The sequence below is a fragment of the Semicossyphus pulcher genome, unplaced genomic scaffold (assembly GCF_022749685.1).
Source record: "Semicossyphus pulcher isolate SPU_LCO1_2020_fin unplaced genomic scaffold, fSemPul1.0.p SCAF_22, whole genome shotgun sequence".
NCBI lineage: Eukaryota > Metazoa > Chordata > Actinopteri > Labriformes > Labridae > Semicossyphus > Semicossyphus pulcher.
Genome location: NW_027211696.1, coordinates 1,455,565 through 1,585,000, shown reverse-complemented (window position 1 = coordinate 1,585,000; position 129,436 = coordinate 1,455,565). Strand labels below are relative to the sequence as shown.

The 129,436-nt window shown below is 38.9% G+C and overlaps 3 protein-coding genes across 5 annotated transcripts; 1 reads left to right on the top strand and 2 right to left on the bottom strand.

Annotated features, from left to right (window-relative positions):
• Positions 1-1,693: 1,693 nt before the first annotated feature.
• Positions 1,694-20,100, bottom strand: smad2 (SMAD family member 2). 3 transcript variants are annotated; one of them, XM_069672979.1, is made up of 11 exons: positions 19,981-20,100; positions 17,585-18,130; positions 13,204-13,293; positions 12,351-12,544; positions 11,155-11,289; positions 10,873-10,947; positions 10,645-10,698; positions 10,227-10,439; positions 9,861-9,998; positions 9,002-9,146; positions 1,694-5,146 (listed from the first exon to the last, which is right to left on the bottom strand). In XM_069672979.1, the coding sequence occupies exons 2-11, from the start codon at positions 17,839-17,841 to the stop codon at positions 5,023-5,025; spliced, it is 1,425 nt and encodes a 474-aa protein (XP_069529080.1). In that variant the 5' UTR covers positions 17,842-18,130; positions 19,981-20,100; the 3' UTR covers positions 1,694-5,022. The 3 variants fall into 3 exon arrangements, with proteins under 3 accessions (XP_069529080.1, XP_069529082.1, XP_069529081.1); XM_069672981.1 differs by having other exon boundaries at positions 10,885-10,947; XM_069672980.1 differs by having other exon boundaries at positions 17,585-17,892.
• A 1,026-nt stretch (positions 20,101-21,126) lies between these two features.
• LOC138602243 (N-acetyllactosaminide beta-1,3-N-acetylglucosaminyltransferase 2) lies at positions 21,127-23,173 on the top strand. Its single transcript, XM_069673684.1, has 2 exons — positions 21,127-21,209; positions 21,804-23,173. Exon 2 carries the CDS (start codon positions 21,833-21,835, stop codon positions 23,171-23,173), a length of 1,341 nt encoding a protein of 446 aa, XP_069529785.1. The 5' UTR covers positions 21,127-21,209; positions 21,804-21,832.
• Positions 23,174-49,492: 26,319 nt separating this feature from the next.
• On the bottom strand, positions 49,493-107,847 carry LOC138602096 (ephrin type-A receptor 5). Its single transcript, XM_069673487.1, has 19 exons — positions 107,686-107,847; positions 101,342-101,406; positions 93,258-93,978; positions 77,705-77,860; positions 77,226-77,564; positions 69,831-69,955; positions 68,940-69,029; positions 68,654-68,723; positions 68,391-68,493; positions 65,487-65,554; positions 64,279-64,404; positions 63,348-63,533; positions 62,677-62,738; positions 58,357-58,424; positions 58,113-58,254; positions 56,777-56,926; positions 53,667-53,860; positions 51,835-51,999; positions 49,493-51,374 (listed from the first exon to the last, which is right to left on the bottom strand). Exons 1-19 carry the CDS (start codon positions 107,783-107,785, stop codon positions 51,263-51,265), a joined length of 3,042 nt encoding a protein of 1,013 aa, XP_069529588.1. The 5' UTR covers positions 107,786-107,847; the 3' UTR covers positions 49,493-51,262.
• Positions 107,848-129,436: the final 21,589 nt, after the last annotated feature.

Below are 129,436 nucleotides of genomic sequence, written 5' to 3'. Positions count from 1 at the left end.
TCATTTTTTGACTGTAGGGCCACCATTTCACCGGGAGCTGCACTGCTTACTGCACTGTACACAGGAGTGAAGGGTTCGATGCTTTTTCTACCGGATAGTAAACAAATCTAAATAATTCAGTGGGAGAAATCAATGTTTTATTTTTTGTAATTTATCAATTACTTTTTCAGCAATGAGATCCAATTATTATGCATTTGTTTTGTGTGTATAGATAAATAATGAAAACATATTGTGATTCTACACGGAGGCCGAATAACAGCTAGATTATGAGATTTTTATTTTTTATTTTTTACAAAAAAGCAATCTTGAGAACACAATTAGATCATGATGTGAATAACAAAATCTTCCAAACACACCAATCTGATGTAACACAGTTATGACACAATATATTACAATTAAGAAAACCACATTTGTGTTGGCTGACCATAAGGTTTAAAATGACTCTGTATATGAATTGCCTTAGCATGTGTTTCATAGAAAAAAAATTACACATTTCTAAAATCAAACATTCAGAGATTAACCTTAAGGATTATAATAATTTAGTCAATGTAAATTGGGAGTACGAATCCTCCCTAAATTATTAGGTCTTTCAATTTAATACACAGCTTCTCAGTGAGAGGTCTTCTATTAATGTGCTTTTAACTCCCTCTACAGGCTAAAAAAGTGAATTACATCCAGCAACAATTATAAGCCATGCACCCAAATTGCTTGGCTGCCACCACATGTAGTGAGCAGGGATTACATTGATGTATAACTCTAAGCTGTATAATTTGGATCTTCTATTTTAGCACTTAATGAAAGGCCAAGACGTCATTATAATTCATAAATTGTGTCTCTATTCATACAATTCTCTCTATATATAGTGTATATACCTGACAGGAGAGTGCAGGAGACACATGGCTCAATCAAAGTACAAAAAGGTGTCTTTTCTAAGACATTAGAACTGTTTAAGCACAGTAGATCATGGTACTGTTATTGCAGCCAAATTAACAGTGTTTTGGGTAAATGACTACCAGTCAACCATCAGTTAAGTGATTTTAGATTAAGTCATGCAACACAAGACACAATTTTCAGTTGAATTAAAACAGCTTTATTAGTGTGCACTGTAAGAAGTTGTCTGTTTAAGAGGAATAGTTTGATAGCCTATGAAGATCATCATCAGTGACAGAAGACAGAAATCTTAGCAGTTGTTTTCTAATGGAATATGCTCTGTTGGTGGCAAGGAAAAAGAACAGTGTGTGATAAATAAAATAACTATATAATAACCTCACTAGTGACGTGAAGAAGCTTCATTTCCTCAAAAAAGCCACCCTCTTAGAAAATAATTAGAAAGAGGCTTAGTTGGAGATACACAGTTGTCATCACAATAAAAAAAACAGTATATAATCTTTAATAGGAATATTGACCCTGTAAAAATGTGAATATGCAGCCTACATGAAAATGCATTTGTTACCATCTTCCATCTCCAAAACTGACTTGAAGTCAGATATGCTGGTTGTTTTTTTTTGGGTAGTAGTTTTGTGTTAGGTGGCGCTTTTTTTGGACACTGGCAATATGCATAAAACAGTATGTCAAGCCATCAGAAAACTTATTGTGACAACTTAATGTCACTGCACACATGTAATTAATGATACAACAGCCTAAGGGGGAAACACTAAAATTTCTTTGCAGCATGTGTACTGACCATGGCAAGTCCAGTCAACCTTTTTATTGATGAATGACAAAAAAAAACAAAAAGACAGCCAGCAATAAGACAGGACAGATAGGTGGACAGATAGATACACACAACACTGCAGTTTGCTGGCCTCAGTCTGGTTATAAGAGATTATTTCTATTTTTGACCCCCACAACTGAGTTTTCTTAGAAAGTATGGGTAATAATTTGTAATGGTCTCGCCAGCATAAGAAGAGCTTGTCCTTCAGGACTATCATTTGCTTTATAACGTGTCAGAATTTTCCAGTTTGGTCCAAGTGCTGAACTACTCCAACTTGTGTTAAATGTCTGCAGGATACCAACAATATAGAAAAATATGATTAAACAAAGATTTCTGGACTTCTCATTATCATTATTTGATCAACTAAAATGTTCATTTAAAATAATTTTTTCGATGTGGATGTCACCAGACATGTTGCAGTAGTGAGTAATCAAATAGAAAATGTGCTGACATACACACCAGTATTACTTTGCACAAAGTTAAGACCCCTGTTGGGTTTTTGTAAACTTGGAAAACATAACAAGCCATCTGGAATGTCTCAGTATGAGCCAAGATGGTGATGTGAGTGTATGTCTCATCCAATTTACATATATTTACATGTCCCACTTACAATATTGTTTTTCTTGGTAACACTCTATTTCATGGTGACATTTGTGAGGAATACACATGGAGTATTAAGTGGCCTTAACTAGGGTGTAACATTGTAACATTAAGTGTGCATGTAAACACACTTTCTGTAAATCAACAGTTGACAATCATACAAATGTGTCATGACAATTGAACATAGGTGAAATTGGCAGCAACTACAATCACAAATGTCCAATGTTGCTAAAGAAAGATATAATACCAAAAATACACCTTCCAAAGTCACAGTTTTTTTAAGTTACTACTTACTATTTTGATGCAAAATTTGCATATTATGTTGTCGTCCAGATAATGGATGACAACCTTATAGCTCCAAAAAGTCAGAATTGAATTACTTAAAACATTATTTTCTTATAACCATGGTATAGTGTAAATTAACATGTTTTTAACCAGGCACCTTTATGTATAACTAACAATTTACAACCAACCAACCAACCCCCAAAAGGACCAAATCCAATGTTTGTAATATTACAAAAACGCCAATGAAATTCAATACAGAAAAACTGGAGCTATAGGTTTAGTAAGCAGTTTTTGACACAGTGAAACTGCAGTGTCCAGGACATACTGTAAAACATACACTCAGTCTTTGGGACAGCAATATCATTATTTTAGGTCTCACCTACAAAGCTAAAAAATATATAATATAAAAGGCAAGCAATGACCTTTTTTAACACCTGTAACAGCTCATATACTCCAAAACAAACTAGCCAAGTTAAAGTTTGAAGAAAATAGAACATAATTATGGTCCCAGTCAGTAAGCACACAATTTGAACAGCTTGAGTTGGTTGCAATGGTAATTCCGTGAAAATGTAATATCCTATGCTACATACTTCATAAATCATCATCACGATCATTTCAAAAGGAGGGTATATTCTAAAAAAATATTGAATTCTAATAAAAAGGAAGAAAGCATTAGATTTTAAATATATTCATATATAAAAAATACATGAAAATACAAAAATGCAGCTAAAAGAATGTGTAAAGAAAATAAAAGTTGTGTAGTATAACTAATCGAATACATAAAGCTAAAAACACTGAGTTGAAAAGATTTGGACTATAAAAAACTAGCTGGTTTTTAAGGTCAGGGCAGGAAATCTCATTCAAATTAATTGATACTCTTTAATAAGCCAATTCATAAAAATATAAGAACAGAACTCTTTATAGCAAACATTTATTAAATATTTTTGGAATTGTCTTGACTTCAATTGGGCTTTTATACATTCCTATCTGTACATTTCAAAGCATATCTTGCTGTATTTTACATCAAAGGCAACTTTCTTGTAACAATATCAAGGATGCATAATTTGGGGGAGTGCAAGTAATGTATAGAAGCTATATCCCACACTGCAGGACTTTATCTTCATCTTCCTATCAATTAAATAAAATGTCAAAGTCAAAAAGGGGCAACCGCGCATTAGTCCAAGGATATCATGGAGAGAGACTTGAACAGAGTATGAAGTATCTCAGTAAAACATAACGGAAGGAAAGTGAGGCTCAAACATACATGAAAGTAAAGAGAAAGAAAAAGAATGAAAGAGAGAGAGGAACAATTAACTGTTGGGCCTCAAAAACATGAAAGAAACTTTCGGGATTAAATCCTTGTTTCTTCAAAACTATCTTAAACTAGTATAAAGACAGTTTGATGTTCGAGTAGGGTGACATGTACACTTTCGCGCTGAGAATTCCTTAGCTTACTCATTCTAGTTATCTGTGCTGGTTACACTTCAAAAATAAAAAGTCAACAGAAGAAAAAAATACAAACTTCTTTGTTTCAGATCTAATTGTTGTCTCAAAGGAAATTTGTTAAAAAAAAAGTTAAGTGAAGTGTGAACTTTAAAGGTTGAATGTTGTCTGTTTTAGTAAATATGAACATGTGAAGACAGGATATGTAATATGAATAGGAGACATCAACTTTCTCTTCCAGTGGTCACCCCTTTAAGAGCTAAGGACAGTCAATCCAGCAAAGTCAGGTCTGAGGTCATGATAACACTGGTCAAAGTTCGAAATAACAGTAACGTGGAAATCTTAATTACAACTGGAATGGAAGTTTGGTCACCAATACCAAGAAAAAAAAATCATACCCTGACATGAAGCTGACTTTGACTTAACATGAACCTAAAGTGGCAGTATTACTGTTGGGCAAACATGTAAACAGAATCAAAGTTGTGCTGTGGTAGGTTTGTATTGAAGTGTCAGGGCTGGGAAGTGGTTGAAGAGACTGTCCAAGTTACCAGAAAGTCTACGTGCCATCCACAAAATACCCATTCGCTTGTCATGAACACAAAAAAACAGCTTCATCCTGCTCCGTCCTTTTTTTTTTTAAACACAGTCTCAGCCTAATCTTATGACATCACTCTCTTGTCATTTTGATATTGCAGGGTGATTTCAACTATTAGGTCCATGATTACAGGAATATCAACATCAGTCCAACTGAGCCTAAGGGAATCAGGCCCACTGTGACGTCACTGTTACCATTTCAGTTTTGTGGAATGATGTCATTCTCCAATTCTCCATTGTGTAACCCTTTGTTTCTTCGTTTTTTTTTTAATCCATTATGTTGTGATTACATGAGTTTCAGACTGCATGGTGGTCTCCCTAGGACATACGGGTCAAATGTTGTGAAATGTCAGTTTAACTGAGAGTAGGCAGCAGCAAAACCCTGTTTAGGACATACTGGAGCAGCGCACTGATGGTGAACCCATCTGGGTCAGCACCTTATCCAACCACTGGAGGGGGCCGTTGAGATGCAGCTCAATCCAACAGGGAGTGCTGGTTACTGTCTGACGTCTGTAGAAATAAAATACAGTGAAGGTTATAGACAAATTTAGCCCTCATTTGTACAGCTGAGGCTCAAAGTTAGTTAGTCACAACACTACTGGAAAATGGCACACTTATCTTACTCAAGTTATTAATTGAATGCGGCAATAAGTTTTGGAGGTTGCAATATTATTTTGATTTGAATAAATAAACAAAGCGGCCCAATGCAAAAAGGTGTGGCGCATTAGTGTATTGTGTGAGCAGTGGTAGTAGACTTAGGGCCAGTTCAGACAGAATGCGTTTTGCAGGCTGTAAAATGAGAGGCGCACCGCACTGCCTCTTTTTGTTGCCTTCTTTGTTGAAGCCTTCCGTTAAAAAAGCTTGCTGCACCTTTTTTTTTTTTTTTACTGTTTTTAAGGCAGCCATGAATCATTAGCTGTCATAACATTACCGTTATATTGTAAACTGGCACTCTTTCATCCGATTGGACAATGAGAAAAAACATACATGACATCGGGCAATTTTCTGCTTTGAGTTGAAGTTTTTTCAACTCAAGGCGCTCAGAGCGTCTCCTCAAAAACGCCAGGTGCACAGAGCGGAAAAATGTGAGGCGCACAGCAATGCAAAAGCAGAGCACAAAAAGCATCCCTCTCATTGAAAATGAGCCCAGCTGCTAATACGCGTTCTGTCTGATCAGGCCCTTATTTAAAACAAACTCATTTATAGTGAATAAGAGCTTGCTTTGCCCAGGTTTGACCAGATGATCAAACACAGTAGACTACAATGCCAGGCTTGGCTCAACTACAGTGCACTCCTGCTCCTGGAAGGGTACAAAAACAAAGCACAAAAACGGGCAGAACGGATGTTTGCTCAGTGCATGGTTGGAGGAACTCTGAGACAGAGAGATACAGACATATGTCCTGTAATCCTCTGATATAACACAAGCAGATTAGAGCATGCACAAGTTCAAACAAACCTTTTGTCTCCTCTCCCGCACTTAATTTTAAAAATATAAATAAATGGAGGTATTTTTTTGAGAAGTTTTAGGTTGTAGTACTGTACATTATGTAAAGCAAAAGAGAATTCCATCCTCCTTACCTAAAGTCACATGCATCTTGAGTGTTAGCTGGCTTATGTTGATCAAGCCTTTTCGTATGGTGGATGGATGGAATGATCAGTAGAGTGATCAGTGCTATTTTTAGTCCGAAGGTCTATTTAACTTTAATTTTCAATTTACTTAGACTAAAACTTTTAACTTTTAATAGAAGAAATGTGACAATTAATTTGTCTCTTTGATATAACTTGTACTAGTTAAAAGACCTTCTAGACAAGGGGTGTCAAAGATACGGCCCGGCAGGAGGTCTCATCAGGCCTGCGAGACATTTTCGGGGACAGGAAGAAAAAAACAAAAAAACAACAAAAAAATATATAGGCCCATGTATATGAGATTTTTATAGATACAGATATAGAGAGAGACACCGCCAATTTGATGCTCTTTTATCTGATCACGATATTACCCACGGGCTGCCCTCACACTGATTTCCGCTGGTTGAGCCGAGGAGCGGTGCTCAAACGCTTCTTTCAATTACGCAGAGATCACTCAATTCATGGCACACAGAGGAAAACAAGTGGCACAGTAAGATAAGCCAGACAGGGGTACAGGTCTTGCTTTTTCAGTGGACATTACAGAACATTTGAATGTGATGAATGTTAACATGCAGGGCCGCAACAAACTCGTCACAGAGTACTACGACAGTGCTCGTGCTTTCCAAATGAAATGTGCTCTGTGGCAGGCACAGCTGTCCCAGCACAACCCAGTCCACTTTCCGTGTCTAAAATCTCTACCTGTGGATTACGAAAGTAGGACACGTACAAGAACATACTGTTGGGGCTCATAGGCAAGTTTAAAAGTCAATTTACTGTCTTCACTCAGCTGGAGAGGGATTATGCACGTGAGAGAGGAACTCCGAATGGAGCTGATCAAACTGCAGTGTAGCGCATCGTTAAAGTACGAATCTACATCTGATCATTTGACATTACTTTATCAAAGACATCATTTGCATCAAAGAGAGTCTGCATGTTCAGGACAACATATTTATGCGAGCAGGTATTAACGTGAGAGATGAAATCCAAACTGCACAGTCGGCTGGCGCACGGACATCTGAGGGACAAAAAATCGCCACCGCTCAGAAACTAGTTCCTGATGTCGACATGCTGGTAAAAGTAAAAAAATGTCAGGTGCCGAACAGCAAGTGCAAATGTGAGTGTTCCTTTTCCTCAGTTTCAGTTTCACATATACTGCCAGCCACAAACCTGATTGGTAAAAATCCCTCCCTCTCTCTTCCTCTCTCTCGTCACTACACACTGGATTCAACATGCCCTGATTCCAGGGCAGCTGGTTTCACCCCGATATCAGGTCGGACTTTCTGGACAATGGGTGGCTATTTTATAGCCTGAACCAGCAATATTTAAAATGAATAATTAATGAATCACAATGAGATTTAAACACTAAATGTATTGTTGTTTAGAGTAGTGTAAATAGAACAAAGCACTTCCCTTCTACTGGCATGTTGTACAGTATTAGTACTATTATTATTAACCTACATTCTTTCAAATGTATCTTTAGTGAATGACAAAGACATTCAAATTTGAAATGAATCTTTGTTAATATGTTGCAAGGACTACAAGATGCTTTCTTACATTTGTTGTTGTTTATGCAACAACATGAAATGCTCACTGATTTCTACAAGTATCTGTTGGCTCTTTTTGCATGATTTCAAATAATAAAACTGTAGTAGGTGACATATATTTATGTGTTAAGACATCATGATGTTGGCAAAAAATAGTCCAGCCCCTTTGAGGTCTCATCTGAACAAATCCGGCCCCCCTGTTCTAGACCTTCTCAAGAGGATTTTTTTTTTTTTTTAAAGGATCATGAACTTGTTCATTTGAAAGACTGCACAAATCACATTTTCTTAAAAGCAGAGGTTGAATTAACGAATTACAAGTACTCACGTTAATGTAATTGAGTAACTTTTTTGTGTACTTGGACTTTTGAGTACTTTTCAAAGTCAGCAATTTTACTTTTACTTAAGTACGTTTTAAATGAAATTAAGTAATTTCGCTACATTTGTAGATCTATCCATTACTAAGTAAAATATATATATTCGGGAATTGCGAGCTAGAAAGAAAAACACCAATCAAATGCATTGCATCAAAAACAGGCTAAACTGATCAAAGTGTCATGCATTGCGTCAAAACAGCTGTGCTGGTTGATTTTCACTGATGAAGCCATTGATGACATTAGCTATTTCATCTCTTCCTTTTCAGTTCATTGCATAAGATGCATGTGTAGGGTAACCTTGGCAAAATTTGTTTATTATAAAAATCAGCAGGGTGGGAAAGTGACTAAATTTTACGTTACTTTTAAGTGAGCTACTTTTTACTTTTACTTGAGTTTTTTTTTCACAAGTACTATATTTGAGTACAATTTCAATCAAATAACAGTACTTCTACTTGACTAGAATATTTCAGTACTCTTTACACCTCTGCTTAAAAGTGCCCCACAGATTTTGACAATTCACCTTTTGTTAAGACAGAGGAGTCATTAGTTGCCCCCTTGATGTGTCCTTTCTAATTTACCACACTGGTCAGGACATTGCCGAGTAAATGCCACCTTAAGTCTTTCATCCCTTTTTAAAATTTGATTGGAGACTATTGACATGCAGAGTATCTAAAGTGAACTTATTTAGGTTGAAGCATTTCCGCATTTTTCTCAAAGTTGCTGCCACAATATTTGTAGGCTGGCTTGAACATGTTAAAGCTGCTCTATAATTCATAGATGATATTAAAAGAAAGACTGGTGAATTCTAGTGTGTAACATACCTGTACTCTGCTCCCCAGCCCTTGACAAAGCTCATTCTGATGGTGCACATCCTGGTTAGTTGATAGACTGCCTCAAACCCCTGATTGACTGACTGGGCCAGCAGTGCAGCAAACTCCTGATTATTAAAAATCTTCAGATTACAGCCTTAAAAAAAAAAAAATAGTAGGTCTTAGGCATATGTTGGTCATCATTATCAAATACAGTAAATGTATGCATAGGAAATACACACAAAAATGAACTATAGGTAACTTTGCAACACTGTGCTTTCAAAACAGATGCCTTCCAAACATAGTCAGCATAGGCATTGTGAGTTGTGGGTGTATTGTACATTGATGTTCATTCTCTACAAGGCTGGCAAGTCAGATTCCTGAATTTCTACAAGAACCTTGTGTCTTTCTTTACAATTCTGTGTCTCAGTAATGATACTGTGCATGGTGCTCATGTGGCCAGGAATGAAATGTTCAAAGTTGCATGGGTATGGATGAGTCAGCGTGTGGGTGAGTCTGAGATAAACTGTCATGTTGGGGAGGGCATTAGTGCTCTTCCTCAAGCTTTAATTTGATCAATATCAGGTGAATCAACTCAGGACTAATAAGTTACTACATAAGCCATTACATACTGGCAGTTATGATAGAGATTATGGGCATGTATTTATTGTCATCAATATCTGTTGCTAATATGGATTGAAGGTGTCAGATAAAAGTTTCAGTAGGAACTCAATCTATATTCAGGCAGTAAATGTCACCACTGCCAATATACTGTATCTCATTGCAATTTCAGAAGGGAGGGGTTTTTTAGATGTAAAGCATCCATCTGGCAATGGGAAAAAACGAAGGAACACTATTTATGTGAATAAACCTGGTGGTATCTTGCAGACAGTGGCAGGGTGCCAGCCATATCGTTGGTTACAGTTGGGACTCTGGACAAAGATGGCACTGTCACTGAGGCACTCGGCAAACACCTCCCCTCCGATGTAATACAATCTCACACCACGACCTTAGTAGAGTAAGAGAGAAGACATATAGAGTAAAGGGACAAAAACAAAGGTAGGAAATACTGTAAATTATGCAGAGTAAATCATGAATGTTAAAATATTAGGAATTCTTAATGCATGGACTGTACAGTATTTCCCATAGGCTAAAATCTCCTTCATCTGTTCCCTCTTCTGTAAAATAAAATTAACTTTGCTCATATAAAAGTGTGTAAAGATCATAACTGATGTACCTATATGTCTTCTGGTCATTTCAACCGTTGCGTTCCTGTTAACATTGCTGAGAAGCCCTAGACAGAAGCGTTCAGAGTTGGATGGGTCAGTGAATCCATCGACTGTCAGAGATGGCTGTGAGGCATGGAATGTTTCTCCAACCCGCTGGTTTAGCTCATAGTAGGCTATCGAGCACCAGAAAGCAGGCTCACTGTAGGTGACTGGCTGAAGGTCTGAAAAGAAACCAAGGACGAGACATTTATATGTTCTTCAAAAAACATTTCTATTTTTTTATTACCCACATTTTATGGCATTTCCAGACCAACTACTGGACCAAATGTTAGTATTTCAGTCTGTTTCTAATAGCAAAACTTTTTTGGACCATCAATAAGATAAAGAAACACTAATGAAGAAGAACTAGGAATAAAGCAGTCTTACCCAGGCCATGACTGACAGGTGATAGGGTGCTTGGTGACATCTCTGCTGGTGAGCCTGGGAGTAAAACAGACACATTGAGGAGTTGATGTTTAGGACTACAATAATGTATGTTTGTCAGGACAACAAAAAAATAAAGAATGGCATTGAAGATGGTTGCTGTCAGAATCATATTTTGCTCTCTGTAGTGTGTCTGTCCACAGTCACTTGCACAAATCTTAACTAATCTACCTGTTTCCATACTTTGATTCATCTGCTGGTCGCTGGTCTCTCCATCTTCGCTGATGTAGCCAGGTGGGGGAGTCTCTGTCAAGGCAAAGATGCAATAAGAATACATTTTAAACAACACACTGCTGCACATAATTAGAAAAACGTTATGTGTTCTTTTAAGTCAACATAAATACATTTTAATACATTCTCTAATGAAAAAGAAGAATCCAGTTGGCTTGCATTATAGCTAATATAAAATATGAATGACAAAAATGAAAACAAGCTCTTGCCCTGCATACCGACCTGGTATATAGTTATTAGGAGGGTCTATACCAGCGGGGAAGTTGGTGTTTTCAGGAATGGAGTTTGTAAAGTCATCTAGAGGTGGAAGCTCTGTCAGAATCTCTGTGTGCCGGGGCACCAACACCGGAGGCAGCACTAGAAAGATAGGAAGTGTCACTGACAGAGGCAAATATGATTTTCTATCTGAATCCCACACAGAGGAAACACAGAACGTTTAACACATCTAGACTCCTCGAGACAAACTGTCAAACTTACAAGTGATAAAGAAACTCCAGAAAAATTGAAATTTGCCACGGCCACTATGATAACAGACTAGAGCTGCATGATATTGGAAAAAACAAAAATCGCGATAACGTTTTGTTCTGCGATATTTATTGCGATAAAATAGAGGAAATTATAAGAGATCAATGCAGTGCGTTTCATGTGCATATAGGCAATCAAAAATAATCTGTTTTACTTTTAGAGTACTTGGAGACTGACACTCGCATGAAAAAGTATGAGTGTACTGGTGGAGTGACACGTTTTTTTATAAAATAAATACAAATACCTGTGGGCTGCAGTTGCATTACTTACCATTTATCTACCATTTCAAACCATTTACAAATGAATGTTTAAATAAGTGTGATGAGCCCGGTGAAGATTCCTGTTGACACACAACCTCAAGCCGTGTGTATGCTGCAGGTAAAGCCACTAAATGTGAACAATATATGGCTGAGGCCTCAACCAGCACCGGGAGGAGGTGTCACTGATAACAGTCACGTGAGGTGGCTTTTGAGTGAGTGTATTCCTGACAGTCTGACTCGATCATCCCTTGCATGTTTACAGGTGACGCACAGGCTCTGCATGCACAGCAGTCAGTTTACTCTGCTTTTGTGAAGAGCTAAACTAATCTGACATCAGATGGCCTTATCTTGTAGATTTTCATGGAAAACAAGAAACTGGCAAGTTTTCGTTGTGCACCAAACACCAATAAAGGAACAGCATGACGTGTCAGTTTGCTTTACTATCGCACGTCCTGCGATGTGACTATTGCACATGCACACATTGTAATTGCGTTGGTAAATGATATATATCGTTCAGCTCTAGAATAGACTTATTAGAGGGCACCTTGAAGATGACAGCCCTCAGTACTCAGAAAAACGATTTCATAAAAACACACATACAAACACAACAACACAATTCTCAAGGACCATTACCAGGCGTCTCCACTCTCTGGTAATGGTAGGGATTGACACACACTTCATCCTTTTTGAGGTTGAAGGCATACTGGCAGGCATCAATGGCCCTCAGCTCATGGTGGCTGTGAAGGTCAGGCCATCTCCACAGGCGGCAGTAGATGACGTGAGGCAGGCCTTTACGATGAGACACCTGAAGACGCCCATCTAGTGACCTGAGCATAGTGGGGGAGAGGACAGCTAATGGCTCAGTGACTAAACTGGGGGGCATGCTAGTTATTAAAAACAAAAAAGGGCTAATGTTTTATAGCAAAGTTTTATAACAATACTCATCAGCAAGTTGAAAAAAGCCATTGCTCAGAGTGATCACAGCTGAAACTAAATCAGTTGTTAAACTTATTAGCCTCATTTAAAGAGAAATGTTTCTTTATTATGGATAACACACCACCATGGAACTCTGGTATTTAATTATGTATTTGGATGAGTTATCAATACCACCACTTACTGAGATCGCACAGGCAGTGATCATCACCTCACGTATTTACTTTACTTCATGTAATAGATTTTTGGTTATTGCTACACCACTAGTTTTTTTTACTACCTGTATTGTATATAGCATTTTTATACTAATGTCAGTGATACAGTTGTATGAGAGGCCAATACATAACAGACAGTCTCTAGGTCTTTCAATTAACTTAATAAACAGAAATTACTTCACAAACCAGTGTGATGTGATACTGTAGTTTACAGAAAGACATGAACATTAATGCTTAACATTTGGACATGGACATTTTTACTGCATAATGTTTGCAGTTATATGTACAGCAAGCGACTGTTGACTCATTGGTGTTTGAGTGTTTGTGAGTATATTCACCTGCTGTGATCGGGGTATCCATACATGCCTGCAGAGTCCCACTGCTCTATCGTGTGGCCTGAGCCTAGACCCCATAGATCTGAGCAATTACTACTGAAACACAATCATACACACACACACACACACACACGCACACACACACGCACACGCACACGCACACGCACACGCACACGCACACGCACACGCACACACACCACACACACACACAGACACAAAACATGCATACACAAAGGACAAGTGCAAAAAAGGTAAAAATAAAAGCAAAAGGATGGTAAACATGAGGCGTTTCATTCCAAATGAGTCAGATGAAATCATAAACATACATCAATAGTCTCTTATGGCATAAAGGAAGGAATTGCAAAGATCCTCCCTTGGACTGCTCAATAAGAGACAATAACTGAATGACAGGTGACCGTGTGACAAATCTGAAGTGGACACAGGGTGATGAACAGGTGATGCAAGGGAAACATGAGAAAGGATTGTGGCTGCCTGTTAAAACTTACTGAAAAAAAGTGAAACCAATGACTCCAACTTCAGCCTCCTCTTTACTGCTCCCACATGTGATCGTACTCACACCATAAAAAGATATGAAAAAATACATGTCTGGTCATTTTACTTGTTTTAGGGATTTACTGTTAAATAAGCTTTTGCAATACCCGACTTCAAATAGTATACTATATACAAAGCATACTGTAGACATGATGCAGATTTCTGCATTTTATTTCTAAGATCCGAGACATATGATGGGAAGCAACAGGTCAAACTGGAAAACATATGCATGTACACATGATATGTGAACGAGGATCTAAAGAAATTCAAAGGACTACACAAATGTTTCAAGATGCAACCCGAAAAAAACAAGATACAACACAAATGGATGTATACAAACATACAGTGTGTGTATGACTGAGTATAGACAGCACACATCCCGGTCAACTTGTTCTCTGAAGCTCTTAAAATGGTTTTTAGTGTCTTAGCGTGGAGAAGAGGAGACTGTTTTGTCTGATCATAGCAAAGAAATTGTCAGACCTGTCTGTACAAGATCTGCTATCTCGACACTTTATCAGCCTCCTCAGAGAGTCCTACAACATAAGCCTTGTGTAGACCATCTCCAGACACTAATGTCTTGTCTTCTGTCTTTCGCACTTAAAAAGGTCACCAGTGCAAGACTCTTGACCTGGATCAAAGCTAAAATGCTAGACTTGTACCAGTTTTAGTTATCAGTTAAACTGGATATTCTGAAAAGACATTCTAGGATATTTTACCCAGAGCAGTTGAATGCTGTTTTAAAACCTTTATCTTCATCTGAGGTTATCCACATTTCCGTCAAGAATCCTAAAAGCAAGTTATGCCGGCATGCCTTTCTCTGTACACAGTTGAGCTGTTGCCCTCTTCCTCCTAAGACATGAATTCTGACCTCCACACAGACAGAAATCTAGATAGCTCAACACCTTCTATCTCCTGACAATCTTCTAGACACTTCTCAGACATCCTCCACCAACCCAAAAAACATTCAAGAACTAAAAGAGCAATTTATCTTTGAAAACAGAGATGAAAGGTTTGAAAAAGAAAGGGAAGTGAGCTTTGCTTCAAGGGCTTGAGTGCCATCTACCAAAATGTACAGAGCACTGTCAAGTGGTACATCTGGAACTATGATTCGATGGCTGGGTTGCCCGCTATCAGGCAACTATATAAAAAAGCCATCATCAATCTGTGAAAAAAATATGGTTACAAAAAACTTTAAATCCAATGTTTACTTACTGAAGCTAACAGGCTACCTTTCCTATTATGAAAACCAGTTTTTATTGTGATCTGTGGTTAACACAAGAAAAGCATCTGACATAACAGCAAGAGAAAGGACTCTATCATGTAATTTTAATAGGGTGAAAAGAAAGTTGTACTGTATTGTCCACCCGCTGAAATTCTGAAATAAAAAAATCAAAACAGCTGCAATAATCAAGCAAATACCTAATCAGCTTATCAGTCCACTTCAGAATTAAGTATCTAGCATACATTCCTCACAGGGAAGAAACAGAGAAAGGCCTGGCATCAGACACTTCGCACATGGTTCTACTTCTGAATCTTTTGATCTTTTCTTCCTTTTAACCCACTTGATGTATTTTCAGTTTGTCTATTTAAACAATGAGACCAGCTTCCAATAAGCACTGCCCTTCTTCATACTTCATTTGCCGAACTTCACTAAACTTGGAGCACCTCTAAGTCTCTCACTGACCTGAGCTAGCAGTGATGCTTAAACTTGTTTAATTCTACAAATTTTATACTAAGCATGTGAGACACCATTTAGAAACAAGCTGCCCTCGTGAAATTTATTTGAGCTGGACACTATATTCCTGTCAGCTTAAGCTAAGCTGATCTGTGGCTGTTGTTTATACCAAATGGGCAATAAAAGTAAAATTTCTCTACAGGGACAAATTCTACTATTGATATTATATAATTAAAGAAAAGTTACAGAGAGAGGGAGAGAGAGAAAGAAGAGAGAGCAGATTACGTAAAAATCTGAGAAGTGAAGCTCATAAAATCCCCACACAGCAGTCTAGTTATCTCCCCTTTCTGCTGATTCTCAGTGGGTTGATTGACATTAATCACATGCTTCTCATGGGGCTCCACTGACTTTGCCACCTTTGACATGATAAAGTTTCACCTGGTCTCGTGACTTGGCTCGTGTAATAGTCATGTGACAAAGGAGAAATCTATACTGAAAGACACATGACCTGTAACTGTTTGGCTCTGTACCATCTCTATTAGCATAATTGAAAAAGGTTCTTTCTGGAAAAAAAACACATTTACACAAACATAGTTTATTTTCAGGTCTGTTTCATATCATTTGACATATTTGGAGCTCTGCAATTTGAGTCAAGGTGTTCTTTTTTCTCTGAGACTTCACTGTTACTTAAAACTATTGCAAATATTCTGAGGTGGTAAAACAGCACAGCTGCACAGTGCTTGTATTTATCTCATAATTTCTTTGGACTTAGACTTACATTGGATTTGTTAATAGAATGTTACCTCTTTAACCTTCATCATAAATAAAACAGTGGGGGATGATGCACATCACAGCCCAGGGCAATAACATAATGCCATGCTAAACTGTCAACAACAATCCACCACAGTCATTTAGATTGCCTTGTTTCTTTGCTTTCTTATATGGATATTTTATAGTAACAAGTAATAACTATGTATTACAAATGCAAGCTTTCTAGTTGAATTGAATATTTTATTTCCATGTAGAGTTGCTTCATATAATCTTTAGAAATTAATCAGACACTAAGCAACTCACTAAATACAGTGGGCAATGTCAAGTTAAGATTCAAACAGACTCATGCTATTATCTTGTCAGTTAGATAAACAAACAACTGGCATAAGCTCCATTCTGCATTTTCCTAGAAAATAGGGTGGTCAAATTTTGGATAAAAAACAATAGGAAATGACTACTGTGTTTACGATTACGATGTTAATTATCTAAAATTAATTATCTATAATAAGCCAATGTATTTTCTTTAAACATTGTTTTGATTTGTTATCAGACCAATGTTATTAGATGAAAGGCAATACTGAAACCAGAATTTTTGGTTAAGAATTTTGTAGGTGCATCAGGGCAGGGCCACTTCAAGCAATCAATGAGAGGAGAGCAAACCACTGACAACAATACAACGAGCATGCATGGAGAGGTTTCCTGCTTATAGTTAAACAATTCTGAACAAGCTCATCTAAATTTTGGCTGGCCTCATATGTTGGACATCTGTTTCCTCCAATCAGGTTTCACTTCTGCTGCCTTGCTAACCTATGTAACAACACATTGGGGAAGTGGACGTGTTGTTTCACAACAGAGACATTTCTTTCTGCAAGCCAGTGGGTGTTTTTACCCTTCTTCTAACTTTCATTTGTGTCGACACATCTAGCTCTGTTGTGCTGTTTTTCTGGTATTGTGGTATATCAGAGCATAGGGACTCCGGATGGGACATTACGTGTGTGTTAGTGCTGAAACACTTTGTCAATCAACCATTTTGTTCTGATAATTAATCATTAAAACTTGAATCAAACAAAATGTTATAGTTCCAGATTCTAAAATGTGAGAAAGTACATCTGAGTTTGAAGAACAACTTGCCGCTTGCTATCTGCTACCTTCGTTTATCTAGTATGTCATGGACCATATTTATGAGTGTGAGAAAGACTGTGTGTGTTTTAACTAAACTTTTGACACAAATGATTGCTACCTTTACCTGTGACAATGCCATGCTGTGTATGTTTTTCGCATTTAAGAAGGTACAAGATCAGAAAGACATGAACATACAGGATGGTGTGTGTGTGTGTGTGTGTGTGTGTGTGTGTGTGTGTGTGTGTGTGTGTGTCCTCATCTCACCTAGGTATGGTGACACACTTTGTGTTGCTGTTTTGCGTGCTGATGGCTTTCTCGAGCTCGTCCAGCTGCCCAGTCTTCTTCAGCTTCTTCACCAAGCTCTTCACAGCTTTTTCACACCATTTCTCCTCCTGTCCTCCTCCATTCTGCTCCCCTACTCCTCCAATTCCTCCTCCTGCTCCTCCATTCCCTGCTGGAGTCTTCTTCCAGCCCAGGAGGCGTTTCACCACAGGAGGAGTGAAGGGAAGGATAGAGGACATGGTGGCCTGTGTTTGTATGTGTCCTTTCTGTGTTTAAATGACCCTCTTAAGCTGATGTAAAGAGAAAAGGGGAAAGGGGAAGGAGAGTGATACAGGATATGGCTGTTGTCTGAATATCAACCGGAGTTAAAAAAATAAAAATAAAAATAAAAATAAAAAAATAATACAAAATCTATGTATGTATTTTTTAAATCAATCCCTTGTCAGAACTAAGGCATTAGTGGAAGAGTCTTGGGAAATATCATAAGGAAAGCAAATAACACAGGAAGAGGAGTACATCCAGAGAAACCTAAGAAACAGAGGGTAGAGAAGAGAAGGCCAACTTCAACACACAAGCCAAGAAGTATGAAAAAGAAAAAGAAAAGTCTGATGAACAACTTACAGCAAATCATTTTCTTCTGAAATTATATATGCAATTTTTCCCACTCATCCAAATTCATTAACTATTTTCTGCCCAGAGCCATAGTTGGCACAGCTATCATAGCATTTCAAGGAATTTCAAATCATTAACTAATTATTATTTGTTTTATATTCAGCACTTGTTTCTCTGCTGGCCAACCTTGGATGGATATGCTCTACGACTGGCATACTACTGCTTTTTTTTACAGCTTTCAAGGCTACGTATTGTCAGGCTATGTTAAACCCTGCTATAAGGCAGGGTCTTCAAGTCTGGTCAGTTAAAACAGGCTGACCTTTTAAATTTCATTTAAGACATGCAAAAAATCAATAGGCACAACACGAACTAAACAGTTAGTTAATGGCGTTGAAATGAGCTTTCACTTTCAAATGTAACCTTATCCTATATTAAAGCTCTCATTCTTTTGCCAAGTTTCATTTTCCACCCCAATGAGGAAACACACTTTCAGACAGAGCAACTTAAGAAAGTGTCTACAGAGAATAAGCCAATGGAATTATGAACAAATTTTGGAAATATACAGTATGTTTTTCTGTTGACCTAGTCCTTTCAAAAGACAAACACTTTGGTGTGAGTGGATCAGTGCAGCAGATTTTTGATCACTGATAATTAAATAAATACAGATAGAACGTCTAAGTGATGCAGAGTTTTCCCGTCAGCTTCCAGGGAGGAAAGGATAACTGTCCTCAGCATTCTACTCTAAAAGTCCAAGCCCGTTCACAGAATTAACTTCACAGGATTAACCCTTGGACTACTTGCTAAGGCAAGAGTATGAATGGTTTTCAAAACGAGGTAGACCCTTCATGGAAATAATAAACTAATCTTAGTACCTGCAGTTGATTGACATGCATACTGTCCATTTGGGGCCAGCCTTAAATACTTACATACATAGTGGTTTAGGGATGAGGCATCTTACCACAGTAAGAAAAGGCTGGAAAATACATTATTTTGCAAGTAAAATACCGGTGTTGTTGTTGGTCAAAACGTTGATTAAGGACATGGTTTGGTGATTATTAAACACAATAAAGGATAACTTAAATTTAGAGTTGGGATTTTTCGTTATGCTAAAGATTAATACACAAAGGAATATGAATAATCTCAACAAAACAACAACAAAAACGTTTGCTGATGGGAAGTCCCTGTGTCAAGAACTTGTAACGTTATGAGAGAGCATTTCAAACTGAACAGAAAGTCTTAATGTAAGGAACAAACAGCACAAAACGTGCCGCGGTGGCTACAATGTGTGTCTAATAGAAATGCTGACCATGGCTCTCAGGGCCTTGGGGGCAACATAAGCAACGTTATAGTGTCTTAAACGTTTCGTTTTGTGTCTATTTTGGATACTTCTTCGAAACCACAACGTTACACATTAGACAAACTATAAGGAGAATAAGCTAACGCTGCAAATGTCGACTCAAAAGCCAATCAAGATAGACTTTAACGAGCTAAAGAAAGCAAATTAATTTCACCACTAGTTGTCATTAGCAGTGATATACTGTAGCCTAACCACTGTGAAAATATTCAGGTTTCTTTTGTCTCGAATTGACTCCTAGTCCCCCCACCCTCTCCTCCTCCTCCTCCTCCTCCTCCCCTAGCATAAAAAAAAACAGTATGAAAAAATCCGCTAGCAAGCTTGCTACTTTGTGTCACAGACAAATAAACAGGTCTGTTGCATGTTTTGTCGCTTACAAATCAAACCTGTTACATGGTTAAATCACACTTACCCCACGAGGAGATGAAAGGACGCTTAACAGTTACTTAGGTACCTGTCAGAAATGCCTGCTTGTTCATTTTAAATGCATCCAGAGAGACTTAAACTGTATTTTCCACCTTCGAGCCGCCGGGATGATGGCCCCTCATTCAAAGCTCAACCAAACATGTATCGCTTCATGCAAAACAGAAACAGCAACCCGACTCTACCACGCCCCGCCCTCTCGATTATCCTATTGGCTAAATTCCGGTTTTCAGCTGTAACCTGTTGCCAGTCGTTTGTTCTGATTGGCTTTGGATCATGTCAGCCATGACGAAGGTATGTCGGTGATGTTTATCAGTGGGTACCTTGATTGTGCTCTCAGAAAAGCATAATAATGTAGCGCCTAACATAAAATAGAATAGAATAGAACACAGGCAAATCCCTTATGCATCCCTTCTAACAACCTGCACCAAAACATGTACGCGCTTAACCACATTTTGTAATAGCCCAAAGAACATAGCCTATCCCTTGTCTTACTTAATGCGTAACCATTTAAATTAGACCCCCCCACAGAATCCCAAACGCAGAACCTCAAACTCATGTTAAATTTTTGTTTTTTTTTATGTTATACGTATTCATTGATTCAAGTTTGAATACAAATGTATAAGAAGGTCTATCGCGCATATGTGCAGTGCACGGACGATAAAGGTTACTAAATAGGTTTTTCGTGTTTGAATACGAGATAAAACCATGAACCATAATCACTTTGAGATAAATGACCAGGCGGCACCTATTGGGTCAACTATTCATAAACCATTTGGCCACATCATGCAAAAGCAGACACAACCTATGCAGCCGCGGCGCATGCATGCAAGTCAAAGTAGCCTATTTTCTGTCGTTAAAATGCTCGATGAAGCTACTTTCCGAGCTCAAAACAGTCAGTGTAGGCGTCAAAATACGTCAAACCTGTAAGTATTTTCCTCATCGTACATTGGATCCAGGATCCAAAGAGGCGCATGCTCTGAGCATTCAGTCACCTGAGACCTGCAACTACTGCTGTGTTATGAGAACGATTGTTTTTAGATCTACAGAATGCTTCTCGTTATTCTTCATCGTTATGGACGTAAATGATGCACTACAGAACTGTCACGTTGAAACCAGCCTATACAAGCCGGATGAAATACTAAAGCAAAAGGTGGATACCACAGGTCATTGTGCCTTTTATCCAAGGCGGCTTAACCAAGAAAAGGACACACACGTGTAAGTAATTTTGTACTTTGTCTTTCGGTCATTTTTAAAATGGTAGGGGTTTGGTAAACAGTTGTAAAAATGACAGTCAGTAGACATCATAATATATAATTCAAAATGTATGAATCCATGTTGCAGGCTTAATGCTATAGGCGTTTGACAGTCATTATTTTACATGCAGTGAATCTAACACATTTAAATAAAAATCACAGTTGGGCTGTAAAATAAATTGATGAAATCCTCTTTTGGTGCCTAGGGCAAAACAATGTAGCTGTGTCTACCAAACTATTAGATCTAAGGAAAGATTGAGTTCATGCATTTCGTTCCACATTACTTGTTCCACACTGTGTCTACAGGGGCTGTGTGTCAAAAGGCAGGTAGGTGCTGGATGATGCTCTGAGTAGACAAGAACAGATAATAGCTCTCACTGGGCCAACACCAAGGAGACAGAAACTCCAGAGGGTAGCCTGCAGTGTAAGCTCTGAAAATCTTTTTGGTACACCCATGCCACTTAGTTTGGTTAGGGAGGAGAGTAATTTAAATGTTAACTCTACCATAATTATGGAATTAATGCTCTCCTTATGTGTTATTTTTATGTGTCTGCAGGTGTTTGTCTGCATTGTACACGAGAGGATATGGGCAAATGCTGCAAATGCAACAGCAGACTGCTGTGTATGTGCCTGCTGCCTTGCATGATGACTGGCCACCTTCTGGTTTATATCATGGTGTCCATATTTGTCACCATCTCTTACACTCCTCCAAAAATAACTATTCACTATATTGCCCCTGGGATTTCTGCTAACTCCACTGCATTGGCCTCTTACCCACTTGGCCCTTTCTGGAACCTTCGTCTGGAGGACAGTGCACTGTGGAACCAGTTGCAGCATGCTTGGGACCGTCAGCATAATCCAATATTACGAGGAAACACAACTGGGATAATTAGGAATCCAAAGGCTAAGGTCCTATCAGAAATTGAAGATGAATGTCTTTCTGACTGCATGTCGCAGTGTTCAGTCCCTCGTATACATGGCTTAGACAGCTTTCCAAAACAAATGAGGGCATTTATCAGGTCAATGCACTGCAGGGAGTATCCCCTCCTCATCAATCAGCCTGGTATGTGTAGGAGGAACAGTAGTAGCTATGATCTAGATTCTCCCTTGCTCGTTATGGCCATCAAATCCCAAGTGGGCAACTTTGAAAATAGGCAGGCCATCCGTGAAACATGGGGACGCAGTGGTCTAGTGAACGGGGAATTGAATAAGAAAGGTGGATTAGTGCGCACCGTGTTTCTGCTTGGAAGGCAGGACTCCAGTACAGGTCCACACCCGGACCTAAAAAACCTCCTGGAGCTTGAGAACCAAAAATATGGGGACATCCTACAGTGGGATTTCAGAGACACTTTCTTTAACTTGACCTTAAAGGACCTGTTGTTCTGGCATTGGCTCCAGCAATACTGTCATACTGCCATCTTTGTGTTCAAAGGGGATGATGATGTCTTTGTTCGAACAGGTGCTCTTCTGGATTACCTGAACAAGCAGTGGGAGGAGCATGACCTGTGGAGAGCCTATACAAATGAAACAGACATGAATTTGTTTGTGGGTGACGTGATAAATAATGCAATGCCGAACCGTGAGCCATCTACTAAATACTACATCCCGGGAAGTTTCTACAAAGGCATGTACCCGCCGTACGCAGGTGGAGGAGGGGTGGTATATTCTGGCTCACTTGCGTTCAGATTAAAAAAGGTGTCTGAAAGGGTGCGCCTTTTTCCAATCGATGATGTGTATCTGGGCATGTGCCTGCACAGACTAGGGCTCTCGCCAAGCCATCACCCTGGTTTTTTAACATTTGATCTCCCAGAGGCCGATAGGGGCAAGCCCTGTGCTTACAAGTCTGTTTTGCTTGTTCACAGACGTAGCCCCAATGAGATGCTCACGATTTGGAAGCGACTCCAAAAAATGCCAGGTCATTGCTGACACTCATTTGCCTGTCAAATAGGATCCATTGAGCACAGGATGAAGGCTGCCACCACATTCATGTGAGTAGTGTACACTGTGACTGAATGTTCATATCAAGCAGGTAGTACCCATGAAGGCCACATGCAATGTACCTTTCTTTCTAAGGGGTACGCAACATTGAAGAGAATACTGGTCTACCTCAACCAGTACTTTTATTTTGCTCGCATTAGACAGTAAGGGTTAATTTTAATATCAAAACAGGTATGTATCCGTACTCTTTCAACATAAAAGTATAGTTTACTACGTTATGACGAAAATATAATTACTTACATAATGTTTAAAGAGCGTTCTTTAGCTATGTTTGGGATATGTCCACTGCTGAAAATGCATTAATTAGTGCTTTCTTTTGATTTATTCATGTTGTTAGTTCAAGCTAAGAGAAATTTTCAAAGGCAACTGATCCTGAGGAAGTTAAATAATAATTATTTCTTCAGCCATACTTTATAGCAATGACTTTGACAGTTGTAATCATTTTGGAAGTGAGAATGCAATGTAAAGAAGAATTATGTTGTCTGATTTTGCAACAATAAAAGTAAATTCACTTTTTTTATTTCGCAATATGTTGCTGGATGAATAAAGGGGCCTTAATTATTAAACATTTTGAATATGGCGCATTGGTAATGTTATCCTGTTAAATATTTATTAAAGAATGATGTCTTTAAATTGGAAGGGATTGGAATTATTGGAGATGAACACATTCAACAGCAATATTATTTGTGGCTGTATTTGACAGTCTGTCTGATATTCAACCTCAATCTTGATCACTGTAGAATCACAATAGTTTGCATGTTGGTGTGAAACACATAGATTGATGATGTGAATGTCCATCCCTGCAATATGAGTTTGTCTATTCTTCTATTTGTTATTGAAGAATTTTCAATTTTTGAAAGCTAAGTTATGTTAGGGAAAAAAGTCAGTTTTGTGACCATTAACAAGGCTAAATATGAAAAGATATTGTTGCATTATGAGACCCCAGGGAGATGAATGTGCTCCCTGGAGAATGAAAGCTGTTTCACAAAAACACCAACAGAAATATGAGACGGATAGGAAAAAGAGTTTCATTCTATCCACACTGAGCAATTCTAAAACAGGGAATTATAAATATAAGAGTGCCTCTTAAATAGGAGAAATTAATGCTCCTCTCCTGCCCTGTCCTTTTGCCTTCTCTTCTTCTCTTTTTTTCTTTCTATTGAATTAAAGTCTACTCTTGTCTCGTCTCCATCATTGATTTTTGCAGTAATATGCAGACAGTGGCTTCAGAGTAATGTGGTAAGCCTTCCGGAAAGTCCGCTCTCATCTCCGGTCCAGTACCGACGCTGGGCCGAGGATCTGCGAAATTTAGCCGAATCCTGAATCTTCATACCTGGCTCCAATCTGTCTGTAATACCCACAACATCGGTTACATTCATAATTTTGATTTGTTCTGGGAGCGCTCTTCTCTGTACGCACATGACGGACTTCACCCTAGCAGGTTGGGCTGTCGCATGCTGGCGGCCAATTTACATCATGCAGCACTGTCCTTCCCACGTGATTGACTATTTACGTCACACACACAAACTCACTTGCTCCCCCTTGTGCTCAGATGCCTTCAATGCCCATAATCCCAATTGCTAGTCAGAGATCACAGCATAGGACAAGATTACACAGACAGAAGAATCCCAGAAATCCAAATAATATTACTGCTATACCTCGCCAAATTCAATTACAACCAGTTATATCCACCACTAATATGGCTCTACTTAATGTAGGATCACTCACCACAAAGTCCTTTGCAATAAATGATTTGATCTCAGATAAGTACTTAGATTTCCTATTTCTTGTAGAGACATGGCTCAGCTCTGATGGTGCTGCTGTCCTTGTTGAAACGTGTCCACCCAACTACAGTTTATTTCATTCTATTAGGCAGAATAAAAGAGGGGGTGGAATTGCCACCATTTTCTCAGACAAATTCAGTTGCACTAGGGCAAGCTTTGGTGATTTCTCTACATTTGAGTGCATTGCATTTACTTTAAAGGCTGAGCCAGTGGTACTCATACTTACAGTGTATCGCCCTCCTAAGCTATGGACAGGTTTTCTCTCAGAGTTTTCAGAACTTATGTCACTTACTATCACTAACTACGATAGAATAATTGTAAATGATGATTTCAATATCCACGTAAATAATTTATCTGATTTCAAAGCCACAAAATTCCTCAACATCTTGGACAGCTTAGAACTCAGTCAACATGTTACAGGCCCTACCCATAACCGCGGTAACACTCTTGATCTCGTTATCTGCAGAGGAATCACTGTCACGGACCTAGTGGTGTCTGATATCAATGTGTCTGATCATTATTGTGTATCTTTTAATGTCTCATTGAACACCATAAGAAATCACTCTGAAACCATTATTAAAAGAAGACATTTAGATACCACTGCAGAACTACGATTTACTGAGCTCACAAATTCTCTAGATCAAAATATCTTTAGTTATCCTCTAAATGAAATGGTAGATGCCTTCAACAGTGAACTGGCTAATATACTTGATAATGTAGCTCCTATGAAAACAAAAAAAAGGTCTCAAATTAAAGCACGGCCTTGAATGAACAAAAATATCCGTGCACTAAAGCAGTCTTGTCGGAAAGCTGAACGAAGATGGAGAAAAACTAAACTTGAGGTAAACCGTAATATTCTGAAAGAAAAAATTGCCATGTACAACAAAAGTGTTCGCTTTGAGAGACAGACCCATTTCTCTAAGATTATAGCTGAGAATGGTGGCAACTCTAGGGTCCTATTCTCAACCACCTCTGCCACCTTTTTTAATGACAGAGTTGCCACGATCAGGTCAGACATTAATAGAACAGCTGATAAGCCCACTGACACACCCCACAGCCACCCTCCAGCGTTTAAATGTTTTAACAGCCTTTCGTATAACGACCTCCATAACATTGTGGCTCAAACATCCTCCTCCACATGCCCTCTTGATCCAGTCCCCAGCAATTTCTTCAAACGTGTATATGATAGCTTGTCACCCTCGATCCTAAAGATAATCAATACTTCCCTAGAAACAGGCATCTTTCCTACTGCCTTTAAAACTGCAGTAGTGAAGCCTCTTTTAAAGAAGCCAAATCTAGATAAAAACATCCTCTGTAATTACAGACCTATATTCAACCTCCCCTTTATAAGCAAAGTTCTGGAAAAAGCAGTTTTTAATCAACTTAATACCTTTTTCAATGACAACAGTATTTTAGAGAAGTTCCAATCCGGCTTTAGATCCAACCACAGTCCAGAAACGGCCTTAGTCAAAATAGTGAATGATCTTAGACGTGCCACTGACTTGTCGATCCTCATCCTTTTAGATTTAAGCTCAGAATTTGACACCATTGACCATACTATATTAATAAATCGTCTGGAAAGATGGGTTGGTCTTTCTGGCAGTGCTCTAGACTGGTTCCATTCCTACATAACTGGCAGAAATTTCTATGTTTGTTTGAATGAACATGGTAATGGTAAATGGACTGTACTTATATAGCGCTTTCCTAGTCTTTGCGACCACTCAAAGCTGCTTTTACACTACATATCACATTCACCCATTCACACACTGATGGCAGAGGCTGCTACGTAAAGTGCACAACTGTCAATCAGATATCACATTCATACCCGTTGGCTATGCCACCGGGAGCAATTTGGGGTTCAGTGTCTTGCCCAAGGACACTTCGACATGTAACCTGAGGGAGCTGGGGATCGAACCTCCGATTGAAAGACGACCGACTCTTCCACTAAGCCACAGCCGCCTGTGTCTGTAAACCCAACGTGTCTGTAAAACATGACCTGCCGTTTAGTATTGCACAGGGAAGCTGTCTCGGTCCCCTGCTATTTTCCTTATACAATATCCGTTAGGCTACATCATCAACAAGTTCAATACAAATTTTCACAGTTATGCAGATGATACCCAATTATACATTTATGTTGAGCCAAGCAACCCAAATGGCCTATCTTCTCTGACTGCCTGCTTAGCGTCAATAAAACAATGGATAAGTGACAATCTTCTAAAACTAATCGAAGATAAAACAGAGATACTGCTTCTAGGACCAAAATGCAAAAGAGAGACTTTCCAATAGGCTTGGGAACTTTGCTCACCAGAACATACCAGCAGCCAAAAGTCTCGTTGTCATTTTGGACTCTGATTTAAGCTTTGAAGCCCACATTAGCAAGGTGACCAAGACAGCTTTCTTTCACCTGAGAAATGTGGCCAAAGTAAGACCGTTTGTAACAAAGCAGGATAAAGAAAAACTGATTCATGCTTTCATTACCAGCAGGCTGGACTATTGCAATGCCCTCTTTACTGGCCTACCTAAAAAGCTGATAGGGAAACTTCAGCTAGTTCAGAACTCTGCCGCCAGACTTTTAACAAAGACGAGGAAAAGAGAGCACATTACTCCTGTTTTAGCTACCCTGCACTGGCTCCCCATTTCTTTTAGAATTGATTTTAAGGTCCTTTTACTTACATATAAAGCTCTTAATGGTACAGGACCATCTTATATTGCAGACTTTTTAACCCCTTATCAACCAACGAGAGCTCTTAGGTCCTCTGATGCTGGTATTTTAACTGTTCCCAAAGTGACCCACAAAACGAGTGGGGAAGCTGCTTTTAGTTATTATGCTCCAAGACTGCGGAACACCCTGCCCAGTGACATTAGATATGCAAACTCTTTTGAAATCTTTAAAAATCAACTGAAGACCTACCTATTTAGGCAGGCATTTAGTTAATGTAATACGTTTTTATTTTCTTCTTACTATGTGCTCTCATTTCTCTGCCTCTTACTGGATCTCCTTTGAGTAACTTTTATTTGTATTACATTTTCCACTGAGTTTCTGTTGTTTTTAATACCATACTATAAAGCACTTTTGAGCTGTTTTCTTGTTTAATGCATTACTGTAAAGCACTTTGAGTTGTGTTCTTGTTTTTAATACCACACTGTAAAGCACTTTGAGCTGCATTTTGTGTATGAAAGGTGCTATACAAATAAAGTTATTATTATTATTATTATTATTATTATTATTATTTCTAAGGGCCATTGGAGGAAGCCACTTCTGAACACTATGAGGAAATGGAGATGGAGACAAGGTGAAGTAAATGATGTTAAATGGTGAAATTTAACTACAGCCTCCGAATAAAGCTGTTCAAAAAGTTTGACTTGTACTCGTATAGTATCAAATCAAATCAAATCAAATTTTATTTGTATAGCGCCAAATCATAACCAGGGTTATCTCGAGACACTTTACAGAAAGAGCAGGTCTAGACCGACTCTTTGTTAAGTTATTTAAAGAGAGGCCCAACATCAATCCACCATGAGTAGCACTTAGCAATTCGGCACAGTAGTACTGCAGTATCTTCTACTATTTTTGCTACAATTGTTTTTGTACCTTGACAAACTGGATCAATACACTAGTATCTAGTAAAGTGAGATACAATTGATGGTAAGTAAATAGGATTACTATAATTTGGCTGATGTAAACTTTAATCTAATGCCTAGAGTTGGAGTGTTATCTTGTGTCAAACCCTGCAGGAGAGTGAATTGTTTCGCCATTACCATAGCTCTACACTGGGGGGAGCACTGACGTATCTAGAGCGATCCTTTGTATTCATCAAAGCAACTGAACTTGCAAAAGTTCAACACTAGATGCCACTCAAACACATATCAGCGGATATTTCCTGTTTGAAAAGGAAACTTGCGGTCAGAAATAATCTTTAATACAAATGAAGATTTGAGCTAAAATAAAACAGCAAATGGAAGGTTGAAATTAGACAGTTTAGGAAATACATATACAAATAAATTATCTATAAATGAATATATACTGGTGGAGACATGCAATGTTTTTTTTTCTTCCAAATCCTCTGTCAGATTAAAAAAAAAACATTGTTTTAATTGATTATCTATAAATGTTTGCTAATCTACACCTCACTGTCAGGATCAGCTCTCTATTGTGTATTCTGATCCTTCAGTCTCTGTGTGTCTCTCTCTAAATCACTTTTTTTGCTCAAAGGCTACACACCAGAGATTGACAACAACTACACACATTCTTAATTGGTTTAAAATGTCAAAGCTGGAAGATTTATAAAAAAGTGAGTCAGAAGAAACAAGTAAATGGGGGAAATTGAAAGAATATAAGAAACAAAAAACTTAGTAAATAAGGTTTTCCATGGCTACATGTAATCTTCTTTTTCTTACCTAAAGTAAAAAGCTACTTCTACAACCAGCTACTTCTGGAGAAATATTGGAATCTGTGACAGACAGCCTCGTCATTAGATATTTTTGAGCCCCCCCTGCATTTGCACATGACTCCACTAGATGGAGACATGTCCTTCCACAAACATTTCCACTACAATTATCCTTCAAAGCCAACAACTTTCCTTCTGTCTCAGCCCTTTGCCACCAGTTGTCACCCTAGTTTTGAAAATACTTAATTAATTTGCACCACACATTATTCAGAGGTTCTAATTAACACTACAACTGTTAGAGTTTACATGTGTTCAATTTTTATTTTTGTGACCATATTGGTTTTAGTTTTGATTACAAGTGAACAGCATAACCATACTGACACTTTCATGTGTGAAGGTATTATAATGCAACGACTTAATCCAGGGTCCAGGTCACATCTCCCTTATGAAAAGGGCTCATCTTGTGAAAGCTTCAATCTGGATGCAGAAAGCATACAGCTTTGTTCAATGCATATCAATAAACAAAAAAGGAAACAATAAACTTTATAGATGAGTCATATCCTATTATGGCTTGACTTGATAGTTTGTGGACTAATGTTATAGGGTTAATTTAGTATTATTAGATGAACTTGTTACAAGTGGTTTACACCTTTGATCTTCTAGTATTTTACCAGTGTCTTCTTCATCCAGAAATGTACAGAAAGATGGATATGGAGGACTGTGCAGAGAAGTAGGGCAACAGAAACAACTTGTGGGGCAGGATTTAAACCCACGTCTTCTTTTCCATATATTTATCACTGTTACAAAAAACAAAAAAACAATACAAGGACAGATGATGAAACCTGGTCTGGGAAACATAATGCTTTGCTGCTCGGGGATATTGTGTCAAGGCTGATGTCAATAATTTTGACACACAAACAGAATATATGAGTATTATTTAGGGGGGGGGGGGGGGTTGCTTTTGTTTTTTTCTGTCAAGCGTTCACCTTTGGATGAACTCCCAAAAGTGAAGGCAGAATAGAAGTGAGAAGAAGGTGGAAGAAGAAGGTAACAGAATAGAGGAAGGATGAGGAGGAGAAAGCAAGACTCAGCTTCATGTATATCATCCGTATTGTTCTCCTAATGCTGCTTATATGCATAAACACACAGATATATCAAAGCTGCTGGGGCAGCATCTTACACACACACACACGCACACACACACACACACACACACACACACACACGAAGAGAACCACTTGCACATTCTTCATTGTTCTTGTCTTAGTCTGTCCCTCGCATAGATCGTTTTTAATGCGCCATAATCCCCCTCTTCCCCCTGAACACATAAAAGAGATATCCTTCTTTCTGTTTAAGTGGTTCTGACGGCCACCAACTCATCCCAAACACACGCGCACACATAGAAATAAACATGCAGAACCCCCAGCTCATCAACATGCAGTTATTCCTTTGGCGTTGGATTGCAGGCTGTTAATTGGCTGCCAAGCAGTATGTGTGTGTGTGTGTGTGTGTGTGTGTGAGTCTGTACTGCAGAGACAGGGTTGCTTAGAAATTCCTGTCACGTCTCCGAGCCTCGATTAAGACGTTGCTCCAGTTTCGAACAGACAGACATGTGGGGAGGAGGGGAAGAGAGGTAGAGCGGGGGAGAGGATGCAGCAGTGGGGTGGGGGGGGTTGGGAGATGAGAGAACGCCAGAGGAGTGGGAAGAGAGAAAGAGAGGTGATGAGGCAGGATCCAGCAAGGGAGGAAAAAAGTGAAGGGTGAGAGTAAAGTGGAATGCTGCAGTGTCTCTGTGTGAACGACCTGGAACTGATAACTCTCCTGCACTGCCATCCTTATCAGCAGTATAGAGTTGCAAAAGAAGAGATCAGTAGCAGTTCTAGTAGCAAGTAGTTCTAGTAGCAAGATTTGTTTTCTGCATAGACAATGTTTGCTACTGCCATCGACGAACTTCAAAAGAAAGGTATGAAATTCTTCGAGTTGGATCTTCAGTGCAAAAAGTGCCTGAGTAAGAAAATATCTTGTTAAAGGTCAAATGTGACAGTTGTGGCCATTTCAGGTTAAAATTTGTATGATGACCCCAGATCTCGTAATAAAGTGTTGCTTTACTTTTGACCGCTAACTGTTCCCCCTATGGTCTGTGCAATGTTTCCTACTGACAGCCAATGTACGTTTCTTTTAACCATGACTGCAGTCATTCACTTACTCGAAGTAGAGAATCAGCTGGAACGCTAAAATTGTGTCATATTCAATCATCAGTTTAGCATGTTAGAGCAGTCTAGGAGAGGTTGACAAAGAAAAGGTCAGCAGAGTAGTGAAAAAACTGTGAAAAACATAGAGAACACAGTGAAAAACACATGGAGCTTGGTATGACGACAGAACAATAAAAAACAAGTGAGCAAAACTACTCCACGAAAAAGACACACAGACAAACACACATGGTTACAGGGAGAGAGTAAGGTGTTAATTTGAAGGCTACAGATTCTGAACTATTGTTTCATGCCCTAATGAAGTCATGAGAGGCACCCTAGCCTAATCAGCACACACAAACGCACGCACGCATGCACGCACACACACACACACACACACACACACACACACACACAGACACAGACAGACCTCACAGCTGTCTGTCAGACACAGACAGCAGGCATGTTGCTCTTTTCCAGCTGCAGCATCCAAATGGCTTATTTTGACTTGTTGTTGACAAGTCAACAACAGTATAAATATTTTGATTTCAAGCAGAAAGTCTTTATTATTCACGCGCTGTCAGACGGTTACAGCAGCAAATTGCTTAGTTGTTGTAGACATAAACAAGACTACATTCCTCTTGCCCCTGAGCTAACACTCACTGGCATGAGGTCAACGTTGGCACGCTATCGCAATTACTTAACCAATGACATGAAAACTGGCCATTAGTACAGAATTAAATGAGAGAAATCAAGTACTATTATCTTACCTATTGGCCTCATTTATTACCATTTCTGTTTTCCCTTCACCACTTTAAGGTCAGAGATCAGGGTTAATTAAAGAAGCCGCTATCTCTGCTCTTTTGTGAATGTATTTGTTATTTTCTCTGACCTTGTTGACCTTAATTCTGTCTTATTTCCTATGACACAAAAGCAAATGTGACCCTGTGCTTTTGTGTACTCTCTCCTTCTCCCTCTCTCTCTTCCTCTGTGTGTTAGGGTTTGTGAACATGAAGGTCTGTGTTTTAAGTGATCTGAAGGTGCTATCACGTTTGTTTGATGGAGCATAATTAAATAGGTAATAGAAACCAGCCTGCTCTCATCACTATTGATCAATTTATTTGCAGCACTCCCCCCCACACACATGCACGCACGCACGCACACGCACGCACACACACACACACACACACACACACACACACACACACACACACACACGAATACCCCAAAGCCCCTGGTCTCTAAGAGGAGATGCTTGATTCTCCCACACCAGCTATCAACAACCTTTCATGTTTTAGAGGGGTTGTTTAACCTAATCCACATTTGGCCCCATCCTTCAGTACCATGCCCAAATATTCTTCAGCGCAGCACTCCAAATCCATACACTGAGACATTAATTGAAATATGTTTGTATTTCATTGTGTTTAAGCATGTTTCAAATCCGAAACCACAAAAAAGATCAGAATACTTCTCTAAATTAAAGACTTTTACTCCAAATGAGACTATAAAATAATCCTAATAATGAGATTATTTCTGACAGTATTCTTCAACAAAGCTGATTTTACCATTTTTACAAGCTGCTCTTGATGGCTTTGAACAAATGTCTTGGCGAGAGCAGACACAACTCACAAGTGCTCTATGGATGAAGTAAATCAGAAACACATACTGATTGGAAGCAGCCTGTCAAATTTATTGTCAGTGATGATTGTTGGGTTGTTGGCTTTTCTGAACCATTTGGGACTTGATGATCATTGCTGTTATTCATTTAAGATGATTTCAGATTAATAAGAAGATTTTCAATTACATGAAATTACTTTATGTCCATACAACTATTACTATTACTATTTATATCTTCAAAATATTTTGCATGCGTCATCTTTTTCAACGGAAAAATAAAGCCCCTGCTGTTTGCCTTTTCAAAGTACATCATATAATTTAACACAAGAGTCATTAATTGCAACATGGTTCTCTGCTCCATGTGCACCTTTGTTCTCTACATGTCTGTGCCTTTGTTCTCCCTAATGTTTTGTTTGTCCATGTATCTGTATGACAATGATTAGCTGTGATGGATGATAGTGACCCAGTAATTGTGACAAGGACACAACGTTAACATTGAAGCAGGGACAATGGCAGTGCAGCTGCATGGCCACTGCATTATTCAGAGAGGACGGATGGATGAAGAAATGGGGAAGGGAAGAAAATGGTGAGTGGGAATAAGAGGGGGCAGGAAGGAAGGATGAGATGCAGGGGGGAAAGTGGGGATGGGAGTGGGGCTATGTATGGAGCGATTTATGGATAGAAATAGAGATGACTGTACAGGACAGATGGATGATTGTAATGAAGTAGTGATGCATGGGGGTTGGGTGGTGGGGTTGGATAGGATTTTGAGTGAAATAACAAAGAAAGGTGAAGTGGATGTGCCTGCAAAAGTGGTGTGGTATGTAAGTGGTGGCTGTATGATTTTGGAGCCATTATCCAAAGCGTTAAAAATATAAAGTTAAATGTGTCAATAATCAATATTACTAGATTGAGGAAAATTATTTTTGTAAATATGTAAATGCAGGCTTACGGTACTTTCTGTAATTTAAGTATTTGCTAATCCTTATCCCAGCTAGCAGGGAACGTTTCCATTGGCAACATTGGCTAACATTAAGTTCTAATTACATTTGAAAGAAAACATTTTAATATAATATTCAAAGAACGTTTTGAGGATGTTTCTCATTTCAAATAGAGTTCTTGTAAAATTAAAACTTAAACTAAGACATAACGTTTTAACTGCAACATTCTGAAGATATTTTCAGGATGTTAGTACGGCCTGAACTATCAGAAGGTGATTTATAAAATGTTCCTGAAATGTGATTTGAACATTCTCACTGCAACTTTCCGAAAACGTTCTCAGAGAACGTTCTCCTACTATTAAAAGGAACATTCTGGGAACCAAATAAAAACTTCCCGCTCAAAACATTACCAGAACATTGCATGTAACATTCTCAGAACGGTCTTAGAACAAAACATTTCCAGCTGGGATGTTAATAAAATCTTCTTACACATTTGTAAAGAAATCACATCTATTTAGAGGATACAAAAACTGTACACCATATATGTTTAACTGGTATAACTAAACCAAACAGAATCAGCCAAAGCTTAGAGATTTACTTTAGTGGGAGGATTTGACAAAATAAATACATATTTATGGCTATTCTACAAAATAAAGGGGTACAATACAATATTTTATAATGCAAATATTGTAATTTATATAATGTTGATATTGTATGCTATCAGTTGCTATGGAAGTATATTTATATTTATTTTATATTCTTATTTTGTCTCATTCTCAGATTCTCAAATTGGAATACAAATCTTCACTGCAATGAACAATAGGTACTGTAGGAACTTATTATTTCACTAATTCTCTTATTATTAGCCAATGTGCAAATGCACACCACCCAGCCTCCTCCCTCACTACCAAAAGAAAAATTGATGCCAAAGCTGATCTGTATTCTGCACTGGCTTCAAAAAACAGAAAGATGAACTGTGCCCCCTGGACTGTTTTCCTTACCCTTGAGCAGTATCTGTTCACTCAATTTCTGTGGTGTCATTTAAAGTTAGTGTATAATATCTTGTTTACATTTGTCTGGGCTTTTATTTCAGGTTTTTAAATGGTTAGAACGTACGTATTTGTGCTATTATAGACAAGTTTTTGTTGATACACGATTAGGCCAAATAGGTCACCTGTTTTGGTATGATAGTTCCTGTATTTGGTCCTATCATGGTCTATTTAAAATTTTGCTCTATGTTAAAATTTGTTCCATCTTGCCTTTGGTGTCAGCAAGCTGATAAAATATGCATGGTTTGGACTTTTCACCTTTCCGATTTTTATTCCTTGTATAAATCAAAGGAAAATGGAGCCTTTTATGGTTGGAGCTCATCCATGTTTGATGTGCAGCCAGGAGGGAGACCTAGATAATAGAAGCTATCAGAGACATACAGCACTCTGTGTGTATGTGTGTGCCCAAGCGTGTGTATTTCACTGCATGTGTGTCCTCTTTTGGATTCTGTTTCATTCCAAGCATTAATGGACTTGAATGTATTACAAAATACACTTTCAAAAGGTCTGACACCGAGCTAAATGGGTTCATACACACACATGTTCATATACACACACACATATGCCTGTATTTAACAATCCCATGAAAAATTTGAAAGCAAGAAAATGAGACAGAAACACCCACTGTATCAATAGAGGTTAAGCAGTAGAATTTATTTTACCTCAGACAGATGTTAAAAAGCAGAAACACATTCAAATTTTGTGCTCTCTTAATCTTATGCATCATTCATTCAGTCCTTAATCATTCAGACAAATCCATCCATTCAAAGTGATTCACACATTCATTGATTTTTCTGTCAAGCAGAGAAGAAAATAGTTCTAAGGGAATATCAGGTCCAAACGTAAAGTGATCAAAGAGCAGCAGAGTGATGCATCACCAGCTGTATCTGATAACTGATCTACTGCTGGCATGATCCTTATAGAAACTTCATTCATATTCATTTTTTTGCATTTTGCTGTGCCTTTGGAAGCTCATTTTTACTGTGGGTCAAAAAACGAGTTATTACACACTGTAGTGAGTGCTGCAAATAAAGCAAAAGTCAGACCATGCAACTGTTTCTTTGAGTCAAGATTAATTCATGTTAAAAGAGCATAAATACAATTTTATTTACCTCCACTGAAATACTAATGGCAGGTAATGAGATATGGAAATTTAAAAAGGAATTTAGACATTCGCCTTCAACATTGAAAGCATTAGCATGGTTTGATAGCACAAGGGGTACATTATATGATATGAGATAACTGCTCCTAAAAGTCTCTGCTTATTTTATATATAAGATGAGACAAAAACTTGGGCCTCAGTTATTTAAGTGACAAACTCCGTATGCCCAACCTTCTACAGAGATTCACTGTTTTTCTGTTGCACCACACTGTACATTGGCAAATAAAAATACATGATGATGTATTATACATTAGTGACACTGAGCAAGGGACTGGAACAAGTGAACCACCCACAAAGGGACAGTGACTGGGAAGAAACGTTGTTACATGCTCAAATTATATACAAATCCACACACACTCAAAACCTTTAATTGAAATGCAATATTCAGGTGATGCATTGCAGTCATTAGTACAGAGCACAGTTGATATTAAGACAAATGGGATTAGTCCGTGGGCCAGGACCCAAAATTTGGGGGGAATAATTCTCATAGTGATTTTAGGCAAGGTATAAATCCCTAGTGCTAAAAAATATGTGATAGCGTTGCAGTGGTGGTAGCTTTCTGGTGTTATCACTCGATTTATAAGCCAATGCCAAAGCACACTTTTCAAAACTATACAAAAACAGAAAAAAATCATTCTACTTCAAACTGCTGGTTCTCTCTCATTATTAACCCTTTCTCTTCGAATGAGTGTTCAGATGATGTTCTGAATTAGAGAAAAAAGAGTCCTAAGGAATTGTATGAAGGGAAAGTTTGGAAATTAATCTATGGGAGAACTGCTCAAACCATGCCCATTTTGAACTCTAACTTCTCTTTCATATTTTAAGCTAGAAACTCCATTCAAACCACAGCTGACTATTTCAGGGGACACAGGGGATTCGCTCTGGTTTGAAGGGGGCGTGGCATATACCTGTCACGGGGAAGGGCCTGCGTTTTTGGGCAAGGCTTGTTTTTGGGGGCGTGGATTAAACTTGTCACGGGGGTGTGGCTTCATCCTGTCACAGGGGTGGGGCTTGTTTTTCAGGGGTGTGGCCTATATCGGTCAAAGGGGCGGGGCTTGGTTTGGGGGCGTGGCTTACACCTGTCACAGGGGCGGGCTTGTTTTTCAGGGGCGTGGCTTGCACCTGTCACGGGGGCGTAGCCTAAATAAGTCACAGGGGCGGGGCTTGTTTTTTCGAGGCGTGGCTTCATTATGTCACAGAGGTGTGGCCTGTATCATCACGGGGGTGTGGCTTGTTCGGGGGCGTGGCCTCTAGCTGTCACAGGGGTGGGGCTTGTTTTTTGGGGCGTGGCTTCATTATGTCACAGAAGCGTGGCCTGTATTGTCACGGGGGTGTGGCTTGTTCGGGGGCGTGGCTACCTTTGATGGGGCTTGTTTTTTGGGGGGGCGTGGCTTACACCTTTCATGGGGGTGTGGCCGCTAGCTGTCACAGGGGTGGGGCTTGTTTTTGGGGGCGTTTTCAGTGTGTTCAGAGTGTGGCCTATATCGGTCACAGGGGGCGTGGCCTATATTGTTACGGAGGCATGGCTTGCACCTGGCACGGGGCGGGGCTTGTATTTTGGGCGGGGCGTGGCTTCATCCTGTCATGGGGGCGTGGTCTATATCGGGGACGTGGCTTACACCTTGTCACAGGGGCTGGGCTTGTTTTTTGGGGAGCGTGGCTTGCGCCTGTCACGGAGGCGGGGCTTTTTTGGGGGGCCCGTGGCCTATATCGTAACAGGGGTGTGGCTTACATGTGTCACAGGGCGGTGCTCGTTTTTGGGGGCGTGACTTATATTGGTTTCGGGGACGTGGCCTACCTATATCATCATGGAGGTGTGGCTTGCACCTGTGACAGGGGCGGGGCTTGTTTTGGGGGCGGAGCATGTATGGGCCATGGCCTATATCATCACGAGAGCGTGGGTTGTTTTGGAGGGGCGTGGCTTCATTCTGTCACGGGGGTGTGGCCTCTAGCTGTCACAGGGGTGGGGCTTGTTTTTGGGGGCATGGCTTCATCATGTCACAGAGGCGTGGCCTGTATCGTCACGGGGGTGTGGCTTGTTCGGGGTGTGGCTTCCTTTGATGGGGCTTGTTTTTGGGGGGCGTGGCCTATATCAGTCACGGGGCAGGGCTTGTTTTTTGGAGGCGTGGCTTCATTCTGTCACGGGGGCGTGGCCTCTAGCTGTCACAGGGGTGGGGCTTGTTTTTGGGGGCGTTTTCAGGGGTGTGGCCTATATTGGTCACAGGGGGCGTGGCCTTTATTGTTACGGAGGCGTGGCTTGCACCTGTCACGGGGCGGGGATGTTTTTTGGGCGGGGCGTGGCTTCATCCTGTCATGGGGGCGTGGTCTATATCGGGGACGTGGCTTACACCTTGTCACAGGGGCGGGGCTTGTTTTTTGGGGGGCCGGGCTTGTTTTGGGGGGCGGGGCTTCATCCTGTCACGGGGCGTGGCCTATAGCTGTCGAGGGGTTTGTTTTGGGGTGTGGCTTGCATCTGTCACAGGGGGCGTGGCATATATCGTCACAGAGGCGTGGTTTGCACCTGTGACGGGACGGGGCTTCATCCTGTCAGGGAGGTGGGGCTTTTTGGGGGGGCCGTGGCCTATATTGGTTTCGGGGACGTGGCCTATCTATATCATCATGGAGGCGTGGCTTGCACCTGTGACGGGGCGGGGCTTGTTTTGGGGGCGGAGCATGTATGGGCCATGGCCTATATCATCACGAGAGCGGGGGTTGTTTTGGGGGGGCGTGGCTTACATTGTCACGGGTTGCGTGGCTTGTCTATGAATTAATTGTATTCCCTGTCTATCACCTCACAATTTTACAGAAACACATCATAACAAATTGTTTTATTCATTTACAGAATGGTTGTTCACTTCGAGACTCGAACCCCGCTCTACCAGGGGTCCGTTTCACAAAGCAGGTTCAACAAACTCTGAGTCTAACCCTGAACTCTGAGTTGATCTACTCTGAGATAGGAAACTCTGAGTTTTCGGTTCCAGAACAGCTGATCAGAGTTAATTCAATCAACTGATCCTCATGCGGACGTTCAGCGAATATGAGCATGTTTTTAGAAAAATAAAGTACCATGGCTGCAGCTGCAAAGGAGTTTGAACTGGTCTATTTATTTAATACTTAATCACGACCGGAAGCTAAAATTTATATTAATTTAGGAGCAATCCAGCGGGAGAAAAAAACGTGGAAACACTTCAATCATATTTTAAATATGAAATTAATGAAATATCATTCAGTGGCTGTTTTAATGTGCATTAGCTTTATCCCTAACATGATGCTGACTTCACATACATTAAAATTCATGTTGATTAAACTGAATTGTGTTAGTTTAAAAAAAAAAAATCCAATAACTTATGGGGTCTTATTTGAGTGCTCTCGGCAGTGGTGGTGGAAAATCTAAAAATGATGACTTTGACACAGATTTGTCTTTTGATTTTTTTTATCATAATTATAAAAGACTTTTGCAAAGGGGTCAGAGCAGCACAGAGACGCAACTTTTCTTCTTTTTTAATTCGGTAACCGCTCAAACACACGCGTGAGACGGGCTGAATGAATGAGGAAGTCGAATGAGGGTTTTATATTCTAGAGGGAGGAGACAGAGCGAAACTCTGAGTTTCCTGAAGAAAACCTGCTCGCGACCAGGTTACGTTCACAGACACAGTTACCATAGTAACCAACTCAGACTTAAAGTTACCTCTCTTTCTGAAACGGCAAACCCGAGGTTTCCCTCATTTCAGGGTTAACAAACTCGGGGTTTTCAGTAAGCCCGCTTTCTGAAACGGACCCCGTTTCACAAAGCAGGTTTATTGAAAACTCTGAGCTGGAGCTGAGCGTCTCTGTTGGTCATTTACTATAGACAACTTTAAAACATGAGCAAAGAATTCACACAACTTTTGTTGAGACACGGCTCCTGATCAACTGATAGCTTTGCTAAAGTAACTGTTGCTAATTATAGTTTCCGCTAGCGGTTCTTTATGATTACTCTGTCCGGCTTGGCGTCAAATTGTTTAAAGGGAAGATAAATATGTAAAAGGTTATTACAGTGAAAAGCAACACTGCTGCTGCAAATAAGGCAAGAGAGGAACGCTGCAAAAAAAAAGAAGGGATAATGTAACATATAGTAACATGTATAACATATAGTACCTCTTACACACTAACAATGATACACATGATTTCACTTGTATACAGGATCCACAGATACATGAACCTCATGAATGAAATGCGAGGAAATAACTTTATTTGGCTAAATATAATTTAAATGAATTAATACATTTGATTTAATCTGTGATAAATACCTACACATTAATCAATTCGATCATCTGCCAGGGGGCTCTTATATTAATCACTAACTGAATGCATAGACTATTACTATTATTACAAGCTACTTACTGCACGGTTTAATTCTGTGTCTTTACATGTGTAAAGTTTCGGGTCGAAAACTTTCCATATCCACATAACCTCAGCTGCGAATCTATATTAACCGCGAAAGATATATATAAGATAGATAGATTTTACATGTCAGGTTAGTTATTTGTGGAAAAAAGGATTGAAGTTTTAAAAAAGATTTAAGATTTAAACAGCATGGAAAGACTTTGTTGTGCTGCTTGATTTAATCTTTTTTAATTTAAAGTTGACTACCAAGTGGACATTTCTTCAACAGACATTACTTGTAACAGTTTTTCTGTCTTTTGTAGATGCATCATTTAATTGTTACAGGTGGCAAGGTGCAATACAGCCAACATCAACCTCAGCTGCTTCCTTGTCTGACCCTGGTCTACCACCATCTACCCCTGTCCTACTGTCTTATCCACCCCAGGCTCCTCATCCTCAGTCCAACCGAGCTAAACCATTGCACTGCACACTATTTTTAAATGTTTGACTTGCACAAAATTGAAATAAAAACTTGAATGACAAAAAAAGCCAAATATTGAATGATTTTGATGAGTAAGAATATAAAATTAAATTGCACAATGTAAGCTAAAACAACAATAATGGTAAATATAAGTTTAACTATATACAGATATTTCAGCCAATAGTGCAGTACAGTCTAATTGTGTGTACACACCATAAGAGGTAAAATATGACAACATATTGTCAAATGATAAGTTGGTTGATTATATATATTAATATGTCATAACAGTGAAGAGGCTTATAAGCCTAGTTTTAGGAAAAATTGTGGCTTGAGCTAACGGCTCGAACTGATAGGGCTCGGGAGAAACAAAGTGCTCTTCAGGGGACTCTGGCGGTGAGAAGTCCTCTACCTCAAAGTAGCCCTCTGTGGCATATGTACCTTGTGACTCTGTGTCGTTCTCCATTTTTCTCTGGCCAGGGGAGGGGACGTCACTGAGCTACCGGACACAACTCTTAACATTAACATAATGGTCAAACTTTATATATAAAGCTCCTGTGAGGAGCGAGGAAGTAAACGGACTGAAATTAATATTGATGACTCCTAATGAGCTACAAACGCAAACAAGAGCATCAGCGACAAGACAGTTAACTTTGCGCTGCCAAATCAGCGTTTTTTCTTTATTGTAAATGGCAAAGATTAACAGTGAATGTTCAAAGAAAACAGGATAAGAAACGTAACTGACCATGATCCATTTGTAACAAGCTCATCTCAAACACTTCATTGTACATTCACATATGTACTTACATATGTACTGCTGATTACTGAAAAATGTATGGCACACAGACACTATGCAGGATAATTCCAGCTCTCAGGGGTAATGTCAAAATAATTATCAGAGCAGACAGCTCAGTGGGCAGGCAGACACCTCTTCATTATGGAGCAAGGTTGAGGGGGCTAACAATCTCTAATGTGGCAGTACACGCCATATGAGGTTTGATGTGAAACTCTCCAAATCCTTTTCACCTTCATCCTTTGTTTTGCTCTTTATGCTCAATAGGGACCCCTCGTGGAATGTCTTCAAAGCTTTACATCATTTTAAATCTTTTACTTGATCACCAAATGACATCATAACAGTTACATCAGTTTTTTGGATATCAAGCATGTAAAGAGGCTGTTGGACTATTATTAAGATTCACAATTCTTTTAACAGATTTTAATGACATGACATATCTTACAGTTCAGAGCCGCTTCTGAACTGTACATTTGGACCAAGTTTTAAAAAAAAAGAAGGTAAGGGTTTAAGTTGTTGGTTGACAAAGAATAACATCTACAAGGTGGTAAAAAATGATGAAAAAGTCATTAAACTCTGACTAAATGCATTCTAGAGAGGAACTCTTTGTGTGTGTTCTGTGTGTGAGCAATTATAGACGTTATAAATATATTACGTCTCTGTTTTTTCAGGGTATCTCACCTTGACTGACCTTGGACACACATGCATGGATGCACATACACACATATACGCGCGCACACACACATACACACGCAGACACACACAAAGCTATTGCACCAAAGGGACCTCACATTAGGGACATTTCTGCTCATATGATTGACTGCTTCGAATAAAGGACCTTGGAAAAACATCTGGGCAAGTGACAAATATGTCCCTCTGGCTGCCTTTGTATGATGAAGGAGACAGATACTGTTGGCTAGAGAGAGAGAGCGAGAGAGAGCCAACGTGTGTTGAGTTATCTCTGGAGCTACACAAAGACCTGTCAGACTACCGCAGTCAAGGTTTGTGTGTGTATGTGTGTGTGTGTGTGTGTGTGTGTGTGTGTGTGTGTGTGCTTAACAGTGTGTCCTTGCCAGCCACTTGACATCACACAGCCCTCTCATGGCAGGCTTCTTGGATCAGTAGCAGAATGGATAAGGCTATTTACCAGCAGCCTATTTGGTCGGGGTCAGACCTCCTGTAACAGTTTATTGGGTGTTGAGGGTGGCCGCAACATGGAGGCAAGCAGCATTATCTGATAATATGCACCTTGAGCTCTCATCTGTGTGTCAAATTATTTAAAAACATACATTTTGACAACTAGGAGGCCTGGACCTGGACATATAAGGATAAAAATATTTTCTGATTAAGGAAATTATTATTTGAAACAGTGATAACACAATCTCCTAAAACTTGCCCATAGCAAGTTTTTTCGTCAAGTGAACTGTTTTGACTTCATTTTCTTTATTTTGATTTTATGCTTTAGTAAACTTGCTATATAAACAATATTGCTTCGATTTAGCAATATTTCAGTTTTTGTAGTGAATGCAAATATTAAATTGATGTGTTTAATTAAGATAAATAGATATTAGATATTCCTTGCTAGGAAAACCAATACGAGTGTGAGGGGCTAATCATTTCCTTGCAAGTTTCAGCGTTATTAGAATGCTAGTTTAAGTCCTCTTCAAAATAGCATTGCCATTTGAAACACCTAGCCAACTTGAAAAAATGCCCCAGCACCAGCTTTTGACTGCAATGTACCTCCTGCACCCCCTTTCTTTGAGACACTTCAGATAACGTTTTTTCCTAAGACAAGCAAAATTGCATAAAATGTCACAATGTCACAGCCCATCTAAACAGAACACAGAAACAGGTATAGACGTAGATACATAGACAGTACAAACACATACAGACAGAAAACAAAAAATCATATACCCACACGTGCCAACATTCTGACATTCTAACACAGAAACCAATAGATTCATAGACACCCACACATTCACAACTGAACTGACAGCTAAGGTCCTGATGAAGGTCATTCGTAATGATTAAAGAGGCATCTCTGCAATGATTTTCAAATGACCCTGGGGAAGCCTGGACCACTGACACCTCCTCAATAGAAAATTACTTTAACGTGCCCTGGGATACCTGACTTTAGACTGACGGTCTAATAGACAACCAGACAGTTAAGAGTGGCAGACAGGGACAGAGATGTAAAGGGAAACAGAAAACCAGACAGGAAGACCTAATAGAGTCGCAGATGGAATTGCATGCAGATATTGAGATGTGCTAGAATGAAGCAGTCAGGCAGAAGGAGCTGGTTAAAACAGGGAGAGGCAGAGAGCAAGAAGGCAGGTAGGTGAAGACATGCACATATACAGAGAGATAGCCTGACTGGCTCACAGCAAGACACCTATCCATCCATCCAAGAACAATCCCAGTCAGCACCAATGGGAAATAGCCCAAGTTAAATCCCAACACACACACACACACACACACACGCACACACACACACACACACACACACACACACCTACACACACACACACACACACACACACACACACACACCCTGTGGCTCTTTTCTTTAATCCGCTGATACAGAGGTTTCGGTAATAGCCAAACTGATGGTGTGATGGCTAATTTCACCTTCATGCACTTTATGTGTGTGTGAGAGTAGTAATCACCTTGAGCCATGAAGGTGGTGGCTTTCTCTCCAGAGATCAGCTAGGTTTGATTTGAGATCATAACAAACACACACAAACAGTTGTTTGGGGCTGATATTTTTATAAAAACTACTGTAGAACTGTAAGACCATTACCTTCACACAAAAAATGAATAGGTGTGTTAGGGAGTGCTTTATGTATGTATGCAAAGGGGAATAAGCAATTTTTTTTTAATATTCTACAAAAACTGTCATGAGGATTTAAGGAAGACATACCCCACCATGAGCATTCCGTACGTTTTTTGGTAAATTAAATCAGATTTTTGTTAAAATCCTAGTTTTTCGCAATGCTTTCACATATTTGGCTCTTTTGTAAGAGAGCAATCACACAATAACAGCTTACTGCTGACATCAGCAGCTAATTCATCTGACAGACACATTGTTGCCAGGCCTTGCATCATTAGGTTTTAAAATCTCATGAATTTTACACAACCTCACAGCTCATTATCGCTATAACCCAGCGATGAACTGTTTTCCACTGCATCATTTTGTCAGGTATGACGCATCGTTGACAATAACTAGCACAAATAACTTTTAAATAACCAAGCAGATAGGCAGCAATGCTACTTCGTATGACTTACTTCATTTAGAAAGTACTTAAATCGCTTCCTAGATTATAAAAATGCATGCTCCTATATTAATCAATCCTTCTTAGCTTCTTCATCTTCGTCTTCATCCAATCAAAGAGAAAAACTGCTAACTGGCTACCTTGAAAAATCAAGTCTTAGCCAATAAACTCTGTCTAATTGCATTGTGGGAAACATCTTTCAGCAATTACATCTTCTTAAAAAAAAGCAAATTACATGGAAGCCAACAAGGGATATAAAGACTGAAAAAGATTACAACTCATAACAAAGTAAATTAAAATCAGGTTTACATGCTTTAGTTTGATTAACTAGGGAAAATGAACAGCAATAACAGTATGAAGCTAAAATGCAGACAGCTTCATTTATAAAGTGTTTCAGTAACAATTGAAATATGTCCCATCACTGCTAAAACTGTCACTGAAAGACTTTATATTACTGAACTTTGCAACTTTCAATAAGGTTAAGTTAGAACGTGCATGGATTTGTCAATGAGGACATTAATAAACACAATTAAGAATTTACAGCCATGCCAGCAGCTCTTTAAGGCTGTGCATGGGCAGAGCATTGGTTTGAGCTAAATGCAAACAATGACAATGCTAATATGCTAAAGTTTAGCAGGTAAAGTGATCATCATGTTTGCAACATTTGCCAATTAACACAGCATAAAGTGCAAATGAGGCCGAAGGGAATTCTGTTTATTTTTCAGCTTATTTGTCGTAAATGAAAGTATTGGAAAAGTTCACTTTTTGACCTGGCGATGGGGCTAAATGGCAAGTAAAGGTATCTCTAGTTATATCCTAATTTATGATTGGAATATGAATGTCTGAATCAAAAACAATGGCAATCAATCTGATCATTCAAGTAGGTACTAGATTTTCAAAGTTATATAACATTATTAAAAGATTCTTCTAATGATTGCATTGTGTCATGCAGTTGAACTGGCTGTAAAGGAATCAGACAGTAAAATGGAATTCAAGAGCTGATTTTTAAAATGTTTTATTTCAAAAATAAAGAATTTGATACACTACAAAAACATCAACACAAACATAATACACGACAGTCTCAAAGACAACCAATAGCACAACAATTGCTAAGTATCTTTAGTGTGCTTCTGAAGAATCACAAAACAGTTATTCAGTTGTTTTAAACTTTATGTGTGACTTACTGGTAACATGATCATTGTCTTTGACCTGGGGGAACTTCTTCCCCAATATCAAATGTGTCATGGCCAAGTAAATGTACCTATCTCATCCTGAGAAGTTTAATATACATTTGTGAACAGGGTGGGTTATTTGTAACAGAAGTATGTTCCCCACTTTTAACTTACTTATCACTCAAACACTGTAGTCTTCAATACCATTTTACCAGTTTTGAATATTTCAATATTATATTTATATATTATTTAAAAAACAGATTATTTCCCAACAATGAGTTTGTCAGTGGGACAACATATTACAATACCCTCAAGCCTTATTGGCGTAGATGTTAGCTAGAGATGTGAAATCTGCTCAAGCTATTTCCACAATTTCTTATTGTCTGGAACGGATGATTCAATTGAATGAAATTCATGCTTTTTTTCTTTTGCAATTATTTTTGCTATGAACATCATGTATTGCTTTTGTACATTTGCTAAAAATCAGTCAAACCTCCTATCCGAAGTTTTATACACTTATGGAACTCCAATGTGTACAAATGCAAAAACTTGTTCAGGAAATTTGTGTACATTGGTTTGAAAAAATATATAACCCTCTTTTAAAGTCAATTCCAAACACCAAAGTTGTTGCTTCAGATATGAAATCAATGTGTTGTGCAATAAAAAAAATAAGAAAATCATCTCCTGCACTTCACTGAATGGTTGATGGAGTCTGAGCTGACACTCAAAAAATGTAGTCTATGCTGGTGTGCTTTATTTGCTACTTTGTTTCTTTCTACTAAATGATAATTGCATTTTAAGAGATGGCCAGGATTAAATTGTGCGACTGTGAAAGTGCTGATATTAAATAATATGAATTACTGACGATATTTAGCACAGCAACACCTAACAATACTGACGACAAATCAATACTTGTTTTCACACCTTTGTACTCAGTAATGCTGAATACAACAAACACTCAGATAAAATGTCAGGCTGAAGTTTGATGACATCAAGGGCTCGTGCTGTAAACCTTGTAAAAAAAAATCATATCATACGCTCACAGTCCTAATAGATTTCTGTCAACCCTGTGCTTACATTCTGAGGGTGTATCGCTGTGCCGTACACAAGAAAATGGTGCTTTATATCAATGCTGCTTTAGATTTCCATATATATCTTTCCTTTGTTTTATAATATTACCAATGCTTTCTGTTTTCTGTTAACACCATGAAAAGCATTGAGAATAAGTAATGTCATTAGCATTAGGGAACATAGCAATTATATAAATTGTTTAGTAAGTAATTAAGAAAGTCTTTTACACTCAAAATCAGCCATCTGTAGACAGTGTTAGTCAAATAAAAAAGCAAAAAAAAAAAAAATCTTAAAGTGCAAATTAAATTAGTTCCAACATACACATTGTCTGACATTCTTCTTATTGCCTGTAGATATTGTTGGCAAATAGTAAATACATTGGGGCAGAAATCGGGCAGAGCATTTTGGTGGGGGAGGAAATAATGGTGCTTGAAAGACGAGAGGCACTTTAAAGGGTGTACTATTCACCAATTGTTCATGCTCCACGCACAGATTTTCGGTTGAAACTCAAGTTGAAATGGTCAGTTGTAAAAAGCCAATTCAAGAAAATTTGGGTGGGATCAAAACATTGAAATGTCATCAAAGGCCGATGGTTTATATGATGAAATAAACTTTAACTGAAACGTTGCTGGATATTTACCCAGCTCTTCTTTTCTTTTACTGTACATACCTTATATTGTCTTATATAAAAGGTGCACCACATTATTTATGCATTTCCCAACTTAAATAAATATCTGCATAGCCACAATTGTCGACATAAGGTATATCTCTTTTACTCCCATAGAGTTGGTTGCATTTTTAAACAGACCTGCCTGAATAAAAAACGACACTGGCTTATAAAAGCAACAAGACCACAAGTCTAGAGTTGCTAATTGGCTACTGTTCTTCACCATTGAAAATACAATATAGTATTTTAATGTATAAGCTGAAGCAAAACCTCCAAAGTGATAAATTAGACCACAGAAACTATGCAAATGTTTAACTTTCAAGCAAACTTTCACTTTGGTAGAACATTTCGACTTTTAAAAACACATACTCATATAAAATAACAATTGTGACCATTCCCCACTCACATTCTTTTATGGAACCAGTCAAGAAGTTCGATCTTGATTTTGTCAACAAACGGAAGACCACAGGGAAGGTTGCTGTCCACCATCATTTAGGCCTCTTACTTTGACTCCCTTTTAACTCACTGGAAGGTCTGGGAGTTTAAAAGTAGAAATGCTCGCAAAAAAAGTAATATACCCCTTTAAAACCTTACATTCTTCTTGTGTGCTTTTCTATGTCTTTCTTACAGTCGAGCGGTACCACCTCTTACAAAACTAGCTTTTCAGTCTCATTTCAGTATCACTCTTAAGCCACAGCACTAGTACAATGTGTATAACCACGAAAAATATTACCATGTCATCTGCAAGGAGGATACATATACTGTCAGAACTCCTGCTTCAGTTAACACAATGGTGAAAAGGGTCAAGACTTTGCAATAAAGCACTGAGTAGCAATTTATAACATACCATCCCATGAGTAAAGCAAGGGCTTGACATCATTGTATACTTTTAAACAATACCAGAGGTTCATACAACAATCCCTGTGCACACTTCTCTGGCTTTTAGAGACAACATACTATTCATTGCCACCTCATATAGGGGAGCTGCAAATATTTCTAGGTCTTCCAAATTTAAAAGGACACACAATCACCAACAAAATACCATGAATATTGGATATTTCTGCATACCTTTTAAGTCCCGCCAATGTGGGGACAGATGTGCTGGTTGCCCCTGCCTGACAGGGGCCTTGGTCTAGGTAGCAGAAATGCTGATTTAGAATATCTGTCACTATTTACTAATGTGTACTACTCTGAGATGCTAGATCAATGCCAAACTGTCCACATGATGGTAGACAGAAGAACAATGCTCCCTGCTTTAAATATATAATACAGCATATAAATGTAAAACATGTAGACAAAGCTTCTTAGTAGTCAAAGAGAGAGTTTTTGATTGAACATAAAATGTTAACATCATTTTTGCTTTTTTTAAAACAAGTTTGAATAAGTAAATGATTATCAGGTTGATCAATATTGCCTCCTTATTTTTAAGCAGTCCTTAAAGAGTGAGGTTTATTGTGGTGTGGCAGACATATGGTGGAGAAAGAGTCTGATGAACTGAGCAGATTGCTGAGGGTTTTATGCGGTACCTGAAGGTTGTTGGTTGTAAGTGAATGCTCCATGAAGTGCTCTCTTGAGTGAAGGCTGCATGGAATCCTAGAGAGATTCCATTACAAAATGAGCAAAATTTCCAACACATTATCAGCAAAGCGTCCCAATAGAATCTGTGTGACCATTTCCATGGAAATCTGAGTGGCAGTTCCATCATGAAAGGAAAAAATATTTAATCAGGATGACTTAACTTTCCAGGACTTTCCATTGGATTGAGTTCCAGTTGCATCCTATTGGAAGAGCCTCATGAGAATCTGGGTGAAGGATCCAAAGATTCTTGTTAGAATCTGCATGTGCATATTAATGTGTATGGTTAAGGAGATGACAGCTGAGTAAGTTCAGTAAGAAGTGGACATCCCTACAAAGATAATGAGAAGCTAGTGAAATTTTTTACACAATCAACAGATCAATTCTGGTTTTAAGGACCAGAATGATTCCATAGCCACATTCTATCCCCGACAGCATATATGAATAAAATATAACTGGTTGATGTTGCAACTGAGCCTTGTGTTATGTGTTGTGCCATACGTACATTCAGCCAGAACTTACATACTATCCTAAAGCCTTGTATTTATTCACATAATTTTTTGTGGGTTCAGACCCAAACAATCCTTTTTAGTTGTCAATGACTTTGTGGTATTGACATTTCAGCCTATTAAAGTATATGGTTGCCATATTAGTCTTGTCTTGCATTGTTTTGGGAGGTAATGAAATGCATATTGCAGAATATGAGTCTTGACCTTCCATGAGCTGCTCGATAACAACTGCAGGCTTGTTGCATGAAGACCTGCCTGAGACAGGAAAACTCAATCCAAAGCACATCAGCATGGCAAAGCAAAAAGTGAAACTCATGAAGATTTTTCTCTTGGTCCATAATAACTCATTTACCCTGCCTGGTGTTCAATTCATGACTGGATATGGAAGTGTTGTTTCAGAGAAAATCACCATAGAGAATGTCAGTACTTATCAGAGCCACTGGGTTCAGATCCCCTGAGACAAGCTGACATAGTTCAGTTACAGCCTGCTGTTTGAAACTCCCATATTTGTGATATTGTCAAAAAGTGCTTGTTGCTCTCAAAGCCAGATCTGCAGTTTTGTTTTATGTTTGATCCGAGAGAATCCAAGCAGTGCAAGAAATATGAGAATCCCCAAGATTCACACAAATGGAATAATTCAATTGAACAGCTTAACTTGGTTTCAGTTAAGTTTAGCTCACCATCATCTTTCCTTCATGTAGCACCACTCAGTTCAGTTCAGTTTGGTTTTAGTGCTGCAATGTCAAAAATCCCCAATGACACCACAAGCAAACTCCACACACCAGAACCACAAAAATATGGTTCCTCCAGTTTAGATCCATAAACACTGGCTTTCCTTGTCAGTAGAAAGTGCTTAGCTGCTCTAGGTCCAACAGCAAATCTTTGTCTTTCCATCATACTAGGTCCATAAATTGTATGTTTGTTTGTTTTGTGTGAACGTGTGTGTGTGATGTGTACATGTGTGTGTGCTGCCTTTACGTATGCATCAGATGTTTACAGTAGAGTTGGTGTTGTTCATATGGACTCTCATCTCCTGAATGCTAGTGATAATCTTTTTCTGATGTCCAGCTAGGTTCACTCCCACTCTTCGCAAATCCCTGAAAAACAGCAAACAAACAACATGTCAACTCTAGAGACCTTGATTTAAGCTATTTTGTGTTGTAATACTGATATGATGTTATTGGATGGTTCTTAAGTTATGCATACATAAGTCTGATTTTCTGCAGCCACATAGAAGCACTTAGTTGTAAAAAGGGGGCTGGCTTTATAGAACTTTTTCAAAGGCTTGCAACCTTGTAATAGATCCTGTATTTTCAATTTACTTTGACCTTCAACATGTTGGGATCATGTAAACAGCTTAATTATAAAGGATGTCTAAATTGTATGTGCTGTATGTAAGTTGTCATTAGAGTCTAGATCATTGCAAAATACTTAATTTAGTACTTTAAAGGGTATTCCATTTAGCTCTAGTGCATAAGGAAGGAAGCACAAATCAAAGAGATAGATATCTAAAACCCAAACTATATGTATGGCAAGATGTTATGTTAGGCTACTCACTCTGATGTCATCTGAGCCACTGTCTCCAATGAAGAGTAACCTCCTTCCATGAAGAGCTCAGTGTAGCGACCCATCTTGATGGAGTCGAGCCACTCCCCTACAGTCTGGCTCTGTGTGCTGCAGTCCCCTTCTACACTTGCATGCTCCACTAACAGGTTGGAAACTCTGGTACAAGGATAAAGATACAGTAAAAGACACAGTAAGACAGTTAGCATGTTAATGCATGAGATCATACATACAGTATATGAGAAAGTATCAACTCTCAGGATGACAGATTATCAGATTAATGGTCTTGATAGTTGCTAGCCTGTCCCACATCGTTACAACAAATGCAAAGGAGTGGAATTTACTGTGCAGTCAACCACATTTTGATGTCCAGAGCTCAAAAGTTCTCATAGTTACCACTCAGATTTCATAATGCTGCTCATGCAACATCAACCAAAGCTGGAAAAGTTGTCCAATCTGTGTTATTCAGCTCACTCTATATGCGAAAAAAAATTCTCCATGCTATCAAATAGAAATGTTGACGCTAGCTAAGAATATTCTCCACGCTGTAGCTAGAACAGGAGTGTCATGTAGAATAACAACTCTCCCTGTAAGCATCCTATTAATCTGTCATACACTACCAGTCAAACGTATTTTCTCATACAAGTGAATGGGAAAGTGTGTCCAAACTTTTGACTGGTAGTGTATGTTATTGCATGGGCTGTTAGACGTGGCATTGATTTATTATGTATCTTTTTGTGTGTGTTTGTTGAAAAGAGAAAGGAGGACAAAATATCCGACAATATTTCATTATATCTGCAAAGAAACTCAGGTAATTAGGGCGTTGTACCAAATGCCTGCTTCAGAGCACTTATATAGCCGTTTTGTGCTATTTCACACAAAAGCAATGGATACACATAGTGGGGAAATACTAATTGAATCTTCAAATTGAGATAATCAAAAGATATCCTGCTGAATACAATTCACACTAATGAGTTGATTAAAGAAAAAAGGACCACTTTCATTTATTTCTCTCCTCTTCATTGTTGGAATGCAGAAGTTATTGAGTAGGTCCAACCTGATGTTATTAGGCAGCTGCATAACACTTCAATAGAAACTCTATTTACATTTTATCTGAACAATGAGCCAATTGCTGGTGGTGCAGGAATTCACTTTAGAATTAAAATACCTATTTAAAAAAATGCATTTCCATAAATGAAAAAAAATACGGCAAAAAACAACACATCTTTTCTTGAAAACAATACATTAACATAGAAGTCTTTCACAAAAAACTAGGTATGCAAATTAATTCCTGAAGTATTAAGTAAATTCAAAGTTTTCATAAAAAGGTTAAACAAAAAAGATATTCACAACTTAATGTCAGATAGCTGCGTACAGCTTGAAAAAAAATAAAGAGATACTACAACAACTACCTGCTATAGCTTTTCTTCAATATAAAGGATTGTTTGCCATTCAATTTTAAAGAGATAGTACGTTGTTATCGAAGAGGGCTAGAGAAAGCCCACTGACTACCCCCACAAAAGGTTTTGTAGCAAAATGTATTTCAGCCTATCAAATACGTACTAAATAAAAATACCAGTTTGTATTTCCCCGTATTCCTACACATAAGGCACACTAGCTTAGCTTTTTGTAACTAAGCAGGGGCCATGCTTATTACAATCAACTGTGGCGACACTAACTGATGATTGATAAGTATCCTCATAAACCCCTGCTTCAAAATCAAAACTATCCCTGTAAGATAGAGATTTGTATACAAACATTTATTGTCCACTTTTAAGAAAAGTATCATATTCTAAAGAGAAATGTTGTGTGATCTGAATTCATACCTGTGGGAGGAGTTGACCAGTTTTTTTAAAGAGCTGGGGTTGCGAATGAGTTTGTCTAGTAGACAGACAATCTCATCAAACTTGGGGCGGTTGCTGCGTTCTCGCTGCCAACAGTCCATCATTAGGTGGTACAGAGCCTCAGGGCAGTCCATAGGACCCGGCAACCTATAGCTTTCTTCTACTGCTTTTATTACCTGCAGAGAGACAATGGTAACAACAGATTAATTTGCAAGTTGAGATTTGCTTTGGGGTTTGGTCAGAGCAATAACCCCCCCACATGTAAATCTAGTTATCCCCAAGTGGTAATCTGGCAGCCAGGAAAACACAGACTTAAACATAAAACAATAAAATACATATACAATACAACTATATAGAAATACATGCATAATACATGCTAAACTCTACATAAGCATAAAGTAACAATATTCAATTGTTACAACAAGATCATCATCATCTTCCAACAACTATGCAAGGACTATGCAAGACTGATCATCAGCTGACTCATGGTAAATGGTAAATGGACTGTACTTATATAGCGCTTTTCTAGTCTTTGCGACCACTCAAAGCTGCTTTTACACTACATGCCACATTCACCCATTCACACACATGTTCATAAACTGATGGCAGAGGCTGCTACCTAAAGTATCCACCTGTCAATCAGTTATCACATTCATACCCGTTGGCTATGCCACCTGGAGCAATTTGGGGTTCAGTGTCTTGGCCAAGAACACTTCGACATAACATTTAAAAATTTGAAGGATTGGGGGCAAAATCAATGTAAGATGCTATTAGACTCTAGAAACTATTAGACCAATCGTCCTTTGGTCAGCTGCATCTAAGTCATGCAGTTACTAAATCTTAAAAGATCCGTTTGTTCAATTGATTCTGGATTTTGAATAATATTTGACACAATTTTGTCCACACAGTGAACACCATTTACTAATCTACTGATTGTGTGTATTTAATGAGGCAGCAATGGGGTAGCATGATGATCCAAAATACACCACAAGGATGGGAATATGTTCTATCATTGATGACAATGACAGAAAAAAAAAAATCCATTGCATAGTTCTGAAATCTGAAGAAGACTAAATTATTTTCTGGGTATGGAGAGGATAAAACTTGTTTGATGTCTGAACATGTAATAACTTTTTCACAGCAAGATCACAACAAACTTCAGCTAAATGTTTTCCAGAGCAAAATCCCAAAAGCTGATATTTGCTTCAGGGATGCACCTGCTCTCTGTCTGACCCTGCACTCAAACCTCCATGAAGTAAGCATGCAAAAAATGAATCCTCTGCCAGGGTGAATAAAGCAACTCACAATTTTTTTGGTTTTGTTTATTTGACACATTGCAAAGCTCAGCTAATCATTTCTGCATTAAAAAGATGCAGCACTCACTCACAGATATGTTTAGGGGGAAAATTGAGTTAGATGAATAATAAATAAACCTGGCTTTCTCTGTTAGACCCTGCAGTAGAAAGCAGGCTGGAGTTCTCAGCCTAGTTCTGCCAGTGCAAGACACTAGAGGGAATTGATTTGTTGAGTTCATGACAGCCTTTACTTGTGTCAAATTCACACAAAAGACAGACGTGATAGCACTCCAATACACATGAATGCATAAAAGGGCACCCACAAGACCAAAGCGTAAGAGAGAAGCGCAGCTTCAAATCACTGCTACGTGCAGAGAGGGAGAAGAACTACACATAGCTGACTGGCAGGGAGGAAAGATCAGAGGAAGAAAATGAGAGACCAAGGTGGGAGAAAGAAAGAGCGAGCAGAGAGCAGACAAGCAAGAATACAGACAGAGATTGCATTTTTAAGAGACAAAAGAGAGAAAAAGAGGAAGAAGTGAGGAGCAGGAATGGGAAACAGAAGGAGAGAGCTTAGAGAAAGAGAGTGTGAGAGCCTGCACTTTCTGCCGCAGATCACAGAAAATCCAGCATAACACTTTCAATTAAACATCAAACGTCTTCTCCTCTGCTCTCCCCTCATCCTCCTCTCCTCTCCTTTCCTCTCCTCTCCACTCCTCTCTTCCCTCTCTCTAGACTTCTCTGAGACTGCCTAATAACCAGAAGGAGGAAGGAGGGGTCTGAAGCAGAGGATGAAGAGGTCACTGGAGGGCTGTACGTGCATATGTTGCTGTGTGTGCGTGTGTGTGTGTCAGTGGGTGTGAAAAGTGTGCATGTGTGGTGTCTGAATCAAATGCTACATCCTCACTCATAGCTGTGTCACAGGATTACAGTTCTCCTCATTAAAATGACCTCCAAGACACACTGTAATATAGGTGCTACCCTCTCCTCCTCCCTCCTCACCCTCTTTTTCTGTGACTCACTTTTCTTCATTGCCTCTCTGACGAACAGACACATGCCGGTCATTTGGTTACTTGCTGAGCAGAGCTTATTTGCCACTGCAAATGCATCACTTAACAGTTATAATTTACAAGTGTAACAATTTAGCATAAGGGAAAATTATTCAAAAAGTATCATGAATATCACAGAAATCAGGAAATAAACAGTTTCATTCTGTTTATAAGTGATAGTGTTAAGTGCTAAGCACTGCACCTCGTGATTATTCACCTGTTTTACTATTTTGCTTGCACACACCTTTCACTCCACTCCACAAGATACGCATTAATAATAATAGGTTCAAGCAAAGCCCAACCTATTTTAATCAACATTTAAGTTCCCAAGGAATAATTGAGACGGCCTTGTGCTAACATTAACTCTTATGGAAGTAAAGACTTTGCTCACAAACTAAAATGACTGTGATTTCCGTGATTTCATGCTGTACAAGTAAAAGTACAGTATAGAAGTGTATTCAATATGTACTGCCTTTAAGTAGGCATTTTTATACATAGTTTTTAATAAATTAATAAGATATATTGTGTTAATAAGTGAGAAAAAGTGGAAAGGAGCATCTTAAAATTCCATGACAACAGGGCAAACTCCGCCTGCAGATGAAGAGCATGTGTTGAGATTGAAAGCTCCAGAACAGCTACTAAATGGACTTTTGGGAGATTTCATGGCCCTTGTATATACTGCTTTCTTTACATGCACCCCCCAAAGGTTATAAAAATTTATATTGGTTGAATGCCACTTCAAACTCACATCTTGATTGGACATCTCCCAGTATGGCCTTTCTCCGTATGACATCACTTCCCACATGACAATACCGTAACTCCAGACATCGCTGGCAGAGGTGAACTTCCTGTATGCGATTGCCTCTGGAGCTGTCCAGCGAATAGGAATCTTCCCACCCTGTAAAAACATGTAAGAACATTTCCAACATTATGCAAAGACCTTGATGTATGTAAATAAAACTAGGCTTTTTAAATGTAACCTCAGCTTTCCATGTTGTGTTGCTTAATAGAAATAACCGTGATGTGTTAACATTGCCAACACCTCAGTGCAACACTTACCTTGCAGTGTCCATCATCACAGCTGCAGTCATACAAAAGTTTTACATTTTTTTACGCAAAGCATACACAGTATGTGGTCCAACCCACAATTATACTAATGAATACCAATTAAGGAACACATTGATGATACCAAGTTTCACTTTCTTTTTAAAATTCCCTATATTAATTGTTGGGGGAGCAGAGATCCCTCTACGCTTTTCCCCCATCTTCATTACCATGCTTTCATTGCAAAGATAGAATAGTTCACAGGATGACTGCTGAGTTTCACAGGAAAATGTGTTTTCAGCTGATGAGTGGTGAAATTGGCTTGATGCAGTATTGATGAACACAGCAGCAGGATATATCAGGGTCTGATTATTTGAAGGGTGTGGATTGTGTTATTTTCACTGCTCTGTCAGGGAAAGAGAGCCAGGAGAAGCAGATAGAGAGAGATGGGGGGTGGTGGCAAATGAGATGTAGCCTGGAAGTGAGAGGTGAGTGACAGGATATTTGGCATAAGGCAGCAAGACCCAGTGCTAATTGAGTATTGTAGAGACTGAAAGTACTAATTGGCCATTCTCCTGCAGGAAGCAGACGTTTTATGGCTGACAGGACACCACTCAGCCTACGACCATACAGCTCAATTTAAAACCTGCTGCTGCTGTCTTTGTGTGTGTGTGTGTGTGTGTGTGTGTGTGTGTGTGTGTGTGTATTAGATTTCAGAAGGACTCTTGTGTAAGACTTTTCCACTTAATCCAAAGTTTGAAATGCTACAATCTCTGCGCACACATAGAAGTACACACCGGATTATATATAAAAGTCCTCAAAGACATTGTTGTGGACAGTGTCAGATTAATGTCTTAAATTGTGTATTAAGCATAACAGCCAGAACTTTTCTGGCTGAACCTCTTTAATGTGTCAAAACTACATTTGGGTTCTGGACAGTTGGTCAGACAAAACAAGCAATTGGAACTGTGACAAGCATTTAAGGCTGAAACAAGAAGTATTTACAGCCCTATCTTTGATACACAAAAATGCACTCTTACCCGCGTAGTGTATGCAGCCTCCGGGTCATCTTCCAGGACTCGGGACAGGCCGAAATCAGACACTTTACACACTAGGTTACTGTTGACCAATATGTTGCGAGCTGCAAGATCACGGTGGACATAGCCCATATCGGACAGGTATCTACAATGATCAAAACAAAAGAGTGGATTATACCTTTACACTGTGCCCTAAGCCTTAATATGTTCATTAATACAATCTGTGTTTGTGGACTTCTATTTGTACCTCATGCCAGATGCGATGCCACGCAACATACCAACCAGCTGGATAACTGTAAACTGACCATCATTTTTCTGAAGAAAAGAAGAGACAAAAAGAAAAAAACATCTTTGTTAAATATGATTCCAATACCGCATAAGCCCCTGTATACACTCTATGAGAACAATGAACAGTTGGCATTAAGAGTGGAAGAAAATCAGGAGGGAGAAATTCACAGGATGATCTTAACTTTAACTTGGATAATTTCTGTACAGAGCTGCCACTTCTCTGAGCTTCAATAGTTCGTCAACATGGTGGCAGATGCTAATGAGTAACAAAGTAGTTCTCAATAAAGGCTCCTCAATCATTTGGAAGTGGTTGGGTTGCAGCCTTTGACCTTCAGCAAACCACTAATTGGCAGCACAGCTTATCACAGCCAAGTGGGAGATGTGAATAAGAACAAGTTTCTAAATAAATTCTACATCTTGTTGCTGACATCACATGTGAGCATTTTAAGTTGAGACAGAGAAAATAAAAATGTATTCATTTCAAAGTCATTTCCAAATTTTATGCATCAACGAAGCCAGTACAGAAGAATGTTCAAAACAAATTTTATAAGAATCCATGTCCGATTAGGAGATATAATCTTGCAGTTTTTTGGCACATTCTAGGGGCAGAATCACTCACAACTGTGTAGTAAAGTCTAAACCCAGCATACAAATGAAAGCACCAAGTTTGGTTTTAATCACTTGAGCCAATTTTGACTTGCACTTAAAGACACATATTAAAAAATGTATAACATCAAAGCAAATTGATGTGTCTTGTCTTGATGTTTGAAAACTTCAGATCAGCAAGGTCTGTAGATAATCCTGACAAAGTTTCCGGATGATTGACTCTGCTGTCTGAGAGGAGTAAAAATAGCCTTTTAAGAAAATAAGTAAGTCATAAAACATTTTTGAGATGGAAAGATGCAGATTAGTTAAGAGGTTTAAATGATATGATATAATGATGTTATTATAGCACTATCTTTGGGTCAATGAGTGTTTTGTTATTGAGACGTTAGTGGAATTTGCATCTACTGGTCAAATTTGGTGAGTTTTCTTCCTATAGTTTTAGCAAAGAAAAGAAGAAGAAGAAGAAGAAGAAGAAGAAGCAGAAAAAGAAGAAAAAAGAAGAGCAAGTAAAAGAACAGTTAGAAAAACAATAGGGCTCCCACAGCAGACAGCACTGCTTGGACCCCTAAAAAGAATGATGTGACAAAAAACCTTTGCCAAGAACAAATTAAGAACTAAATTGTTAGATAGTTGTTAGATTCATGATTTTTTGAGTTGATTTCATGAGTTTTTATTATTCCACCTTTTTTTTTTTTTTTTTTAAAACCTTGAGCATACATTATCGAAAATACGAATCAATCCCAACAGTCTGTTTGGTAATGATGTAAGCTTTGGCTGCTTTCTTTTTACTCCATAGCTCAATTTTTTTCCCATTTTCAAACTTCGTGTTGTTTCCAACCAACAATGAGCCAAATTATATTTCTGGACACATTAGCAGTAGTTCCTTTTTAATTCCACTTACAGCACAAACCAGTAACCAAGTCAATAACAAATATTTTTATAATGTGACCCTTTGGTTTTTATTGCCTTATCCTAACCATAAGTTGAAAATTGTTTATGTTACATAACCATGATCTTCCCCTAACTGCCACTATTCAGTTATTGCCATGCACAAATATTGTAATCATTTCAACAATGTAACCACCTGATGCTTAAAGCAATACCGCTGTCTTGTCTTGCTGATTTTGTGGATATGCAGCAACAAAAAACATTAAACATTACAAACATTTTTTCAAAGAGCTTAAAGGGATAGTTCGGTTTGTTTGAAGTGGGGATGTATGAGATACTTATCAATAGTAAGTTTACTACATACAGTTGATGCCGGTGTTGTGTCGAACTCAGTGTGTCTGTCGAGATGTGTTTCCTCCCTAGCCTGGCCCTGTCTGAACAGAGAAGGCGCGCAATCAAGAAAAACTCACCCACGAGACGCCGTGCTCAGAAAGCGGAGCTTCTATGGTGAACGCTAAGGCTCAAAACTAAGTTGTTTTGTATGTACGTATGTGTTGCGGGCCACACAAAGTAGTGCCAAACAAAGAGGCATTCTTACTGAAAAGTGAAACATGGTGAATTATTCAAATATAGCGTACAATCGATACCACTATTGTTTTTTAGGTGGGATGTCCTTATAAGTGGATAAATTACCTGTGGAATTGACCCTATCTGCAGCGGCATATAGCCTAGCTTCCGTGCTGCACTCTGGCCGGTTTCTAAACACTGGGCATGGTGACCGGTATCCACTATATGTAGTACACTTACTATTGATAAGTATCTCATACAACCTCACTTCAAACAAACTTGACTATCCCTTTAACACTACAGAAGGTGTTAGCCTTCATACATTATTATTATACTGCTCCTGCACTTTGCATAATATGAAAACCCTGTTAGTTTACTTCCAATGACATCTCTCACTTTTAGCTTAAGCTGCAGCTCCTTCCGATACCAATGAACGAACAGTTGATCTACAGCAGAACATCCCACTTACATGTGAAATGAGATGTTAAGCCAAACATGTAAGGTATGAGCCTTATGGTGCATTGTCCATAGCTGTGACACTTAATCCAGCACCCAGTCCAGCCCCTGCTTCTCTCATGTCTGTGTCATTTACCGACCTCAGTACCCTAGCCATCCATGTAATTACTTCACAGGGTTTTTTTATGCTGCTCCGCCTGCTGGTCCCCCGGCTCCTCTGCCTCTCCTTTGCCATCCAGAATTACTCTCCAAGGCACACAGACCAGTCATGTCAGCAGTTTCAAGTGACCATAAAGCACATCTCCACCACTCCTCCTCTGTCTTTTTACTAACAGTCTTATCTCATTTCACACATTTTTGGTGACAACTTCTTGTGAATGTTAAGGTAATGCGTTACCTTTCAAACCTGTCCCTCCAAACACTATCCTTTACTGTCATGTCCCCAACATTCCCGTAATTGCTCTACTGAAATATGCATTTACCATGTTGCATTTACCTTATTTTCCTCATCTCACCATTAGCCATCTGCTGTAGGAATTTAACCATTTTTCATGCAGGATTAAGTCTTGTCTGCCTACTGAGCATATTGCTATTGTAACCACTGAATAGACTGAAGTGCTCCGGTGAGGGATCACTTGATTCTGAGATTTGCCAGCTTGTCTCTCCATTATACCCTATCTTCTTCACTCAATAAAGTCCAAATTGGCTGGACATTGTCGATATATTTCCAGCCCCAAGTGCTCATGTTTGTTCATATTTTCTAGGTCTCTTTGCCAACAGTGCCGAGTTTTTGTTTTTTTTACTTTCCAGAGAATCAATTTTTCTCCATCTCTGTGTTCTCTGTATTTGATATGTCATTAGTGGCTGTCAAACTTTGCCCATCTGCCACTTACTTCAGCCCAACACTATTCTACATCTGAGAGATTTTTACTCCTCTTCATCTGACGCCCGGAACACACCGGATGCCGAAGCGCTGCGAAGCGCCGCGCAACGAGCCGGAGCACTTCCGTTCACACCAGACGCGCATTTCTCCGCGCCGGTCGACAAGCGCCCCGTTCCTCAGCTGTCGTTTACTCACATTTGGAGCTGTTTTTTAATCATGCTCTCTCTCTCTTGCTCTCTCTCTCTGTTTACGTGTGTGTTTTGACACCCCGCCCGCACCCCCTATAGCCAGTCCACTTTGTGTCTCTCTCTTTCTTGTGTGTGTGTGTGTGTGTGTGTGTGCCTGTGTCTGTGTCTATATCCATGTGTGTGTGTCTGTGTGTATCTTCATCTCTCTCGCGCTCTGTTTAGATACTGACAAATATATAAAAGCACACAAATATAACATCGCATTTGTCAATCGCGGTGTTTTATTTTGAAAATTGTTTTAATTTTGAAAATTGACCGGATTCTCTCGTTGTTTCATGTGTGACTTCCTGCCAGGATTGACGCGATCGCTCGCGGCTCACGCAAAAAATAGACCAGACGCCGAAACGATCGCTGCAGGGCGCGAGCCGGCCGCAGAGGTGCGCGCCGCGGCGCGTCTGGTGTGAACGACACAATCGGTTAACATGGGCCCCGAAAAGAAACGGGCTCCGCTCCGCGGCTATTCGCGGCGCTTCGGCGTCCGGTGTGTTCCCGGCGTAAGGTGCTCTTCCTATGATTAACATACTACCCTTTTTAAAAGTCCTTCTACCCTTGACCTTGCAATCCTTTACTTGCATGCCCATAGATTTCCCATGACCCATTTCTTTAGCATACTTGTCCTGCAATATCCTACCTTGAGGAAAGTGTCCAATGATCCATTCTCCATGTATTCAGTGATGATCATCACTGGCTTACCTGAAAAACAAAATATGACAATAAACATCAAAACAAAACAATAATACATTCTGAGACAAAGGAAAGATGTTGAGCCATAAGCTTAATGTTAGATAGATAACAGTACACTAGAACTTTGTTATATTAAATAACTGACCTGGCTGACAAGATGCTGTTTCTAGCTTTTTAGACACTTCTCTATTAGCTATTCAGATCGACAATATCAGAGCCTTCTTGAATATATTCACTTTAATTTTTCCCGTTACTGAACTACTTGATGACATCAATAGTATGGTAGAGCCTGTAAATGACCATCATCAACACAATGTACATACCAAAGTAAGATTGACTAAAGACTGCTAAACCACAGTTGAAGCACATCTCAGTATGATGGATGTTAAAAAACCCTGACAAAGAACATCTTACACACTAAAGAATTCAGAGTAGAATTGGACAAGTAAACCTGAGATGTGGAGCATACGATTTCTACTATAATGCCTGATGAGGAGTCCCAGAAATCTGCATTGTGACAAACATTATATATCCTACAGGGTCAAACTTGAGCTCAAAATGATATGGCAAAATAATTTGTGTTGAATCTAAAGAGGTAGGACAATGCTGATGACTTACTCTTGGTGACCACACCCTCCAGACGGATGATGTTCGGATGGTTAAACTGGCCCATGATTGACGCCTCCCACAGGAAGTCGCGCCTCTGCTGCTCAGTGTATCCTGCTTTCAAGGTCTTAATGGCAACCTGCATCTCTCTTTTCCCTGGCAGCCTCAGCGGTCCGCTGCACACCTCGCCAAACTCCCCTGAGGAAAAACGCAGCGCTCTACTACGGCCTCATAATTCAGCCCACCTTGAGTCTTGTCCAATGGCAAGACAGTCCTTGCACAAGGACCTTAATCTAAAAGTTCACTTTGTAATGTAGTTATGTTGTAAAGATTCATAAAACAAGATATACATTTCATGTCAACAAACTCTTCATTCTCTTGAATGTTACGCAAAGCTGTGAAAAATATCTATTTTCTTTTTTTTTTTTAAATATATATATATTTTTTATAGCTTTTATATATCTACCAATTTAAATCCAGTGTTGTTCTTGATTAACAAGCGAACGTACCCCTGTTCTTGAGAGCATCACTTAACACTTGCTTATAATGATAACAGATAAGAACCTTGAAACCAAAATAAGAGACATACTGAAAAGCTTATTTCACTGCTGCAAAGCTAAAAACCTGAGGCAAACAAATGTTGCAAATCAACATGTTTGTAAGCAGAGGACAAACACAGTTTATAGCCATGGGAACTGTCATTTTCCAGCACAATGTTTGGTTTAATTGACTGTGTCTAAATGTGCTCTACAATGGAAAGCCATTATGAATGACACAGTTATATGCAGGCTGAAGAAAATGTGAAGCACAATTGTAGAGTTAATGAGAAAGTGGTTGACTTCTATACAACTGGATAAAAAAAGGCTATATTCATATGCGTTATGACTGTATGTTCAGTGTGTTATAAAACAGTACCACACGCAGTCACTGCAAGTTGACCCACCAGCTCCGATGATCCTCTCTATGGAGATGAACGAAACATCAATCTCCTGTGCAAATTCATGCACTGCCTGGTTGGGATCTTCATAGGTGAGGGGGTCAATGTAGGTACGAACCCCAGGGAACTTTACTGCAGACACACATGCATGGTATTATTACAATCATTTAGATATCAACACTATTATTAACACATATTCAGGCTTGTATCCACAATACAATGCATGTATACATAACATTAAAATTGGATGGGTTGCCCACCCCTATAAACCTGAAAATGTAACTTTGCTACAGTATATTTGATGATTTAATCATTTTTGCCAGCATTTGAATGATTGCTATAATAAAAATTTAAGATGTGCAATATGTCAGCGTATTGTTTATGATAGCTTCCCTTTGAAATGTTTGCTTGTATAATGGCATTGAAGGTAAATCAAAGGGCAGAATTATTTTGTATAATACATTTTTCCAAATATTTATGTTTAACTTTGAATTGTGAGTTTTCATACAAAAATGTTTTATATTATGATATAAATACATGAAATAAAATAACAGCAGAATTCAACCCCTAATTATCATTATTTCCGACTTATTCTATTGCTGAATCCTTGATTACTCAAACTTTTGAAATACATCCCTCAAACTAAAATAACTTGTGCTAGATGCTGGTGCATCTTGGATATAAAATACAGTACAAAAAACCCAAAAAACTGCAGTTCATACCGTTATTCATCTCCCAAAAAAGAAAATCTTTCAGTCACTTTTTGTGTGCATGATACATCTTTAACTTAATGAAGCCTTTTTTGTTTTTCTTTTACAGTATATATAAATATGACCTTAAACCACACTCTGGCTGATGGACCGATCACAACTGGCTTGGATGCCATCAGATGGTTAACAGGATACAATGCCAAAAATGTGGCCAGATATTATAAGCTGTCATGGCATATAAGTCATCATAGCTTTGTGTGTCCTCTGCCAACATAGCTGCAATAGAGCAGACTTGTGGCAGTGCCATTTAAAGAATAGCTTCCAGTACAAAACATGGTCAACTGTACACACACACATGCATCTGCCTTGGGGGTCACACAGAGGAACGCTGTCTGAATTATCTACTATATAGAATAAACTTTAAATGTACTTGCCCTTACAGACACATACACAAACACACATATACCGGTACACACAGAATGAGTTTAGGTTTTCCTAACTTACTGTGACCGTTGTGGAAGTGCATCTTCTCCTCTTCAGGATCTTGCTTTGCTTTGCTATACCCACAACGTCTGAAAGGGAGAAGACACAAGTACATCAGAGTTTTGTGATGTACTGCCTCAGTATTGTTATGTACACATTTGAAAGCATTGACTAGTATTTTTGGTAATTGTAGAAAACCATTCAGAATTATGGAGAAAAAAAAAGAGAAATAAATTACCTTGCAGGTAAGTTTCAGCTGTTCTATTCACATATATATATATTTTGTATGCATACATTATTAATTTCTAGTATTAGCAGAAAATATAAAATATACTGTATATGCATTTATCCTTACCATCTATCTATAAAGCATTTAGTGACATTTCCACTCAAAGAAAGGTTACCAAATAGAGATCACAGTAAAGATAGCACAAAACTTGCCAGACATCGAAGCGCAAATTCTGGCCAACAGAGGGCAAGATTACACTTGGATCTATAAACCGTTCATTTCCTTATTTGCAAATTTACATTGCAAGGTTTCAAGATTATTTATGAACATGCTCAAAACTACCAGCATGTTTTTTACTACCAGAGTATTTTTTATTTAAGAAGGTCCTTGCTTGTCACCAGAACAAATTTGAATTTGAAGAGGAAAGAGCAGTCTTGTGCTTCTTAATTAAGGACACATACCAAACATAGAATTTTGGTTGAAAAAGGACATTAAAGACAAATTCTTTAAATCAATAATGCATCTATATCATATACTTTTGTCTCATTCACATAAGAGAAGGCATGTCCATGTATCCTCTCATTTTAATGCATGCTCAAAGCTTCGGTATGTCAATATTTTGACAGGCAGCATGAGAGATAAGCATAGATAACCCAGATTAAACAGCAGGTTTGCTTTTCAACTGGATCCTATATGCAAACACACACAAACCTATGACACTAACAGGACGGATAAGAGACACACTCAAATTTCTGTATTTGTGAGGGTAATATTTTAATCTGCTTTTCTGCCTTTGTTAAACCAATAGTCATCAAAATGATGTTGAGTTTTCATAATTTGTTTCAGTGTTAAAGACAAAAAGTGCATAAACACATTAACAACACACAAACACACAGACAGGGGTCCAAGTCTTTCCCATCTGACTCTCTGTAGGATAACCAGGCTTGGCTCGAGGGGTTTGATATGGGCAGCTGGATAGTCTGGGGGAGGGGAGTCTGTGTGTTGTGTGTGTGTGTTTTGTACATGTGTCTGCCTGAGGGTGTTTAGTTTGCTGGATATGTTGAGTCAAGGGGTTTGAGCACGCTCAATGCCCAGTCTGCCCTCCAACTTCCTACATGTGTGTTAGCGTATGTGTGTGAATGTTGACCCATGCATGCATGATTCATAGGGTATGTGTGTGTGTGTGTGTGTGTGTGTGTGTGTGTGTGTCTGTGTGTCCAAACGTGTGCTGGTTGTCTATGCATGTGTGCGTAGTCTAGAGGGTCATACAGGAGGGGTGGTAGGGGAGGGGATATACAGTGGTTGGAGTGCTTCTGTCCCACATTCATCACTGGAAAATTTGACATTTCTCCGTGTCTCCTCCCCCACACAAAACCCAAACAACTGCAATCCTTAACCCTGGTTCGACTTAACCAAAATCCCTACTGTGTCTTTCTGATTTGCTTTTAAATCCTTGAAAATTGGGAGCCCCCAACATCTATTCATCGGATAATTCTTAAAAATTGATAAATAGATAAATAAACTGTTAAGTAAGGATGAATGGTAAATAGACTGTACTTATACAGTATACGCTTTTACACTACATGTCACATTCACCCATTCACACACTGATGGCACAGGCTAAGTGCCGATCTCCAATCAGATCTGTGCCCATTCATACCCGATGGCTATGCCTTTGGGAGCAATTTGGGGTTCAGTGTCTTGCCCACGGACACTTCGACATGTAGGCTGTAGCAGTCAGGGGTCGAACCCCCAAGCTTCCGATTGAGAGACGACAACTCTACCACTGAGCGACAGCCCGCCAATGAACTAAATGACTTAAATTAAGAAATGTGTGTATGCAATGATTAATAATACAAATGCATGAATGGAGTGATGTGTGGATGAACAGATAACTGGACTATAGCTGTAAACATCAATACACAATCTGCCCTCTGCTTTGCTACTTATGGTACAACGAAATGAACTGGACATAAATATATGTTAATTCACTTGAATACATAACACTGCATATTAAAAATCAGTGATAAAATAAGGTACAAGAGATCAATGAACTTTTACAGACATAAGGAGGTTGAGGGACTTCCATTGATATAGAAGTCACATGCGTATGTCTCCTAATATGGGCCACAGGCAAAATTCCTTGAATGAAAAGGACAACGCTGTATGTCCTTAACAGTTTATGTTTCTCTCTGTGAGCATACAGTTCCTTGCCATAGGCTTTTGCTTTTGTGTATGTGGTGTGTGAGCATGTGTGGACATCATCGGATTCGAGGAAAAAAAAAAAGCTGTATCAATCACAAGACAAGGTTAAGTGAAGGTCATATGAGCCGGGAGGCGTGTAGATTCAGTAATAATGTGGTTTATAATGTATGGGGTAAAGGGTGCTAACGTGTAACAGAGCAACATTGTGTCACAAGACCAGAGACTTCAGTGGCTTGTATGGATAAACTGTATTGCTAAAACTTAAAAAAACAACACTTAGCCCTGACAAATTACAACACTCTAACCTAAGACATGCATCTAATTCCAAAATGCTGCTCAGCAACAGGAATATCAGTTCAAAATGACACTGGGATGTCCTCATACACAGAGAAGTGCATGACAAGTTCACTTTACTAAGTGAAAATAATTGTATTTACATGGATTTAATGGTTCCTCAATAAATAAGTTCATTATGTGTATTTATTTCTTACCGTCCACTGAGCAGGAATCCAGCAACGACTGCCAGTAGGACCAAAGCCAGTGTAATGGCCACAGCTACTATCAAAGCTTGAGCACGCTCACCGGTAGCAGTTACTGCCAAAGAAAAGAATTGAGAAAACACATACTGCACAAAACCACAGCTGGCGTCTGTAGTGGGTGCAGCCTCCAAAAGCAGGTGTGTGTCACGTACAGTTTGACACTTTTTGTTTTGTCATGCTCTCGCTCACACATTTTCTTCCTCGTGTATACTCACAGTAAGGGCTGGTCTGGAATTCAAAACGTCGGCTAAATGCGCCATACCCTGCTGAGGTCCTGGCTCGCACCTGTAATGGGGTGAATCCAATTACATTTACAGTTAATGTCAGATAATTTTTTCATAAACTGTACATTTATATTTGCTACACGTGACTTTGATCCATGAACTTCTTTGTAATTGCTTATTTATATCAGACTGAAGTTAACTGCTTTTTGGTATCACTACATATTTGAATAATTAATTATTTTTGTCCACATTAATATTTATCAGTGCCATGTTTGACCTGAAAGATGTAGACTGAAGAGGGCTTCAGGCCTTCCACCACCATCTCAGTCTCCTTGGACTTTATAATAGTGTAGCTTGAGTCTTGCTCCTTTGGCAGGAGAGAGAAGAGGGAGTTAGTGTTATTCATTCACTTACATACAATCATCATTGTAGCCTTGATGTTTTTGTGGTACTCATTCAGCTGAAATTTTAGTTCCTATTTCTCTGCACATTTTCCTGGTTGTGCTACCTGCAGTATGTGAAGGAGGAGTGTGTGCAAGTGCATGTGTGTAAGTATCAGTTTCCCAAATGTAACCACATCAGGTTTAAACAAAGCTAAATGCCCTGTCCATTAGCCAGAAGCCATTAGCTAACCACTGACCACAAATAGTGCTCTGCTCTCCTGTATACCTTTTTTCTGACCTTCCCAGAGAAGAAGACATCAGAGAATGAAAAAGAGGAAAAAGAAGAAGGGCACACGAACAAAGATCTGAATAGAAGGATCAAATTGCTGTCTTTACCAAAGTCCCACTTAAAAAAATACTACAACACAAGAAACCAAAATCATGCAGCACTGTTAAAAGAGTCTGAAAGACTGAATGAAGGTTTTCTCAATGGACCTGATCAAAACATTTATAAAAATATAATAAATATCTGGAACATGGCATATTATGTAAAGTTGCATGGAATGTAGATATACTTTATTAATCCCTGAGGGGAAATTCAATCTTTTAGACTTAGACTTAGACTTAGACTCAACTTTATTGATCCCTTTGGGATGACTCCCTCTGGGAAATTTCACTCTGCTTTTACAAACATTCATTCATTATACATTCAGTATACTGTATATCAAAAGCACATAAGCATAGTAGCGCAAACAGAACCAAATAACAATTGATAAGCTTATTACCTTTTCAAAATACTTGATTTCGTACTCCAGGATGATGCCGTTGGGCCGATCAGGCTCTGCCCAAGAAAGAGCGATGCTGCTCTTCTCCGTATGACCTTTTCTCACCACACTTACTGGGGAAGGTGCTGTACACACAAAGATTTAAAAGACTAATGACAATTTCACCCCATTAACTTGCTTGAGTTGTAAAAATCCAGCAGTTTGATGCATTAAATGAATCTCTTTCATTCTAATATTTACCATGACTGATATAACTGGCTAGTTAACTGTGATGAAACACAAAATAAAGGCTGCTAAAGTTAAAAAAAAATCTGTTGGATACCACCATCAATGTGTCTTCTTTTGATGATACCCCATTCTCTGATGTAAACATGAGCAGATATATATGTTCTCTGTTGTTATTGAACTTTATTAAATTAAAATGAAATATAAAAAATAAACATCACAAAAGGTCACAAGGTGCATCTGTCCCTAATTTACCTATCCATTCATACCTTGCTTAGATTCTGGCAAAGGAGACGATAAAGACAACTTTGAATCTATACCTCTCGCACAGAAATGTCATCGTTCCGATTTTTGTAGTCTGCAAAAAATGTTACACATAGGTTGACAAATTGAACAGGCAACAACAGATACCTAAGCCCCTTTTACACTGCGAAGTCGTTCCGCCTCTGAGCCAGCTCCGGAGGTAGTAACAGAGGCCTAACAGAAGTGAAATGGCATCAGTGTAGATGGCGGACCCGACAGGGCGGAACAGCACTGTGTGTGTGTATGTGTGTACTATATGTTGTTCTAAACTTGCAAAATTTCCAATTCAAGTATGTCATTTGTTTTTTGTGTGTGTGATTTATTCTATACGTTTGGAAGTCAAGTTATCGGGATTTTAGATCAATCATCAAACCATACTGTTGTAACTGTTAGCCCATATCTCAGAGGGACACTTTGAGAGTCTCTGACACATAAAGAGCTTTTCACCAGGCAAAATGCTCCCTAAGGCAACATCCTGAGTGCGTATGTGTGTGCGTGTGTGTGTGTGCGTGTGTGTGTGTGTGTGTGTGTGTGCTACAGCAATTGCTACACACTGTTAAGGTTTCAATAGCCTCAGCAGAACTCCACAGGGAATAAATCATTGCAACAAACACAGTAACTGTATACTGAGTGCATGGTCACACAGAAGTGTTATCCGCAACATCTTAAAAGCCTGAAACCAGAAACCGTACAACACACTCGATGCTTAAATGGTATAAATGCTAGGATGCAAAGATGAGAAAGAGGGTTTATTTTCCCAGCAGCTTAATGGGTAACAAAACACCAAAATCTAAGTTTAAATCCTCCAAAAATGGATGCAGTTTGCCTTGCTATATTAAATTAAAAGTTTTGAATAGAAGGTGTCACACGAGGGTGTACTGATTTTTAAGCCTGGTACACAAACCAGTATGGGTTTGAGTTTATGTAACCAAAAAAACAAAACATAAAAAACTAAGGCTGCAGCAAACACAAATTTTTCAAAGAATAATCTACTTTTTAAATAGTTGAATTTTCAGCTGATTGATCAATAGACTACTCAGCAACAAAAATATATTTGTCCATTTATTCCAGCAAATTATGCTTACTCTTATTTTAGTTAGTAACAATATTACAAGCTGCAAAATGTGCAAGTTTGAAGCTCCCTATATAGCTACTGCGATGTTTTTTTGTGCTTCTGATGATCTCGTCATCAGATCATGCATCACGTCCATGTACAAAGTTAACAAACAAAGTCACATCTTAGTCAACAGATGCACATTTCGGGGCAATGTGACACCTTTTAGTGCCATAGCTCCACGGCTGAGACTAAACAAAAAAGTCTTTAAAAGTCTGCCATAATTGAGATGCAGAAGCAGCAGGAGAATTAGGAGGCGATGAGAGAAAAGAAAGGCAAGCGCTAAAGGAGCAGGAGGGGATGAAGACAAGCCAGTGGGTTGACTAAAATGGAAAAAGCAAGAGATATTATGAGAGAGACATAGAAGTGGAGACATGATGAAGGGTGTAGATAGGGTTCCAACAACACTTTCATTTTAGCAACAGTGAAGATAGTGGAATCACACTTCCCTGTGAAAACTCTTCCAGTGCGTGTTACATCTGCTAATGAGAACCACCAATACGGTAAAACAGAGCACAAATGAACATACACTCCTCCAAAATCAAGCCTGAGGCTGTGAAACATTCCATTTCATGAAGACAAGGTTAAAAAACGTTTCAGGCTATTCAGTGGATGAGTGCAGGCCTCCAGTGTAACGCCTCACGCCTTAGATAAGAGCAATGTTATCACAGTGCAGAACATAAGCCTCTCAGACCACTATCTGTCTGAAGCATCACCAAAATCAATATAAACCTTCAACTATCTGGTTTATTATCCTTTAACTACCCTCAGAGAATGACAGGAACAGAGGTCCAGAAAACAAATGAAAGAGAGATTGGAGACGAAGAGAGGCAGCTTTTTTAAGGTTGTACAGTACCAAAGATGCGCTCATCTTCCATGTACCATCAGGTTCCCCTTGATCGCTATCTAGAAACACATAGATCAGGACTGTTGTCATCCATACTTAAATGATCAGATCACCCTTAACCCAAAAATGTAAGCATTATACTCCTTCCCCTTCATGTGCCCCATGGCCACTCTGTTCATACCTACTCTCCATTCTCATATCCCCCCTGCTCTGATCCATCTCCTTAAATCCTTTTCTATTCAAAGTTAATTTCAGTTCCACTGCAAACACTCCAGTGCCCCCATTCTTTATATACTGTATATGCCCAAAGTAAAATTAACACACAATGGCTGAGAACTCGGTTAATTCTTTACTTTTACCACCCACGATAATGCAACACGTTTCATTTGGTTAATAGTCACTGACAGTAAAAAATAATGTGTGCAACACAGTGCTTGCACAGTGTGAATAACGTGAAAACCAAATGGCCAGATAAATAGACTGCAAAAATGCTGTGCTTCAACGCCAAGCAACATCAAGCTTATTGGCTGACAAATGTTTAAATTGTATGTTATTATTGACAATTAATAGCCAATAAAGATTTCAAAACTTATTTCAATTTAATGTCATTGTTTGGTTTCATAAAAAACACTGTCTCTCTGTGTCAAATATTTGTTCCTGCAACTCAAGCCTTTGTAGTTTTGTTCACAAGGCATGGTCAAAAGTAAATACATTTGGAATGCCATTAGGTTGCAGGGATAGTTCGGTTTTGAGTTAAGTGATATTTCTTTCTTTTTTTAAATGAATTTCTACAACTTATTAAAAGTTGAGAGCAAGCCACCTTATCAAAACTGTGCATTGGCATGAAAGGCAACATCAAAGCAGTGCAAATATATGACTTGCATGTTTAAAATTGTCAAGCGGCTCCAGAGTGTTGCAAGCAGTTAATGTTGACCACCATGTTTCTAGTTCTTTCTTCACCAAACCTTTTATTTCCTTATCATAAACATCTCATCATTTCTTTTCCATAGTTTGTCTCCTTTACCTCTACCTCCCTCCTGTCGTTCTATCCTTTACATCTTCCCTCCTGCCTTTCACCCCTCCTCATCACGAGTACCAACACTTTATTATTCAGCAGGGCTTCACAGGGACACTGTGAAATCACCTATTTCATGGATCCCTTATCGAGTGTGACACTTCCCACACATCAAACGGCAGATTCTCTGAGTCTTTTTCTCTATCTCTGTCTGTATGAATCTCTCGGTCGCCCCCATTTCTCAGAACTTCAGTCTCAGTGTGTTGTTTTTACCTTTTTACCCACAGAAGCAGAAGCACAGTCAAAACGCAGAGTACAGCACAAGTCCAGCACAACAGATGAACAATACTGATCAATGCCTCATTTGCTAATTACATCTGCGATACAGAGCGAGGCAGGATCAGAGTAATTTAAACTGTTCATTACAATTATTGCCTCAGGATTATTATTATAATCATTAATCTGATGACTTTGGGAAATTACTTGACACAAAGATATCCAGTGATTAACGTGCAAACCTTATTGCAGTGAAATACTCAGGGTGTGTACACCATGACATCACTGTTTATGTGTGGTAAATGCAGCAGAACTTCTAGCAGTGTTCATAAATGATACTTGTTTTGGTCAGAGGTGCAACACACACACTTTCAACCAGAAAAGGTTAGTTAACTAATGTGGCTGAGTTGGCATACTGAGCGGAGTATTAAGACAATTTTTTAGAAAGCCTGTCATTTTACTCATATTAAAAGCTGTTGGACGGAGTATCAGAAGCAGTATTAATGTAACAAAACCAGATTAGAGACATACAGTAGAAACCATTATCAGAAGTAAGATCGAGTGAATTAAAACAAAGCAGTTGCTGCTTACGAAAGTCACCACGCTTTTCATATTTTTGGAGGAATAGAGAGGTAAACCTTTTTGCATTGCACAAGAAAGAAGCAAAAATTGGGGAAACTTAGGAAAAAATATACACAATAAAAAAAATTATTGCTTTTTCTTTGTTGTCGTGTTAAATCTTAAACTTTTCTGCTGAAACTTGAAGAGGTCCAGAATCAAGGTTGGGAACCACAAACTTAAAAATGATGGTTTGAGTAAATGTGGTAAATGGACTGTACTTATATAGCGCTTTTCTAGTCATTGCGACCTCTCAAAGCTGCTTTTACACTACATGTCACATTCACCCATTAACGCACACATTCACGCACTGATGGCAGAGGCTGCTACCTAAAGTGCCCAACTGTCAATCTGTTATCACATTCATACAATGTGAGCAATTAGGGGTTCAGTGTCTTGCCCAAGGACACTTCAACATGTAGACTGAGGGAGCTGGGGATCGAAAGTTCGACCTTCCAATTGAAAGATGGCGGAGTCTACCACTGAGCCAAAGTGATTTTAGGATAACAAATAGAGATACTTCCTGTTAACAGATCTGCTGTTTTGCAATTCTAATTATGTGATGAACTGTTTTGTGTTTGTTTGTTATGTTTCTGCTTCATTAACATGACAAAATACGGCATTTAGAGTTAACTGTAAAAGGCTGATCTAAACAATAAAGAGTACAAGCACATATGTTTCACAATCTGTATTCCAGATATTTGGACCAGCTAAACATCCCAGTTGGCACATCTGTTCAAAATCTGACAATCTTTCAATGCATTCCAGTTTACTATCCTGTGAATGCTTCTGTACAGATGCATCATTTTTATTTATGTATTCAGTTTATTACTGGTTCTACAACCAACTAATTTACCATTGTAGATAGACAATTTTCAACTAATGGTTATTATTATAAAGGAAATAATGAAAGTTTGGATTAGCAGTCTATTTTGACCATCTCAATCTTACTTAGCCATTTGGTATCATCACAGGCACAATTCCAGGGGGTTAGATTAAGTGAGATACATGTGAAGTTGTTAAACTGTCATGCTTCAGCAACTATTGTCTGTGTTTCTATTAGTCATTAGTCAGCTTTTAACTTTTTTGGAACAGCCTGCCTGAGAATTTGAAGTTGGATCAAAGTCTTCAGTCTTCAATGTAAAATTCAAACGCATCTAAGCCAGATTTCACTTGGTATAATTTCATGACCTCCACTTGAGTTAAAAATGTTTTTCTTCTTCTTGTTTTAACTTATTAAAGCTCCTGTGAGGAACTTTAGGTTTGTGTTGATTTTGGCGCCCCGTGTGGACAAAGCCATACCACGTACCCGTAACTCTTTGCTGTGCTTTTTAACAAAAAATCTCCTCCTGCTTTCTTTAACAGTCATATGTATCACTCACTTTAAATTTTTGCCATGGCAACGTGCAGTTAATCGCTTCGTCTGACACCTACCCCCCACCAGCAGTGTCAGGCATTAAAAATAACTATATAGAAATAATCATTCTTGTCGCTGATGGTCTGGTTTGCTTTTGTAGGTCATATATATAGACATCAGAATTAGTTTCAGTCTGTTTCATAACCAGTGAAAATCTCCTCACAGGAGCTATAATTTAATTTAATTTGTTTTATGGTTTTAATTTTATTGCAAACATTATTATCAAATTATAAAAATAAATTAACAAAAAAACCTGAATTTGTTATTCTGTGTGCATAACTCTGATTTATATTTATTTCATTTAATGCATATTATTTTTCCATTGGTTTGTCAGTCACCTTTGAAGCACTTTGAAGAGCACTAACCTGAGAGCAGTGAGAACAAAGGTTTACTGAATAGATTTGATTGCTGTACATAAAGCCCTGCCTGTACCACATTTATGCCAACGAGCAGCACATTTTATATGTCTGTGACTCTGTCAACGATGTGTAATCTAGCATAATCCCTAATCTCCATTTGGTCCAGTGACTGGCTAACTTTAATCCAGCTACAACTTCAATAAACTGAATGTGAGTTCTGTGGTATGTTGTAATCCACTCAGACTGCAGACAGCCACAGTGACAACACAGCGAGAGGGTCGCCAGTACTCTCAGCTGTCAGACAACTGTCTGTGTCTCTCTCTGTCTGCCTGTCACCCTCTCTCTCCCTCTCTCTCATACTGTATCCATCCTACTACTACTGTGGCTGCAGTTGCTCCGGGATAGAGCAGGAAGTTCAGCGGTTCAATTCCTGATTTCTGCAGTCATGTTGAATTTTCCTTGGGTAAAACACAGAATTCCAAATTGTTTCCAAGGGGCATAGTCAGTTTGTTTGAATGTGAGTGAATGTGTAACATGAGATCCTGATGGGCAGGTTGAATAATCTTGTTCACAGAAAATAATATAATCCTAGCAGCTATAGCACAAATCATTATTCCAGCTACAGTTTTTCTTTTTCAGAGCTGATCAATAATAGCACTTCCCAGCCTAAAATTAAGATGTGAACTGCTGTTCCATTAGCTCGATTCATCATTGTTGACAGGCATACAGAATAACACCTGCTACCACACAAGAGACCTGATATGAAAACATCTTGCAAATCAACCGCTTCCATTGTGCCACAGATTCTAGTAATTTCTTATTGATGAAATGCACTGCCTAATTGAGGGGACCAAGCTGCTTTTTCAATGACAAATCTAGAGGCAAAAGCAAAAAAGCTTTCCACTGTGCCATGTTCTCTCATTCACTGTAGGGATGCTGCGTGAGGGAAAATTAACACAATGACAGATTTGTTGGAAAAATACTGTGATAATTGAATCATCTGGTGTCTTTGTTATCAAACTCATGATATCGACACAGGTTAGTGTGTGGCAGTCTCAATAAGAAGGAAAAAAAGTCATGTCAAAATGGTGACGATTTATGTAGGGGTCATATGGGGGGAAAAAAACAGGCAGCTGTGATGCTGATTTGAGAACTCATAGGGAGCTTGTGATTAGCAAAAAATAAAGTTTTGACAGTGGTGATATATCTTGCGCAACATACCTGCCTGATTTGTTGTCACATTTAGTGACACATACTGCTTCGCGTGATCTTTGGCTAGCTCTGAAACTCCGTTGACAGCCTCCAGCAGAAAGCTATAGTTGGTGTGGGACTGCAGGTCGGCAACCATCACAGAGGTGTTTGACAGGCCGAGACTGCGTGGCAAAAAACGTACGTTTGGGCCGCATTCTTCCAAGCCCCTTCCATCTGGCAAGACCCGTCTGCACAGGATGTTGTAGCGGACATCCTTCCTGCCACCTGTTTCCATTGGAACAGCCCACTCAAGAAAGACGCTGGTCTCATTGACATTGGAGATGGCGTTGCGTGGAGCAGAGGGGGGACCTTAGAGATAAGGACAGTGTTTGGATGAAGAAAAAATAAATAGATCCAGTTATTAAAATTTGATCTCAATACTCAATACTAACCAAAAGAACAGAAATTGTGCAGTGAATAAATAGAAAGATGTACTGTACAGTACTTACGTGTGCAGGCCATATTGGGAGGGTCTGAGTCAATCTTATGATACCCATCCTCACAACTGCAAGAAGTGGATCCTGCCTGCCTGGCCACACTGTGGGGTGGACATTTACTGCAGCCTGAAGACTCCAGCAGCGAACGGTAAAACCCTATTTTGCAGACTTTAAGATGAGCGGGAGGGGCGGCAGATGCCGTTGGGTGTTTGGGGTTAAATAAAGTAGAGATGAGATGATAAGAGTAGACATACCGATAGAGAAGGGAAGGGGGTCATGGGGAAAGAGGTTTTTAGAAAAGAAGTGGGGGAGAGAAAAAGCAAGACAGTTCTTATTTCCTTTGAAAAAAGGAGGTCAGTATCAAAACAGTAGAAACATTTCCCTTGGTGGTTATGGTTGTTTTGAGGTTCCTCATCAGAGATAAGACTGTAGTAGCAGAACTGGAAATAAAAACTGCATTCTTGAGTAAGTATATATTTTCAAATTTGTAATTTTTATTTTTTACCTTGTGAAGTTTAATTTTTTTCTTACAGCCATCTCGGGACTATTTCTTTTACCGAATCAGTGGACCACTAGTCTCATGTTTTTATTATTCTTTGCGGAACTTCCCTTTCTATTCATAGTCAGAATTTAATTTGTGCACTGTACACTGCACCCAAACAGCCCTATATGTGAGACATATTAAATAAACAAACACTGAGACAGACATAATCTCTCTTCCTCCCACAAACAAACACAGTCAGGCGGTTGATCTAACTGGGGCAGGTAGACACCAGGGTGACAAACACGCAAGAGTACATCAACAACCTCTGTTGCCATGGCTGCACCCTCAAGCAAACCAATCATTGACTTATCACTGCATCATTTTCTACCTGATGTTGCTGTTGCACCCAGACAGACACAAATAGACATTTGCAGTAGAGGATGAAAGTACAGAAGGGATATTGGACTTTTGATAAGCAGAGTTGCATAGATTTCTATGTCCATAGATATCGTGTAGTAAACAAATAACTGTTTCTTTATTGCGTAATCGAGGAGAGGAGAAATGAGGGGAGCAGAGGTAAGGATACCAGAGAGAGGAGTGTAGGACAAAGGACAGGATGTTTTTCATCTTGGTTTGTTATCCAAAGGCTCTAAGGTGAGGAGCTGTTCATCTGTTCATCTGTTCTTACTCTGGTGGCTGTTGTGAAGCCCATGCAGGCTGTTACTGCGATTAAGAACTACGTCGTTAAACTTCAGGTGGTAGGACAGACGGATAAAGAATGGGTAAGGAGAATATATAACTTAACAGGTATAGAGAAAATACTAAGGGAAAAGAAAATGATCGGAAGGAAGGAGATGATGGAAAAAGACAGAGGATGAGACACAGGAAGAATGGAGGGCAACATTTGTGAGTGTCTGTGTGTGTGCGTCTGTGTGTTTCAGGCGTTAGGCAGCAGTAGCTCTGATTCCCCTTGACGGAACCTTGGTCCATTGTCATGGAACATTAGGCCTGAAAAATTCTCCCTCTGCCCTGGATCGCTCTGTGTCTCACCTCTGCTTCACACACATACACACGCACACACTGACACACATGCAAACATACACGCAGGAAGTCTTTAGTAAAATGTGTTTGGCATGTAGGATGCCATACCTAGCCTAATTATGAGTTGAGGCTTGAGACATTTTGAGGCATCCATTAAGCTGGCCTAGTTTTGAATTAGCATTTGGTTATTCATGTGTCACAGAGCACAAACAGTAATGTATGCCTTTAGTGGTTATTTTATTCAGATGTGGAAAGATAGTCGTTAATACGGTGGAAATACAAAAACGGTGCAAATACAAAAACGCTGCAAAAACAGCACATTGTCACACATAAGCTCATTTTCCAACACCACTGACAAATAGCCACAATGAGTCAGAAAACCGTGGCAACAACAAACATGTCCCAGACGTTTATGGTCGGGTCCAGCACTTTTTATTATGTGAACAGTTTGTGCAGTTTCCGTTGTCATCTGAGATACTTCGGTGTTTTTGTATTTGCAGTGTTTTTCTGTTTGTTTGTTTGTTTGTTTGCGTTTTCTAAATGCTGTGCATGTGCTGTCAAATTAATGATGTTTTCTTAATTTGCTTGTGTTTTGTGTATTTGCATGTTTTTTTCTAAAGTTGCTGTGCATTTAGCTCTCAGGGCCACTGTAAGTTATGCTTCATTTTGTTATACAATTTTGTATTTTTTTTTGTTAGATTAGATAAATGTGGATAAATGCAAATGCAACGCATGCCCTTTACATTGATAGTTACTAAATGGGTTTTGTATTGCAGTTCTATGTACTTTACTTTTCTGACACCTGATCCTTTGTCTGCACATCACATTTACGGTTGCATACAGATTTATTGCCAAAGTCTGGAGTCTAGCTCTCCTTGACTCCATCCTCAAACCCCCCATGGCCAAATCAATAAAAATCGTGGCAGCTCATTTCACATGTACATACACACAGGCACACATGCAAGTAAAGGGAAGAGAAGAAATTAAAAGTGGAAAAAAGCAGCCTATTCACTATTTGAGATAGTATTTTCTGATATTATGCCAGTAGAACTATTTTGATATTTCTTTATTTTTAGCTCTTCCCACCAGGTGTGTCTATGCTGCTCTTCCCAATAATCACTTGACTGTGAAACAGTATGGTGTTGGGCTTGTATTTTCTGAGGGTTAAAATTTTATTTTTAGTACATTTCTCAAACACATTTATGAGATGATGTTCCCTATATGTTCCCCAGAAAGAGTTACAAGATGCTTACTCAATGTAATAACAATCATTTAAACTTTATGTTGGTCTTTATTGCATGTGACAAGTAAACCTGTATTTGTTTGCTTCAGAATATAACTAAAAAATAGATAGACAGCCAGTGACATTTTCATAGACAAAGACATTTAATGAATGTGGTGTCAAAGATAAAAAAAATTGCCTTTAATCAAATTAATTTAATGCATTTCTTTACCATGCCAGTTGCAAATGATTGTTAGAATGATATAAACATTTGCAATTAAAATGTGCAAATTGGTGTGAAAAAAAATAATTGGGTGCCACTTTAATTGAAGTCAATTCCAGTTCACTAATAAACACCAACAGTGTAGATGTTAAGATATTAATTATCATTAATTCTAGCTCATTTCCATTTAGGAGTAAATAAATTATCCATGCTCCATGGGAAAAGTGAACACAGAACATGTGTGAAAATCAGATGCAAGCATGTATTCATAGATATGTCATGACGATGTGAGCGCAAATGACTATGTGTAAGGCTCCACTTTGTGAGTGTATTTATTTCTTAATTATGTGGCTAAAGATTACCATGTGCAGGGGAAAGGGGGCATAATAGTCAGGGAAGCCTAAAGAATAAAAACAAATGTGATAAAGCAGTTAAAAGAGTGAATAAGAGCATGTATGTAGGAGCAAACTACAGTTGAACGATGCCTGAAGTTCATGGTATGGCTGTCAGGACAAGATTAAAAAAACATGCTAGCTAACTAAATGTCATTGAAATGGCAACTGAATTAATGCACACGTGATGATTGCTGCTTTTATTTGAACTGTACAAACAATCTATTACCCTGATGGAATGAAGAGTTATACTCCAAAGAATACCTGCAAAGCTAGTGACATTCCCATCAGCCTCAGCTGTCCTTTGTGGTTTATAAGCAAATGTGTGCTTGCAAACACACTCAACCAAGAAGATTGTGTTTAAAGATTTGCAATGGATAATACATATCTCTAAAAACATTTTTTGTAAAGCTTTTTCAGTTAACTTTTTATTAAATTATCTCTTCATTATAGATCTTCCTGGAATTTCTAAAATGAAAAGTCTCCAGATGCAAGGACAGGTAGGATGTTAGATCTTTGGATCAGCTTTACTGGTTTAAATGTTTTCAAGGGGCACACCACACTCACACATGCATCATCAAATCCACAACACAAACATACAGTATGTTCACACAGTATGTTCTTGTAGTCAAGGCTGGCTGACTGAAACGACTCTTTCCTTATTGTGAATGCAATTCAAATATGCTTTAGTGTGTGTGTGTGTGTATGTGAGGGTATGTGTGTGTTGCCCTTGGGCAAGCTGTCTTTCTGCTGCCACGCAGCTCTTAATGCACAGCACAAAGGGTAATAGGTAATTAATATGCAATACACACTAACGTGCTTGTATGCATTTGTGTGTGTGTGTGTGTGTGTGTGTGTGTGTGTGTGTGTGTGTGAGGTTAATACGTAATTTATATGCATCACACAGTGGAATCCCCGGCAATTAAGGATGCAGTGGTGTCCATTGATGCCTCTTAACGAGCATCCTCTTTCATTGTAAACATTTCATTGTAAACATGTTGATTTATATAACTAGCTGTCATTTGGTGAGATAAGAGGTAGTAAGCAATTAAGGCAGTGGGAGAGAGAAATACTGGAGAAATAGGATATTGAGATGGAAGAAATCACAGGATAATGCATCACAAAAACTCTGAAAACATGACAAGTTAGATAGTTAGCCAAACGTTATGCGTATTTTAAGCTGTAGAGGTAAGACAACCAAAAATGTCTGCATTGATTTACATAAACAAAAGTAGCAATGCCACAATGTAAAAAAAAAAATTGCATTTTAACGTATGACTTTTGAAGATGTTTCACCTCTCATCCAAAAGGCTTCTTCCAGTCAGAAGAAGTCCTCTTGCCTTTTGGATTAAGCTTTGAATTACCATGACCTGGATGACTGAGAACCTTCACAGACATCTCCAGTGAGTTAACGTTAGCCGAGGGGCAGGTCAATAAAGAAGTGGAAGAACAGCCAGCAAACATCTCAAATCTGTCAGCCATCCTGTCCCCATTGAAGCCTTTCAAAGAGGAACAGCCAAAAATTGTAGCCTTAAAGTGATCTGTTTGGATCTCTTCATTGATCTTGCACAGTAGCCAATCAGGACTTGTATAAACATTTTTTAGAGTGCAGACTTTTTTTTTGTAGTTTATGTATGTTTTTTTTTATATAGTTTATTTATCCAGCATTTCAAAGCTGTAAGAAACGGGAAAATGGGGAGTTCATTAAGGTTTTTTTTATTGTAGATTGCAAACATTTTTTGCAATTATTTAGTTATCGTTGGAAATACATAGAATCTTTTGTGAATTGTTGTGTGTGTGTGTAAGATCATGCTATAGATGTTATTTTTATGTGTGTAAATGAATAGTATACAATGCATTATTTTATGTCATGTTTCAATTCTCCAGTCAGCTTGCATTTAAATATAGCACTTTAGCACTAAATCTGGGGCCCTTATGGGTGCAGTACTTGAGTAACTATTCTTAAATTGCTCATAATGTAGTGATGTTCCTCCACAGACAACCAAACAAACCTTTAAAATTATAAAAAGCAAGAAAACAAAGCCTAATGGCTCATACAAGTGACCGCTACTCCATCTTCCATCTTTCCTGCCACTCTTCCAACATAGATTCAGCAGGGCTGACATGAAACTCAACTTTGACAGAAGAAATACAAAAATGGTAGAACTTAAGTTCAATACAATTCATACATTTTTAGTAGATACTATTGTGAACTAATAAACCAAGCAAGGAAACACAGTAAATATCCTTTTCCTGTATTTGTCCCACAGTGGGCTACTGGCCAAAGGAATATAAACAGAGTGTGTGTGTGTGTGTTTGTGTGTGGGCCTATTTGTGTTTATGTGCATGAATGAGGATGTCATACCTTCGCCTATTATTGTTGTATTACTGTGTTTGTGCGCACTATTCTGCATGTGTGCATGTGTTTGTGCCAATGCATGCTCATATTTATGTATGCCTTTTTGTGAACACAAACAAAGCCAGATGATAATACCATAACAATAAACAATCAAGTCAATGGGGGTTTTCCTGTCTGTTGGATGGTAGAGAAGGTCATTGTGCAGCACCCAGTTATTCTCACAATCAGGCCTCTGGAAAATACCAAGAGGTCAAGAAGGTCACAGTAAGCTTCCAAACATAGTGGTCTAGTGGGTGAGATTGAACAAAAGCGATATATCATACTAATAAATCAAGTGTCAAGTTATGCTGACCAGATGTGTTGGAAAATAATTCAACCCACTTTATAATAATGACATGTTATGTTAATATTTCAGAATTTAGTTGACATTCATATACTTGAAATATTACTCCAAAGAAAAGGACCAGCAACTGCAAACACAAATTGCAAGCACCGACAGATTATGTGTACAAAGGTCAGGAGCTAAGTGCCATTACAATACTCCAGAGGCCTTTGATCTCAACAAAAGGTCAAAAGCTGTAAGGTCAGACAATTATGCGAAATGCCTGTGCATGAAATTTCTTTTTAGCAACTTAGAATAATCCATGTGATGTATGACATACCCTGTACTGTACTTAGCAAAGGACAAATAAGGCAAATTTAAAGACAGCAATGAGATATTAACTTTATCATCACATCTCTCTAAACTTCTAGAGACAGTGCAAGGAAAAAAATGTCTATAATATGAATGAAACTGTGTCATTCATCTGACCTAAATGCTTGTGAGTTGTTAATAGCCACCAGTCTAACCAGTCCTACAAGCCACTATTGACTGGAACTCTGGGAAAACCATGCTTTCATGGGAAGAGGCTTGCTCTGCTGAATGAAGCACAATATTAATATTTCACCAAGTGCAGGAATGTGCGTGTGTGTGTGTGTGTGTGTGTGTGTGTGTGTGCGCTCTTGTATCATTGTCGAGAAATTGTGAATGGCCCACATTTATTTAAAAGAGACGTTTGAGCGTTTCTAAAGTTTAGGTTAGGGTTAGGACAAAGAGGGAAAGGCAAATAATTATGATAGTTATGACTTGAGTTAGAATTTAGGAAATGCACTGTAATGTAATACATTTGTAATACAAAAGCTTCTCACAACTATAGAAAAAAACATGTGAATGTGTGTGCATGTTAGCAGGGGGAGGGCAAAAGGGAGGAAGCACTTCTGGGAAAGTCAGTTTACCCAACAAGCACTCAGGAAGCACTTTAGTTGTCATGACAGCATCACCACGTTGAGATGATGGGGTGATGGAGAGGGGGTGGGGAGAAAGATGTAGGAGGAGAGACAGATGCAGGAGGAGATAAAAGACAGAGAGAGAGTGTAGTAAAGAAGCAAGTAGAAGCTTCCAATTGAATAGGATCTATAAAGATGAATGGCCTCTCTTTCCGCAATGAATCCGGTCAATTCATAAACCAGGAGATGATGGAATAAAAAAGGCTTCCTGCCAATTGCACATTGCGCATTTCCCATGTTGTTCCATTTCTTGGGCAACTAAGGGGAGACAGAACTTTTACATAAGTTACTTAACTTAAATGATAATATAAAGACACATTGCAATAAATAAAGGGGGAAATGTCTGATTTGTGGTGCTATTGGATCTTTTTTCAGTTCTATTGCAAAAGTACCGTTATCAAAACCAGGTATTGAAGATAGAAGGGAGTTATATGGGAACAATAATCAAGACAGTGACACTGTTGAATGAAGACGAGATGACTGAAGATGAGATGACATTTTTGAAATTAAATGTTTCTCCTATAGTAAGAGAGATTAATTGTCATTAAAGTAGTTCATTAACTAACTAAAAAGTAACCTAAAGCCTGGTGGTGTCAGATCTCAGATCCTTATCAGCACATATGGATGATCAAATTTAAACTGCAGATGTTGTCATGATCATGTGTGTTTTGCAAGTGACTGTATACCCTTGTCACCACACCATCAACCACAAGCCCCACACTGCCTGTGTGACTTGCTTGTTCGCAATTCCATAATTCTCTCGGGGAGAAGACAGAAAGCTTCCTCACATTACTACACCAGTGAGACAGTTTTTGATGGAAGCATCACCACCATGACCAGATCGAGTTTGACATATGCTGCAGTGACGTCTGACAGGCAGGCAAACAGAGAGGAACATCTGGGGAGCCCTGGCACTGAAACAAAGTACTGTCAATGGAAATCCAGCTCTACCTATGACACACTTGGAAGGCCCTTACTGAAAAAAAGGTCCATAGTTGTATAATTTTCACAGTTAACGGGACTGTAACATGCTGTTAAGGCTTTTTAATTGTTAAAGCAGTTGTCCTCATTTTCATCTGTATTCCTCATCTGCTTTCATCCTTTTCTGCCTACTCCTCCCCTCCCCCAATTTACCCTCCTCCCTTCCCTCGACTTCACTGCCCATTTTTTACACCTCCAAGTCTTTTTTCTTCTGTCACGTGAATTCAGAGCAGCTGGAACATCACAAAGCTGTCAATCCTAGGATCCATTCAGTCTTTATTTAATCTTACCAATGTGGCATTCAGCTCTTTTCCCATCACAACAATGTTCAGCCCTTATTCCTTCTTTCCAACATTAAATTGAGCCATGTTTCCACTATTAACCATTAAATCCAGTCCTTAATCCATCATTCCATAAAGTCGTTTAATTACTTAAATGTTTTGTAAATGTATGGTTTTAATATAATTCTATTATTAGATGCCATGTTTATATTTACCTTTATCGTACACTGTATGTTTAAGTTACAGGGGTAACAAACTCTGAGTCTAACCCTGAACTCTGAGTTGATCTATTCTGAGATAGGAAACTCTGATTTTTCGGTTCCAGAACAGCTGATCAGAGTTAGTTCAATCAACTCTGAGTAGGTTCAGCCAGAGTTAAGTGCGTGCACGCTGACTATAAAAAGCCAGCATTAATGGAGCCCCGATACCATGATTCACCATGGCAACGGTACACAAAAAGAGGTCCTCCTACGTCACACCAGTGGAGCTGGAAATCCTCATGCGGACATTCAGCAAATACGAGCATGTTTTTAAAAATAAAGTAACACGGCTGCAGCTGCAAAAGAGAGGGAAGAAACTGCTGCTCGAGTAAATTTGCAAGTTTGAACTGGTCTATTTATTTAATACTTAATCAAGACCGGAAGCTAATATTTATATTAATTTAGGAGTAATCCAGCGGGAGAAAAACGTACATGGAAGCAGTTAAAAATAAAATACCAGAACATCATTCAAAGGTAAGGCTCAGGCAGAACAGGTTCATGGCTGAACCTCACTTCAATCATATTTTAAATATTAAACTAATGAAATATCATTCAGTGGCTGTTTTAATGTGCATTAGCTCTATCCCTTACATGATGCAGACTTCACATACATTATAATCAATGTTGATAAAACTGAATTGTGTTAGTTTTAAAAAAAATCCAATAACTTACGGCGTCTTATTTGAGTGCTCTCGGCAGTGGTGGTGGAAAATCTAAAAATGATGACTTTGACACAGATTTGTCTTTAGATTTTTTTATCATAATTATAAAAGACTTTTGCAAAGGGGTCAGAGCACCACAGAGACGCAACGTTCCTTCTTTTAATTCGGTATTTGCTCAAACACACGCGTGAGACGGGCTGAATGAATGAGGAAGTGGAATGAGGGTTTTATATTCTAGAGGGAGGAGACAGAGGGAAACTCTGAGTTTCCTGAAGAAAACCTGCTTGCGACCAGGTTAGGTTCACAGACACAGTTACCATAGTAACCAACTCAGAGTTAAAGTTACCTCTCTTTCTGATACGGCAAACCCGAGGTTTCCCTCATTACAGGGTTAACAAACTCACTAAAGTTTTCACTAAACCCGCTTTCTGAAACGGACCCCAGGTGACAGGAGATGTAGTTGTTGTTGTTGTTGTTGTTGTTGTTGTTGATGTAAACATCTTATTCAGGTTTGCAATCAGTGTGAGCCATAGGGTGGCACATCCTCAATACAATTTGCTTAGTAGATAAAAAAAAATAAAAATAGAAAAAAAAAATATATCATGAATGTTGATTCTATTACTGGCATTAGAAACTCCAGCAAAGCCAGCTGGGAGCCAGACTACAAACTTGCATCTTTCTTAACTGCTATGACAACCCAATTGTTAAATTGATAACAGAAACTGGCCGACAATAATATTTCTCATGTTAACCTATATAAACATGATAACCTGAATTTGATCAAAATCCTTTAGCACTTGTTCCATGAATCCAACATTCAATCCAAATCTAATTTTGATATTTCATTGAGCCAATTTTCCTACATTCCTTTCAGTAATCATTCAGTCGCATCTACGAGCTTAAACTCAAGCTACAATGCCCCCCCTTCCTTCTGATCTCTCTCTTAATCTATCTGCCTACTTCTATCCTCAGTTATCCTTTATCTACCGCTATCACCACTGCAACAACACCCATCCATCTTTCTGTCTCTCTGCCCTCACACCCTGTGGTGAGAAATCCTCCAATTTATCTTTGTCCCCTTGATTTGCCACCACTTTTCCCCTCTGTAATCCCCCCATCCTTCCACCTATCCATTCATCCATCCATCTACCCATGGGTGAACTCCTTGTCCTCACCCACTGCATCTCTTCAGTGTTGCCAGGCTGACGGTGCTGCAGGCTATCACCAATTATCCCTGCTCAAGTAGAGTCTACATCTATACATCTCACACAACAACATACAATATCATCAGATGTCATCTGACACAATATTAACTCTGGTGTAACAACACTGGGTTAGAGAACAGAACAACAAAGCAAATAACAAATCGAGCAATCCATTCCTGTGACCTGATAACGTAAACGACATACTGAACCATCAACTATTATTATCATAACACCACTTCTACTGACCAACTCACAGCGTCCTGTTCTTGCTCGAGCTCCAGAGAGAACCATGAGAGGAGATAAAGTATACTGAGATGTTTTTCAGTACTTAAAACCACAAATTAGCATCTTATGGATTCCAAAACTTGACACCAGAAAAGTATAAAATATTGGACCTTTAATACAGATGTACATATGAAAGTGAATTGAGCAGTATAGAGGAAGAAAAAGAAGGAGTGAGGAGAAGCCATAAGTAATAGACAGTCACAGAAAGGAAAAAGTGAGAAAAAGAAAGGGGAAAAGAGAAATTAACATAAGAGTGAGAATGATGAGAAATTAGGTATAGACTTAATGTAAAGGAGACAGAATGAACAAGAGATATGAGAATGACAAAGAGCAACGAAAAGAAAAAAGAAAACGACAAAGAGGGGGAGAAAGAGCTGTCCATAACGAGTTCTGTCCTACATTCACAAAGGCTGTTAAATCATGCTCAACTAGGCAGCACACACAGCCAATACAGCCAGGATCCACACAGACTTCACATTTCTCTCTCTCTCACACACACACACACACACACACACACACTCACACACACACACACACACACACACACACACACACACATTATACCTGCGACCCACTAATTCACAGTCTACTGTGAAACCAGCATGCTTAATAACCACATTTTATTTTAAAGGCTTTTCAGCTAGTGCATTAACAATGCTGCATGCTTTTTTTTATGGCTTTATCGTTTTCGTTTTTGGCTCATTCACTGAAGGGGCAAAGCAGACACAATGGAGTGGAAATGTAATAACGACACCGACTGCAGGTTCTCATTTCCAGATCAGCAGATGTTCAGAACTTCCACATCTGAAAGGCCACCAGAAACCATACCCCCAAAAAGAAAAGAGACTGAGTACATAACTGCTCACAGTATGGAGCCCAGGCACTCAGAATTCAACACTTCACACTGCGATGTAAGTGACTGAAATACATGAAAAAGTGTTTGCAGAGCAGTTAACACATATGGTTACAAAGCTGAGAGGAAACCCTGCCATGTTTTTTCTCTGTAGACAGTTTCAAAAGGCTCAGTTTAATCTCATATTCATAGGAAACTAAGGAAGAAACCATCTTTTAGCCTCAGTAATTGCTGGGAATGTGTTTACTCTGACAGCTCACAGTTTTTTGTCTTCATTTAGCTGTATATACTTATGGACTATGATTAAGAAAAAAATATTTTCCCCTGAGCACCGGTGATGTTTTTATTCTAGTACGTTTAACTGACGACTTCCTGGAAAGCAAAACACACTGCAACTCATTAAAATGAAAGTCAGTTCAACCTTCTTTAACCTTAAAACTTTGTTCTGTTGCAACAGGACAGTGAGAAGGCCTAAAGGCGTACTGTCAGCTTCTTGCAATAAATGGTGGCAGGGTAAGATTTAATCAGTGTTATCCAAATATACCCTCACATGCTTTTGTGTACAGGGGTACAAAGGGAAAAGCTGCTTTCGGCCGTCTCTTTTAAGCTCATTCTACAACTGAATAGACTCAGTTGTTTTCTTTCATGAAACAAAAACACATACCAAACATGGTATGGTACATGAACAATGGTATTTAGCGATTTGTCACTCACTCCCCCTCCAAAGGAAAAAATGCTTTTCTGCATGTTGCTTGTGGTTTTAGTTGTAATATGACATCAATGGTATGCACATGTTAGGTGGATAATGTATTAATATTACAAAAAAATAAAATGAGTACTATAATATGCACGTCTATTGTTTATACTTAGACTGTGCTTAATATATTTTAGAGCTCTGCTAAAACAAACACTCCTAAAGCACCACACTGTACATTAACATTTGTATTGTACTTTGAACTGACTTAAGCCCCTTTCACACATGCACTGCACTCCTGAACATTTTTATTGTAGCAAAAATTATGTCACCCTATTTGAATAAAGTCCTCTTGTAATTCCAGGGTAAAACTGTGCTTCATTCTTCACCATATGTTAGTGTTTATACACAACACTGTTGAATCTGCTCACCTTGTTTCTCTTCAGTTATTTCTCCCCACACACCTTCACCTGCTGTACCTGCACACAGCAGCTCTCTCTGCTTCTCTCTTCCTACATGTATCTGATCTGTTTACATTTATCATGAGCTGCACATTTTATAAAGTCGCCCAAAAAACACAAGTCACGTTTTGTATTTTTTTTTTCACCCACAATCTCGTTTTCACAGCAGCAGATGAGCCCAGCGTAAAGGAGCCTCGTCGACACAGCTGCACTTAAAAGCATAAAACAGAATGAGAACTTGGGACGCACCAGTGGCTGTGTGTGTGTGTGTGTGTGTGTGTGTGTGTGTGTGTGTGTGTGTGTGTGTGTGTGTGTGTGTGTGTGTGCGCGTGTGTGTGTGTGTGACGAGCATGTGTGGTGATGCTGCTCCAGTTATGTGAGAGACAGGGGAGAGTGTCCAGTAAGGTTAATCAATTGTTGATGACGATCTTTTACACAGATAAAAATAAAGTAAGATGATAGAATAAGTTGACAAATTTACAATTAGAATCACTGACTGTATATATAGATGGACAATGCGTCTCAATCTGCTTCCATTGTACGAAATTGATGACAAAATAGCCCCTGTGATAGGCGCTGCCATCTTGGTGACGTTATATGGAGCCAGACACTGCGCTGTAGAGATCGGTGAGTGAAGCGGCCATAGCCACTTCCGCATACCCAAACACACACTTAACTTACTGAAAAAACAGCAAGGATCCCACACGCCGGCGTGTTTAACAGCAGAACAGCTTCTCTGTGTTGGTCTGAGGTTAACGTTCACAGGTATGGAAACTTCAATGACTGTAGTGATTGATTTTGTTACATTTCCACTCGCGGATTGTCCTCCACTTTGCTCACCCGGAACTGATTGGCTGCAGGAGCTGAATTTGTCAACAGAGCTGTCAATCATCATTTTTTCAGCATCAAATAACAAATTAAAAATAAACTTGGACGTGAATCACCATGATAATAACTAGCTATAATGACATCAGGCGTGTATTTTGATTTTATAGTTTGACCCATCTCCCACCTGTTAACATGGAGGAGCCGGGCTTTATGACCTATACTGCAGCCAGTCAGCAGGGGGCGCCCGAAATGTTTTGGCTTCACTTTTAGGGAGCCGTCATGTTGTCCATCTTTTTATACAGTCTATGGTTAGAATGATGAGTCATCAGCTTTCTAAGTAATTGGTCAAAAACAAACTTTTAAACCTGATGCTCTCAAGTGCAGTGTATAACATCTTCCACCATGATGCAATGCAATGCAGTTTTTCGTTTATATGGCGCAAATGTAGTTTTTAATTCTCAGGACTGTAACCTGTTGTGACACAGCACTGGTTGACATGACACAGTAGCAGAGCTCTTATGTTTTACTGTTGAACACCAGAATGAGTTTTTCAGCCTTGTCAGCCACAGATCTGACACAGTCTGTGTGACTGTGCAGTCTTTGGCAATGTGACTCCAGGCAGGCCAGTGGCATACTGACAGCTATTTCCTAATGATCTCCCCACAGAGACTCCATTCCTGAGGAAGTTAAGCTAGATATGGTGCACAGTTTTTAAGTCTGCAACTGTTTCACCGTTTGATTACAATGAATCGATCACAGCTCAGCATTGTAAAACTCCGGGATTAACTGCTGGATCTCTGTGAGGCATTCTGAATGAATAGCAATTAAAATATTACCAATGGAAAATAAGATACATCAAGTGCCAAGAAACCACCGCTATCCTCCTATTACAGTTACATCAGTGTCGGATGCAATCAGATTATATTTTTGGTAAAGCTGTACCTGCAGACGATAGGTAATTGTTTTATGCTATAAAGTGCATAATTGTTTTGATACCACAGCTGTGGCTCAGTGGTAGAGTAGGTCGTCTCTCAATCCGAAGATTTGGGGTTGGATCCCTAACTGCAGTCACGCGACGAAGTGTCCTTGGGTAATACACTGAACCCCAAATTGCAAATTGTATGAATGGGCAGAGATTTGTAGTGCCGGGCATTGACTTCAGTGTATGAATGTGTGTGTGAATAGGTGTGACAGGCAGTGTAAAAGCTGCAAAGTAAATATCTCAGGTGCTCAAATTTGTGTGTTTGCAGTTGAGTTTTTGAGATCAATCTTTTGGTTCATCGCTTGAGACACACACTTAATCAGCAGGGAATTGTGTGAGGAGAAAAAACACTCAACAGGTACCAAATAATCACTTCAGCTTTCTGTACAGCTGTATGCAGCCGTAATAAATGTTCTTTTTTTTTTTTTAGGACATTTTGCCATGCCACTCAGAGCTACAAGCATAGTCTAGTGTCTGAAAAGTGAGTAATTTAAGGACAGCAGAGGGGATGATTGGAGAGGAGTGAAGGAGAGAAAAACAGAGAGGCCCTGGGTGCCCGTGGAGAAGGCAGTTAAGGTTGGCGATGTGAATGTTTGGGCTTGAGTCAGAGCAGAGCAGAGGCTGCATGAGAGCAGCAAAGTGCTGCAGGGCTCAGGGGAATACCCTCCACTAAGCTAGGGAGAAACACACACACACACACAGTCAGAAACACTCTCAGTAAAAGAATAAACAGATTCAAGCACATACACAAGCACACAATACTAAAAACAAGAATGTGCATGGATATAAAAATAAACAGAGGGTTCAGATAGCAACCAACAGGAAACACAAGCAAACACCAAAAAAGTGAACACTGGGCAATGATTTAGAAAGAAGAGAATTCTCACATGAAAGAATAATTATGGTGCTTTAGCTTGGGAAGTGATGTAAATGACTAAGTGATCACTAAATTTTGCAGATTAATTTCAATCAATAAATCAACCATATGTTTTAGCATTACTCCACACCACTCCTTTCTTCTCTTACCTAAACATGATCCGTTAATTTCCTCAAATCCTGGTTGGCACACACACTTCCCAATGGGCACCAGCCATTCGCCCTCAGTGCTGCAGTGCATCCTGGGAGGCTCATATAAGGGCAGAGAGTTATTGACGCAGTGGCCCACTACCTCTACCAGCTGTGAGGCCTCTGAGCCTGGGATTGTGTCGGGAAACTCTGCCAAACTCTTCACGAGAAAGGGGCAACGTTTGTAGAAAACACGTACTGACACTAGAGCAATACAGGCCCCCAAATCCTGAAATGCCAGGTAGAAGCCTTTTCGGGTCAAGGGACCTAAATCTCGGACTTCAGTGTTGAGCTTCATCACACGGTCCCCCAGGTCAAGCTCAGTGAAGCTCTCATCGGCTGCTATCGTGTCAATTTTGATATATCTACTCTCCTTCATCGCCCTGTCCTCCTCCTCTGTGATCCCTGTTCCATCTCTCATTTCTCCGTAGTCCATTTCATCCTCGTCCCCGTCTGTTTCGTAGTAATACATGTTAAATGTCTCCTTGCAGGTCCCGACACCCCCAGGAAGACTGTTGCAGTCTCTCAGGGTGAACTTAAGCTCGATGAAGACCCGCTGGGCGCCCTCGGTTAGAATCCAGTTGGTGTGCAGCCAGTTATTCTGGTTCTGCTCCATGACCCGGCACACTTGGTAGGTGTGGATGGGGGCATAGTCCTCGTCTACTTCCCCAATCTCCTCCCACTGAGACAGGAAAAGAGGGATATTATAGAGGACTTTGATTATGTAAAAGTACCCATAGAAAATTATACAAATACTCCACTACAATTTTGCATGCATCAAATCCTAACTTAGACTGAACAAGTTGGCAATTTTTTTAAAATTGTTTTTTAGAAGTTAATCTTTAGTAAATAAATCTGAGGCAGAACTCCTAACATCATGTGGAATCTGATAGGGGCTTATGATGTGTGGTCACAAAGTTGCTTAATACTAGGTTTATCTTCTTAGTTCTTATCTCTTACATTTTTGTTTGTTTAAAATCATAATCTGCAAAGGATCTAGCCTGATACATGTAGGAGTACAAAGCACAATATGGCCCTCTGTATGTAGATGTATGTTGATGTATGTTAGAAATGTAGTGGAGCAGAGGCAAACAGCTGTGTAAAATGGAAATGTTGTGCTTAAGTACCACTAAAGTAAAAATTTTAATTAACAAAAGTATACTGCACAAACTTTTGCTCAGATTTATACTCTTCTTTACACTACTTGATCAGAGAATTTTAGATTTCAATCATAAAGGACAAACCTCCTGTAAGGCTGTTAAGGCAACATTCAAGAACTTTGGCGCCTGTAGCAAAATCTGCCGCTAAAAATTGCAAGTTTCAAAAAGTATGGTAGAAGTACAGCTTAAGTTTCTCTCCCAAAACTCTGGTATCTGGTATATATGCCACTATTAAAACATTTCAAAAAATACCCAAATGTACAGAGAAATGAACAATGTCATTCGAAAGTCTTAATAGTGGGGAGTTATGTGATTTTGTGCGCGAGTGTGCGTGTGTGTGTGTCAAGGTATAGATAGCTGAATAATCCTCATCCCTTCCACCTCATTTCATCCGACAGACACAAAAGAATGAGATAGTGTTATAGGCTATATATGACTTTAGCCTGAATGAGGGGTGGAGTTCTTGTCAGCAGAAAAAGGAATTAACATGCACTTAAAGGTGTTCTTCTGTACGTACTGTATAGCCATACCGCTATAAAGTGTGTATGAGTATGTGTGTTTCCATTCCTTCCTGTATAAATGTATGTATGTGTGTGTGTATATATATATGCAAATTATTCTGTCAGCGTTGTAACTTGTGTGTGTGTGTGTGTGTGTGTGTGTGTGTGTGTGTCTGCATCCATGCCTATGTGAGTGTCAGACAGCTGCATTAATTCCCTCTGCAGCTCTCATGGGACGTGGCTATTATCTGCATCACTAGCATTCTCCCATGGCTAATGCAGGCGCTTCATCATGTCACCATAATGTGGCCAGAGGGACCAGACTATGATCTGGTGTTATAGCTTAATAGCCCATATTAGTCGATCTTTTGTGTTCTGTACAACCTTCTGTCTTCCTCTATTCTCCCTCTTCTCTCTGTCTTGTTCACCATCTGTGATTTTTCTCTGCCTCTTTGTTTTTTGGTTATCAAGATTCAGTTTCTGAATGTGTTCATGTGCTTTTAGTGTGTGTTTATACCATCGGTGAAATGACACATTTAAGTTAAGACACTGTTAAAAAGTGAGGACGATGTAGCCATCCTCAATTCTTACCTGGGCTGTTTGGGGGCTGACAGTTAAAGAATTAAGGTTACTGTTACTGAGTGTTCTAACATGTATAGATATAAAGACAGATCTGTGTGTGCTAGAGTCCCTATCTCTCCCAGACTTCAGTCAGTCCCAGTGCAGACATTAAGCCTCTTACTGGTTAAATCACACAGATCCACCAGCCTGTTCTGTGCTTTACACAGCTTAACACATACACACACAGACACACACACGCACAAATCCACACGTACATGTGCACACACAGAGACACACAAATGTACACACAAACACACAGCAATCATACACAGCAGGGAGTTTAAAAGACGACCCTCTCTAGTTTTGCCTGGAACCAAATGGGTTCAGCTTTTGTTTCTAAAGCATAGTTGCCATTGTTGCCACTGGACCCCCTCCAACTCTGCATCTCTACAGTATTAACAGTGTTTAATTACCTAATGTAAATGGGATATGACACCTGCTAAAGCTAAACCTTTAAACTGAGTCATCAAACTGATTAAATGTTTATGTTTTTTAAATTAAAAGCAAATGATTAAACATGATCCATTTGCATGTAAATAACCTATGATATGCACATTGAAACAAACACTTCCATTCAAACTAGAAGGGGTTTCACACCTTTGCTTTACTGTTCCATGATATGATATCCTTACTTCCTTAACGTGATGCATTCCATTTTTCATTTTGTAGAAAGGAACATGGTTTTCCAGGAAGCAGCTGCTCTTAAGGAATTTCAAGTGCTTATTTCATAGGATTTTTTTCAAGACTACTGTACATGGAATTAGGTGGATAGGGGCCTCTGAGGTAAAACATACAGCTCAGGGCTACATACTAACACTAAAGGGTCAAGACCACCCATGCTAGTGTAAGTTGACAAAATAATAAACTCAGGGGAACCTTTTAAACTGTAAATTGTGTGTACCTTCTTTTTACTATATCAATTTTTGCTTTGCCCCTTTTGCCCCTCAATGATTGTGTAAAGAAATTCACAGTATTTACTTAAAACATGGAATAGGGAGATTTCCCCCCTGCCCCTACCTTCTTTATGCAGTTCACACAACCTCTTCTAAAAGGGTCACTTCACTTAAATTCCAAGAAATCTCCAATTACTCCTAGGGGTGTCTGTCCATAACAATACTTGGATGGATTGGATTCACCTACTGAACATTTCAGATTTTTTTCCTAAGTAATCCAGTGTGCAGAGGGCAGCTCATATAGTTGCTGACAGCAAACAATGAAAATTATTCAGAATAACTTATACTGTGTTAGGAGTAGTTGCAGATATTTCAGAGTCATCTTATCCTGACACATAAAATCCAAATATCTGCAGGGCTTGATAACACTGATTTTGATGAACTGATGCTCTGATGTCAACAATCAAAAAGCCAAAATAGCTTTTGGTCCCTTTAGATGCAAAAGGTCCAAATAATCAGAGGTTCTTAATTCCAGTCATACCAGACATTCTTATTTAGTCCTAACCTCTTTTCACCTCTGCATTTATACTTTCCGCCCTTTCCCACTTTGCTTGGGACATTGAACTGGCCCGAAAGGCATGCCTCTAGCTTGTCACTAGTGTGTGTGTGTGTGTGTGTGTGTGTGTGTGTCATATCAATCAGCAGATTCCCTGTGGCTGTACTGACTACCCTCCTGGCTTGAAGCTCTCTTATATGTATTATTACTGCCCATGACCGCTGACCATCACAACACTGTAATAGAACTGTCCCCCTCAGTCGTTTAACACACAAGAATCCCCCACTCCCCTTTTCCTCATTTCTACATCCATCTCAATCTCTCTAACATCCCCCTTCTCTTGCCTCATTCCTCTGCCTTTCCATGTCTATAATCATTTCCCCTCTCTATGTGTCCTCTATTCTTCTTTTAATTATCCAATTTTATGTCTAACCCAGAAACACTGTTCGACCACTTCCCCCCTACTCCATCTCATCCCCCTCCACTTAAAGCTTGAGCTCCTGTCTTCTTCTTTGTCCTCCCCTCATCTCGTCCTCCCTTCTTCATGGTGCAGTAACATTTTACGGGAAAAAACTAAGATCTGCTGAGTAGCATGTAAGCTGCCGCACCACAAACCTCTAAACAAATACTCTTCAACATGTTCAAACAGCCATTCCCCATCCTCATAAGGGAAAGACCATTGAGGACCCTTACACAAGAACCGTTGTCATTGGGCAGTCATTGTGTCATTGAGTGTGTGCAAACTTCAACAGAGTTTTTTGCAGAGTGTAGAATGCCTTTGATGGTAGCTTGCCCTTTCCTTTGGTCAATTAAGCATGCTGAATCTGCAGAGGCAGTCGATGAGAGCAAGCTTTCTGTAGGGCTGCTCACCCTAACCAATTGGTGTTTACACCAATTTAGTGTGGCGTCACCTTAATTTTGGTGTGGCTTCTTTTTTGCACAAGCATAAAATGGGCAAAGTGCTTTTCGGAATCTCCCAGTTAAACATATTACGCATTTTATATTATTATTTAAGCTTATCATCTGCAAAGCTCTTAATCAGGAACAGCAATTTTCAGATGTGTCAACATTAGCCTCAGCAGCTTTAAGGGTATAGCTGCCAACTCTATCATTAGGAGTCGTCAGTCAAATATCTAATCACTGTTAGACATGTTTGATTTCATTATGTCATAAAACACCACATACATAACAAACTTGGTCAGACCCAGCAGTTTGTTATTATGACCATATATCTAGCAAATGTGTATCATATGTACCTAATTTGTAGGAAATATTTACCATAAAGCGCAAATACAATGCTGCCCAAGGAAAAAAAGGAAACTCAAGTTGCAACGAATAGTCAATGTCAGATAACAAAGTGTCAGCTATTTTAAAAATTGATTAATCTTTTAGGTAGTTGCAAAATACCATGATGTCTTTGGTTGCAGCATGTCCTATTCGAAGATTTCTTAACTTTTCTCTGTTGCATATCATTGTAAATTGAAGAATATATTTGGGTTTGGGATTGATAGTACAACAGACAAGACAAGACAATACAAGACATTTGAAGATGTCAACTGGGACTTTTGGACCTAGGCGACAGAGTAAACATTTTTTAATGAAATAAATGATATGACAATGATATGCCATTGACCAAATTGCACATTAGACAGCCCACCCTATCTACAAAGTAATCATCCAATGCGATGGGAAATGAAGTAATCGATGTTACTAAATAATCCCAATAGGCAAGGAACCAAAAATCCTGAATTAATTCATATTTTTTTATTCTAATCTCTTTTTTGTTTACCACTACATCAATAGCAATCCTAACAATGCAGATTTCTTGAACCAACTGAAATTATGCTTTTGAAAACGAACTATTCGCTAAAACATCCAGTGGCTTTCTAGAACGTTGATGGTTGTTTCTTCCCTAATGATTCTGTTTCCTCTAACAGAAAAGTGGCTTATGAATAATACACATTATATATAAACCCAATTGCTAATTAATTACAATACAATACTACTACAACTTTCCATCCTAAGCACTCATCAATCACATGTACTTTCTGCTGTCATTAAGCCACAATGAGATGTGGAGACAAAATAAAACCTTTTTTTTCTCTCAGAGACCCTTCTCTTTTGTTTCTTTTTAAAATGTCTTTCTGCCCATGTGGAATTTGTATACGAGAGGATTTGTTTTCTCTAGGTCACCAGAGGCCTGCTTCTCTTGCACACTTTTCAGTCCATCTCATACCGGTACAGCCTGAGTCTCCATCTCTCTCGAATTTTCTCAACCTCTGTCTTGCACCACACTTGTCTCCACAATGACAAATTTACCTGCTAGGGTAGGGCTACTTTTGCCTCCTGCTAGCTATAAGATCTTCAATTCAGATTTAAAAATAGGTTTGTTTGAACTCTGCTTGTGAATAAAATAGGCTGTAGAGAATAGAAGAGTCTCCAACTCTAACACTCAAGTTTATGCAGATAATCACGGATTAAGAGAGAAGGGTTTTTGGTGACATCTTAATCTCTTAAACCAAAATATTCATGTTTTGGAATTTATAGTCTTCATTTTTAAGCTACTATGTTAGTGTCATGCTGCTCATTGAGATGTGCCATTTCAAGGTCATTCATTAAATTCTGAATACTTTTTAAGGCCCCTATTTTACTTCATTTCCCATTTGCTTGAATGCATGTTTGAAGAACTTTCAAAGCACATTGAAGCTTTCGAAGAAGGAAGCCGGGAAGAGAAGATGGGCGGATGAAAAGATAAGCAGATGACAAATAAAAGAAGAAATGAGGAGTTAAAAAAATGTAATCAATGTTCAGGCAAAAGGGAGGGACACAGATTAGAATGGAGCCAGAAAAAAGAGTATAATGAGAAGAGAAACGATGAAGGGGAAGGAGGTGGGTGGAGGAGGAGAAAACAAGGGATGAAACACACCATCTGGAATATGAGACTTAAAAAAAAAAAAAACTTCTTCTCTGCTTCCTTAACATCAAATTTAGCCACAGAAGACTGCTGCTACTGCCAAGTGTGTGTGTGTGTGTGTGTTTGTGTGTTTGTGTGTGCTAGATTATGCTGGAGTTTGGGCTCCGTCGTATAAATATTGAACACGATAAGAATTATAATGGCCAACAACAATAACGTCTGGGATTTCAAATACCAAACATGGAATACATTATTTATTTTGTTAAACATGTTTGTCATTTAATCAGACAGGAAATTCAGGAGAAAAAAAAGCTAATAAGAGAGGATGTCAGGATGACAATACATTTTCTTAGCACATCTTTTCATTTCTCCCCTTCTGTCTACCCTGAATGCAGTTATTTATGCAGATGCATTGAAGAAACCACACACCATAATCACATCTTCATTAATATGATTGTTCATACGGCTGCTTTTGTCAGCACTATCTCTCCCATCTACATACAGGCACAGAATGGGTTGTGATTTGAATACCCAGAGCTGAGAAAATTCAATGGTCAGCACTCTTTGGTCCTGCGTGTGTAGCTGCATATTTGCCAACTATATGAGAGATTTTCCATGTGGATCAAAAAGATGCACGAATTAATTCCTTTTTAAACCAACAACAGCACTATCAATCCCCTGGGGGCTGGGGAATGTTTTTTTCCCTAGAAAGGTGGCAGATTCAGCTTCAATCTAATTTCTCCTGAGTCGAGGTAATGCCGAAACTTTCATTTCTTTAAACACCATTTCTTTTTCATTGAAATACACTCTATAACTGTATGAAATAACTATTTTCCAACACGAGTAAGTCATTTTCTAATTAGCTCTCACCCTGGGAATAATTGGAAATGGAAACTCAATTCCTGGCTTGAGAATAAAATATCCCATGGTGACTTTCAATATCTTATTCATGAATTCAATTTACCCTGATAATGAAATGAAAATTCTTAGAAATGAAATGAACTTTAAACTTGGTTAATCAAATCAAGAGCCTTCAGGGTGAAATAATAAAGTTACATGTGTCTTCAGTTCTACACAGAAAGTGAGTGAATCACTTTAACCTTTATTCATTTTGTTTTTCTTTGTATCATACTTTTCATTAATACTGCTGGGTAATTGAGTCTATTAAATATTTGAATTTTTTTTTTTTCATAATCTGTATTAATCATGTGACAAACAAAAAATAAAACGACACACTGAAATACCTCTAAGAGAAGAGAAACCATGTGATACCAAAAAGACAACAAATCATGGTGCAATGACACTAGCATCACTGCAAACTTCAAGGTTAGAATAAGATTTTAAAGTTGTTGTCACTAAGTTAAATGAGGATTTAAATATCTTAGCAATGGTCATACTCACCCCATTTTTAGGATAGGCCACCCATCCTAGGTCTCCCATCACAGAGCGAGAATCCAGCAGGTTTACTGTTAAAGATTAAAAACACAGAATATACTTAGAATAGGCAAACAACCAATCAATTCAACTTAACAAAAAAGGAAATAACTGAGAACATGACGCCTTCATTCTGCAACACAGAAAACTTGATCTAGTCTGGTCAAGATTTTTTTTTGTTTATTCACGAACATGACAAAAGATAAAAACATTTACAACCATTTTAAGAATTAAGCAAATGATGGTTAAACTGTTCCAGGTGTATCACAAGGCTGTGTGAGATTTGACAAAATTTTAATCACAAAATGAGGATTAAAAAAGAACTTCCATTCCAAATTCCATTTGATTAATATCCTAAAATGGTTTTAAACATAGTAATGAGAATTGAAAGGTGTTTTAGTTCATAGTCGTTAAAAAATGCAAATGCCAAGTCACGCATCACAGTAGACATAACCCCAGACACAGCCTGAAGTGTTGGGCTTAGAATAGTGGCTATTTTCTTTTCAACCTCTTTAGTGGAACGACATCTTGTTGACCAAAATCTCCAGCTCAACTCAATTCTTCAACAGAGCTCTCTGCTCAGATTGATCCATTAAAATCCTCCTTTCTCAGCCTCTCAGTTGAATGCCGTCAAGTGCAATTACCTGGCCACTGCACTCCTCAAAACATGTTTCCATCTCCTCATGTGCAGCACTTTCTTCTCTACCTGTGTTTTCCAATATTCCTCAAACAAAGTCACAAGTTCTTGTCAAAAGTGCTTCTAACAGTGGAGTTTTTTTAATTCATTTGGAAGCAAATTCAAGGCTGCGAACAAAGGGTGCAACTTTTTCTTTGGTTCCTCAGTTTGCAATAAAGATAAAACTTTTAATGATGATTTTGGATGAATAAGTTCCACAGTATCAACATAGAGCTCAGCTGAACCCTGTTCACGTCAAAGCCTGATCATGGTAGTGTGATAATATGACCGAACATGAAAATAAAAACTCTGACGACGCATACGTTTTGTTTTGTTAACGAGACGACACGGGACTAAAAGCTTAGTGGTGGGCTGTCGGACATTCAAAATCCATTATATTTCCCCCCAACGTGCCTCTAATATGTCTGCCAGCAATGCATTCCTGTAACTAGTCCAATTGGTTGAGGGGTGTGTGCAGTTCCCCCTGATTCTGACCCCGCCATACAGGTGATGATGTCCCAAAGCGGGAGCTTGAAAACAACATGATAGCATCCACACAAAATGGAGGGCTGTACTACGAAGCGAGTTCAACATACCCAGGCTGTATTTACGTAAGCTGGCTCAACGAAACCGCAAGCCCCAGTTAGAGATAACGGGTAACACAGAAAAAGGGGCGTTTTACGCGTTATTTGACACAATAAGGAGCGATTATCAGCTGTCTCCTTCAGACTGTTTAAATGAGAACGATGATGAAAATATAGAAAGTTTTTATGGTAAAAACCAACACTGCTGCTGCAAAAAGGCAAGAGAGGAATGTGCAGTATGTGTTACTTTACCTGGATGGCTTCGTTCTGTGGCTTTACATGTGTAACGTTATGTTTCCAAAAGTTTCCGTATACACATATAGTCTCAGCTGAGGATTTATGTTGCCCGTGGAGAACATCGTCAGGAAATAATTAATGAAAGGACGGTGCTTCACAGAGGATTAAACCTGTATTAGGCCACTTGTATTACGTTAAAGTGAGAAAACATTTTGACTAAAAGTAATGACTAAAATGTGACAACTTTTTTATGAATGTTTTGGGTTGTCGTCGACTAAAACTAGACTAAAACTATAGTGTAAAAATGACTAATGACTAACTAATAAGCATTTGTGTCTTAAGACTAAGACTAAATCTAAAATAGCTGCCAAGAATAACACTGCTCCAGTTACTGGATGATGTTTCTACACCATGTTGCAATATGTGAAAAATCCCCAATAGCACTTTCACAGGCCCTGAATACAAAACATCACATCAACGAACATATGGATTTTCTTGTTACATGCTGTCTTGAAACAGCTTCAAAACTTGTCTGAGTTTGGCCTGACATGGCATCCATCAGCTCATTATCTATAACACTTAAGGGTTCCCAGCTGTCATTGGGCAAGAGGCAGGGTACAACCTGGACAGTTACCAGTCAATCACAGGGCTGAAAAAGTGTAAGGGCAATTTAGAGTGAGCAATTATACAACATGCATGTCTCTGACTGGTCTTGGCGAGAACCCATGCAGGCACGGGGAGAAGATGCAAACTTGAAACGGCAGGTTCGAAACAGGAACCTTCTTGCTGTGATGCCACAATGCTAACCACCGCACCACCCTACTGCAATAACTTTTAATTTTTGTCAGGCAGGATTTTAACATCTTTCGTGTTCTGTGTCTCGCTTAAAGAATACCGAAGCAATAACATAGAAAGTACAAAATAATGACACTGTCAAGATTTTAGTCTCCATTAAATGGGTAACATAATGAGCTAGAAATTTAAGCATACCACAAATAGAAGCAAAGAAGTATCTGTTACATGCTTGAAAATCTCCCTTTTAGAATCTCTTCTGGGTACTAAATCACTGGGCCTCCCGAGGTGTTAATTTGTATTCCCTATGTTACTTTCTTATTTACCTTTTTGGCAAGCTTCAAATCCCAAGTTACTCACTGTTAATTTTACAAGGACAAGGAAACTTAAATAATCACATCAGTTGCTGGACAATGCCGGCTTCCTAGAGGCATACATTTTAATTACAATAAGCGGTTAGATTCATGTGTGCCATAGCATTCACCATGAAACACTTGTGAGCTGGATGCATGCATTCTTTTCACTGATACAAAGAAGGACAAACATTTTTACTACTGTCGACAACTACTTCAACAAATTTTATATGCTATTAGTGTGATACACTACCCACATTTCCAGGCAGCATAGTTAAAAAGCTTCAGTTAAACTTTTAGCACTGTTTGGTGCTAGCAAACAGAGGGGTTTCTTTGAAGTTTCCTTTTTTCACATTAATAAAGAACAAACCCCGATTCTGTTTGTAAGAGATTAAGTCAGTCATTGGAAAGTTACCATCCGTGTCATAAACCAGCTGTAAAGTACAATTTTTTCAGTTTACAATTTGTTTGTCATTGATTAACTGTCATATAACAGCTGATCCGCGTATCAACCCTTCCCGTAATGTCAACAAAAGAATAGACATCCGCAGCGAAAGGTGGAGTAGGGAGAACAAATGAAGTGGGTCGTTCAGTACCAGAAACATACTTGCTCTGACACACTCCTCAACACACACACACACACACACACGCACGCATGCACTCTAAACTAGTCTTACTGTCTCCACTGCTCTGCAGAGAATAATAAAAGATGTCCTTAGGAGGCGATTAGACAACTAATTAGGCCATAAAGAAGAGATAAGTGATGCTGAACTAGATCATAAGGGATATGTTACCTCGTTCACTTTCTCTCACTCTCTAAGGATCACACCACCTAACAAGTCTGTGCTCAGCAGTCACAATGATCAGAATGTATTATTTAAAGTGATCACCAGTGAATGAACAAGTTATTCAAAGTCTTGTTGTAACATTACTTTAAGGACACTCAAAGTATTTCAAAATGTTGAAGAGCATATGGATTTTTCAGATGGGAAATATAGATAAAAGAATCCTTGAAATAACGACTGAATAGTAGACATTTTTAGCACTCTTGCAGGTGATGCACAGTTTATGGGCCAACATTACTGATCCTACAATACAATCTTATCTGAAACCATATATTTCCTCCTAATTTTGAAACCAACGTTTAAAATATAAGACTTATTTCCTCAACACATTTGCCCGAGTCTTAGTTTGTGATTGATTGTGGCATTTACATTTAAGAACCACTAAAGGCTTAGCTGCCTGCCTACATGTCTCTCACACAGACACACAGGCAAGTGGGCACACATGCACTTCTTTTAAGCCATTAACAGTAATTAACTCATTCATTTGATCAACACCATTACACACAAAAAGTAGAGCCTAAAATCTATGCTCACACACCAAGATCATCTTAATTAGTCAGACATTATTAATCAGACGCCTTGTCTCACACAGATGTAAGGCATCTGGCACTGGTCGAAACCATTCTAAGGAATGGATCTAAATAAGAATGGATTAGCTTGAAGAAAGGAAATAAATCAAGCTAGCATGTGTCTACGGTTTTCCTAGCTATCATTCATCAGAGGTAGAGTCCCACTGAAGGATAGCTTTTCTGCAATATAAAGGATGCATGGCAACTGTTCACTCTGTTTAGGGTACTAACAGGTGAATATGAAAGGTGAACCCCTTAACTTGATAAAAAAAAAAAAAAAAGCAAGTTAAACCATTAAGTCTGCTGCAGAAAATCAGCATAAAGCCTGGTTGTTACTTTCACATTAGGACAAAAATTGTCATGGGTAAGTGGCTAAAGATCCAAAAGGTTCCTGGGAGATGTCGAGAGCGGGCTGAAACAGGGTTTCATCCTACTTTTTCAGTTATGATGAATAGCCCAATGAGAGACGAGTGTTTGTTCTAATAATCGGCCTCAACCTCCTCGCCAATAATGCATGCAATGCATGATTATCCTTGCAAATATCTGCCAAATTCATCAAAAATGTGTGTTGAATGGCAGCCTCGAGCAAAAGCTTCTCAAGAGGTTAGCTGTTTAACACATTTATTTTATGTGTTCTGTTAAAGTTTTGTGATTTTTCTGTCACTTTATTAAAATAAAACAGTTTTTGTAAATGTGCCGTGTCGAAGAAAACAAAGGATAGCTTTGATAAACGAAGAAGGCAAAGAAAACAAATGTCTTATTAATTTTAACATGAGGTGAAAGACAAATTGCTGATATGTTATTTTCTTTTATTCTTTCCCTCTTTTCATTCACTAAAGTCTAGACACAAATTTATGATCCAGTCTGCCATTCAGTTACAATTCTCACAGCCTCAAGCTTGTTTTCACAAGGCTATAAATTAACTAAGTGGAAATGTAAGTGCAGGTATTAATCTCAGTGCTATTACAACAGACCTCATTAACTTGTTTCAATATAGAATTGTAATGGACAATAAAATATTCTTTTAACTGACTTTGGGGAAACTTTTCACTTTTTTGAGGACCTTGTCTGTCAGTCCGCAGCTGTACTAAGTGTATTTTATCCAGCACGAACACAAACACCCAGACCCTAGTGCTGTAAATTAACTTGGAGGACAGAATATAAAGAGGTTACTTATAGGTGAAATTTAATTGAAAGTTGCACTGCAAACCCCTCCAGGACCCCTCAGTGATCCGTGGTCACACTTTTGGAACCACTCTTGTGACTCTAAACTTCGACCAAATACATCTGTCATGTGAAGGATAAGTAGGTTGATGACTGTGCTGCCTTTCTCGGACAATACTGTCTAATAGCCTCAAACAATAGCATCCATCTCGTGCTATTTAAATGCTACTCCGTCTGCAGAAAATACCGTGGGAACAATAATTGCACATGTTCAGTCAAACATTTCAGACAAATATTGATGAGCCAAATGAATCTGTAAATGAACAAGATAAGTTACATCATAGCAAATGCATCTGTAAATGATCTAACAAGATATATTACATCATTGCAATCCATATAATTCATAGACTGGAAGAAACATTAAGGGCTTCACAGGTTAACGTTACAATGATTCAGTTTGTATCTTTTAAGAAAGAATGCCGCATTTGTCCAAAACAAATCATATTTAAAGGAAATGAAGAGAAATGTCGCAGCAAAAGCACTAAAGTTTGCATTATTTAAGGCTAAGGAGTGGACTAACAATGAGGTCAATTAAAACTCAGCAAATAGTTTTGTCCGCATCTATTTTAAAATGAACACAATGTGCTTTAAGATCAATGTCAGTTCAACAGTATTAGCCCCTTACATGCTGCACAGGAAAACGTTTAAGCCTAAAAGCCTACGGTGATTTTCGCAGCGCGCCGCGCGTCTGCCGGCGCTGCCAAGTCCTCAAAGGACTGGTTATCTGAGACTCCTGTTCGGTCCAAAGGTCCTTTTTTTATTTGTGCTTTTGGCGTTTCGGAGCTCACATGCATTAATGCATTGCGGGGCACAGTTGTCATAAATATTTTCGAATCAAATCGATTTTAAAGGCGACCTAATTTTCTGTCAAAGGTTGTCGGAACCGTGTAGCCTGCCTAACGGAGACCGACGGTCAGGGGAACCACATGCACAAGACGGACCTTTAACCGGTCAGACTTGTCGGTGCCAAGAACAGCACAGTCGTGTACCGAAAGACCCTGTCAACCAAATGTTTCTCTCTTCGTGTTTACCTTCATTTGCGGGGATGCACCACGCTCCAAGAAATGCCAGACTCCAAACCCACGTCCACGCCACCAGCCGAATACCAAAACTCCTCAAGCGAGATTGCATGGCGCATCCAAAAACGCAATCGGTGACAGGGGGAGATTTTTACAAAACAGCAGCGGCCTCGGTCAGCATAGAGCGGGATACCGTAAAGAAACCATTTGTATATTCACGCGTTCGCTCAGAGAGAAGAGAGCTCATACTAAGCGGCGGGTAGAGAAGATACTGAGGAGCTGTGTGCGCTCTGGGTTTGGAGAGGCGGGCGGCGCGCCGGGGGGCGGAGAGAAGCGCAAGTCTCTCCAATCACCGCAGATCCTCCACAGGTAAACCCCAGTGCTGCGGGACTCGTTTCTTCAAATGTAAATTAATTACTGCACTCGTTACCGTTTCCAAACGTAACTCCATTGCTTTGTGCTGCCTATGACTGTACTCTTCTCCTCCTTGGGCTGTATTTCTGCACGAGTAAGACGATAGTACTCATACATAGTAAGTATGTCTTAAAAAAAACATACAAAACACTTATTTCGCGGCTTTCTGCTGAACTTAAATAGCCTTAAAATAGATTGGACGACAGGGAACGCTGGATCGATTCACTTGCTATAATGTCACAAAGAGATTTGGATAAACGAGATTATCCAAAATATGAATCCACATTATATGAATTAGCATTTTCTGTTTCCCGATATATATCTTTGACAGAGTATGATGAGATTTAAAGGTATCTTTATTGGACAAAATGACCTTGGAGCATATAGTTTTTCTTTACTTGGAGATTTTTCATATTCTTTTTATCTGTATCCATAGAGTTGGTTAAAATATATGACATGCATTTTATTTTTTTAAATAATGTTTTACTAGAATGTATAAGATATTAAGAATACACAAAGACTAATATAAAGTGAAGATTACAAACTCAAAGTAATGCTTGTTTTTTTTTAAGGAATCTGTGAAACATTTTTTTTTACAAAGAAATGTTTAATTCCATTATTTCAGTGCGAGACAGAGTTTTTTAAAGACCCCTTATAAAGTTATCAGAACTGTGTAGTGCGTGCCTGTCTGAAGTGTGAATATGTAATAACTACACGCTCCCACCCTTAGCACTTACACACATATACTCTCTGCCAACTCTTCACGCTGTAGCTGTGAATGCAATTTGTTCTTTGTCTGCTTCCTAGTTAAATGTGTGTTACACATGTACTATTGTCTCTATCTCTCTCTTTGTCTCGAGGCTTATCTCTCTGTCTTCATCTCTGTTTGTCTGTCTCCCATCCTCCCAGTTTGTCTGTTTCTATTTTTTCCGCCTCCTTTTCACCCTCCATGCTGCAATTAGACTCTTTGATCACTGAGGGATTATGGGTGATATTCCTGTGGATTACCCTGCTAGCACCTCCTACGCACCTTGTGTGCATTCATACATACATGCACCGATTCAGTCCTTACTCAACCAAGGTAGAGGCACACAGTAAGATCTTAGGTGACCCCACTGTGACCTTCCTTGTCAATCACGATAAATACAATAAAACCCCATTTTTTTGTACTTCTTTGAATCTAAAATGTTGCCCTTCTTTTATTGTAAATTATAAATATTGTTTGCCAAGCACAACCGGGACTGTAGGTGTAATGCCAGGGTGGTGGTGGTGTATTGTAGACATGTAGGGGTCTGATCAGCACTGACAGCGGGTGTGGAGGTGGTTCTGGAATGCCAGAAACTGTTGTTGTCTCCTGGAGGTGTCATCGGATTAATTCTATAAAATGTCTGCTTGGAAAGTACAAAAAAATAAACCTTAAACCACCCCCTAACAGTTAGATATTGTTGATGTAAGTTTTAATTCTATTGTTTGGAGATGTGTTTTATTTGTTCCTTTGGGTGTTTGGTAATTAGTGGATGTTGTGATGTCTATTTTAGATATTTCCAGATCTGCTACAATTGGGTTCAGTATTATTAGAATTGGAATGATTGAAACTCCCTAAGTAGGATACAGGATTATTTTCTGTAAATGTATTTCACATAAAAAACATAAACACTAAGAAAAGACAATTGTACTTTTAATTCATTATGGTTATTGTTAATCAAATAGAACTGTGGTTAAACCTTGGTTGTCTTTGAACACTGACAAGAGAGACATTTACAAAAGAAGTTCTGGCAGGCAGGGAGCAGCGTTAGCATTAAGTTATGAAGCAGTCTGTATGTAATACTGATGTCTCTATACAACCTACTAAAGCAGAGCAGACCATCGGTGAAAATATGATTTCTGTATAATTAATCGTAAAGCTACTATGAGGACCTTTAACTTTGTCGATCTTGGCAGTCCCTGTGGACAAAGCAGTAGCTTTTATCTCTTTGCTAATCCTGTCATGTACATGTGTAAATGGTTAAGTGTTAACTCTTCTTATTCTCAAAGTTGATTGAGTATTCACTTACTTACTCTTAATGCTGTTTGATGCTGGACAGGTAGTCAAAAGTTGGAACTTGAGTCATCCATTGTAGTTTATGAAAAAACATGATTGTTGCCAATTCAAGTTTGATAAAAAAGAGAAGTCTGGTTTTGAAGTTACAGAAAATGTGTGTGAAGTGAAGCTCTTGTGGTTAGGGAGGTAAGTCATCAACATGGGGTGTCTAGTTAGGACATGGGAGGCTGGGATTCCTTTTTAGCATTTATTGATAACTAAATCAATGTACACAGATGCACAGGCACATTACTTGCTGTATCGTATTAGGTGGGAATGTGTTCTAAAACAAAGAGGAAACAAAGACATCTACGTTAACTACGTTACCCACATACACGTTTTGCCATCTACAATTAACATAAATCTCACAATATTATGACCATAAATTGCTAACAGAAACTATTGCCTTTTACAATGAATACACACATTAACACTTACTTGTGGTCAGTCATAAACACACACAAATTGTTAAACAACTGAAACAAAGCTTCTGTTAAACGTCCAACTTTACCGAAAAAACGAACTGCGAATTTTGAACCAGTGCAAGCCGTGCGCAAAACGGTTGTTGACCTGCAACGGGTTCCAACGTCACTGTCCACCTGTCCTCCTGTCCTCCTGCCACCTGAGCCTTTTGCACAGTGTGCTTCCATTCACTCCCCAAACCTCCACAACATTACAAAAAATATGATCCAAAATGTTCAAAGTGTAAAAGATCCTAATGGGAACGTTGAACCATTTCTTTGGTGGTTAAATGTTTCTGCTGTATATAGTTTTTAACATGATTTTTAAACATGTTCCAAACTCAGTGGTTTAGTGCAATCAGATGTAATGTTACCTTGGGGCCTGAACAGTCAGCTGTGATTTTGTATCTGCCCACAAATGACAGTAGGGGAGGGAATGGGAGAGGAAGGTCAGGCTAGGTCACTAGAACACACACACACACACCCCTCTGACACTCAGACACACACACACACACACACACACACACACACACACACACATTTGTAGCTCAGAGAACCTTGTTGTTGCCAATATAGAGACGTCTTTTTCTGGTATAGAAGTAGCAAGTCAAAACACTCCACAGCAAGTGGTTTGGGCAAGTTTAATGATGATTTAATATTTTGAATAACTCTATATAATCGACCAGACAACCCTCCCTAGGGAGAAACGGGCATTGAGATAATCGAGGACCCCCCTCCCCCCACCCACTTACAGACACACACACACACACACACACACACACTGCACCCCCATTCCCCAAAATAATCAGCTTTCGGGCTTGACCAGATGGCCTCTACTGTAAAGAACTCTGGGATTTTCTAGAATGCTGTGGTAATATGTTGAGACATTACAACAAACGTGTGCTGTATTACAGTTACTGAGATGCATTTACATGTTTCCCCTGAAGCTGTGGAACCCTCAACATGATGGGTTAAACTTTAAAAGTACAATTCCTTTGGCTTGTCTTCTTGGCTATCACTTGTGGGATATTTGTAAGATATGACAACTTAATTTTTTTGTGTAATCAGCCGTAAGTGTCTGAATGTTCTGCTTTAACTGTTTCACTGGTAAGTGGTTAAATCCAAGACTGCTTTATCCCTTCAAGCTGAAGAAATTATGTTTGAGTGGCATAGCAGAAAAAGAAAAAACATTTACAAACCTGATTTGAGGTGTTTCAAAGAGGATGATGAATCCTTTCATGGCAGGCATTTTGGCATTTCATAGCAGGGAAGCATCTTTCTAATTACTGACATGAATGATGGCAGCACATCATTTAGATGTCCCCATTCCAAGGCCCCGTGATGGTGCATGACAGACACTGGAATGGCTTATTTAGTGAAAGATGGCCATTATTTTTTTTGTAAGTTACACCTGGGCTTTTTAAGGTGTTTAAGAACATTCACAGATTGGAAGTTCCAAAGAGATCAAGCCCAGATTGAGGCACTGGCATCCTATTGTTTGGTCATGGTGACTGTTCAGTGTTGAGGAGACAAGAGAAGTAGAACATAGTGTGAAACATATTATTTGTTCAAATCTTGTCACAGAAAGTTCCAAAAAGCTATTAAGAAGAAATGGATGAGTTTGACATTATGTGACCAGATACTACCACAAGTGGACTCCCATTCATGTAGAATCACAAAGGGTAAAATAGGTCTTCTTTCATCACCTTGCTGCAATTAGAATAACCGGTATCTACTCCACTAGTTAACTAACATCTCAACAAGTTATCAACCCTCAAACAAAGTTCTACATTTACAATTCTCTGGCCTCCATTTGACCCCGAAACATGGAGCACTTGTTTTGGGCTTATAAAGAAGGAATGCACACAGAAAAAGCCGCACACACTTGCACTGACATGCACATACACACACGTACACATCCCCGTGGGCATCGTTAAGCCCTGCTTAGCAGCTCAGTGAGGCTGGCAGGCAGTGCTGCTGATATTCTCTCTCTATTTTGGCTGCTCCCCTCTGCATGCTGCTCCAAATCCTACTGCTCTCTTTTCACACATTTTATCTCCCAACTCAGGGCCTACAGAATATATACTTTATATAATGAAGTGTGTGTAGGGGCTGAGGGATAACTTATTCTAAGTGCAACCCGTGGAGAAAAAAATGCCTGAGGATCCAACATGAGCTGAAGAATAAATAATCAAAACAAAGCGCTTTGGTTTCATTTAGTAAGTAATGAAGGAAACATTGACTTCTTTATAGTATGTTCATTACATGTAATGGAATTTATTCAGCATGTATATTTGCATGTAGGATACGTTGAGCTCCTGATAGATACATATAAACTTTGATCTTCTGAGCAGGGATTATATTGGAACAAAAAAATGATGCTTCTTTCCCCTCATCACTTAATATTTGCTCTGCAGAAATGCTGCCTTGTCAAGCATGCTTTTGTGACATTTTGGGATATATAAACAATGCTTCCAGTTCCCCTCAGCTTTAAGGAGTTCTGAGGAGACAGTGGCTTGTGGCAGAAGTCAATGTTCCTGAATTCAGACTACCCCATAATACAGGGCTACCATTTTGGAGTTATATAACACACATACCCTCCCTCTCTTTTTGCCCCCTAACACTTTGGCATCTTTTTCTATCGATTGCCTCCATTTCCCACAGGCAAGCCCCGCTCCCCCATCTTTTTTATCTGTTTCATCCTTTTTGTCTTTTCCAATATACCCCCTCCTCTCTCCCTCTTCTCACCAAGCCTTCCCCTTCATCCATCCCTGCACATTTCTGTCACTTTGCTTTTCTTTCCCTCGGCTACAGTACACTCTTCCCTCTCCGTTTTGTCTTTTTATCTCCAATGCTAACCTTTTATTATCCTTAGGTCTCACTTACTTCAAATTTAGTGATATAATGTCTTGCTCAACGGGTTAAATTGCGTAGCTGTAAGACCCAAGTTCTGAAAATGATTACATTTCTTCACATGATACGGTGGACATTTCTCCCTGTTTTAGCCTTGTGAAGACATTTAACACTTGCTGTGTACACACACACACACACACACACACACACACCCTCCCATCTCTAAAGCCCTGTATTTCCTCTTTCTATTAACTAACAACGTCTGCACCATGCTGGCTGGCTGCAAACATACACACACACACACACACACACACCCTAGGGGTCCAGGGCAATCCAATCGACTATTTGTCCAGGTCAGTGGTGTTAGCCAAATGCTGGCAACTTTCTATCTTTTTAGTCATCAGTTCATCCTACTCTCTGGGCAAAAAAAACCTGACTTTTATTGTATTTTTTTTTACTTTTTTACAAAAAATATCATCTTGACTTTTTGTTTTAGAAAAGTACACACATCTGTTCTTCTCCCTCTTTCTTTGCATTTACCAATTAGAACACTGTAGATTTGTGCAATGTACAATCATACATGTGAACATCAAAACTAAACAAAATGTATATACAATATTAAGTAGCTAGAAAACAGTGCATGACATCAGCATAACACTATCAATAGCATTGATCTAAAATTGCCCTGACCAGCTGACACAGTTGACATTTTTAATGGTTGATAAAATAATTTACTTCTAAAATAAAATTGTATGAATCTTAAGAGGTAGATAATGAGTGGTGTACTGTCCAGTAAAGTATGTTGGCAATGTCACTGCAGTTTGTTGCTGCCAAACAGACAAAGTAAGGTTCAAAAGAGGGGATTAGGGCAATGGCAGTTGATTTTGACAATAAATATTGCCTAAATGCTACTTTGGCTAAGAACCTTGAGCATACATATGAGGTAAAAATTCTGATTATATATAAAAAAATGTTACATTTTAGCAATTTGAATGTTCCCTGTGCTTATATCTGACAACCAAAGAGAACTGCATGGACTATTTTCCTATTTTACCACAGAGCTGTTTACCTTCCCACTCAGAAGTCAATGTTCTAATGAAGTGTAAAAAGCAAGACACATATATTCCCCTGAGCCTGTATTACATACATGTAGAGTTTGTTTTTAAACTTCAAACACAGGCTTGAAATCCTCATTGTAACTGTGTTTACCTCCACCCTCCTGTCCCCCAACTGAGATATATACATCAACCTGCCCCCTGCCCACACTTGCACATGCTGCTTAATTTGAATGTTACACATGAAAATGAATGGGTCCCTATAGAGCAATAACAGAATAGATGGTCTCTGTGTGTGTCTGTGTGTACAGCTGGGTATAAAGGAGGGAAAGTATAGTTCCCTTGGGACCAAACACATATCATAGTTTGATTCCTGCTCTCACCAATGCACAGTTTATATGTTTTTTATGTGAGTGTGTGATTTTTGTCTTTAGTCTGGGTCAGGAGAGTTGATAAGACGGATATACTAGGTGAGCTAAACAGCTGTCATTGCTGGTTGAGTAGGATGTAAAAAGTGTCAATTCAGTGACTCATTTTACATTTATTAACCGATGCTAAATCTTACAAATCTAAGCTCCACCTTCTATATGTAACCAAAAGTATCTTCACAACTCAATAAACATGTAAAAGACACCCAATAACACTGGCAACTTGCGTGATTGCAATATGTTACTAATGTTTTTGTAATGTGAAGTCTTGTAAGTGCCTAAATTACAAAAGACACAGGAAGCAGGAAATATTGCCAATTTCCTTTAAATGTATGTGATTCTTATCGAGATACATTTTTAGACAAGTTATCACACATCTAAGAATTGTTTTTTTTTCATGCTTTTTTTCTTTAAAGCTCCTGAGAGGAGTTTTTAACAGTTCACAGCTCACACTGAAATTAATACTGACCTCCAAAGGCAAATGCGATCATCAGCGAGTAGATTTACTATTTCTTTATAGTTATTTTTAAGGCCTTTTATTAGCAAACAGTGGGTCAGTGTCAGACAAGGCGATTCACAGCATGCTGCTGAAAGAGCCTTTTTTTTTAATTTTCACAGTGAGTGATACTTTTGACTGTTAAAAGAAAACTGGAAGAGCTCGCCAGAAAACACTCCTCACGCATGTACACAGTATTAACAAAATATGTACTACTTTGTCCACAGGGGTCGCCAAGATCAACACAATATAAAAGTGCCTCACCGTAGCTTTAATACAATTCAGAAAATCAAATACTCTGCAGATAATGTTTTTTTTAACTCGAAAGGATTCGAGGAAATCTGACACACGCCTATGCTAAGGCTGTAGCTATTGTTGAATTAAAACTTTTATTTTATTTATCCTGCTGAAAACTATGGATTTGGTATGGAAAAAATATATATTATTTGTTAAATTTTAATATAATATTGTGAGACAATATGCATGTAAAGCCTCTTATTTTGTAACAAGCTGCCATGAAGAAAACTAAAAGTATCCAATTTTCTTTAGTCATAAGTCTGCCATGTAGTCATTTTCATGGTGAGTACATGCATGTTTTAAAAAAATATCCATGTATTTTTATTTTTATATTTAGATGTTGAGCTGAGGGAAGCTCTGGCTCAGTGGAAGAGTCGGTCATCTCTCAATCAGAAGATTGGTAGTTCGATCCCTGCAAAATAGAAGAGTCCTAGAAGTGTAGGTGTGAGACTGTGCGTGAATGCAGTTAGTTAGATCCTGGTGTGTAATATGACAGCAGATCACCCATTTATCGTATATTTATACTTAAACTGAAAAACACAAAAAGAAAATGCATGTGACCTCACACAGTCTTGGTGAAAAATTAAACATTGAACCCATGAAGCAAATTTGCCAAGCTACGTGGAAGTGCACTTCATGTCATGCACAGAGCCCCCTAAGTACGACAGACTGTAATTTGCCACAGTCAGGGATTTTACTGTGGTCTTCTATGCAAAATTGTCTGTCTTTCCACAAGGGACCACTATTTTTCTATACCTTGCAAAACTGATTCATCACGCCATTGTATAGCAGAAATGTGCCAATAATTAGGGCTGCTATAGCCAGGTCAAGGGCTATCTTTTTCAGCAGATTTACTTCTTACATTGCACTGACACTTTCTTTTTTTATCATTACTGATAATGAGCTTTTTCCCTATGCAGTTATGTTATTTCAATCCACTTTTTATTGCCAGAAATAAGTAGGATAAGGACATCCAGCTCAGCACTTCACCACTGGGGATGAACTGCACTTGAGTTGATTAAGTAATGCAGAAATATTAAACCTCTTCATGAATTCCATAAAAATACAGATGTAAGTAAGCCAGTTCATCACTGTTTGGTTTTTTGAGCAGCATAGAAAAAAGCATTTTCTCTATCTTCGTATAGCTGTGGAGGAGGTGGTGGTACAATGCCAGTTTAAAGGGGGACATATATTCTACGCCTGTGTCGCTATCTGATGCCCACAGACACAGATGGTTTTGTAACTGTATGCCGCCTGCCAGAAGAGAGCTGTTACAGCTGGTAGACATTGCAGAGGCTCACTAATAACAGATGGAAATATGGGCTCGCTAGATGCTCATAGTGTATCACTGAAAGATTAAGTCTTTTAAGTCATTCATTATATACATATCTGCATCTTTTGGCATTCTACACGAGTAGAGGAAGCTGATAGCGGCCAATTTAAAAATCTGGTTATTTTGAGTGTGAGAATTTGCATAAAAATCACTAAATGCTATTTTTTTTTTAATTAGATCAGTGTAACCCACAGCTTTGAATAGCAGCTTGATGGTCCATGCCAAGGATTCCTGAAGGTCAAAATGGTAATATTTTCATGTTTCAGTTAATGTCTATTTGCCATATGCCATGCCACATTACATTGTCCATATTTAATTTTAGATGCAGCTACTTGGGATGCAAAACAAATTTTTAGTTAAAAAGCTGACTTTACGATGCTATCTCGTCTCATCAGGCCTCATCATTTACGTGCCAGGGGAGCAGCGGCACAGCTGGCGACACTGCAGTGGTGCTCCAACAACAGCTTGCATCCAGACACAAAGGACAGCAATGAAAAGAGACATAAAAGACCTTATGGCTTTATGTTTCTTTCATGGGTATGGAGACACTGTGGCTAAAATATGCTGAAACCACCAATTTCAGAAAAACCTTTTCATACTCAGATGAGATGAATTGTGTTTTTCAGAGAGACCTGGCGAAGGTAGCTGAGAGGTTTTTGTTTTTTTTCTGTAAATCTCTACCTAATGCAATGATGCAGTACAGTGCAGTTTGTTCATACAAATGTCTCAACACCATTATTAACAGTTTTAGACACTAAGGTTAAACAATGCATAAAAAAGTTTGAACCAACAAGGGTCCAGATCCCTTTGTGAGTTTATTCCAATCCACTCGGTGTAACCTCTGTAGGGATCTGTGCATGCTATCAGCCTGCTGTTGGTATCAAAGAGTAGCCTGGTGAGCTGGACTTTCAAATTCAGCATCCAATATTTTCTTTAAAAAAACAAAAACAAAGAAACAGACAGGGCATACACAGGGTATGTGTATGTCCTCAAAAAGATGTTTTAAAAAAAGAAAGATGCTGGATGCCTCTTATTCTAATGCAGGATTCTAGTTTGATTGGATTGGAGAACCTTCATGCTTACATTGAACACCAAAATAAACACAAGCATTACAGACACTTCTGTAAATCATTGAAAATGTAGTAAAAAAAAGAAAAAATACCAAAGAAAAGAAGATTAAATGCCTCATCAAAAATTCACATTGGGCCATCCAATGTTGTTTAAAACTAGTCAGTTATATTGGAAACCATCTTCTATGCTCTTTCTGTTATACCCAGTTGTTGGAAAAGTAAAGGAAGTTTAATCAATATGATGGAGCATAAAAATTAAAGTTGCCAGTAACAATAACCCGTCATTGTCTAAAAAAGAAAATTGGCTTGTTGTTAACAAGTCATTCTTGACAAAAAAATGGGCACATACTGAGTGGATAATCCCGCAGCAGGGGTCTAAGAAAAGTTGATGCAGCTCTCTTCAGTCTGGGACAATGTCTTTTTTTAACCGATACACATTTAAAGCGACACATTTCAAGGGATGAGTATTGACTATTGCATGCTACTGTGTGCTTTTTTAGCATCCAAACGTTGGAACCCTTTCCAAGAATCCACCTCAATGTAATGGAGGGGTAAATGGATTGCTGGTGAACCTTAGAGCTATATTGTTGGGGAGACAGGCTCCTGATAGGGTCTTCCATGCAAATTGTTCCAAGGATAAAGTCAAGGCCAAGAGGAATTCATGGATCTTTGATGAATGAGCCAAGTAGGAGCTGCAGCACCTTGACTGGAATAAGGATACCTGGACACTCTCGTCAAGACAGACCGGGGTGAGTATCTGGTGGACTGGCCTTTACTCATTGGGTTCGGCCGGGCAAAGCACAAACAAATTATATGGACGCTTGCTTAATACAAGTACAAGGGTAAAATATTATTTGTTTTTTATTTTGAATATTTTTGCAAAATCAAAATAAAGCTTAAATGTATATATATTCAGACAGAATGTAATGGCAATGCAGAAAATGAAGAAGACAATTCCAATATTTTTTGACATAATCCATGCCAGGCATCTAACAGATAGAAGCTTTTTATTTAATCCCAAGCTTCCTGCATATAGTTTAACTCTGAAATTCAGGTGAATTTTCTCATGTCACTCCTTCTTTCTGTTATGGAGGAGTGCCTACCTTTAGTTTATCGTGTATCATTGCAACCCTTTCTAGGTTGTTGGCCTGTTAGCATGGATTATGTTGAGTGTCCAATATCATCCAGACAGACCCTCACACATCCTCCTACCTTTATTGGATTATAAAATGCTGCATTACTGTAACTGTAACAAAATGAATCACACTACATTTAATCTCACTAGCTGTTTGCCCCTCTCTATTCCTCTCCCACACACAGCATTACACACCAACAAACATGAGGGGAGGAAAATTAAAACTTCAAAGGAGTGAATGTAGAGAGTGATAGAAATAGAAAGAAAACTCTGTATGTGATAAAACAGCCCCTCTTGTGGATGCCATGTCTTGTTAGTTGTGCCCCTACGACAGCTCTGTTTAGTGTTTTGTTCTTTGTTTGTGGGTGTTTGTTTATGTGAGGTTTGTGAATATTCCATTACCCTTTTCTGTTAATGAAGCCAGTGCTTTGTCTTTGTGTATATATAGGTATATCTGCATATGTGCATCACTTTCAGTGCTAATAGTGTGTGTGTGTGTGTGTGTGTGTGTGTGTGTGTGTGTGTGTGTGTGTGTGTGTGTGTGTGTGTGTGTGTGTGTGTGTGTGTGTGTGCGTGTGTTTGCATGTGTCTGACAGCCACACGCTGTTTATCCTGGTGATGCAGCTCTCTTCATTTGGGGGCATTGTTACTTTTTTTACCAGAGGATCACAGACAAGCCCTGTCCCTAACAATACACATTCTCATCTCCATAATCCCACCATTCCTAAAGGGAGGAGATGGACAGAGAGACAGAGCATCAGGCAGAGAGAGAGAAAGGAGAAAGAAAGAAATGAGGGCTGAAAAGAGGAAGATGGTGGGAAGAAGAGATGAGATGACTTAGATAAAGGGATGGAGTATGGATAAGAAGCCAAAATTAAACAAAGTAGGGCCCAAAGAAGAAGGATGAGTGGTGAAATAAAGAAAAGGGAAAACTGTAGTTGCAGGTTAATTTAATAAAAAAAGATGTACAGGTACAAAATAGAAATGAGACAGCACAGGCTTGGTGATGGGGACAAGTAGAGCTGGGAAAGAGGAATAGAACCAGATTCAACTGCTGTGACTTATTGCAAACTAAATAAGAGAAAAAGGAATTAAATAGTGACATGGTGCAAGACAGATGGAAACAAGGAGAGAAAAAAAATCACTGGATTTGGTGACAGCTTTATTAAGGGTTAGAGCTCTTTCTGCATACTCCTCACTCCGCCAGTTATATGTGTGTGCGCGCTGCATGCAGAAAATAAAGTGCCAGACAGAGAATTCTGGTGCACAGGAAGTGTGATGTCAGTTGACCCCAATATAAACAAAGAGCCACCAGAGTCACACACACACATATGCACACGTCTACATACACACCCCCCTGGGGCACTTGCATCGAATTAAAAAAGCGTGATACAGGAAACATCTAATTACTTTTAGTGTATTTAGACACAACCAACGTAACACCACGCTCAATGATACATGCTAACTACTTGTGTGCATGCATCATTGAAACACTCAGAAAGACAGTTATATTTTATGATGACTGAGTCATCATTTGAAATGCTACATGAAGTTTTCTCTGAGGGGGAGTCAACCTACTTCTGCGAAGGGATCAGGGAAAAGAAAAAAATGGAAACAAAGTGAAAGAGATAATAAATACAGTGAAAACGAGCAGATAATGCAGCAAGGAAAAACCTCAACCTGTCAGATGAATTCTAAACCACCACTAAAGCTGCAGGCATAAAGTGAGAGTAGTGTGATTATTTAAGGCAACCAAGCAGGGATATGAAGTCATAGAATGTATAGAATTGTTTGTACATTTTGATAGCTTTGTCATTTTAATCTTTACCATACCAATACATTTACTGAAAGTTGTTATCAATAGCAGTTAGAATCTGCCCCTAGTTTTTGGATTAGTGAACACTCAAAACATCAGACCCCACATCTGTGTAAAATTGTCAGTCTAAAAGAAGCATTTTGTGTCTTACAGTTCTTTGACTGTTATCGTTTCCACTGCCAATTGTTGTGGTATTGTTTGTTTCGCTGTCTACAATGTATCAATGCACATGTGTGACTGGAAGTGTTTCTTTAGTTCCAAAGATGTTAAGATATTGAAAACTTTAATGGTCTAGTACAGAACCTTTATAGGCTCCTCTCTGCGAGTCCTTGGTGATTGAATAAAGCATTCTGTGTTCACCAGCGGCTCTTTGTCCTAAGTGCGAATTCACAGATGCAAACATCTAATCAAGCTTTGTGGAGTAACCCCCCACCCCTTTACATACCATGTTACATTAAAGTTGTTTCTCCCTGTCTATTAGGTCCACGACATGCCCTGCTGGGGCAAGACCTTGCAGTAAGGTTTGGAGGGCAGACAACTCTACAGTGTACGTGTAATACATCAGATTTCAATTGACTTCATTTTTGCAGTAATATTAAAAAATATTTATAAATGCATATTTTTTTACTGCATGTGTGTACCTCAGACAATGAGAATTCCTGTAAATTGTCCTTTCTGCAAAGTCTTAAAAAAAACACAAAATACAACAGGGTGGACAGCCAAACTTAAAAGAAGACCAAAAACGTCCGTTAAGTGCCACTATTGATCCCTAACGGGGCAGTGTCTCCAGCTATTGATTTTAAATGGCTTGGCTGGTAGCTAAAGGATCCTCTAAAGTTTCAGCTGAGTGCAATTCCGAGGGTTTTATATAAACAATGGAAGACAGAGCCCTTCTAAAATGACATAAGAGAAATAAAGTGAAGGTTGGAGTTTTACTTGTGACCTTAGGTGCCCTCTGTCTCTCCATGTGACCTTTTTAAGAAACCTTGACCACAGCCCCCTCTAAGTATGCACCCTCCAATTAAACCAGACAGGACAATGAAAATAAAAATCAAACACGTGGCATTTGACAGCTCCAAGCCAGTGGCCCATGTTACCTTTAAGATAAGCATGAACATAAACAGCATACATTGTCACAGTAAATTATCTAAAAAAAACTCCCACAGAGATTCAAATGTAAGAGAGATGTTGAATCTTCATAAACAATAAAGCTAAGTTGTTTACACAGAATGCTTAATTATTATAAGCCAAAAATGTTTTTTAGTAATATACATACACCATATGATGACAATCATCTCGAGATTGTTGGTAACATATAGAATACTGACTAGATTGATGGTCTTATCACAATGTAATTGTAATCCTGACAACACCCCAACAGCCTTTTGCCAGATGCCCTCATTCACTTTAAGAAATACAATATGAAAATGTAAAGATTCCTACAGATACATAAAATCCATATTATAAACATTTTTTAAAATACAATTTAAATTCCTATAGGATTATTGATCATAATGATTCTTTTTTGCAGAGCTGTGATGGGATTAGCATTCAGAGAAGCCATCAGACTGAGAACTGCTTATTTTGAACCCTGTTACATGTTACTTAGACGGAAATATGAGAAACAATATGCTCTTTCCTTCATGCTTCACTGTGTCTCCAACATACCTTATTATAATCTGTTATAGAGAAAAAGCAATGTTCAAATGCAGACGGAAACTGTATCTGTATATTACTGTGCCACATAATTGCATTGATTGAATTGATTCCATCTTATATCCATGCATTGGGCATAGAATAATCAACATATAGCACATAAACACAGGACCATACATTAAAAGGGATAAAATGAAAAAGAGATGGGCAAAGAAAAAAAAGCTGAAATATAAACCTGGATCAATCAGGAAGCTTTTGCAAACCACAGAAATGTGCTCATGGGATCACAATGCCATTAACTCTTTTACTCTTAGAGAGCTAAAACCAAACTGTGCGTTAATGACTATGTATTCAGCAAATCTTCTGCAAAATAATGTAGTTTGTTTGTTGTGGCAGAAAAACGGAGAAAATGTTCTTTACTTTGGCAGTATGTTGTTGCTTTCTAAGTGCACTGCATTGTGGGACAACCGTCATCAACAAGATGCTAAAAAATCTCAAGTTTTTTCTTAATTTAGTACTTTTTCAAATGGGGTTTTGCTAAGAATCACAATGTAGTAAGTATTTAAAAGACAGCTTTTGTGTTGCTAAACAACACCTCAGAATGGTGGCAGCCATGGGCCCTACTCAAGGAGTGTCAGCGACATCTCTGTTGCTATTGCTGTTTTTTTTTTAACCTTTTTTATAGACTTTTCCAACATACTGGCATGGCTATATAAAAGCAAGATCCAGGATGCTTAGCCTTGTTCCACTCTGGTCACCTTGTCTTGCCCTACACTCGCACCTCCTCCAAGGGTGGTTGCTGTGTGTGCATGTTGGTCTGAGTGTGTGTGCGTAGCAGGGCAGTGTGTCATTGTCGCAACTCAGCATTCTATCTTTTCAGCTCTCAGCTCCTAAAGGAATACTGGAACACCCACCCATCCTCCTGCCCCAAACCCCCACCACCCAAATCAAACACACGTACACACACAAACACACACAAGCAGACTGAGATTTCCTTAATGTACACTCAAAAATGCTCTATCTCAGTCAAAAAGTCATTGGGATTCAGACCATGTACTGTACTTTGGGGTCGTGACTTTCCGCTGTGTACATGGCCCAGAGCTATATAGCAGTGAGAGAGTGCACACTCTCTCTGTGATCTCTCTCTCTCTCTTTTTCAGTCTGACTCCCCCCCCAAACACACCCACACACACGCATACAGCTGCTGAATGATGTTTGAATTCTGATCTTTTTGCTCCCAGCACCAGAACAAAGAGATGTGATACTTTTTGTCTCTGTGTCTCACCCCTCCAACCAGAGAATCACACCTGTCTCTTTCCTAATTTCCATCTCTTTTCTCTCCTTCTCATTGCCTTCCTTCAGCTTTTGGCTAAATTAGATGTGAAAGTGTAAGTGACTCAAGTATTTTACACCAAACAGAAATTTTGAAACAAGAATTTGCAAACAACAATGTTGAAGAATTAAAAAAAAAAAAAGCTTTCACTTCAGTTGTCTAATAGAACATTTTAATAATTAAAGGGCTGTAAGTGTAATTGCCTTTTTTATGTGGCTCTCCTTTCTAAAGCTATAGATTGTTTGGGAAAATATGCAGGCAAAGCATTTGTCTCCCTACCAGGCAGCACAGCTAAGCTAAACAAATGTTTTCCCCTCTTGCTTTGGTAAAACAAAGGACCAATGATAAACTTCTCTCTGTAATGCAGACTCCACCCCCCACTGCCTGACAGAGATGTCTATCACAGCGACTAGACGCAGACCCCCTCCCCTGTCTTAAGCTCTTGTTCTCTTTCCCCCATTTCTCGTTCTATTTTTCTCCTATATTTCACAGTGGTCTCTGTACTTCCACTCTTTTTCTCATGCCTTTAATCTCCAAATTTTCATCTTTTGCTCTCTCTGTGGTGAACTTAAATACTCTGCAGCATGTTCCCCATCATTCAATTGCATTTCTGTAAACCCAAATCCTGTTTCCTCTCTCCTCTTTTTTTTCTCTCACCTCCTCATCCTGACACCCTCTCTGTCTTCATCCTTTTCGTCACCCTCTTTCTCACTCAGCCCTCTCATCCTTCCTCCTCCTCTTCCCCTTCCCCCTCTCTGCCTGTATCTCACTCTGTCCTAGTTTCCACAGCCTGCGTTATGAATTATGTGCAACTAGCTTGCCTCATGAAAGAATCATCTTGGTCGATGAATAATAGATGCTAAGGAGAATAGAAGTGTAGGTTACAAACTGTGTTTACCCTCACTGCATCATCAACTGTCTTATTAATTTCACCATAGTTAAACAACTGACTGACTGAGTCATTTTATAAAGCAACAAACTACTTAAAAAGAGGCAACCAATATGATCCCAAATATGCCATGTACAAGTATACTGGTCAGGTCACTTCTTGATACTGCTTCATTGATTTCATCATCAAAAGACTGACTGAATGAAGTTTGTAGCCTATCTGTCAACCGCAGATAAATAAAATCAACTGTATTGAAGAAATAGTCTCTCAAACCTGCTGGTGATAAAGTTGATAGACAATTAACGATAACAGATGATATATCAGTGTTCCAGTTAGGAAGTGATATTTTACACTCTTTGCTGTTCAGTCCACCACAGCTAAAAGACAAAATCCCTAGTAACTGAATTTCTGACTTCTTATCTATGATGAGTTGAGAGGTTAGTACTTTGCACATTAACTACATGCCACTCGTGTATGAATGGTGGAAAGAGAGGAAAATTGTGCATGAATGAATAAATATAGTCAATTTACTAAATGGCTTGTTCTTCTGATTACCTGCTTCTGCTGTCCCTTCTCTTCTGAGAACTGTAAGAGAAGCCATTGGCGGCTGTGGCTCAGTGGTAGAGTCAGTCGTCGCTCAATCGGAAGGGGGTTCGATCCCTGACTGTGATAGTCACATGTCGAAGTGTCCTTGGGCAAGACACTGAACCACAAATTGCTCCCAGTGGCATAGCCATCGGGTATGAATGGGCAAAGATCTGACTGGAGATTGGCACTTAGGCCTTTGCCATCAGTTTGTGAATGGGTGTGAATTGGTGAATGTGACATGTAGTGCAAAAGCACCTTTGAGTTGTCGCAAGACTTGAAAAGCGCAATATAAGTACAGTCCATTTACCATGGAATCAATCACATTGCTAAAAAAAAGTCAGTGTGAACCAATGTGATCATTACAAAATATCCATGGTTGAGGTATGGTGATGGTAAGGCACTAAAACACCTTGTGAAGGTCACAGAAACATTGCAATTATGGTTAATAATAAGGCAAACGTAAAATGCATGTCTGTGACAAAGTAAAAAAAAAAAGGCTTATGCCCAGCCACTGCTACATAAAAGGCACCCCACACTGCTTCCTTGGCAAAACTTGGCGACTACAGTGCAACTTATGCTAGTTTCTACCCCAAAAGTTTGACTACAATAGATGTGAACTGTGGAAAGAGAAAGCTGTAGAACATGCACTCTAAGCAGGGAAAAACTAGGCAAAGATATTTGCTATGTTAAAATTCATCAAAATAATTCACATACCTATATCGCAAAATGGAAGACTACTACTTAAACACCACAGTTGTGAAATTTAGGTTTGCTTTGCAGAGCTAAAAGTAGCAGTGTGAAGTAGCAGCTGCTAAACATGACTCTGGTTCTGCTCCAGGTTTCTGCCTGTTAAAAGGAAGATTTTCCTCTGCCACTGTTGCCAAATGTTCCTCAGTACTACTCATGGTGGATACATGTTGGGTTGCTCACTACATAACGTTAAAAAAGAGTACGGTCTAGACCTGCTCTTTTTGAACAATGTCTTGAGATAACTTTGGTTATGATTTGGGGCTATACAAATACAATTTGATTGATTGATTGATTCAGGGTCGCGGGGGGGCTGGAGCCATCACAGCTGTCAATGGGTGAGAGGTAGGGTGCACCCTGGACTGATTGGCAGTCAATCACAGGGCTGACACACAGAGACAGACAACCTTTCGCGCTCACACCCACACCTATGGGCAATTTAGAATCACCAATTAACCTGACAAGCATGTCTTTGGACTGTGGAAGGAAGGCGGAGTACCCGGAGGGAACTCACGCAATCACAGGGAGAACATGCAAACTCCACACAGAAAGGCCCACTTTGTCCCATGCGAACTAGGAACCTCCTCCCTTCGAGGCAACAGCGCTAACCACTGGACCTCCGTGCAGCCCTTTCTGTAAAAAAGCCTGTTATTATTGAAAACATACTTATAATTATTATTTTCCGTTTTTGCCATTAACTCTGCCAGAAGATACCCCCATCTAGACCTTCAAGAAGTCATCAGCAATCTAAACCATGATTAAATGACAAGCTGGAAAGAGTAAGAAAGCAAGAAAGATAAATTATCTTGTGCTTCAGTCCAGGGGTGGACAGTAACCAAGTAAATTTACTTGAGTACTGTGCTTAAATACATTTGTTGAGTATCTGTACTTTACTTGAGTATTATTTTTTGGGGAAACGTATGACTTTCACTCCACTACGTTTGAAAGACAAATATCGTACTTTTGATTCCACTACATTTCTATGAATATTCTCGTTACTCGCTACTTTTGCTCTGAAGTCAGCAGATTTTTCTTTTCTTTCCCACATCCGAAAGACAATATACTGTGTTTGTGTAGTTCTGCGTGTGGTTTGTCTAAGTTGTGTTGCCGTACCTGTACCTTGCGCGTCTCCATGGTTGAACGTGGAACAGACACAGAGCAAACGTCTCTCAGACCAGGCAGTTCATTTAGTGGTGGTAATGATGGCTACGGCAGAGAACGATGACGATTCACCCACTTATGCATTGTAAAAATACAACAATGTTTTTTCGATTTTTTTAAAAAGTACTTTATATACTTAAATATTTTTAAAAGCAAGTACTCCAGTACTTCAACTCAAGCAATAGTTTGACCGAGCAACTTTCACTTGTATTGGAGTAATATTTGACCAGGAGTATCTATACTTTGACTCAAGTAGTTGAGTACTTTTTCCACCACTGCATCAGTCATCAATCTATTAGTTTTATCCCCCCAAAAATAGCAGGGAAAGACATTGACAAATCAAGAAATATGAGGCTTATATACAATTAGCATTTCTGTTCACAGGTGCTACTGTAAAATGTCTGTGATGCTCAACAATCCCTATTGATTGTCTCATGTCTTATTATCACTTCTGGTAAATAGACTTTGTGTCAGACATATTTTACATGCCTCCTTCATGGCTCATCCAATATATAGGCCATGTCATCATAAAAATATCATACAGTATGTTTAACATCCTCTATTGAACAATTTAATGAAGATCTTACAAATTTACACAGATAGGACAAGGCTGTTATGGGATCTCATGTTAAAATGACAATGTATGTACCCTGTGTACTCTCTGAGATAGGCTGGCAAGCCAGCAAGGAGAAAGAGAGCCAGGGGTAGAGAGTTGTGTGGTAATTATAGATCAAGAGGATGGTAATTCTACTGAGTCTCTATCCCTATAGGGTGGGGGGAAAGGAGGGGGGGGGGAGAGCAGAGAGAGAGGGGAAAGACTCGGGGAGAGAGAGAAAGATCGGGATAAAAGAGAAGAGAAGCAGAGAAGAAATTTGAGAGACATTGAGAGGATTTACATCTTCATTTAGTAATATCACATAAGACAGCATTTTTAGACAACATGAGTCAGGATTAAATTTAACATACATCATCTAACAGAAAAACAACCACAAAACACATTTCTATCATGACTTTTTTGTATCCTAACATCTAATATCTATCAATGTTTATCAGCAGTGTGCCAGATAGCTGCTAGCCAAACTTCTTTTTTGTCTGTCTCATGAATTGCACGATACGTCACAAGCTCGTCACAGCAGTCTTTGAAGCAGGACCTAAAGAAAAGCACTGAGCAGACACATCAGGCTGGAGAATCTTGGCACTTGCCTAGAACTTGATTTAAGACCCACTGTTGGATGAGGGGAGTAAAAAACACTGCATTTGCATTTGCAATATTGGTAAAAAGGCAGGGAAACACCATAAGTGTTGCTTAGCTGCTTACATACAAAAAAAGTATGGTGCAGATGACCTGTCTAGCAATATGGTAGCTCAGGGGGTACATTTTCATTTTTGGCTATACTAGCAGGTTAAGTATGCCTCTTAGGAAGTGGCTTAATGATCACTTAGGTCTCACTCTATGTTGGTGTCAAATTCACATTTCTCCAATATAGGTGACAAAAAACATCCCAGCTAATAAAGGTGGAAAAGGCCAATACAACAGGTATCCCTGTAAAAAGATCCTGGTTTTTATGCTCTTTATTTAAATGGTTAAATGGTGGTACGTGTTCCTATCCAGGACATCTGCAAACACCACCATCGACAAAGCAGCATGTCTTTTAAAAACCTTTTGATAAGTCTAGTAAGTAATATCCAACTCTTCCAAACAGAATTATTTTGAAGTTACTCTATTGAGGCAATGGTGTTATCAGAGACATATTGCCATAACCAGTGCTTTAAGCGTAACTGCTGCCCTCCATTTTGCTAAAAGGACTGACTGGGCAATTCTGTTGTCCAACCCAAGAAGGCCTGAGATAAAAGTCTTATTTTATTTTTATGATCATATTCATGCTGTGCTTTCCCCTTGTACAAAACAAAGACGAACTATGAGATAAAGACATGGCCAAGTAAAGAGAGA

Bases quoted from the DNA above. Each gene is read 5' to 3' on its own strand.
- smad2 (XM_069672979.1), bottom strand. From the start codon at position 17,841: ATGTCCTCTATCCTTCCCTTCACTCCTCCTGTGGTGAAACGCCTCCTG. The intron at 13,294-17,584 runs GTGAGATGAGGA...GTGTTTCAGTAG, and splicing joins AAGTGTGTCACCATACCTAG to TAATTGCTCAGATCTATGGG. The intron at 10,440-10,644 runs GTAAGACTGCTT...GTTTCTTTTCAG, and splicing joins ACCTGTCAGTCATGGCCTGG to ACCTTCAGCCAGTCACCTAC.
- LOC138602243 (XM_069673684.1), top strand. From the start codon at position 21,833: ATGGGCAAATGCTGCAAATGCAACAGCAGACTGCTGTGTATGTGCCTG.
- LOC138602096 (XM_069673487.1), bottom strand. From the start codon at position 107,785: ATGCAATCTCGCTTGAGGAGTTTTGGTATTCGGCTGGTGGCGTGGACG. The intron at 58,425-62,676 runs GTAGGATATTGC...TCTTTTCTTCAG, and splicing joins CATTGGACACTTTCCTCAAG to AAAAATGATGGTCAGTTTAC. The intron at 58,255-58,356 runs GTACAAATAGAA...TGATCATTGTAG, and splicing joins GGCATCGCATCTGGCATGAG to ATACCTGTCCGATATGGGCT.